The sequence below is a fragment of the Canis lupus genome, chromosome 3 (genome assembly GCF_048164855.1).
Source record: "Canis lupus baileyi chromosome 3, mCanLup2.hap1, whole genome shotgun sequence".
Classification (NCBI taxonomy): domain Eukaryota; kingdom Metazoa; phylum Chordata; class Mammalia; order Carnivora; family Canidae; genus Canis; species Canis lupus.
Window position 1 is genome coordinate 58,077,464 of NC_132840.1, and position 110,767 is coordinate 58,188,230.

The 110,767-nt window shown below is 54.2% G+C and overlaps 3 long non-coding RNA genes across 12 annotated transcripts; 2 read left to right on the forward strand and 1 right to left on the reverse strand.

Annotated features, from left to right (window-relative positions):
• Positions 1 to 27,411: 27,411 nt before the first annotated feature.
• LOC140630808 (uncharacterized) lies at positions 27,412 to 34,101 on the forward strand. Of its 4 annotated transcripts, XR_012028491.1 has the most exons (6): positions 27,412 to 27,683; positions 29,143 to 29,225; positions 29,739 to 30,027; positions 30,732 to 30,871; positions 31,099 to 32,150; positions 32,359 to 34,101. It is a non-coding gene; the product is annotated as an uncharacterized lncRNA (long non-coding RNA). The 4 variants fall into 4 exon arrangements; XR_012028490.1 differs by having other exon boundaries at positions 28,946 to 29,225; positions 31,099 to 34,101; XR_012028492.1 differs by having other exon boundaries at positions 29,128 to 29,225; positions 31,099 to 34,101.
• Positions 34,102 to 37,925: 3,824 nt separating this feature from the next.
• On the forward strand, positions 37,926 to 41,228 carry LOC140630809 (uncharacterized). The gene is made up of 3 exons (XR_012028493.1): positions 37,926 to 38,045; positions 40,504 to 40,856; positions 41,146 to 41,228. It is a non-coding gene; the product is annotated as an uncharacterized lncRNA (long non-coding RNA).
• On the reverse strand, positions 38,491 to 107,434 carry LOC140630807 (uncharacterized). 7 transcript variants are annotated; one of them, XR_012028487.1, is made up of 7 exons: positions 107,290 to 107,434; positions 100,407 to 100,523; positions 81,410 to 81,546; positions 81,015 to 81,133; positions 80,014 to 80,106; positions 43,042 to 43,227; positions 38,491 to 42,716 (listed from the first exon to the last, which is right to left on the reverse strand). It is a non-coding gene; the product is annotated as an uncharacterized lncRNA (long non-coding RNA). The 7 variants fall into 7 exon arrangements; XR_012028483.1 differs by having other exon boundaries at positions 80,014 to 80,142; XR_012028484.1 differs by lacking the exons at positions 38,491 to 42,716; positions 43,042 to 43,227 and adding exons at positions 78,334 to 78,759; positions 82,048 to 82,153 and having other exon boundaries at positions 80,014 to 80,142.
• Between the last annotated feature and the right edge of the window lie 3,333 nt (positions 107,435 to 110,767).

Below are 110,767 nucleotides of genomic sequence, written 5' to 3' on the forward strand. Positions count from 1 at the left end.
TTCACATCTACTCGCAGATACTAAACACACTTAGTGCTCCACTGACTCTGTTTCCTTGGGTGTGAGCTCCTCTCTCCGTTGACTTCATGGCCTCTTTCATGAGGCTGGTCCTCATCAGGGTTTGGGTGGCTCTGCCCTCATTACAGAGAGGAGGATGGTGCAGGGCCGACTGTCCTGGGGCCTCAGCCAACGACCCCTCAATCACCCCAAGGCCACCTTCTGCTCCCTGGTTCCACCCACTCCTGGTGGGACCTGCCTGCCTTTCGGAGGCACAAGCCAGGCGCCTGCTGGGCGCTCATGGCCTCTGACCATCCCGTCTGTGTGCCACCGCTCAGAGTCTGTCCCGTTGCTGTCCACAGCTGTCCAGCACAGCCGTGTCACTGTGTGGGTATAATTCAGGGGAGGGAAACGCTGAGCAAGTGCTTGCCTCACCAGCCGCAGTGAGAACCCGATCCCTGAACAGGCAAATCAGATCAGGTGACCGACGAGCCTCACGTGCCAGCAGGTGCTGTGTGACCTCGGGCAAGCATCCTCTCCCCCTCAATCCCAAGCTCCTCACTGAAAACAAAAACAACCTGAGAAGTTTGAGAGAAGAACTGTCTATGACCTCATCTGGCTGGGAGGTCCAACCACCTGGCAGACGAACACACCCCTGCACCTGCTCCAGACACTGGCCTGACCAGTCACGTTGTAACAGCCAGGCTTTCACTCAAGAGGCCAGTCTCTGTCAGGACTTCCCGAAAATGGACAGTGCATGGAAAGACATAAAATACTCCTAAAATACTCTTTGTGTATCCTTCTGTATTTTGTGTTCTAAATTTGATAATCACCATTTTTCAATTCACTTGAAAAGCTGTATTTACACGTCTACTCCTCTGGATTTTAAGGCAGTGGGGACAGGGATGGTGCTGTGCCCTGTACTGACCTTTCTAGTCTCGGCTCCTGGCCCAGGACTCGTATGTAGGAGGCGCAGCAAATGCCAGGGGAAGGAAGTAGGGATGTGTGGAAATCCTAAACCATCTGGCTTTTCTAGTATTCTAGGAAAACAGCCACTTCCTGGAAAATGTTGCCTCGTGCTTCCTGTTTGGAGTTGGGGGGACATGGCTAAAGACACCTGCTGAATTTCTGCACCTGTGTGTCAGGGTCAGTGCTGCGGGCAGAGCGGGGACAGACACCTGCTGCCCCCAAGCTCTCCGGAGCCTCGTTCCAACCCGAGGCCACCTGCTCCTGTTTGCACAACGGGAGACAAAGCAGCAGGGTTTTCTTCCAAAACCTGGTTGGTGGATGTTCGTGAAGATGGTCTAACGGCATCACCCAACCTTCGCCCCCGGTTCCACCGCTTGGTACCTGAAGCGGAACGTCAAACCTACAGCAATGCTTTTTCTTCTAAACAGAAACCTCCTTCTGTCAGAGGCCCCGAGGTATGACACGGAGACGCCCTCTTTCTCCTGAGGGCAGCGGAGGGCAAGTGTGTTTAGATACGTAACGAGGAGTGGGAAGGATGCTGTGTGGCTCCCAGACCATGCACACATGCTGGCCCGGCCGGGGAGGACCAGGCTTCTCTCCCAGCCCCACTGCCCAGGAGAGGGGGCGATGGTGGGGAATGCATGGCATCTGTCCCCCAGGCCCCTGCAGCCCCCACCCCAGCAGCAAACTTCACCATTAGTGACCCATCACCATGCAGCAAGTCACCCCAAAACAGCCACAACGTGAACCCACGGCTTCAAGCAAACATTCACAGACTCAGACTTGGTGTGTGTCAGGAATCCCTGGCAGGGCTTTCATGGGTCTCTCACAGACAGACCTCCCTGTAAGGCCCTCACCCACACAGCTAGCTCTGACAGAGTGGCGGGGAGAAGGATGCAGGGTGTGTGTGTGACTTGGAGGCCAGGCTTGGTGATCCAACCCCATGAGTCCCACCACTCTGTTGCCTACGTTCACTAGAAACACGTCACCAGGTCCGGCTGGCACCCAGAGGAGGGGTCACGCAGGGGCACGGGTGCCAGAAGGTGGCCCCTTTGGGAACCACACTCCACCCAAGGTTGCTCCCCACCTACCCCACCCCCACCCTGCACACTGTGACCTTCAGAACCCTCGGCCCCCAAACTTCTCTGCCAGGGCAGCCAGGCACCTGCTGCAATGCTTGAGTGCAGGGCTTGCTTCCTGCAGGCCCCACCCTCCAACTGTGTCCTGCTTCCCACATTCAGCCTGGGAGGGGACGCGCAAGGCCAGGAAACTGTCCAGACATCCCGGGGGTGAGACGACCCGCTCCATGGGCTCACCCACAGAAACGGCTCTCAGCACAACCCACTGTCCCCATCACCCCCAGGGCCCCCGTCTCCTGAGGCCACATTAACCTCCATCAGATAATTACGGGCTTGACTCCACGCGGGAGAACTTCGCTGTCACCCTCCTGCTAGCCGGTCGCCTCTGACTGACAGAGTCTAATGAAATGTTCAAACAGAGAAAGCTCAACGGCTCCTCGCTTTTGTCATGGCGTCACTCGATGCTGGCCCTACTGCCCAACTGCTGTGGCGTCACGGTTGATCTTCACAGGCCCAGCGGGCAGTGCGAGCTTCAGGGGAACTGTCCAAGTGCTCTCCCTTGCCTTGATAGCCTCTCACTCCCGGGACAAATTGTCGTGTGTACCGGAGGAGGATGGGGTTAGAAATCAATGTTCCCCTCAAATGGCCCAGTAGCCAAGGACAGTGGGATGGTCCCTGACTCTAGGGTCAGGGGTCAGGCTGGGCCCCACCCCTGAGGGCGTGGACAAGCTCCTCCGATCACAGCAGCCGCCCCTGGAGACCTTGTCCTGGGACCCCTCTCCACCTCCGTCCCAGTCCGCAGACTGAGCTCTGCTGCACGGCACCCAGAGGAGGTTTGCTGCACCCGAGGCCAGCGCACCCTCCGATCTGACATGAGTGACCGTGTGGTACAGACTCTTGATGGCAAAAGAGCCACAGGGGAGCCGCCTGCTGTGTACACAGCCATGTTCTGCTCCGGGAGCCTCTCTGCTACCCTCCCACAGGAGCACCTTGTTGGGATACCTCTGGCCTGTCTGGATCTGGGAGGTCACTGAGCAGTGTCACTGAATGTCATCGGCCCTCGGACGTGCAGGCCTCCTGCGGGGAGGAAGCCTTCATGCGGTGGCTTTGAGTTCTCACATCACCAGGATGACCTAAACCCAACACAGAATCATGCCCCGCACCAAGTCAGAACCCCTACGTGTCCTGGTCATTGGCTGGTGCCTTTCATCTGCTGGCGTCCTCTTCTCTGTGAACTCATGCAACACACGGGGTTTACTTTCTCGCCTATTTGGCATCACATCCTGCATATTTTCTCGGTTTGTATTTATCTGTTCATTATCTTATTTCTCCAGTCCCTCTCCCTTTCCCACTTTCGCGTCCAGCCTCCGCCAGGGCTCCGGGAATGGGGACTGATACTACCTATCCACAAAGGGCTGTGCACCCGTGTAGGCACACGAAGGCGTGAGTGTGCATCCATACCTGCATATCTGCAGCCATAAAGCTGTATCCACAGTCTACAGACAGACACAGGAGAATTTGAAGGCCGCTGTGTGTTTTTGCAATAACATGATCCTACGATGCACACACTTTCCTGCCTTTTTATTCTCCGCTAGATGATGCACTTCAGGAAAGTGGCATGACATGCCCCAGCAAGGATCTCCAATGCGGGGCACATCCACCCCACTGGCACAGGGAAAAATACTCAGTGCTTTATCTCATCTATTTCAAATCTGTTTTCTGTTTGTTTACCCTAAGCTTACAATATTCATCCATGTGCACAGAAATCCACAGTTCAGAGGTGCATGCTAGAGGTAGGTGGGCCGTCAGAGGTACTCAGGTGGCTGGTCCACAAGGCAGGGGGCACTGTACTCGTGATTCCCCGTGGCTGGGTCCACAGGCCCATTCTAGCTGGGGCCACACTGGCCTGTTGGAACAAGCACTGCTCTGCACACACATCTGTATACGAGCGCTTCTATGTCTGTGGGATGGACCCCCAAAGGTAAACGCGGGCTCAAGGGTAGCTGGTGTTCTAATCTTGATGGACACCGGTGGCCTCATCTCCAAAAAGCCTGTAGTAATTCACATCCTCACCAGGACATACAAAACACCACTTTCCCCGCATCTTCGTGGACCTCGGGACTTCTTAATCTTCTCAAGTTTCCTGATCCAGTGGCCCCGATCTGAGAGGCACCTTCGTGGGTGAGTCGAGGCGTCCGGCAAGGTGACCCCCAAGCACCGTCTTGCTCGAGTGTCCCTGCTTCTCCAGGTGTCTGCTCGCAGAGCCCACCTGTTAGAGCTGTGCCTTTAGCCCCCTTCCCCAGCCGCCCGTGAACCCCCGAGATGTCAGGAGCAGCGGCAGAAACCAAGACATCCAGGGCCAGGAGGAAAGAAAGCCGAACGCCATCCAGAAGATCATCTTGCCAGCATTGCTCAGCTTGTAAAATCCGTGTGGGCCAAGTCCCTGCAATTTCATCCAGAACAAATAATAAAAAGCAGTGTGTAATATTTCCAAGATGAGCATATTCATAGTAAATATTTTAAGATCAATGGCTGCACAAAATGCATTTCCTGGGAGTTTCACTAAAACGGCTTTGTATTAAAACCACCATTTCAATAAATATTCATGGAGAGATTCATTGATGTGTTTTACCACTTACAGAGAAAATTTCAAAGGTCCTGGAAGAAACAATGTAGGATGCATGTGTTACCCTCTTGGGGGAGGAGCGGTGGAAGCCGCGTGAACCCTCCAGGGCGGGAGTCGTGCTTCCCACACCCTGTGCGGCCAGCCTGGGGCAGAGCCCACTGGTGAGAAGGGCTGCAGGGGCAGGGGTGGCAGGAGGCAGGGGCAGGTGTGCCCAGCCTCTTTGGGCTCCGAAGCCCCCCGCCCCCCAGCTCCCCTTGGTGAGCACCTGCTGCATGCCCCGCGGTGCACCCCAAACAGTCATACGGTCCCACCAACTCCTCACTGGACCAACCAGTGTGTTCCCCCACTCACAGGGATGCCGCACCTTGGGGAAGCAGGCAGTTTGTCCCCATGTCACAGGGCCTGTGGCTTCCTCCTTCCCTCTGCTTCCCCTGTGAGTCCTCGGGGTCTCTAGGAGCCACTGGAGCTGTGAGGACAGAGGAAGCCTCCCACGGGGCCAAATGCCACCTGCCCCACCTCCCCGCCTCGCCGTCCCTGCGAAGCCTGACTTGGCTGCCTGCTCTGAACATGAGGCCTCCCAAGCTCCCGTGACATCACCCCTCCTGGCCCCTTTTCCTGTGGCAGGAAGCAAACACACAGGCAGAGCATTGAAAACCTGGCCGCTTATTCCTGCCAACTTTCTTAGTCTCGGGTAAACGTATTTATTTTTATAATGGCAACTTGTACCCTTGGCACAGATTGGATCCCACTGCTCCCTTATTCAAGACGCTGGAATCACTCACCACAGCCAATAGAATGACACCCAGGTGCCCCACTTGGCTTGGCATTCGAGGCTCTCTAAGGCTATCTGTAATCTGGCCACACAACTGTCCTCTTCACGGCCGCCATCCTCAATCTGCTCGGCCACTCTAGACGGTTGGCCATGCATGCTCTTCCACCCTCCTGGGACGCCCTTCCTGCCCCTCGCTGACTCTTAACATTTTCACCATCTTAGACGGCCAGCCTAGAAGCAGCCGCCTCCCCGCTCAGCCTCCTCTGCTCTCCCAGGCAGAACCGGTAAGCGTGTCCTCCGTCCACATCAGGTGCTGCTTACCACCGCGGGCCCCCTGTACCTGCCTTTGCTGGACCGGGAGCCTCTGCGGTGCAGGTGCCTGACGCTTGGTTTAATGATGAGGATTCTAATGCCCTAAGGGCAGCTGAGAGCTACAGGGCTTTAAGATGCGATTGCTCAGGGTTCCTTGGAGCCGCCTCCGAGGCCCATCTAACAGATGAGCAAGTGGGCTTCTGAGAGGCTGGGTGGGTGGTGGCATTGGGATTGGAACCTACTCCTGGGCCAACAGCTCTGACCCACTGGCTTCATGAGGTACTCCTTAAACGTTTGTGGAATGAATATTCAAACACATTAATGAGCAAATGAGCAACGAGAGAGAAAAATCACACAAATACAGAAAAACAATCCACTCACTGATTAAAGGAATAAAGGATGACCTAGAATCCACGCAATGAGGCCCCTCATTTCTTCCCACTCGGGAAAATCCCCAACACACTTAATGGCAGGAGCCACGCCAGCATACGTGACTCCAGGATACTGACAAGGATGACAAGGATGTCCCATCCTTCTGGGTCCAGGACCACGATGGTCCCGGGAGGACAGAAATGGGGGAGCACCTAGGCCCGTGGGATGGGGAGCTCTGATGTGTTCTCGGCCCCACAGGAGCCTCCAGGAAAAGCTGTGTCAGAGAGCAGTGCCAGCAGGAAGTGCTCAAGAGCCAAAGAAAGCCAAGCAGGATGCAGGAAATGGAGAAGGGGCAGATGGAGAACTGCCCCGGCAGAGCGGGCAGTGACCCAGTGCTCATGGGGAGCCACAGGCACTGGCAGAGCAGAGGCCACGATGGGAACGTGAGAGGCACAGCCTGTGACTCAGGCCCAGAGAAGCCCAGGGCGCTGCAGAGCTCATAGCAGACACGCGCAGCTCACGGAGACACCATGTACTCAGGGCGTGGCTGGGAGCAAACACAGACTGCGGTGGCCCACCCGCCTGCTGGCCGTCACCCAGCCCTGCCCACGCTCAGGTGGACCGGCAGGCCCTGCAGCGCGTCCCACCTCTTGTCCCGCTCCCTCCACACAGGGCACATCTGGAGACGCGGGAACACATAGATGTTTAGTCACATGTATGTGCACACACAGTGCATCCAAGCTCATGTGCAAATGCACACATCATGCACACACATGTGTTCACATATACTTGTACACATGCTCACACACGTGTATACACATGCTCATTCATATGCACACATGAGCACATGTACACTCACACATACCCACACATACATGCACACCCATGGTCACATATAAGTATGCTCACATACATATTCATGCTTATACACTCATACACACATGCACACACATACCTGCACACTCATGGTTGCATGTATACACATGCTAACATGTGTGGTTACAATGCCCACATGTTCCCATGCACACACACACACATTTTCAGACACTCACATATCACACTCATGGTCACATGTATACACATGCTCTCATCCTTGCTCACACACATGCTCAAGGCTTTCGTGCACACACATACATACACATGTGCACACATGTTCACATGCACTTGCATACAGATACATACATGATCACCTGCATACACAATCACACTCATACACACGCATACACTCATAGGCTGCCCGGCTTCACAGCACAAGCAAAAGGGTGGATCATGTCTTTGGAGAGAAGTACATCCCGAGGCTGGTGCATGGGCCCCTCCCTCCAGAGTCCAGTCTTTGTTCCCATCTGTGCTGGTGTCTGGCCTTGCACATACCACGCAATGGGAGGGTGGACGTAGGGGCCAGAGGTCAGGGAGGGGCCAGAGAATGGGGTTGATTGGCCAAGAGGAGTACAAAGAGAAGGAGAATGAATTTCACACGGAGGATCTGATTTCCGCCTGGGATGACTGAAATACTTCCCGAAGGTGGTGTTGGAAACACCTGCATGTGTATTCCTTCCTGAACTGGGAGGGCCACCTTCCCAGCAGCCCCTGGTTGGTGTGACCTGAGATGGGACCAGGGGCAGACAGATGCATGGTCTCAGCAGGATGTGGGAAGGCCCACCCGGTTCAACTGAATCCGTCCATCCATCTGTCCGTCTATCCATCCCTCCATCTGCCCAGGGTCATTCACTCATACACTTACCACTTATTGCTCATGTGTGTCTACCTTTGGCCCTACCCTGAGGTCCAGGTCCCCGGACAGGACCTCAAGCCTCTTCTTGGTTATCTATGGAAAGGACAGGATACCGGTTATAAGGGCCCATCCTGTCGCACAGTGGTCAGTGTTCATTCTCACCATGAGTCCTGCTGAACCGGGTGACCCATACGCCGGGGCCAGTGCCCTCCATGAACCCCACACTTTTGCCTTTGGAAGTCTTTCCTTTGGGCTTCACCATGGGAGGAAGCTGAACAATCACATGACTGGTTAGTTGTTTTTGTGTTTTTGTTTTTGTTTTGCCACAAGTTTATGGATGTATTTTGAAAGAGGCAAGCATGTGCCTATTAAGAGTGGGGGAAATTATCAGTTAATGTTTTAAAATGACCAATAAAAATGAAATTATCATTGCTCATTGTTTTTTATGGATCATAATGTGTTTCTTTTCTGATGGAAATATCCAACCAACTCCCTTCCTAGATGCTGGCCGCTAATTACATAGTTAGCACACAGCACTCCATGCAAGCGGGTGCTCGCCTATCATAATTCATCTTCATAAATGTAATTGGCCCAATGAGAGAGACCACAAGACAACTCTGCAAAGAGCAGACAGATTCAATAAAACCTGATCGCACCCCCTTCTCTTCCAAAGCCATGAGCTTGAGATGGGAGCTCTTAAGAACATACCAGGTTTCTTCCCAGACTGCCACTCTTACCCTAATTTGATGATTAGTTGACTATATATTGAGGACCTACTCCACTTGAATCATTGGCTAATTGCGGGGGGAAAGCAAAGCTTTAATTCCCCCACAGCAAGGAACCCACAGTCAGGGGGAGGTGGGTAAGTGGTAGTGCAAGCAGCACAGTAATAAACACTCCAGAAGAGAGGCACAGAGCAAGGACTGCTAGATGCTTCCTACAAGGGAATCAGCGAGGGCTGCCCGGAGGAAGGGGCATTCCAGCTGAACGGTGCATGATGAAGGGGCAGGCAGAGGGAAGGCAGGGGCTCAGACACACAGGCAGCTCGCTCAGGCTAGTGGGGGGAGCGGGGAGCAGAAAGGCAGGTTGAAGGTCGGTGGAGTGGGAGACACAGGCCTTGGAACTTGTGGGTGAGGGCTGTGAACCTCCCCTCTGCATACCTGCCACCTGCCGGACCCTGCATGGGCTCCATGGGAGGACCAGGTGCCCGAGCTGCAGGCCTGCCCCCAGGAGCCCAGAAGGCAGTGGAGAGGGCTAGAGGCGGGCGCGGGTCACTGCCCACACACGGCAGGTCTCCGACAAGCTCGCCAACCACCCAATCCCACGTCACGGCAGACGCTGTTAGCAGGAGGCTCCAGTCACTTCTAAGGCAAAAGAGTCTGGACCACTTACTGCCAACTGCTTCTCTCTATCCCTGCCGCCAACATTCTCCTCCTGCAGCATTTGAATGCGCCAGGAAAAGGCACTGAGAAGAAATGTTCCAGGAGGCAGGAGGGACATGCAAATGAGAATCGTGGGGAAGGGAACTCTCCAGAAGGAGTGGCTGCCGGTACCATACACTAATGGGGGAGTCTGGCGGGCGCCCACTGGGTTTGGCGTGGAGGAAGTCGTTGGTGAACCGGGGAGAGGCTTGTCAGCAAAGTGGGGCCCCAGGGGCAGAGGCCAGGGGTCAGCAGGGGAGGACTGAGCAGGCTGGTGAGGGCCAGAGGCTCCAAGAGACCCACTAACTGCGGGGAGACTAGAAACCACGGCTCTTCTACAGACGAGGTGCACGCTGCAGTCACCTCCCCGCAGAGGATCTTGGAGCCAGGGGGCCATGTCCCCTGGGCACACTCTGCGTGTGCTGCATGATTCCCACCTTTCACGGGACTGAGACGACCTGGGAGACGTCCAGGGTGACCTGGGAGATATGCAGATTCTCTCCCTTCTCTCTCTACTCACACCCTACCTGCTCCCAAGCTCGCTTTCTTCCCTCTGCTTATCTGCTCCGCCCACCCTACCCGCCGGCTTCCTCCAGGACAGACTGAACCCTTGCTTCCCACTCTTCACTGCTTGGTCATAGGTTTCACTCACTCACCCTCCCCACGGCCCACGGCCCTCCCTGGCCCTGACTTCTGGGTGGGCCATGTGCCCTGTCTGGGCCCATGAGATGTTAGTAGATATGATGCAGCCAGAGGCTTGCAAAGTCCTTGTGCAGCTCAATTTGCTGCTCTCGTTCGTATTCCTGGGACCCCCAAGGAGATTACACACCAGCTAGAGGCTGTCACTTCAGACGTGGCCCTGGGAGAAACATAAGACCCGAGTCTACTCTGCAGTCAGCCACGCCCAGCTGACCTGTGGCCTGAATTAGATTCACCTAGATGAGCCGTAGTGTCATCAACCTGCAGATCCACGGTTGGGAGAAGTACTTTCTACTTTAAGCCAGTGAGTTTTGGGGTGTTTTGTTATGCGGCACAGCTGTGGCATTCGCTGCCTGCTACAACCCTGGTCACTCAAGTCCTCTACTCTTACTCTGTAAGCCCCGACTGTCATACAGACAATTGTGTACGACAAAGACTTCCCCATCAGGGTGATTCGGTCTTTCTTCTAGAAGGTCATGCATGAAACACTCGGGACCCTGTGCTCAGCTGTAGCAGGGGTGATGGGGGGGACAAGTGCAGGGTGACTGTACATTAGAACAAGACATATCCTACTTCTTCGAGTGAGAGAGATGGGTCTGTCAGCAAACAATCACACCCCAAGGCACCGGCCATGTTTCTGGTCCTAGAGCAGACTGCGTGGAGAGAACATCATCATTCTGCAAATGCGCATGTTTATGCTTGAGAGAAATTACCTGTGGTTGTTTTAAAAAAATAAAAATCTATAGGAATGACAAGTCTGGCTTCTTCTTTGTCACATAGCCCTCAAGCCAGTGAGGACACAGAATGCAAGACAGTCTTACCATATGTCAATATCAAATACATTTCCCTGTAAAGCGCATTCTGTGTGTCCTTCTGGAAGATGGGGGATGGAGTGCTCCTGTAAACAGACAGGGATGATTCAGGGGATCACGATGGCTTTGCATCGGCCACATCAACTCTGCAGCAATGGGACTTGTTGACATATAGTCACAACTTGTTAAAAACTCTCCTTGAAACAATTCCAACCTTGTTAGGTACACCTGGCGGTCAGCCGGCCTCATCCTCCTAGCAAACCCAGGCCGGCATGGATGCAGAGGCTTCCGGGTGTGTTTCCTCGGACATGGAGGACAAGCACAGGACCTCAATGGGCTGTCAACGACACCTTCCATTGGGCCTCACACCAGGTAGCACTGTGTCCCAAGTGACGGAGACCCAGCAACACGGGGAAAAGACACATGCGTGGTCCTGGCTCAGGCCGCCCACGGTCTCACGGGAGATACAGCTCCTCCACCTATCACATCATCTTCAAAAAAAGGAATGGCCTGGCTTGCCTGCCCCTCATCCCTCATCCATCAAACTACGCACACCGTCATCACATCACAAGGCAGCTGGGGCAACGATGCAAGCGGACCCGCAGCGCGGCCGACGCAGCCAGGCACCGACCCAATATCCACCCCTCCTCCTTGCTCTGAGAGGACCTTGACTGTGGTGGGGCCGCCATGCACCTTGACGGACGCTTGCCTTCCAGGCTCTCCTGGCCCCATGCACCCCAGTTCCTGTGAGTGAGAGCAGGTGGAAATTCTGGCAAGGGTGTTCCTTCCCGAGTGGAAGGTCAGAGTTTCTAGGAGATGCTGCTTGTTGGCCTTCGCACCAGAAACACTCACATGGAATATCCACCCATCGAGGAGATGAAAACACAGAACTGCAGGGACCTTGGACCTTGGATGCGTTCCCGGGGCAGCAGTCTGAGCCCTGCTCCACCTGCTTCCAGCCAGCCCTTGCTTACTTCAGCCCCACTGGGACCTCCCCACCCCACCATGCCGCCCTCCCATCCCGTGGAGCCTCCACACTGGCCCTTTCAGCCGGTGCCAGGCAAGCCTCTGGGCTTCAGTCTTGGCCAAACCACATCCTGCATTGGGGTCCAGACAGACTGTCCCACGGTGGGTCTGCTCGCAGCATGCCCCCCCAACAACAACCTTCCAGGAGTGACCCCTCAGCTCCGAGAGCCCCTCGAAGCTCCCGCCCACAAGGCCCGAGGACCGTAGCTGCCCTCCACGGACATTTCAGCAAAGCCCTCCTTCATCAAGGAAGACACAGATGTATCTGGATTTTTCCAATTCAATCCTTTAAAAATAAAAATCACATAATGTTTGCTTTTTTACTGTGATATATTCTTGTTGGCGTCAATATAAAAATGTGTTAACTTCCCTGCTGATGGGAGGAATTAATCGTATCTTAGGAAGATGCTGTGCTCCACCGGTGGTGCTGAGCGCCCCTACAGAAGGCGTGTGGAGCTCTGTGTCCCTGCGTCCACGAGACACCTTGCTCCACATGCCATCCCCTCCTCAGCCAGCGTCCTTCCTCCCTGGCCGTCAGGCAGACTCCCACGTGTGCTGCTGTGGGAAAGCGCCCGCATGGGGCAGACCTTCATGCCCATCTCTGGTTGCACGGCCAATCGGTCCAGCGCAGGGGCGGCATTCTGCTCATCCTGGAAATTTCCATTTGCGTCTGTGCAACGCACCACCCCTGTGCCTGGAGGTCGAGAGTGGTCCTTCTGTTCATGAGGGCTCCCTCACACGGCTGGTGGTTCAAGTCCTGCAGGGCCATATCCAGCTACATCGTGTCGGCCACAAGACTCCACATCCTGACAAGGGCGCATCGCAGAAGAGCAAGCAGGTGCAAGCTGTGGGTGCCGCCCACTTTGGGAAATGCCACCTACCTTGGGAAATGCTGCCCACAAGCACTTCCTCATTGGCCCAGTTTGCAGCGAGCGGGGCGGTAAGCACACGAGGACTTAGGAGACGGACTGAGGCCTGCTGTGGATGGCAGGCAACATCTCTACCCACCTTCCCAAACCGCCTCTGCTCCCCACCCGGGGTGAAGGTTGAGGCCAGAGTGGAAGGCGCAGCAGAGGCAAGGGGGCAGTCAGGGCCATCTCCCACTCCCCTCCCACCCGCCGTCTCTCACCCCTGCAGCCTCCGCTGTCCTGCCTGCCCCGAATGGGCAACATAGTGCCCGGTGTTCATTCTGAGCACACATCATAATGATAAAGGAAACAGAAACCAGGTCTGATGCCCTGGTGTCCCCCAGGAGTCACCTCTGCTCCCTGCCCCCCCGGGGACCCAGCAGGACAAGGGGGGCCTGGGCAGCTTATGTGAGCCAGTCCTGGGGGTAAGCCTGGTGGCTCAGCACCACCCGGAGGGGCCGCCTGCCGTCAGGGAGTGCTCCACCCTGCCTGAGAGCCCCCCATCTGCCATCATGAGTTCCATTATGGGAGCCCTCATAGCAGGTGTCATTAAACAGACATTAAGACCCAACAGGGCATGTTTTACGGGACCATTACCATATGGCCAATGTTTGCCGTGACAAATGGAGACCCAGCCAAGCAGGCGGGTGATAATGGGCTAGGAAACACCCCCTGGGGTGAGGTGCTGTGATCAGAGGGCGAGGCGCTCGCCGTCTGCAGGCCCGGCCCGGGCATCGGCCTTGCCCTGGCCTCCCTGGTCCAGGGGTGCCTTAGCTGGAGATGTGGGGACCCCTGTGTGCCCAGCCCAGCCAGCCCGAGCCTGCTCCACGGAGCCTGACTCATGACTTCAGGGCAAGGGGCCATGCTGCCTCAGTTTCCCCGAGCCGACTGGGCTTTGGGAGCTGAGCTCGTGTGTCCTCCAGCCATCTGGAGGATGGGCGGCCCTGTCCAGGCATGGAGACCCCACCTGTGGCTGTGCTACGCCTCGGCAGGGTGACCAGGCCTGGCCGACTGGCTGTCCTACCTGGAGCCCCGTGACCTGGAGCAGCGGGTGTGGGCTCTGGGCTCAGCGTCCCTGGTCAGAAGCACAGCGCGGCCACTTGTCATGCAGACTCCTCTTTCCTACCTCCTTTGTGGGACGTCCTGCAGAGCTAAGGCAGCAGATGCGGTTTCTCCGGCCACCTTGTTCCTCCTGCTCCAGGTCCCGCCAGGGCCTGGGGTCCACCCGAGCCTGCTGCTCCCACGGGACATACCCCACGGGCAGATCTCCCTACAGCGGGGGCAGGTAGACCCAGGTGTGGCGGGGGTGGGGTGGGTGCAGGACCCACGGAGTTGCACAGCAAGGGGGCCCATTGGGGCGAGGCGGGAAGGACAACAGGCAAGGCCCCGCAGGACCAGGGTGTCCGCTCTCCGTCCTCAGGCCTCCGTAGAGAGAGGACCCACCATGGGAATTTACGTGGGATGCTGCTGGCAACACCCCAGAACAGCCCGGCCTGCCGCCCTCAGATCCCATCCCCCCACCCCTCTCCGGGCTGCCCCTGGGACATCCAAGGTGCCAGGGAGGAGGTGCCCTGCTCCCTGTCCCCTCCACACATGGCAGCTGTGTCTGGGACTCGGCATGCTCACCCCACACCCACCACTTGTAACTCTCCAGGGGCTGTCATGTCTTGTTTCTCTGTTTTCACCTGGCATCTACGTCTCTGGTGGGCTGACCATGAGTTCGCAGAGCCAAGCCCCAACCCCAGCTGGGTCACCGTAAACCCAGCACCACCCAGGAGCTCGGCAGCCCCTCAGTCCACAGAGTGGGGCCCCAGGCGCTGCTGGGGGAGGCCTTGCCTCCTTCCCACACTTGCAGGCATGGGAAGTGGGTGACCCTGAAGGCGGCAGGGTCCTGGAGGTCCCAGCCTGACTGAGCCGCACCCTCTCCAGATGTGGGCACAGCCCCGGCTCCAGCTTCCAGGCTCCTCCAGGACAGGCCCACCCTGGCCTTGACCTTGACCTTGACTCAGGTCAGAGTCGCACACTCACCCCAGGCTAATGCCTTGCCTCTGCCTCAGGTGTGCCCAGAGTCCCCAGAGCCTCCCAGGCTGCGCCCCAAACACGACCGCTCCCCCACAGCCCCATGCATGTGAGTGAGTGGTTCAAATGGGAGGCTTGGCCGTGTTCCCCCTTTGGACCCTAGCTCCCGCATGCAGGGTGGGCAGGGCCACAGCCCAGAGGCCTGGGGTCTGCGTCCAGGCTTTGTCCCCGGCCAGCACAGCCAGGGAAACAGCTGAGAGGTGGCTTGGGCCTCAGTCTCCCCTTCTCACCCTGAAGGGATGCGGTCAGGGCTCTGCAGCTCAGCGCCTGGGGAGTGACAGGTGGTTTCACATGGTCTTTACCCTAGATTTGGGGGCTCCTGGGGCCGCCCCACATGGGGACAGGCAGCCCTCCCCACACTACAGGCGGGCGCGACCCCTCCACAAGCCCCGCACCACACTGAGCAGGCTCTGCAGATCCGGCCCAGCCACCGATCTACTTCCCTGCCACCCCACGAATGACACGCAATCCCCGTGTACTCTGTGCAGCTGACAAGTGCGCCTCTATATCGGGACGTACCCAGCCCTGGGAGGCCGCGGCCCCTCACGTGCGGGCAAGGTTGCCATGGAAATTACCCACTTTCACTGAATTGTTCATTTATGCAGTCCGGCCAGAATGTCCTCCAGGCTCACAGCTGGGACAGACCCCGCAATAGACAGGCGTGCGGCAGAGGCTGGCTGGGGCCCGACCCCGTGGTGCCTTCCCGTACAGGCCCTGGCCGCAGACCTCGGGGCACAGCCCCTCCTGCCCTCCCGGGTCACAGCCGAGAAACAGCAGCGGGGAGATGCCCCCTCTCATGGCTGCTGCTACAGTTTAGGCTTAAAATGTGTCTTAGACACACAGCACATCTTTAGCTCTTACTGTGTTCTTGCAAACCGTGTGACCATGGGACTCAGTCTCCCCTTCTGTAAAATCAAGACGGCAGACCAGTTAACCTGACGTTCTCTGCAACTGACTGTGGGCCCGAGAAGCATCCTCTCACCTGGACCAGTGACCATCTGGGGGACACAAACCCTCTCTTCCCCGGGGTGGGCTCTGCTGTCTTCCCAGCCGTGGTCCTGGCTCAGGTCAGCTCCAGCCTTGAAGCCACGGGGTGTGGGGGGCACTTCCGCAGCACCCACAGCTTGAAGGATTTTTATTATTTACTTTTATTATTTATGTATTTTTAAATTTACTCTTGACTATTTACCAGGCCTGGGGAGGCCCACGGAAACTCCTGAAGTCCCGTCCCGGTGTCTCGGCCACTCCCACGGCCAGCTGTCCAGCCTCCAGTCCCACTGGGCACAGCTCATGTTTTCTACATTCAGCCCATTGCCTTCTCCAGCTCCCAACTGGCCCAATGACCTCTGAGCACCTTCCCACCTCATGCAACACAGTGACCCAGTCGTTGTCTGCTGCCCAAGCCCCAGATCCAGACCTAGGCCACCCCACCTGTATCTAAACCTACCCGGGGGCTCAGGGCCAGTGCCCTGGGGGCCTCTCACTAAATAAAACCCATCCTTCTCGAAAGGGGGTTCACACGTCCAAAGAAAAATCCGCCCAAGTCATGCTCGCCAAAACGTTAACAGTGGGTCTTTCTGGGTAATGATAACTCAGGGTACATTTTTTTTTTTTTGCCTTTTTATTCTTCATATACTTTTGTTTTATGTGAATCTCCTAAAGTAAGTACCAATTAACATCAGGGTCTGAGCAGGGGAGATGATCTTCATCGTGCACTACGACATTGTCTGTGGTGCAGAGGGGCTGATTCCCGTGCTCTCGCCGCCCATGGGGCACTCGCACCATCATTCAGCTCCCCCCGGCCTCCAGGACATCACCCAGGCCTCACCCCTGACCCTTGGTCCAGCCCGGGGCCTCAGCCATCCCCAGACCAGCTGGGGGTCCAGAAGTTTGATCAAAACTCTCTCTGCTTCCAGGCCTTCAAAGGATCGGCATTTGGGGCCCCAACGCAGTGTTTTGAGAGCACGTTGCCCACCACGGCATGGCAGCTCGTGAACTGAACACACACACTGCAGCAGGGCTTCCAGGGGCTCATCGCCACAGGACACGTGGCGAGTAGAGCCCAGGCCCTGGAGACGGTGCGGGCGAAGGATACCCTGGGGCAGCAGAGGAACTGCACCCCGAATCTCCAACAACCTCCCCTTCAGGTGCATCAGGAGCCCTCCTGTGACTAGTGTCCTGGAGATGACCACAGCAAAGCCGCTTTCATTGCCGAAAAATTGATAAAAAAGCAAGCTGACCCAGGGCCAAGGAGGGAGGACGTAGGTTCCGTTGCTGCAGTGAGGTCCAGGACATAGGGAAGGAGGTTTCAGACTCCACCTCTGCCCCGAGGCCCCGGTCTGGCCCAGAGATTGGCCCAAAGGCTGTTGGAAGGACAGAAATCCTGTAGCAGGAAGAGGACTTGAAATCCATCCTCCACGGCCTGGCCCTGAGCCAGCCAGGGTGGGCACCCGGTACCTGTGGTTGAATCCAGCTCCTACAGATGACTTCATTTTAAAATTGCCACTCCCTGAGCACATTGTGCGGACCAGGCACCATCCCTGTCTTTGCTCAAGTCATACCCAGAAACCCTCATACCAGGGCCGCAGGGCAAGGACCAGTGCCAGGTGCTCAGAGATGAGGAGACCGCATCCTACAGGGATTAACATAAGCATCCTGCCAACGCTCCTGTGGGCCATCAGCCTGTATCTGATCAGCCAAGATGATCATGCTGCGTAACAAACACTCCTCGAACTCCAGAGACGACAAGCACTGCTTCCCCCATGTGCTCGGCTCCAGGCTGGGCTGGTCTGCTCCAGGAGCCTGCTCATTCTCCCAAGTCCAGTACTTTCGGGAACACATGCCCCTCACGGCAGAAGAGCAGGTTCCAAGTCAAGACTCACAAACACAGACCTTGCCTGTTAGCAAACCTAAACCTACAGCCGACCCCACATCAGTGGGAAAGGGAGCAGCTGGGCGTGGACAGCTGGGAGTGGCTGCAAGGTGCCTCCACGAGGAGCGTGAGAGCATGCTCAGCAGTGGGGGCTGGGAGATGGGAGCCACAGTTCAATCCACGGACACAGCTGGTGGCACGTGGAGCCAGGATGGAACCCAGGTCATTCTGATGTCGAAACCCACAGTGAGCCTGTTGGCCTTCTCTGTCCCTCTCCCTGGGCACAGTTCCGCCGGGGACTCCAGAGCATGGGTGGCAGGCATGGACAGTCAGAGGGGCCCGTGACAGCAGCCCTCAGGAGGAGAGCAGCCCGGGGCGCCTGGTGGGTCGTGCCACCCTGTAGGAAGCAAGCTGGAGCCCCGACCTGGCCGGTGGGAGCCAGACCCTCCCCCCATACCTCTCCCTCCCAGCCAGAGCAGACTCGACAGCGGCACCTGCTGCCTGCCCAGCTTCTGGTGAGAGCATGCCCCAACTCCTGGGGCAGGGCACAGAACCCACGTTAGAGGGTATGACTGATTAGCGGAAACCTCACTACAGAGAAGTGAGGAGCCCAGCTCTGGCCTCTCCGCCCACCCCAGCTGGGCGGAGGAGGACGCCCTGCCTGCCTAGCAACAGCCCAGCTGGTGAGAAACCACCACCCTTCCAGTCCTCGGTCTAGCCCAGCGGACCTTAAAGGAACAACAGCCCCCCATGCCCCAGAGAAGAGCTCCTGTGCTGCCCTCTGCGGACCGTCCTCTGTTCCCATCAGTGGTGCGATTCCTCTGCTATTCCTGCATAAGCCCATCTTGGCTGGCGAGACAGCGGGTTATTGTACAGGCCACAGGTACGGCCTGATGGTGCCCAGCATGCTGACAGCCTTGGCACTCTTGGACCCCAATGGGGCGTGGTAGTCATGGGGCCAGCTGGGGTCCTGGGGATGGGCCTGAGGTCTGCAGAGGGGAGGGTGTGTGTGCTCTCTGTCCACTCAGGGCCTTCCTAGGATGGCCAGTCCAGGTCCAGGGGTTCCCCATGCCACGTCTGACCGCACAGTGGTTGAGCCCCATCTGCCTGGTGCTCTCTGCCCACCTCACCTCTCCCTGTCACTGGCTTCTGTCAGCATCTTGGACTCTAGAGGAGGGGTGAGACCCTGTGGAGTGGGAGGCTCTAGGCTGGAAGCCTCTGAAGCTGGACTGGGATACCTGAACCATCCAGGGCTAGCGCTTCCCCTGAACCCATGGGGCATCTGTGAACGTGGAAGGGGTGCTGAGTGGGGGGCACGCACACCCATCAGCATGTTGGGCAGGCAGCGTCTCAGGCCCTGGGATCTGCTTGGTTCCTGGGTGGCTCCCGCACTCCTGACAGTTTGGGAAGTGCCGTTGGAGCAGAACCTGCCTCTGCACGGATCCACACAGACTCCTGAAACAGCCGTTTCTCATACCGGCTCCCACCTGGCTTCACTCCAGCAAGTGCAGGCCTGCATCTCTGCTGGGGGGCTTCCCTGGGTTCTTAGGGTCCCTCTGTCTGCCTCACCGAAGGCCAGAAGGGACTGGAAGTTGACAGCCCCCCAGGGGTAGCCCTTAAACCCCAGAGGTTCCAGGACGTTCACAGCTCCTGGAGACTGGGACAGCGATTTCTTCACAGCAAGCACTCCGAGGCCAAGAGAAACACCTAACAGCTCCCTTGATTAAACAAGGTCCAAACAACAGATATTTATATCCTAACTGCTTAGCAGTTGGTTGAAAATACGATATATGCAAATTAAAACAAAAAATACTATTCTTTCTTCATTCATAAATCATCACAACTTGCACTTGACCTGCTGTTCCTCAGCCCCTAATCATCATGCTGATCCCTGCATTCTCTGCATAAGGCTGTGTTCGGGGCCCAGCTCTGGGGGCGGCAAGACATGCAGACTGTGTGCCCTCCAGCCTGGCTGAGGCAGGGGCACCTGAATGGTTTAGGCACAGAGGGCAGGTGCCTGGGGGGTTACCCTCCGCCCGCCCCTGGGGCTGCAGAAGGCAACGTGTGCTCCCAGTGGCAGAGCCGCACTTGGCCACACCCCGACACCCAGCTTCTATTCTCTGGGGGCTTGTGATGGGTGGGGGGCCATCTGCCAAGTGCCCAGTGTGGGCTAGGGGCCCACTAGCTGCCTGCTCACCCGACACCCCGTGTATTCCTTCCAACGACCTCAAGAAGAGGGGATGGGTCCCACTTCACAGGCAGGACTCTGGGGAGGCTGTGCATCTTTTTCCTCATGCAGCACATGTGGGCTGATGGTGGGGAGCTCAGCTATGGGTCAAACTCTCATTGTTCCGGGTGTTTCCAAGAGGGCGGTTCTGGATGGGGTGAGGGGTCAAATGGACGGGCCTCCCACAATCCGTAAGGACCAGGATAGAACAGAGACTGAGCCCCCGACGAGCGAGGAGATCCCCCTGCCGCCTCCATGCCCTTCATCCCGCCAGGCTTGGGCCGTGCCACACAGGTGGACTTGCCCGTCTCTGTAATCACATCGGCCGGTGCTTTGGAACACAGCTCCTTCTAGATAGATCTGCATCCGACAGGTCCTGTTTTCCTGGAGAAGCCTGACTAATGCATATGCTGAGCACCTACTGGGTGCCAGCGTCTGGGCTAGGCCAGCTCCCGGGCAGTGGCAGACCAGGAGGACCTCCGGCCCATGTGGGGGGCAGGGCAGGTGACCGAGAGCCATGGGGGGTTAGCTTCCTGATGCCTCCCCACCTCTGGCTGAGCCAGAAGGGGCTTTGCTCCTGCCCACCGCACGTGGCTGGGGAGACCCCAGTTCTACAGGGGCTTCTAATGTGCAGGTCCGAGAGGCACTGCCTCTGGCTGGGCAGGCAGGCTGACCCTGGTCTTGGAGGCTGTCCTGCTCCCAGAAACAGCCCGGCTGAGAGGCCGTCTTCGTGTGGGCTGGAATAAGGAGACTCGCAGGGTGGGGGCACAGATGAAAAAGGGCTGCCCCTCTGGGCACAGTTCCTCAGGGGCAACACCCACCAATGTGCTAGAAACATGAGGCCCTGCTTGAACAGAGTGGGTCCCCAGGACCTCCCCGCCCCCGTGATGGGACTCTGAACGCACAGCAACTTCTGTCCTCAGGCCGCTGGCCCCCATGAGCAGCTGCAGGAGGGAGCACAGAGGGCACCCCAGAACAGAGGTGGAGCCCATCTGTGCAAACAAAGCAGGAGGAGTTTGGTGGCAGGTGGGGACAGGGTGCGGCTGACCAAAGGGACTGCTGGCACCCAGGCTCAGGGTGGGCGAGCTCAAGGAGGTCCGCAAATAGGCAGCGGACTGTGGCAGGGGCGGGGAGGGTGGGCGGGGAGGCTGCTCATCCCTATGCCTGCCTTCTTCTTCCCACGCACTGGGGTGAAGTCTGTCTGCCTCACCAGGATTAGGCTCTGGGATGAGGGCCCCACCTCCACAGGAAGGTGGGACACCCTACGCAGCCCTCGCCCCCCGGGGAGTCAGGAACTGGGCCTGGGGACCAGCAGCCACTGACCAGCCTCAGTGCCACACACCACCCTTCCACCAGGAGCCAAACCAACACCCAGCTGCCGAAGCATCACGGAAGACGCCCAAGAAACTCCCGGCAAATCCTGGAACAGGCAGTCCCTTCCTTGGACATCAAACTGGACCACTAGAGGCAGGGGCAAGGGCCAGCTGGTCCCCTTCTCCCAAAATGCCCTTTGATGACGAGTCAGAGGCTGGAAGAATAAATAAATATAGGCACGTTTCCCCTCGAGAGCTGGGGACGACAAAAGTGTAATAAATGGGAATGTTTCCGGGTTAGGTGCTGGAAGATTAGCGCAGGCTTGCATTAATTGAAGTTCAGTTCTTTATGTGTATCAATTCCCTTTATCCTTCTGGGGTTCGCAGCCACCACAAGACACTGTGCAGCAGATTAATCTGGGTGTTGTCAACGACAATGATAAGTTGAGGTCTAAAAGCTTACATTGAAATAAATTACTATTAAAACTCAGGCCTCCCTTCTCCTGCTACTTAGAACCAAGAATGTGTGGAAGCACTGGGCAGCCTTTCATCAGGCTCGCTCCAGAGCTTGCAACGGGCTTTCTCAGAGGCTTTTTCTTTGCTCTGCCCTCCTCCTTCCAGGTGGGTCCTCCCTGCCTCCTACTCTCTGCCTCCACTGCCAGGCACACCTGCCCCCTGAGCCCCTGTGCACCTGCACCTGTGCTCTAAGCACCTGCCCCCTGAGCACCCACGTCCTTGAGCCCCTGTGAACCTGCACCCTAAGTACCCGCTTCTGCCCCCTGAGCCCCTGTGCCCCTGCACCTGTGTCCTGAGCACCTGCATCTGCCTCCTGAACACTTGCCTCCTAGTTCCTCCCGCCCTGAGCACCTGTGCCTGGAGCCTCCCCGGACAGCAGACCAGCATGGCCGCATTCCCCACCATCCCCTCAGCTACCTGACACTGGAACACTGCCCTGGACACCCCTCCTCCAACCCCTGCCCAACCACTCATGTATTCCTCCATCAGTGTCCTGGTCTCATCCTCTTGTCACAGCAGGTTCAGAACCTCAGCAGAACTGCCCCCTCCCCGGGCAGTAGCTGCCAGTGCCTCTTTTGGGGCTCCCTAGCTGGAACCACCATCCAACTCTGTCCCCAACCCACAAATCCATTACTCCCTGCTGTACTATCTCCACAGATACCCACAGGTGCTAAACTCTGAGGCTGTTTGTGGTGCAGCCCTAGCTTCACACCCAGCCATGTCCACTTGCACTCCAGAAAGATGCTCCCTGTGTCCAGGCCACACCATGCCTTCCACGGAGCATCTTCTGCCCCCTTCTCTGCCTGCTGCCCTTGTGCCAGTCCTTACTGCTACCTCTGAGCACTGGGCAGCATGCGTGGCTTATGTGCCCTCCACCCGTTTCCTACTTCCATCCCCAGTGTTGAGCCCCAGGCAGTGGGGCAACTCTGGGAGCACACAGACGAGCGTGCACGGGTCGTCTGTGCCCCGCGGGCCCACACCTGAGGCGTGAAGGTGGGCAGCCCCAGGCTCAACGTCAGCGATGTGCACGGGCTATGGAGAGGGACACTCAGGTTCTGTCCATGGCAGAAGAGAGTCCAGAACTGCAGGCCTGAGACCCCGAGCCTCATTCCCTGCTCCCAGCACCCCACTCGCACCCTCAGAAGCAGCAGGATCCCTCTTGAGCCCATCATACGAGGACCTCACGCCTGCAGCGGGAGGGAGGAGAAGAGAGGAGCACGCACATTAGCTCATTCCTGAGATGAACATACGGAAAGCCTCCTGCATCAAGGCTGCAGTCCTGCAAGCGCATCCTGGTAAACGTGGCCAACGTGCTCCTTCCCAGGGATGTACAGCTGTCTTGAGAGGAAGGTGCTATCTGGCTTGTCAGACTGGATTTTCCGAGGGGAAAAAGACTCCATTCCCATCCCGGCCTCCTGTCCGTCATCCTCCCCTCCATCCATCCATCACCATCACCATCACCGTCACCGAGGCCCAAGCTGGCTGCAATTTCCCAGGCAACAGCGAAGGACATGGCCTTCTACGTAACGAGCCAGTGCAGTCGGCGCAAGTGTTCAGTTAGATCCAGGCCGGGGCCTCCTGACCAATGTTGCCTTCTCCAGGCAAAGCAGGGAAACACGGCCTATCAGCAGGTCGGGGCGCGGGGCTGGCACTGTTACAGGCGGCTCGTCCGCACTGTGATTACCACCTGCCCCTGGCTTCCCGGGGCTGCAGCTGGCCCAGCACCGCATCCCCACACCCCTGCCTGTGAGGCCCTGGGAGCCTGGCTGTGGCATGAGGTGGCCCTGAAGTGCAAGCCCCGCCTGACCTAGCTGCTTGGTGTCCAGCCCTGGGCCTCTAGAGAACAACAGAGCTTGGGAACGGAAGGTCTCATGTGGCCCAGATTCAGGGAGGATGATATGCGCCCCCCACCCACCCACACCCACACACCCATTCCACATATCTTCCAGCTGACTGTTCACCATCGCCCTGCACGCCTTCGGTGACTGGGAGCTCACCACCTGCTGAAAGACCCCGTTTCCTCTCTGGCCAGCTACGATTGGGAGTGGGCACCTCCAGATATGACTTCTTTGTCCTTGAGGCCCCGGCCCTCCTCTCCCTTCAAGCAAGCATGCCTGCCACGCCACCCCAGAGCTTCCAATGGCTCCCCTCCACCTGTGAAGTGATCCGAGGTATTGGCCCTCTGGGGACCTCCGTGGCTACCCCAGTAACACCAACAATCATCATCTGTTGGGGGTTACGGTGGGCCAGCCCTATGTGCAGTGCTGCAAATGTGGATCCTAATCCTCATAATAGCACCATGAGGACTATGCTATTATTATTGTGTTTATAGCCAGGGAAACTGAGGCAAGGCACCGTGGACTTGGCCAAGCCACAGATCTCACAAGGCTGGTCCATTCCTCTTGAAGACTCAGGTGTCACGCCCTGGACAAGCCTTCCCCCATTCTGTGCAGACAGCACATCCACCCCACCCTGGGCTCCCACCACACCTCACATGTGTTCTGTCCCTGCCCTCACTTCTGTGTCTTTACTTAACCCTTTGCATATGCCTGCTTCATGCCCTCTGCTCTGGGAGGGGCCCACTGCACCCCATCCCTTTTGGAACACCCCACACTTAGCACAGAGCCCAGCTCCTAGGCTGTGCTTGCATCTAAGGAAGGACACAGTGACCCAAACTTCTATGGAGGCTTCTGAGGCCCAGACTGAGACACCCCCAGGTGAGGTATCAACCAAAGGAGAAGTTCTGTGGCCATCAGAGCTCTGTGAAAACAGCCCTGGATGTAAATGCAGGAGAAAGGGCAAAGTACAGTGGTAGGATGAGTCTAAGGCCACAGAAGTCAGGAGCTCTGGGTCCTTGACCCAGTCCAACCAGACTCTTTGGGGTGGTAGGGACAAGTCCCCTCCCATGCTGGGCCTCGGCTTCCCCATCCACAATCTGTGGTTTGTATGGGTGGCTTCTAGCTGCTTGGCACTCTCAGCCGGTGAGTCCTTGCAGGTGCCCAGCGGCCCCCCCAGCATGGCCTTCCCCTGAGCCCCACGACCTCCTCACATCCTGGCCGCAGCTGCCATGGAGCAGAGGAGCAGCAGTAGCCAACCCTCAGGTGGTACCTACATGCTGGCCCAGGTCTCATGGGCCCTGTCCCCAAGGAAGGACACTCAGACACAGGGACGTACCTGCCCCCAAGCTGGCCGTCCCCACTGAGGTCTGCTTCCTAGTTCACCAGGAAACAGAAGCAGCCAGCTGAGTTGGCACCCTTCCCACCCCAAGTCTCCTGGCCCACCTGTGTCTGTGCCCACCCTGAAGACACAAACTGGGTTGTATCCCAGGACAGGGGCTGTTGGCTGTGGCATGGCCCGGGTGCTATGGCGGGAATGGACACTGGACCTGAGGGTGCATCAGAGACTTAACGAGATAGTCTCTGACATATATGGTGTGACCCAGAGCAAGGGCTGGGTGGTGGGCTCGCCAGGTCGTGAGGACACTCCAGTAGTGGCAGCTGGTGCCGATCTGTCACCACACTGTGCCAGGCTTGGGGACAAGTGCTTTCCAGACACCACCTCCCAAAAGGCCTCCCAGAGGGCCTCTGCGTAGCTGACTGCCTCTGTGACCACCGGCTCGACAGTGTGTTACCTTGGAACAGAACCTCCCACCTCTGGGACAGTCTGCGGTGATCCCTGACTGGTGTGCACATGTGTACCTATGTCATGGGATGCCCCGTGCAGCCAACAGGACACGCAGAAGCAGTTGCGAGCAACTAGGTCATAAAAGATACGGCTTCCCCTTCCTGGCTTCACGCTCTCTCCACGGGGAGCAGCGGCCATGCCCCGAGGACCCTCCCACAGCCCCGGGGCAACACCCACAGGGACCGGCAGCAGGTGCCTCCTGCCAACAGTCAGGTCCAGCCTGCAAGCTGAGTGAGTACACCACCCTAGAAGCTTCCGGTGACCAGGACCCCAGCTCCAGACAGCCCAGCCGAGGCCCACGGCCACCATGACAGGTCACACCTGCTGCTGTTTTCAGCCAATCCCTCTGGGGGCGTCTGTACAGGGCAGCAGGTGGCTGTTCTGTGCCCCTCACCTCGTACCTGGGGCCCCCCGCCACACAGGGGCTGGTGCTCAGCGCTCCAGCCCCTGTGACCTCCCGGTCCTGGAGCCCACGCAAGTCTGCGGCTGCCCAACATTCCTCAGATCCCACGCTGTGTTCTGCCAAGTACAGCAAGTGTATCATTTTAAGGGGAAATTAATGCATATGTTTCTGATTCATCTTATGTGCAAACTATCAAAATATGTGTCTGAAGTGAAGCAACATACAGAAAAGGCTCTGGATAGTTTTGCCAGGTTTTTAGGTGACTCTCGATGGGACTGGGTTCTGGCCTCAGAGCCTGCAGAGTCTCACTAGTCAGTGCTAACATCGCCTCCTCCAGGAAGTCCCGCGGGGGCCCCCAGGCTTCTGGAGCTGCTTCCTCAGAGCTCAGCGCACGGTGGCTCCGAATCAGGGCCACAGCCACGGGACTGTTCTTGTCCCACAGGTCACAAGCCTCCCACACAGACCACAGCTGCCCTAGGAGAGAGGGGCCAGACACCTCCAAGCTCCCCCACTGCCTGTGGGGAGACACAGCCAAGCAGAGGGGCCGGTCTGGTGGGGGGCGAGGAGGCCGGCAGGGTGCTAACGGCTCTTCTGAGCTCTCCTCCTCCTTGGTCACAGGCACACAGGTGGCAGGTGGGCCATGGGGGCTGGGGGCCACAGCCACTACCTGGGCCTCCCCCCCGGGCTCCCGGACCTTCCTGAGGTGAGACAGGGGCGCTGACCCCCGTCTGGCCTCAGAGCAGCATGCATGCCGGTGGAGGACCCGCCACCGGCCACTCACTACAAGCCAACCGTGGCCTCAGATCAGGCCGTCTCCCCACCCTGGACACAGGCACACCCGGGGCACAGCCTGCAGGGGATCCCGAGCCACGGGGGTCTGCACCCTTGTCTCCAAGCTCTTGCGTCTATCAGCTGCTGCTGTGCTTCGGGTCCCGTCTGGTCTCTGACAGCCCCCCGCACGGTCACCTCTTCCGCCCAGGGCCACATGGGAAGCAGAACCACTCCTCACCAGGAGCAGACACGGTCCTTCATGGGAAGGGCGCACTACCACCACTCCCAGCATGGGCAGCCTTCCCCGGGCCCCAGGGCCGTGAGCGGGAGCCAGTAGGGTGTGCAAGAGCTCAGAGCGCCCTCAGATCCAGCAACCCCCCAGCATCTCCGTGGGGCTCTGCCTCACCACGCTGGACAGTGCCAGTCACTCGGCCCTTCCTTCCTGCTTCCGAGGCACCTTCCTGTTATTCCTTCAAAGCAGACAAACAGGATCTTTCCCTGGTGACAACTGCCAGACCACCAGCAGGGCAGCTCCCCTGCCTTGCGTGTGGCCACAGGACACTTCCACTGGGGTGCAGGTGGGCGAGACCTCAGGGCAGGTACTTGGGGCCAGCTTTTTGCACTGGGACCACAGGGTCAGGAGGGTAACGTCCTTCAAGGGGACACACACACATGCAGCTTCCAAGCACAGCTGGGGGCCCTTCTTGGGAGGATCCCCGGGATAGGAGGTCAGGGGAAGAACATTCCGGAAGGAAGGCGCCTCCTCGGCCCAGGCTGGGACACGGGGAGGCGCCATCCTGTTTTGAAGCTAAGGAAGGTCCCTTCTGTAGACAGTCACGCACTTGAGCCGCACTCTGGCAATCGCGGCAAGGACCTCTGGGGCGACAGCATTTGGCCCCCTTCCTCCCAGGTGCCCGCAATGGAACAGGCATGTCTGTGGTCAGAACCTCGGGAGAAGGCTGAGGAGGGCGTGTCGCCCTCACTGGTGACACTGGTGGCCTGGTGACTGGGTTCCACTCCACGTTGTCACAGCTCCTGCTTCCCCAGGACCTCGCGCACTCTGGAAGACCGTGCACCTATAGGATGGAAGCAGGTGGGGCCTGGTCTCCCTTCCCCCCCGGGTCCCAGCTGCATATCCAGGGGAGACCTGAGCCTTGGGGACACCGGGTGTGTCTCCCTGCTCTGCTCTCAGGGGCAGTGGGCAGGGGCTGTCCAGGGGCGTAGCCAGCTGAGGAAGGGACTGAACCCATCCTTCTCAGAGCCCAAAGGGACTGCGGGGTTTGGTCTGGGGGCAGGTTTGGGGGGAAAGGGTTTGGGGTTCAGGCTATAATTCTTTTCTACGATTCTAGACTTTTATAAGTTTCAGTTGTTTATTTCTAAGTGGCACAGTGATTGAAGCCACTCGGAAGAAGCAAAACCAAAGTCGGGCCATGGCAAGGTAATTCGGAGCTGCACTTCCATACAAGTCATGCAGATGCATCTCCTTGAGGGCAGCGTGAATGACGCAGCCACCCTCTCCTGTCCGGCAGAAGCAGCAGGGGTGCTGACGCAGGGCAGTGGGGGGGGGGGTGTGCACCTGCGCCTCCAGCTCAGCCTCTGGCTCCGCCGCCTGGGGGGCCCCACTCTCCCAGCATCATTCTTTCCTCTGTGGCGTCAGCAGCCTTTTATTGTTGAAAACATCTGTATTTGGCTTTAATCAGAGCACTTGCCAAGCGCTCGCCCCCTCCTTTTGTACTTCATGGTCCTCGAGGGGGAAAAATTTATTACAAGCATCATTTTACACAAACCTCTCGGACGTGCTGGGATTCCACAATTCATGGAGCCACGACTTGGTTTCCGCTCACCACCCAGGAGTCATGAAACACAGACATCTCCTCCCAGCTACCACCAACTACTGGTCAGCCACTCACTCGCTGTGCGACCTTGAACCAGTTCCTGGCCCTCTCTGGGCCTTGGGTTCATCATCAATGCAACCAGAAAGTTAGAGATGGTCTCCAAGGGTCATCTCATCCCAGTCTGCTGTGATTTTGTGGTTCACAAGAACAACCGGAGTCACCCAGCTGTGCCTGCCACGTGGCCCCACCTCTGGCCGGCCTCACCCTGTACTGCCAACTGAGCTTCCCCACCACACAGCTGAGCACAGCATCCCCCAGCTCCAAACCTCTGGTAGCTCCCTGCTTTGTGGCCTGACCTTCAAAGCCCTTTATAGCTTGGCCTCAACTTCCCCTTCTCCCGCTTCATCTTCTGTCCCTGCCACCCACCCCCACCCTCAAAGTCTGCTTCCTGCCTCTGATTTTGCAAATGCCATTCCTTCTGCCTAGAGTGACCTTTCCCCACTTTCCTTTACTTGCCTAGCTCCTGCCCTGACTTCAGAACACAGTCCAAATACCACAGTGCCCTGGAGGTGCCCGGTGGAATCAGCCAGCCCCTCTTCTGGGTTCCCCTGTCCCCTGGACATCCCCCAAGCCCAGAGCTCTGCACTGGGCGGCCAGTAACAACTCCAGACCCTTCTAGGACAGAGGCCATGGTCATGATAGTCTCTGTGTTCCCAGTACTCATCACCTTGGAGGGCAGAAGGATGCTGGTCAGCTGCTCTGTGGGGACATACAAGGAAGTCAAGAATTCATCTGAACAGGTAACTGGCCTTAGCTCTGGTCCTGCAAGCGCTGTGGGGCACAGTGAGGAGGACAGTCTTGGAGACCCTCCTCTCAGGGTTCAAACGCTGCCTGTCTCTCTGGGAGCTTGAGCACAAGTCACTTAACTGCAGTTTTCTGTGAAAAATGAGAATAATAAAGCTGATGCAGGGTTGATGTAAGAAATAGATGAGAAAGATGCACAGTGTCTGGCACGTGGTAGGTCCTCAATAAACGGTTGCTGTGGGACCCAACCATTGCTCTGTTCCTCCATCCATCCTTCCATCCTCCTGTCTGTCCATCCATCCATCCTTCCATCCTTCCCCTTCTCTCCACCCTTCTTTCCTTCCTTCCATCCACCTACCCATCCATCCATGAAACCAGTATTTACTGAGTGCTTTGAGTGCCAGGCTGGTGACATAACACTGAGTAAGTGGGACAAGGAGCTCTGATGTAGCTCCTTCTCCCCTGTCCTGCTCCTGATGCTTGAGGCTATGGCTTTGGTTTCCTTCCAGCCACTCCCTCCCCCTCCAACTGACCTGGACACGCTGGCTTGGATCAGGCCACCTGGAGGAGGAATGCTGGCTCCCCCTGCCCCTGCCACCCTGCACTGCCCTCAGGTGGCCCTGAGAGATGCCTGAGACAGCTCAAGATGGTGCTGGGTGGGTCCAGATCCCACCCCTGCCCCAGTCGTCAAGTCCTAAACGCAGCCCATCCATTTACTCTCCCAGCCCCTCCCCAAGGGCTGTTGTGGAGATCGAATGAATCGACGTAGGTGAAGTTCTAGAAAGTTCCTGTCACGTGGTAAGTACTACAGGAACATCTGCCTTCACTGGCTTATCATTAATGCTCAAAGCAACCTGCTCAGGGTATGGTGGCCCTTAGGTAAGGGACAGGCTGAGCCACAGCCGCCTGTGGACAAAGGCTGAGAGGAGGAGGAATTGGAGGCCATGTCCCTTTGCAAGGCTGGCAGTACCTCACCCCTGCTCTCCTGCGGCAAAGGATGCCATTGGGGGCGTCTCTCAGCAAAAGCCCATTATCACTGCCCAGAGCACTGAGAGCCTCACTGGGCAGGTGGCCAGGGTGGGAGCTGCAGGTGGAGGCATTGCCTCCTGCTCCAGCCACAGCACCCCCCCACAAGCACGCACACCACACGCACCCAGGCAAGGCCCTGGTAGCTCATCCCGTGCCCAGTGACAGGGCCCAGGGAGCTGCAGCCGCAGCCCTGCTATGGTAGGTCCTGGGTGAGGGGTCTTTCAGAGATGAACAGCCCCGTGGCTCACACCCCAGACACCTCGGCCCCAGGAGCGAGTCAGAGGGATACATCTTGCACCTCAGTGGCTTGGGTGGGTGTCACCTTGCCCCTTTCTCAGCAGGGTGCTGTGTCTCAGACAGAGCTTGCTCAGGGACAGTGAGGGAGTGAGCAGCCCACCAGGGGGAGAACCAAGTGCCCTGAGCCCTTTCCAGGTGCTGTCTCCTGCAAGCTCTCCATGACTCATTTGTCTTAGGACTGATCTGTGCACACGGCCCCTGGGAACAAAAGAATGAGTGAGACAAGGCAGTACCAGCTCCTCCTGCAGGACAGTCCTCCATCCCGGCCCCACGGAGCCCTCCAGGGGCCAACTGCTCTCCTGCTGCACCCTGCAAGGTGCTGAGGACCCTCGGGGAGCAGCCCTCCACACACACACCTGTCAGCACCTCGCCAGCGCCCCCACCTGGCAGCCCCCTGCGCCCCCCACCCTTCCCCGCATGCTTTTCCTTCCCTCCAAAGGGGACTGCAGGACACTGTTCAGGGGGACACACCTCCAGCTTCAGTTATTTGTGATTTAATGAGGAGCCTTTTAATTATAACATCTGTTGTTTTAATTACCAAAGGAATTATAATGAGGCTCCTGGAGGAAGCTGCTGCCAGAGCAGAAGCTGGCGAAGCCTTCCCAACATCAGAGGCCCTGCCAGGGTCCCTGGCACAGCAACTGCTACAGAGCGTGACCCGTCACGGAAAGCACTTCATCTTCATTTTAATTAAACTTCAGGGGTGAGGCAGGCAGCCGTGGGTCCCAGGGAGCTACGCAGCCCTGATCCTGCGAGGCCCAGGTTTGCCAATGGAGACAAGCCAAGCAGACCCGGCACCCACCAGCCCAGCTAGAGCCTCGGATTCCTTTCCTCACACAAAGGTGACATCTTCCTTTCCTCCCAAGGGGATGATTCATCCCTGACCGGAGATGCTGGGTCTGGAGCGGGGGAGACAGGTGCACGCGCCCCGAGAGGAGGACAAACAGCCTGCTGACAGAGGAGGACGGCGGGGGTGCCCACGACGCCAGAGCTCAAGATGGAGGTGGAGGCCACGCCAGTCGCCCCCCTGCCCTGCTTCTCAGCCCCTGACCCATGCCCTCTGCAGTCCCCTCCCTCAACGGGGGTCTATGTGCCCCACTGAGCGTGGGCCTGGAGATGCACTGTGTCCAGAAGAGGACAGGGCACGATGCACATGCCCCTTTCCCTTGCTCCTCCACCACGACTGAGAGGACGCGCCCATGCCTGCCTGCAAAGGGTGAGGGAGGAGGGCCATGTAGCCCACCAGCCCCCACGCATGAGCTTAGGTGCCAGGCCGTAAGGCGACACCAGGGCAGGCGGCAGTTCACATGAGAAACCTTAAATATATTCTTCTTCTGAAGCCTGAGTACATACAGCAAACAGGCAACAGATGCTTCTTTTGACCAGACGAGACCCTTCTCCCTGCTTGGGCAGAGGCCGGGGCAAACCACACCCCGCAGCCCTGGACGGCTGGCGCTCCTCCCTTCCTTTCCACAGCCCCGGCAGGCGTGCAGAGCTCCTACAACTCAGCCAGGACGGGACGGTGGCCGTGGGGGTGACAGGCACGCAGGCGGTGGCAGATCTCATTCTCAGCGGCAGCCGAAGCCCCATGGCCGGTGGGTGCACAGGGAGAAGACTTGTAGGCAGACGCTGGGCACCCCCATTGGGCCTCCCCCCGCCGGGCTCCCTGCACCTCTGCCTCAGGCCACACCACCCTCTTGCCTGGGACAGCCCCTCCTGCTCCCATCTGGAAGCTGGTTCTCATCCTTTGAGATCCCATCCCCATTGCCTTTCCAGTGACATATGCTGGCTCTTCTCCCTCAGCGACCTGCTGCCCAGCCCGTGCTTGATCCCAGCTCACAGCACAGCCCCACTGGCTTCTGCTGACCTGTCCCCCCACCTCCCGTGACTACCAAGCCCCTCATGCACGCCAGCCCACTCAGGTCAGCCCTTTCCGACCCAGCGCGATGGAAAAGGAGGAGGGGGCCTGGGCCCAGGAGGGTTCCAGTGGGAACGTGGGGTAAACGCAGCCTGGAAATGTAGGTCAGCAAGCTTAGCAACCCCAAGTCATCCGACAGCCCCTATGTTTTTCTAGAAATTAGTTTTAAAGGAATGTTACTGTAACAGGAGGAAGCAGTCAGGTCTCACCGACAGGATATTAACCGGGTACAGCACATTTTATTAAGACTCATGAGGACTGCAGTTGTCTGCATCCTCAGAGGGCCTCATGCTCAGAAGGAAGGTGGCAGGGAAGGGCACTCGGCAGCGGCACCCGCCAGAGCTTTCTGGAGCAGCGAGGCCCACCGGGTGACAGCCAGCGTGGCTGGAGAAGGCCGGTTGAGAGCCGCGCGCCGAGTCCCATCTGGGTGGGGACACAGCTGTTCTGACCGGCCGACTTAGATCAACATGCCTCCAGCATGCTCTTGTTTGCAGCCACAGCATGGATTTGTGAGAAGCTGCTCCCCTGCTTCCAGCACGTACACACATCTGTACACACGCACACATGCACATGGCCCCCACGCCACACAACTGGGGAAGTAGGAGTGATTAAAGTATGGGGAAGGGGGAGACTGAGGTGGTGGGAAGACCCAGGGCACAGCGGCAGGTCAGAACTGACTTCCTTCCCCCCCCCGCCGCAGACCCACACTCGCCCCCCCCCACCAGATGGCACCCCCTTCATTCAGCAGGCCGCAGCCCAAGAGCCTCCCCCCGGGCTGGGCTGGGCGCATGTGACTTCTTTCCACACCGACGCCCCCTGCACTCCATGCGTCCACTCCTGATACCAACACCTGTCCCCCTGCCTCCCATTGCCTTCCGTGCTTACTGAGCACCACCTGTCCTCAGGGCTAGGCCACCTCCTGGCATCTGGGGTTCCAGGAGGTCAGCACCGAAGGTCTCCAGCTGCAGGACAGGGACATTTGGGATCAGCGGGGTAAGGGCCCTACTCTCAGGGCACAGCTGACGAGTGGCCAGCAGTCCCCTGCTGGGCTTCCTCCTGCAACTTTCCCGGAAGCACATCCTCCCATGATTTCTGAGCATCTCTCATCCGGGTGAATGCCCCTGGCGCCAGGAGTCACAACGACACAGACACCACTGGGTTGGAACCCATCTCTCAAAACCGAGTAACGAGACTGTTCCCATGAGGACAAGTCCTCATCTGTCATCTGCTGGGGAGTTATCCCACGTCTGGAAGCAGGACACAGAGGAGTGTTCACGCCCCGGATCCCTCTCTGCTCTGAACACCTCCCCTCCTTGGTCGCTCTTCAGGGTCGGCTTAGGACAGGCTTGTTCTGGGGCTCTCTTCCCCGTAACTTGCCATCCCTTCTGTTACCTGCTTGGTTGTCAATCTGCTTCTATCATCGCCTTCCCCCCTTCCTGTTTCTCTTACTGTCTTCCCAGCTCCTGCATCGCCTGCTTGGGTCACGGGTCTCGGGCAGCTGTGCTAAATTCCTAACAAACACGTCCGAGACTATAAATGACCCCCCTCAGAACCAAGTATGTCAGACAAGCCTGAGTACATGGTGCCCCCTCATCTTCCAATTGAAACACTTGTTAGCATCTGTTATGATTTACTTTTCTTTTTTTTTTAATTTTTTAAAATTTATTTATGATAGTTATATATATATAGAGAGAGGCAGAGACACAGGCAGAGGGAGAAGCAGGCTCCATGCACTGGGAGCCCGACATGGGATTCGATCCCGGGTCTCCAGGATCGCGCCCTGGGTCAAAGGCAGGCGCCAAACCGCTGCGCCACCCAGGGATCCCATGATTTACTTTTCTAACCCACGGATGATTTAAGTGTGCTTTTTGGTTTTCATCACACACCTGACCCACACTTGGCTGCTGATTACCACTTCCCTCCCGCTGGGCGAGAGCTGCAGGTAACAAAGTCTCCTTGGGACGCATGGAGACCTCCCTGGGTTCCCACATCATTCTCCATGTGCACGGTTCAAGTGTACATTTACACACGCATACAACTGCACACGTTCTGGAACACGCTCGAGTGAGACGTTCAATCGTTACACCTGCTGACTTGTCAGCTTTCCCTGTAATGTTTTAGGGTTTTGCTTGATCTATTTTGGGGCTAAGGGTTAGGATACCAGACCACAGCATCACTCACTCCACCTCCTGAACACTGCCCCACCCCCCGGAGACAGGCCTGGACCCTCTCAACGGGACACCTCGTGGTTCCTGGAAGCAGGCCCTCCCCTCCTTTGCAACAAGCGAACGCACTGCCCTGGTCAAGCTACCCGTGTTTCCGGCACTCTCTGGCGAGCATGCACAGGGTTATGGGAGGTGACCTCTGTCTGATTGCAGTCAGAGCCAGAACTACTGCTGGTTGAATGAGCTGAATTCACAAAATGGGTCCTTGGAGTATCTGCTGGAGCTGAAGAGATGGTGGGGACGCCCCCTCGGGAGCCCACACCCCGCCAGGCCTGCCCGTGAGGGCTCCTTGGATGGGGGATGCCTTAGGGCCCCGGGAAGGAGAGGGGAAGCCAGACCCAGAGCTGCATATGGGGTGGGGTGGGGCGGGAGATGCGGCTCCGGGGCCCACCTCCTCCCAGCCCCCAAAGGCGGCCGATGGAGACCCAGGCAGGGACTGCAGAGTAGTGGGCAAGCACGGAGCGGATTCGCCGCCCGTGACAGGTCCAGGTCCTTGCCCCACATCATCGCACACACCGTGGCTCTCGGCACGGCGTCTGCAAGCCCCGCACTGTGGAACCCAAGCTGCCAGCCACGGGATGAGCCCCGATGTGCCCTGCAACCATCAGAAACCGCCCAAGAGGTGCCAGGTAGACCAGGTAGGCTTCTCCCAGCCCCAAAACATTAACTTAAATGATGGCAAAATTCTGACTTTGGGCAAAAGGCGACCCGACTGAAGATAAATACCCAGCATGCTCTCTGATGAGGCACACACTCAGTCTCGGGGGTTCGCACAACCCCGTGCACACAGTCGGTCCCACCAGGGCACCTCCTGCTCTCCTAGACTTGCAGGAACACACTTGGAAACTGGCTTCTTCCCAGAACTGAAATGTCACGGAATCGCCGCTGCCTTCCCTTTTGGACTTTCTCCAGGACGGTTAGTGTGGCACTCAGTCGTGGGGGCCTTGAGGACACACCACCACGCCACAGCACGTGGGTCCCAAGTCTCCAGACAGGGAACAGGGAGCAAGGGAAGATGAGCAGCGCTTGGCCGCCAGTCTTCTACACGCAGGGTCTCATTTCTTCGGGGCCGTGGCCTTGGCACACTGTCAGCTGGGAGCTTCCCAGATGGACCACACCTGCTGTCCCGAGGGTCCCACCGTGGACATGGCCCTGGGAGGCTCATGCCCATTTACCCTGGGTATGCCACATGCCTTTGCCCTTGGCTGACTCGCTGGGCCTCCATCCGCTGGAGACATGTTGGCCTGGTGTGACTACACACTGAGCCCCTTGAAAGATTTATTGGTATCCTTCCAGGATGGAGCTTGCATCTTCACCTGACCTTCAGTGGTCCCTGTCACCCAGCTCTGGCCTCCACTCCTGCCTCCACCAGGAGCCCTGCCTGCACCTGCCCTTCGCCTGCACAACACCAGTCTAGCCCCTCCAGGAAGCCCTCCTGAGGGTCCAGTCCATCGTGTCTGTCCCATGGGGCTGGTCCCTGCTGTGCCCACAGCCCACAGGGTAGCAGATTACCGGGAGGCAGGACCTGGCCCATCTGTGTGGTGTCCCCGGGGTGATGGGCCAGGCTGCACCAACCAGGACAAGCCCAACCTGACTCGCTGCTAAGGGGGGATTTCAGAGCTTCATCCTCATTATGCGGATACTCCCACCTTGGAAATCCTGGGAAACTATCCCCCCGGCACCTGAGACGTGTGTCCTTGTACACCTATGACCTATTCACAAACATGCCCGACCCCTGGTTAGGTCTACATTCAGATTCGTACCTGACATACATAACCAAGGGCCTGGAGTGGGGGCTAAGCTGTGAGGTGCCAGATACCCACTTTGCAGACCAGACTCCCAGGCCTGCACAGCTGGTGAGGGGCAGAGTGGTCAGATCCCACAGCGCACCCTGCAGACACTCTCCCCGTGTCACTGGACACCAACTTGGCTACAGTGCCATCCCCAGAGCTGGAGGCCCTGGGTCGCTCTCATCTGCAATGCCTCCAAGGGCAAGAACACTGATGCCCCTCCTATCCCCACCCCTGCACAGGGCAGCAGAGACAGGGCCCCAGCTGTGCGGTGATGCCATGCGACCCTCCTCATCCCGTGGAAACCTGCCAGAAGGTCTGGAGCCGCTCTTCTCCAGGGGATGCCCCGACTCCTCCCCACTATAGGGAATCGACTCAGACAGGGAGCTTCAGCTGCCCTCGTGTCCCAAGAGCCAGCCTTAGCGCCCCTCCACCCCACAGATTTCAGGTGTCCTTTGGCTGAATCCTTTTGATATATTTTTTAAAGATTTTATTTATTTATTTATGAGAGACACAGAGACAGAGAGAGGCAGAGACATAGGCAGAGGGAGAAGCAGGCTCCATGCAGGGAGCCTGATGTGGGACTCGATCCTAGGACTCCAGGATCACATCCTGGGCCGAAGGCAGATGCTAAACCACTGAGCCACCCAGGGATCCCCCCTTTTGACATTTTCAATGGCAAAATAAATTTGATTTGCAGAAGCCATGAAGGCACCGGGACAATGTGATTTCCAAAACGCGCTGTGTTATTGGAAATGATAAAGAACCGAATGAGTCAGTAAACATACCAGGTTAGTGACTGTTAAAAAAAGCAAACCAGTCCCCACACGGACTGGCAGAGAAGGGGGACAGGTGGATGGAGGGGGCTTCATGCCTGCCCTCCCCACACACGCCCAGCAGGGTCTCACCTCTCCCCAGATGCACACAGACCACCCCTCCCGGGCGCACAAACAGGGCTGGAAAAGAAATGGCAGGCCCAAAGCTTTGATCATGGTCTTACTAGTTTGCACAACTACTGGAGGCGAGCAGTGTTATTCCTATTTTATAGATGGAGAAACCGAGGCACAGTGTGCTGAACTAACTTGCCCATGGTCACCCTGACAGGGGAGGAGCAAGCCAGGGTCACAAGTCTCACAGATTTCCTTACAGCTTTATTGAGTTGTAACGGGCTTGCGCTGAACCTCGCGTCTCAGTGAGCTCTGGTGCATGTGTCCCCACAGAAGTGTCACCACTACCAGGAGCTTCCCTGGGCCCCTCCATGGCCGCCCACAGCCCCGCATCCCCAGGCACCCCCTCTTCTGTTTTCTGTCCCCCTCCATTTATTTGCGTGGTCGAGAATCTTCTCTAAATGGAATCACACATGATGTTCTCGGTTTTGCCTACAGTGTTTGTGCATGGGAATTCCCCGCACCGCACGTGGCCGGTGCATGGGGATATGCAGATTCTCAGCCCGCTCCCATGCACCTGCAGCCATCCCGCCTCACCCAGTAGCAGGGGACACCAGGCGGCTTTCCAGCAGGCGATAGCATTCTTCTGCATTCTGTGCCCACGGGGCAGGTGAGTGTGCAGCCTCCCTGGGGGCGCTGCCTATCCCATGACGACCGGCAGCCACAGCCCCCACCCCAGAAGCCTGCCCAGCCAGTGTGGCCAAGCGGACTCCCGGGCCGCCCAGAGAGAGAGACCCTCCCACCAGGGCCCAGCAGGTGGGGGGAAGCCACAGCATGGGGGAGCAAGCATAGACTGAGCAAGGGACGGGTGAGAAGGGGCACAGGCCTGGCTCGGGCAGGCATGGATGGGGGCACGGAGTGGGTGGAGAGCTGCTCCAGACGCTGGGGCAGAACTGGCAGGGGGAGTGCAGGCCCGCGAGAGGCCCAAGCAGCACCTGTACCATCCACATGCTCCTGGCAGAAGGCAGCCTTCGGGACCCTCAGCCCTGAGGGGAGGCAGAGGGGACTCAGATTAGGCTCCCCTGGCCCCGACTCTGGACACACACTGGAGTCCCTTGGGAGGTTTTTTTTTTTTTTTTTTTAAGATTTCATTTATTTATTCATGAGAGACAGGCAGAGACACAGGCAGAGGGAGAAGCAGGCTCCATGCGGGGAGCCTGATGTGGGACTAAATCCCAGGACCCCAGGATCATGCCCTGGGCAGAAGGCAGGCTCTAAACTGCTGAGCCACCCAGGGATCCCCATGGGAGTTTAATATGATAACAACTCCCCACCCAGAGAGTCTGCTCTGGGGCTTTTGGGGGGGTTGGTAACAGCACATGTGGATTTTTAGAGCTCCCTGGCTGGTTCTGCTGCTGCTGTGGCTCCTGGTCACCCCAGCTTGGGGACAGATTTTTCCTGCACCCCCAGGGGAAGGGGAAGGCAGCGGTGCACGAGGTCCAGCCCCACCCCACCCCTGCAGGTGCCCTGGCAGGGGCTTAGCCTGGGGTCTGCACAGATTATGCACATGCTAACTGCAGGGGGGGGGCGGGGGGGTGTCTGAGGGCCCCTGGGGAATGAAGATGGAGTCAGGGCAGGGACTACCTGCCCAGCGGGCCTGACTTCCTTATCAACATCAGATACTTGGTGCCTTTCCAGTTCCTGAGCACTGGATGTGAAGATAACTTGACACTTGTTTGGCATCCTCATCCCATGCCCCCTGGCCCTGAAGGCACCGTCACATGGGCAGCACACTCACACCCTGACACAAATGGCCACTGAGAGTGGGCACGCAGGAAGCCAGGCCAGCCAAATGCGTCCCTGAGGCCGAGCCCCACTTCTATCCTTTTAACCTTAATTATGTTTTACTTTTGGTTAATTTAATTAGTTTTTAATTACCTTGATGCCAATCATACGAACCAGATTATTTTAATCCCACTGAGCATCTATCACCTCGAAGATGTTGCAGGCAGGTAGACGCAGCTGGTGGTGCCTGTGAACTCCGTATGCAGGAGACATCCCCGATTCTGGCCACCAGGAGTGGCAGGCCTGAGTCTGAGCCAAGTCACTGTGTCCACGAGCAGGCAGGTCTGCAGGTGGGGTAGGGGGTGGGGAGGGGGTAGCGGCTCCGTCACAGGTAAGCCATGTTCTGCTGGAAAAAAATCAGTGATATTTTGAAAACTGCTAAGAATACTAAAATAGGTCACATCCCCCAAAGGCCACAGATGCGGGACTGGCTCCGCCATCAGGTGTGGTCCTCAGGGGTGGCCGGGCCTGGCTTCCAACTCTGAGCCTCAGCCCCGCGGGTGAACTGGGCACAGTGACAGTGTGCACCATGGGCTAAGGGGAGTGTTGCAAGCAGTGGCCTCCGGAGCACAAATGTGTGGCAGGTGAGTAAACCCCCCACCACAAGTACCATGCAGTCGAAGGGCTGCCCCTCCTGTGGTTGACCCTGGGTCCAGGCCTTCTGCCATCGTGTCATCACAAGCTTCTCCTGGTGGCTTCGTCCTGGTGGTGATATCCTCAGAGATGAGCAGTTCTAGCGCCTCACAGAACAAGCTTCCTCTCCCACCACATCACTATTGTATGGTGTTGTCCTCGCTTCATCCAGCTTCTCCAGGGAAGGACTCATTCCTCCCCTCCCCTCACATGAGCCTCTCTGTGGCCCAACCAGGATGAGGGTTCCTTACCTCTCCTCACACACGGACACACGGGCCTGAGCCTCCCCCTCCCTCCTCCCATCTTTCCCCCTGATTTCCACCTTCGTGTATTTAGGCTGTTTTCAATACTTCCACACCTGATCTTGCAAGTTGTTATCACTATAATTCCCAACAAAGACAGTGTTCCAATTTGTGTATATATTTTGAAATTAAAAAACCACACTTTTTTTTTTTTTTTAAGTTTTAGGACGGTGTTACCTTGCTCCTGTGGGATCTCCACAGGAGCTCTTACCTATGTTCTCATTTATTTATTTTTGTTAAGTTGTCTCCTGCCTCTTGCTGGATCTTCTTCTGGAGGAGACACCTGTCCTGCACCCTCTGCTGGGTCTGCTCCCTGTGCCCGCAGTGACTTCCTCCATGTACTTGCAGGTCCACAACCACATCCACCTGGCTGTGGCAAGTGGCACAGGGCTTCTGGCCAGGCTGGAGCAGCTGAGCCCACAGAGCTCTGAGACCTAGGAGGTGCTACTCCACTCCAGGGCAGCTGGGTGCCAGACTCAACACCCACAAGCTCCTCAACCTCCGATGGGAGAGAACAAGGAAGAATGGCTGTAGCAAAACTCAAATTTAAAAAAATAATTTACAAACTGGTCGTTGGCCAGTTGGCCTGCTTCCCCACACCAGCAGAGGCCACCCATGGTGGGCAGGGGTGGGTGTCAGGTTGCATCTTCCCTGATCCTCCCTGCGTCACCATCAGGAGACTCTGCTGCTGTCCAGACAAGGTGAGTAGCACCTGCAGGTGTGGGCTAGGGGGTGGGCTGAGCCTCACCCAGGGAAGATAGGACTAGTGCCTATACCCCAGTGTCCAGGGCCGTGGGGTGCCATCCCAGGAAGAGTGGCCAGGGGCGGGGGGAGTGGCCGAGGGTGGGGTCCGAGGAAGTGGACACACTGTCAGCTGCCAGCTGGCGCTGGTGGGAAGAAGCAAATTCCCAGCTACGAAGGGCATGCAGGCCGGACCTGGGGAGCCATCGGCTGGCAATGCTAACGGGAGGCCTCCTGACTCTCATACAGGAAACGTCGCAACACCTCACAATTGCTCCCAAGAATCTTACCTTCATCATGATGAAATAAACTCTTCCTTTATTTTAGGAAAATCACCATGATGTGCTTTTTAGTTACACAAACACTCATGGTTGTTTTGGAGAAAACCATGAAATCACATCCACCCGAACGCAAACCTCTGTGTCTGGCAGCTGGGACTCTGAGCTCCCCTGCCAGAGTGTGGTGGAGCTGGGACACACGTGTATTAGCCTCTCCTCTGTGTTCCATGGCACCTGTGTTCCAGGGCACAGGCGGATCCAGGCAACATCCACTGTGGAAGGCGGGCCGAGAGAAACACAATAGGGGGCTGGAGGCAGGGCTGGGGGGCCCCCCGGATGAGGGTGGGTAAGAACCGGACCGAATGGAATCTGCTCAGGCCAGGAGGTGGCCCTGGAAGTGCTGGCTTCAAGAGAAAACAAGAGGTCTGCATGGGGCCTGCTGCCAGCTATTGGGGTGCAGTCCCAAGTCCATCTGGTCCACAGCCAAGTTCCAAACCCCACTGTCCTACACTACCCACTGATCCTTCAGTGACCCCAAAGGAAGCACCTGGTCAGCTAGACATTCCTTCTCAAGGGCAAGTGCTAGTCCCGGTCAGGTTGGTGCACAGTGCCTGGGCTGCCATGAGTCCTGGGGCCCCACGTGGGCTCTAAGGAAATGCAGAAAGAGCACGTGGATGGTGAGTGAGGCGCGAGGACCAGAAGGTGACCTGAGGACATCGTGGGTGCACAGATGGCAGGCAGGAAGAGGAATGAACGTTGCCTCCTCCATGCGCCTCAGCCCACCTGTCTCTCGGGACTGGCCACAGGTCAGTGTCCAGCACTGGACCATGAGCTGCCCAAGGGCAGAGAGAACCAGTCATGTATGGGGACAAGTGCCAGGGCCACAAGCAGGACCAACTGGTGGCAGAGGCCCAACCAGGAGGTCTGGTAATTCCAGGCTAAGAAGTCGGACTTTACCCAGGGGTGCCAGGAGCCACCAGGCAGGGTCAGGATCAGGGGTGCAGTGGAAGGTGGTGGTGGGAAGTGATCTCTGCCTGTGCCCATGGCCTGGGTGCACCATCTCATAGGGACCCAGTGGGATAGTACTCACTCCGGGCCATCCCACCAAGTGTCCCTGGACCCTGGAGAGGGGGCCGTGGGGAGAATAAGCCAATATAAATCAGGGCTAACCCATGCTGATCACCAGCTCCCTAAATCAAGAACCTGGCAGATCTTCTGGGTGAGAATCAATCTTCCTGTCCCCATAGTAAATACCATAATCCTTTTTCCAGCGTGGTTTGGAGAATGTAACTGTTGTGCTTGTGATTTATTTGAAAATATGCTGCCAGGCTATGTGAATGAATGGGGGCTTCTGAGCAGGAGGTCAGAGTGCTTTCCCAGGTGTGGGCCTCCCCCTCGAGGCAGCTCTCCTGGCTGCCTCCGACGGAGAGCCTGGACCTGCCACCCAGGTGCAGAGGGCCTGCTCCACAGCCAGCGGAAAAGAGACGAGACAGCCACAGCCTTCTTTCTGCGCAGGCCAACTCTGGATTTCTCCTTTTCTGTCTGATAGTTTGTTTTATCCACAGTTAAGGCAAGACAGCATTCTTGTTAGTGTGCTTCAGACCACACAGGGGTTTCTAGAGAGATTGCCCGCCCCCACCATCACTACCCCTCACAAACCGGGCATCCTCTGACCAGTGCGCCTGTGGACTTGGATTACTTCCACGTCCATTCTAACCCATTCTGTAGAAATACTTCATAACCTTCCCTTGTTTCAGGGCACCTGATGTGGGCTCGCGAGCTTGTGTCTACAATAGGTCTGTTGCTGGTTAGAGTTGTGACTCGTTCTCCCAAACTCTCCTCCGAACACACTTCCCCAACAGGATACAAGTGTCCCTTTTGCTCCACTGTGCTTGTAGTTCTTGCATTTAAGGTTTGCCAGACTGATGGGTGTGGAGCCCTCCTTGCTGACTTCCCTGGACCTGGTTCTCGGGAGCATGGGTCACACCAGCTGGGTGCACTGGTCTGGTTCTGTCAGGCTCTGTGTCCCGTTGTCCAGGAGGGTATCTTCTTCCTTATTACAGAATGTGGGAATTGTAACCTTTCTCCTTCACGACTCGCATAAACAGGCTTTCCCTCTCCAGGATGACAGTTTACATTTCTCCTGCTTTTCCTCTGATGGGTGTGCATCTCTGGTGCTCATCCCATGCCTGGATCCAGCACCTATGCTCTGCAGCTCTGTGTTCTGACTACGCACTCTCCCTGGGTGATGGGGTTCACACAGGACTCCAGGCCCCACCGTCAGGCTCATAAATCCTTTTCAAGCATCTCCAATCTTTCTGGGCCCTGCCCTTGTGTACCCATCTGTCTGCCTGACGTCACAAAACTGCCCCCAACTCGGCAAATCCAAAACTGCCCTCAGGATCTTTCTTCCCAAACCTCACCTTCCTCTCTGTCCTGGCAAATGCCCTGTGCTGCACACCGGCATTCCTGTCCTGCTGAAGGCGTGGATGGGGCTCCAGGAGCTGCTCCCCCAACTCACACTCGGGACTGCTGCTCTGCCCTTCATCCTCACCACCCCTGCCAGCTACACTTTTAGCAGCCTAGTGCATCCCCACACAGCAGCCAGACCTTCTCAAACAGACCCTTCTCCTCAAAACTATCAGGATCACTAAGGGAGCCTTCCTGTGGCCAACAGGACTTGCAAGGTCAGCCCTGCCTATCATCTGCTCCCAGGCTCACTCCCCGTGCACCAGGCAGGTTGCCCAGGATCCGCAGCCTGTTCTGTGCCATGGGACCAGTCAGGAACGCTGGGTCTCCCCACCTGTCTCCCTGCCTCTCACAGCTCCAGGGATACGTGCAGCAGAGTCTGCGGTGGGAGGGGGAAAGGCATGGCAGGAGGAGTTGGAGACATGCGGCTTCCATGGGGCAGCCTTGTGGCCAGAAGAAATCTGAAAGGGAATTCAATTTCTACAAGAAATAAGGGAGGACGCAGAATGGGGATGAGGTGGGGGAGAAACGAATATATCCTCCTGGTGGAGATGCTATTTAAATCCAGGAACTCCAGCTCTGGAAACTGAATGAAGAAGCAGGAAATGACCAGGAAGGAGAGGAAAGGGGTCTTAGATCCAAGTCATGAAGGAGTGAAAGGCTCTGAGGCCTGGGCCAGGAAACGCGTGGAGGTCATGAGGTTGAGGCATGAGCTGGAGAAAGAACGTGGTCAGAGATGAACAGACAGTGGAGGGTCTGCAGCCCTAGAGGCCACCCCAGGGTTCTGAATCAAGTGATGAAGTTCAGCTCAGCCTTAGAGCCATCTCCTTAGAAACCTCTGCACCATGAGAGCCAAGTGGAAGAAGAAGCAAATGCACAGGCTGAAGCAGAAAGGAAAAGAGATGAGGCAGAGGTCCAAGTGGACCACCAGCCTGTGCACTGTTGTGCCAAGATTGCGAATCCGAGAAAACCACCAAGGAGCCGACACCGATGCAAGTACGTGAGGGTTTATTAACAAGCTCAAGCTTGGGTCCAAGTATACCCGATACAGCGGAGCAGGGACTTGGACCCCGAGGTGAGTTACAGCTGGGTCTTATTAGCAAGCTCGAGCTTGGGTCCAAGTATACCTGACATAGCAGAGCAGGGATTTGGACCCCGAGGTGGGTTACAGCTGGGTTTTTAAGGGCTGGTCTAGGGGTAAGGTGGGGTTTTTCACTAAGGGTGGGGGTGTGAGAATCTCCAGTAAAGAGGTCTCACAAGCTCTTGCTTCCTTATTCCAATAAGGGCATGCTTTGTGTTTTTTTCTATAGCCGGGATAAGGTAGAGTTCAGTACCTGGTCACAGTGGCCTGGTCACAGTGGCCTGAGACGGCTGCCGAAGCTACAATGGCTGTACTTGTGCCAATGTTAAACTTGAACGGCCCTAATTTTCTCGGCCTCCACATGCACCTGTGGAAGCATCAGGGCAGAAACAGGGACGTGAGTATAGGCTGCCGGAATACATACCTATGCTCTAGAACTCTAGCGAACTTGGAAGCTCCATCACCCCCAGGCACTGACCCTCTCTGAAAGGCCCACCTGGCTCACACCCAAAGCCCCTGCTGGTCCTTTGCCCAGGACCTGTGACCAGCTGTGTTCTCAGCTGTGGCTGAAAGCAACACATGGGCATAAATCACATCTTCCCTCGTCTCAGCTGAAGACAAAGTTCATGTGGGAACAGAGCTGGGGGTCTGGGAGGAACAGCAAGAATGGACATGGAGGTGCCTTGCAGGAGACTCCGTGCAGGCAAGCAATGGCAGCCCCACCCACAGGGGTGTCAGCAGGAGCCCTGCTCACAGTGAATGGTTAGGACAGATGCTCTCTCCCCTACACCGAGCCCCAGACCCCCGCTCTTGCCAGGAGATCCTGGAGTGGCCAGTGGCATTGGCAGAGGAGCCCCCAGCACAGCAAGGGCTCCGCCAGGAAGCCTCTTTATCTCCAGGGGCCTGGCAGCACCAACAGGAGCCAGTGGAAGCCATGGTTGCTCCAGATGAACCAAGACGACCAAAGTGACGCCATAAGAGCTCTTCATACTAGGCTGTCATTAGAACCACTGCCTCCAGAAGTAACAGGGAGACTCCCTCCCAAATAAAAAAGTTAAATAGAGGCCACTGATATCTCCTAATATAAAAGACACATCTGGCACACAATCAGAAATTACTTGTCATGCTGAGAACCAATGATTTTAAAGCAGGGCTAAAGAGGAAATGTTTAAGCACTAAATACACTAGAAATGAGGACACTCTCCAGCTAGTTATCTAAGTCCCTGCTGCAAGAAACTGGAAAAGAGAGCAAAATAAACCCAGAGCAGAGAAAAGCAAGAAAACCAAAAATCAGAGTAGAAATCAAAGAAAGTAAGAAAATGATATAAAAATAATGAAACAAAAATCTGGTTCTTTCTTGTAATTTTTGTCAATTTTTTCAGAGGTTTGTAAATTTTACTGACTTTTTGTCCAGTATCAGAAATTAAATAGGGAATATTCTCTCCATAGCTTGTGTAGCCATGAAAAGGATAATAAAAGAATATTACAATTCCTAATACAACAAACAAGAAATGGACCGATTTTTAGAAAACTTAAACAAAATCTAACCAAGATTAAAGATATAGTCTAAGCAGCCCCATAATCATGAAAGAAACTGAATTCATAATTAAAAGTTCCCCTGAAAGAAATCCTCAAGGCCCAGATGGTCATTTGGGATAATTCTACCAAATGTTAAAATATATATATAAATATATATATAAAACACATCTAGATGGCTAACAGGCACATGAACAGATATTCAACATCACTTGGCATTGGGGAAAAACAGATCAGAACCACCATGAGGTATCCCCTCATACCTGTCAGGATGGCGAAAATCAACAGCACAGGAAATAGCAGGTGTTGGCAAGGATGTGGAGAAGGGGAAATCCTTGTGCACAGTTGATGGGAATGCAAGCTGGTACAGCTGTTCTGGAGAACAGTATGGAGGCTTCTCAAAAAAAAGAAAAATTGAACTGCCATATAATCCAGCAACCTCACTTCTGGGTATTTACCCAAAGGAGTGGTATCTTCAAGATACCTGCACCCACATGTCCACTGCAGCATTATGCACAACAGCCAAGATGTGGGATCATCCACAAGTGTCCACCAACAGATGAATAGATAAGGAAAATGTGGTGTATACACATAGTGGAATATTACTCAGCCTTCAAAAAGAGGGAAATCCTGACATTTCGGACAACATGTGACCCTGTAGGAAATTATGACAAATGAAACCAGCAGGCACAGAACGATAAATACAGCATGATCTCACCTACATGTGGAATCTAAAAGTTAACTCACAGAAGCAGAGAGCAGAAGCGTGGCCACCAGGGACTAGGGGTAAATAGGCAGATGCTGGGTAAGAGGACAAAGCTTTAGTTATGTGAGATGGCGTTCTGGAAATCTAACCTACAGCATGGTGATGTTAGCGAACAATGATATAATGCACACTTGGAATCCGCCAGGAGAGAACGTTCTCACCACATAAACAACTGTCAGTGATGGACACAATGATGGCCTGACTTGGTGAGCATTTCACAGCACGTACATTCAGCAAAACACCACACTGTTCATAGTCAATACATACATTTTTCATCAATTATTCATCAGTAAAGCTGGAGAAAAAGCTAACTCTGATTTTCCACAATCTCTTTTGGAAAACAGAAAAGGAGGAAGCATTTCCAGCTTATTTCATAAGGGCAGTATTTCCCTGATACCAAAGCCACACAGAACACAAAGAAAGAAAACTACAGACTAATATCGCTCATTAATTAAGATGAAAAAATGCTCAACAAAACATTATCAAGGTGAATTCAATGGAGTATAAGAGATATTCTATGACATGACCAAGAGGAATTTATTCCAGGTATGCAGGGTTAGTTGAATATTCAGAACAATCAATGTGATCCACTGTATCAACAAATTGAAGAAAAATCCGATGATCCTATCAATGAATGCAGAGAAAGCACTTGACAAAATTCAAGTCATTCGTGATTTAAAAAAACAAAACAAAACAAAACAGGCAGTTAGACATAGGAAGGAATTACCTCATTGATAAAAAGCAGCTATAAAAAAAGCAACAGCTCACATTATATTTAATGGTTAAAAATATGACACTTTCTCCCTACGACGAGGAACAAGGCAAGAGCATCCCCATGGCTTGTTTGATGGAGTCCTGGAAGTTCCAGCTACTGCACTAGGCAGGAAAATACATATATATATATAAATGGCAAATGGGCTGAAAATGAAGAATAGACTGTCTCTGTTTGCAGATGACACAATTATCTATGCATAAGATCTCAGGAAATCAACAAAATACTCCTAGAACTAATACATGAGCTCAGCGCATTCTCAGGATATAAGATCAACTCACAAAAATCTATTTCATTTCTATACACTAATGATGAATATGCCAGAACTGAAATTAAAAACACAAAGCCATTTACAACCACCTCGGAGACCATGAAACCCTTAGTTACACGTTTAACAAAACATGCACAGGATCGGCATGCTAAAAATCACAAAATGCCGATGGAAGGCATTGGAAAGGCCCAAATAAGTGGAGAGATGAGCTGTATTCATGGGTTGGAAGATCTAACGTAGTTAAATGAGCCCCAAATTGATCTATGGGTTTAATGAAATTTCTGTCAAAACACCAGTAAGGTTTTTATGGACGTAGACAAGCTTATTCTAAAATTTATATGGAGAGTCACAGACCCCAGTGTAATTAAAGCAATCTTGGCAGAGAGGAACCGAGTGGGAGGATCACTACTGTTCCATACCACTGCCACAGTAATTAAGGCCATGACTATGGTGCCTGCGATGGGGAGAGACACACAGATCAATGGAACAGAACGGAGAACACAGAAACAAGCCCACAAAAGTGCACCACCAATATCTGACAGGGGCATGCGGACAATTCAGTGGAGGAAGGATGTTCACAGGCAGAAACTGAACCTCTCCTGACACTTCATGCCTCATACAAAAATTAACTTGAAATGCACCAGAGAATCAATTAAAATTCAAAACCATAAAGTTTTTAGGAAAAAAAAAAGGGAGAAAACCATATAGCCAAAAGCCAATAGCCCAAATCAATGAGTAATCCCATCAGAAAATAAGCAAAATATGTAACTAGACATTTCACCAAAGACAATGTATACGTGGGAAGTAAGCACATGAAAACATGCTCGGCGTCATCAGTCGCCAGGATGGTGCAAAGTAAAATCACCGCGAGACTCCACTGCATGGTGTCAGCTTGGCAGAAACAGAACACAGGGACGGCACCACATGCTGGTGCGGAGGTAGGGAGTCCAGATCACGCACGAGTTGCAGTGGGAATGTAAAGTGGGGAGCACCTCTAGGAAAAGGCAACATGAAGGTGTTATACTACTCAGCAACTGCGTGCCTGGACTTGCGTCACAGAGAAACCAAAGCTACGTCCAACAGAAAAAACTGTGCAGACTTGTTTGTGGAAGCATGATTCCTTTTTTTTTTTTTAATTTTTATTTATTTATGATAGTCACACAGAGAGAGAGAGAGAGAAAGAGAGAGAGGCAGAGACACAGGCAGAGGGAGAAGCAGACTCCATGCACCGGGAGCCCGACGTGGGATTCGATCCCGGGTCTCCAGGATCGCGCCCTGGGCCAAAGGCAGGCGCTAAACCACTGCACCACCCAGGGGTCCCCAGAAGCATGATTCCTAAGAGTCAAACGCTGGATCAAGCCGGATGTCCTGGACAGATACACGGTTAGGCACAGCCGGCACAGGACACCACTCAGCCATAAGCCGGAGCTGAGCACGGACACATGCACAGCACCTGGAAGGCTCTCCAGGGAGCCGAGGGAGGGAGCCCGGGCCAGGAGGGAACAGACTGTACAGAACCACTTGAATAACATTCTGAAATGACAAAATTTTAGAAATTGAAACAAATGAGTGATTGCTTGGGGTTATGAAAGGGGCAGGGACAGCAGGGAGGTATGTGTGCTTGGAACCATGCAGACACAGCTATGGGGAGAGTCTACACATGTGATACACTGTGTATCATAACTGAAGACCCACATACATATTAGTAACAGTTACATGAGTCACCCCGGGGAGGACTGGAACAGGATGCGTGGGTTGTATCAATGTCACTACCCCCATTGTGATGTTACAAAATGTTATCGCTGCAGGAAAATGGGGAAAGACGCACAGGATCTCTGTTATTTTTTAAAGCTGCAGGTGAGCTAATAATTATCTCAATAAAAATTTCAGTCCAACTGAAAGCTAAACACATACCTGCCATAAAAATCGGGAGGCTCTACCTCTCAGTACATACCCAAGAAAAATGCAAAACCATGTCTTTACAATGACTTGCGAGCACATGTTCACAGCAGCTTCATCTGTAATTGCCCAGAACTGGAAATACACCAAGTGTGCTACCACAGGGGAGTGCATAGGACAGGAGGGAAGCACTAGTGACCCTGCAGCACGGAGAGTGTTCACACCAGACCGAAGAAGCCAGAGGGGGAAAGGAGGAGGATTCCGCTTACAAAACTCTCGGAAACGCTAACTGGTCTGCAGCAGACGAAAGCAGGTCCGTAGGTGGCTCAGGGTGGAGAGGAGGCAGGAGGAAGCTTCCAGGGTGACAGGTGTGTTCACCATCCCAACTGTGCTGATGGCTTCGTGGGCGTGTGTACGTCAGGCCGACCAAACTGTACACTGCCAAAGTGTGGGGTGTACTGTGCCTCAATACAGCTGGGCATGAAAGGACCATGTGAGTGAGAGGTGGGGACCAGATGTGCACGTGTTTATATGGGCAGACGAGGAATAAGATGTAACGTGAGCAGAGCACGGAAGGAGGGGTCCAACCAAGGAGGAGCAGGTGGGGAGTCTCTATGCCAAGGCAAGACCCCACGTCCACTCTTGGCCCAGGTCCCAAGTTCTAACACAGTCGCTCTCCTGGGTTTCTGGGGTTCCTAAACACCTGACCCATGCTGGTCTGGAGCCCAGGACCTTCAATTCCCCTTCCCTGGGCCCCAGGTTCCTGGGACTTCCTGAGAAATACGGCAGTAGTCACCCCACCTCCCCTAGTACAGGACACAGCTCCAAGGAGTGGTGGTCCCTGAACGGGGCCATGATCCTCCCCAGGAAGGGCCGGCCCACCCCACACCACCTGTGCTAGGGCAGGGACCCCAGCCAGTGCAACTGCTGAGGATGCAGGGCTGTGATGCAGGAAGGCTCCACAACTAGAGAAACAGGAGGGGGAGTATCTGATGGGGAAGCCACATAGGTGATGCCTGGGGGCGGAAACTGCTGGGAAGGCCTAACTGCAGAGCTCAGGGGGCTTTCCAGATGGGGTGACCAGGGCAGAAGGGGCACAGCCTTCCCCAGAGCTGTGCCACCCAGAGGCACCTGCCAGGCCAGAGGCAGGGTGGTGCCTGCCCAGAGGGGACAGCTGCCCAGTCATCTGGAAGATTCTCCTGCCTCCCCACCAGGTGCTGCAGACCCTCAGGAGGCCCAGGAACATGCGTACTTGTGGTCTGAGTCCCCATGTCCCCATCCCCGCCCCCATCCTGCAAGGGGGAAATGCAGCTGTTTGGCGTCACAGGGCAGGCCAGTTTCCACTCAGGCCAGTTTCCACTCAGGCCCCCAAGAGAGAACTCCCCCAGCAAGGAGGCTCCCACCCACACCCAGGCTAAGGAGGTCCACCGCCAGGAGACCGGCTCCCACGGCGTGGCCAGCAAAGTGCCACCATGCCCTGCTCTGTGCAGTCTCTCCCTGAGTTCCTGGAATCTTCAGGAACCCTACAAAATTCACATCATCAGTGGTGTTATATTTTCTGTGGAAAGCAGGGAGGGGGTCAGTCTCAGCATTAAGATCAGCTGGGAGCAGAGACTGTCCTGTGGGAATAAAGGGCACAGACAAGTATGCATGGAAGCATCCTGTACACTGTAAAGTGCTGTCCACCTGGTGGTTATTCCTTTATCCATATGATTCATACCAAGAGGCTCTCAGGCCCTAGACACAGTCTTGGAGAGGGAGGGGCGGGGACCACAAGCTCTGGGTTAATGGTTGAGGCCTATGGGCAGGCCCCACAGAAGCCAGGACAGAGGAGACAAGCAATGTGGCATGAAAAGGAGAAGGGGACACCGGTTCATGCACGCACACACTCAGGCGGCTCTTGGAATGGTAGGGGCATGGAGGTCTCAGAGCCCAGCCTGGAGCCCCTGGCACCTGCAGGCCTGGGGCTGGCGGCCTGGTGCTCTTCTCAGGTAGGGCCCCGCTCTCAGGGCTGGCCTAACCCACAGGACAGCCGTGGGTGGTCGGCTCCTGGCTCCCAGGGGGCTCCTTGCTGGTTCTAGGGTTGACCACTCTGGCCCTGTGGCTGAGCTGGCCACACTGGGAACTGCAGCAATGACTCGGGGGATAGTGAGATCCTACAGAGGTGGTGGGATCTGCAGGCCTCGCAGCTGCTGGGAGCACAGGGGACTCTGGGGCTCCCAGGAAGCTGCTGGCCTGGCTGTGCACATCCGGGGTGGGGTGTAGACACACACTTGTGTTAGAGAAAGAAGGCAGGGCCCATCCTTGAGGAACTGGTGCCCGGGGGGCCTGGGGAAGGGCCTGTGGGTGGGAAGACCCCACCAGCCTTGGGGGATATCCACCAGTGCTTAAAAGGGAAACAACAGTAACACCCTAACAAAGCTACTCTCATTTGTATCCACTTCCTTCTGCCCTTGTCCATAGAGATGCATTTTTTTTCCTCATTGCAAGTGTAGTATGTGTGTAATTTTGCATGGGGGGGGGGTCTGTCCATTTAACAACACTTAATAAACATTTTTTATGTTTCCACATAGGTTTTATAATCAAACTTTTTAAAAGATTTACTTACTTGAGACAGAGAGCGCATGTACACACGAGGGGGGGTGCAGAGGGAGAGGAAGCAGCAGACTCCCTGCTGAGCAGGGAGCCCAACACAGGGCTTGATCCCAGAACCCTGAGATCACGACCTGAGTGGAAACCAAGAGTCAGAAGCTCAACCGATTGAGCCACTCAAGCACCCCTATAATCAAGTTTAATAGCTGCACAAGATAACACACAGAGATGCCCCTAATACTAAACAATCCCCCATTACTGGGTGTATCAGTTACCGCCAAGTTGTCAGTATGACGAATGCCACACTGCACATCTCCGGGGGGATAATTTTTTCCTTGCAGAGGTACACTGATTAGGCCAGAGGACGGGTATTTCTGCCCAAACTGCATAGCAATTGCTTACAGAGTGGTGACATTGACCCCTGAGAGGAACTGAGTTCACCAGAGCCCCACATCCCATGCCCTGACCCCAACCTTGCCGTGGTGGCCTGTGACATGCGCAAGTCCTGGGGGGTGCTTTCTGCCGGTTTAGCAGGGAGCACGCAGCACCCCGAGACCACCCTGATCAGCAGCAGGGTTACTGGCTCTCCCAGTGCTGTGTACCCTGGAGTTCCCCTGAGGGAGCAGCCCCTGTGAGCAGGGTGCCTACCTGCTACGGGATGATCATTTTCTCCCTCGTGAACTATAATGCATGCCTGTTTGGCCTGGTTATTAACACCACCCCACACACACACACCCCAGCTAGTGCCACCACCTTCCTCTCCACAGCGTTTCAAGTCCCTGCTTTCTCTGCATACAGGAATGTTTGCTTTGTTCTTGCTGTCAACTGTCCCTGTTTCCCTCTGTGGTTTCTTGTATTGCTTCAAAGCAGAGAGAGGTCTTTCTTCATAAGAATGATAAATATTTCATTATGTGCTAACTTTTCTATTTTTTAAAAAAGAGGTTTGTCTCTTTGAGGCATCAGCTGTCTGTTTTGGCATGGGGGCTGTCTAAATTAAAATTCCTCCATGCTATCCAGTTTCTCCACATCATTCATTTTTAATTTATTTTTTAATTATTATTTTATAAAGTGTTCTAATGTCGAAAAGGTGAGGCCTTCTAACTTACTCTTTTTATTTTTCAAATATTCTTTGAAATCCTCATCTGTTTGCTTCTCCAGAATCCACAGAGTTCAGAAAAATATGCTTGGGATTGATTCGAGGGAGGCTGTGTTTGCAAATGAAGCTACTGACACACTTTCCCCATAGGACATGCACTCATTGTGGGATATATTGTTTCTCACCTTGTCCCCACCCTGCAGGATCTGCAATTTTCTTTACAGAGGTCAGGCGTATATTATGTTTATTCCTAAGTAAGTCGATCACCTGTTTCTGCTACAAATGGACTTTTTCATTATACTTGCCAGCTATTGCTCGTGCTCAGGAAGATCAACATGTATAGTACACTTTGCATTCATCTTCCCTCTTAAACTCTCAATTTTTGCTTATTCTTCTGTTTCCACTAACCACACCAAGATTCGTGTATTGTCTTTCCCCCCCAGTTTATCTATCTTCTCTGACTGAATTAACTAGAATGTCCAAACAAGATCAAGCTGAACTACCTTAAATCTTTTTAGGAGCCCGACAGGATGTTCATTCATTATCATTCATTAATCATCAGTGCAGCGATAACAGGAATTTATTTTTGGTCCTAATTCTGAAGCTATATTACCAGTGCTGATTTTCTACTTTTGCTTTATCCTAGTGAAGAGTCCTTTCATTCTTAAGTTTTACTTCATGGTTAAATGTTACCACCTTATTTTTCAGGTAGCTATGGGGATGATTTTACAACTACTTTGTTCTTGGTGTTGACTGAATCATGCAAATTTCTCACCAGGTACAGAGCTTGGGCCCCAACCCAGGTCTCCCACTTCCCACTCCTATGTTGTTGGATCGAGTCCTCCCTTTCGTAAGGTGAGTTTTGGTTCACAAAAGCTGAAGGCTCATGGTTGTGTGAAGACCAGTGCAGGGGAGCAAACTCTGCCTCCCCAGAGGATATCTCTCTGGAATATTATTTTAAGCCAGTGATTTGTAAGAAAATGCAGACCCAAGAGGAGTTCTGAAAGAGGAATTGTCCTTCTGTAAGACACATTTCCATGCATAAGGGAATCTCCATTTGTTAGGGTGTCCCTCTCACTGTGCTGGGAAGAGGGGGTGACTATAAACCCTAAGACCCCTTATCGGTGGAGGAGGCACAGACTTAAATCTGCATGATGGCCTCAACCTTGTTAACTATGCTTTCCTGGCAACCTCCCATAGCTGACTCCTCACTCCCTACTCTTTCATTTTTAGCTGAAGATGGTATTTAAGGTGACAGCTTCAGCCATTTCAAGGAGTTACCCCATCTTTCTGGGTCTCTCCCATGTATTCAGGAGGTATGTGTGTATGTAAACTTTTGTCTGACTTTCTCCGGTCTATCTCATGTCAACCTGATGCTCAGGGCAGCTGGAAGAACTCTGAAGGGCACTGAAAATTTCCTCCACAATGCCAGCAAACACAGGCAGATGAAAGGTGTTTCCAGATAGAATTCCTTCTGCCTCTAAGCACTTCAGGACACCTGGTTCCAATGGCAGTGGTGAAACAGGGAGTACCAGGCATCTCTGAGAGTGACCTTTAAATTAAAAAAAAAAAAAAAGAAAAAGAAAAAAAAAACACACTTGCAAAGACCAGAGAATTAACTGCAAATGATCTCTCTTTGAAAGGAGAACTAGGCACTTAGGACTAAAATTTGACCGAGGCCCAAGTACAAGTGGCAAAGGAAAATGTCACTCTCTGCACCCAGATAACCCCTCATCTTAGCAATATCCCAGCTCCTATATTGGAGACTCCCTATTGGCTTCCTATTGGCTCCCCCACCAACAGCCACCAACCCTCCTCAGGAATCTGCAGCACCCACCCCCATCCTCTCCAGCTGCTTTCTTTTTGCTGCACTGGGGGAGACTTTTGTTCTGCTCCAATTAGCCAGAACATTCAGTGCTCCCTGGGACCCAAGCAGAGCACAGGATGGATCCCAGGAAGTGCCATTCCTGCAGCTATGAGGGCAGCCTGGGGTGAGCTGAGTCACCTCCCTGTCCTACCATCCCTAGGATGCAGGTTTCCAAAACGTCCCTGCAGATACCTTGCTTGAAATCATGTCTGACCTATGGGGCAGGCTGACAGGCTACTGCTAACGCCCCCATTTTACAGATGGATGAATGGACACGTTGCCTACAACACATGCAGCTAAGAAACGGCAGGGCAGGGATCCCAGGGTGGCGCAGCGGTTTGGCGCCTGCCTTTGGCCCAGGGCGCGATCCTGGAGTCCCGGGATCGAATCCCACATCGGGCTCCCGGTGCATGGAGCCTGCTTCTCCCTCTGCCTGTGTCTCTGCCTCTCCCCCCGCCCCCCCCCCCTCTGTGTGTGACTATCATAAATAAATAAAATTAAAAAAAAAAAAAAGAAACGGCAGGGCAAAAATTCCATAGTGAACTCCAGTATGTTTCTAGACCCCAAGTTCTTTTCACCACATCACGCTGTCTTCCTGCAAGAAATCTCCTCTCCTTTCAAGCTTGAACTAGAGAATTCAAACACCTACAACCGCAGGAAGTAAGTGTGCATTTGCTTTAAGTAATTTGAAGCTTCTGGGTGAGTAAACGATGTGGGGCTGTCAGGCTGGGTAGGGGGCTGGGAATCCCTCACTGCCCCCACCCTCTTTGTTTTAATTCTCACAAAGCAAATCAATACCATCCTCTCCATGACCCAAATGCTGAGCAGAGCGATGGGTGGGTGGGCACAGAAGGTAAGGGACATGCCATTGTAGAGGCATGGTGCAAAGTCTGGTGGCACTGCCCATGGGTGCTCAGGAGCAGCCAAGAGGGCCTGGGACTCTGACTGCCTGGAGGCCCCAGGGGTTCAAAGAGACCGCCCTTGAGGGGAGGGGCTGAGTCTGCCCTGCGAGGTGAGGGAGCTGCCAGTGGGAGAGAAGGCCAGCTGACCCCACTCTGAGTAGGGGGAGGCTGCAGGGGATAGGATTAAGAGGGAGGAACAGAGGGAGCCCTGGAGAATGAAGGGAAAGAGCAGGAACATCAGCCCAGAAGGTGGGGCTGTGGACAAAGCTGAGAGGCTAGTTCACAAAACACCTGGTGCAGAGATGCTCCTCCCTGAGGGGAAGTGGGCACGCTGCCAGAGTCTGAGAAGTGAGTAGCCCAGGGTCCCACAGCCAGCAAGTGCAGAAGCGGGGGGAACCCGGTACTTCCATCCCCCTTGCCAGTGCTCCTCCGATGGGCCCCCAGTGGCTGGAGTAGCTATACCTGCAGCTTCCCCACCCCCAGCAGATGGGGCTCCAAGCTGCCCACCCAGGGAGTCCCACAGGCAACCCCATCCCAGGATGAGTGCTGACCAGAGCAGTGAGAGGTCCCAACACCCTGAAAGCAGAAGAAATGCAACCTGTGGAAAGGAGCCAGCTAGTGCACCTGCCCACCAAGGTCTCACGCCCTAGAAAATCTCTGCCAATACCATAAACACGCCCCATGATTCCTGTTCTCAAACATCCTGTCATTCCCTGACCCTACCTCCCTCCAACCACCCTGCTATCTCTGGCCCTGGGCCCCCCAACAAAGTTTATGAGCACTCTCTGCACTCAGTGTCCTCACTTCCCATCCAGTTAATGCACCCTGGCCAGGCTCCCATCCCACCACCACTGGAGCCAGCTCCGTCCTTGACTCAGTGTCCTCTACCCTCTGCTTTGTCTGGATCACCACTGGGATTCAGAATGAATTGCCCCAAGATAGGCTACTTTGGCATGTAGATAATTTTGAGTTGAAAGCAATCAAAGCTCATAAAACTCAGAATGAAACTTTGACCTTCCTCAAACTGCCTAAAATTTTAGAAAAATTCAGGAAGAGCTCTATTCTGATAGCTACATCATGCCGTGAATGAGGAATGAGGGGTGAGAAGAGCCCAGAAGGCCTGTTTGATCAGAGTCCCCTGCATCTCATCATTTCTGGACGGCCCAGGAAACACCTGTTAGCAAACATTTGATCTGTGCCTCTTCCTGTAAACTGTATTCCTTCCCTCTGAAATCCCAGAGCCCTGCCCCTTCTGTTCTGTCCCAACAACAATGTACCTCATTTCCCTGTGTTTGGAATCTCACATTTATGTGACAGAGTGGGGCAGGATCTCCTGTTTCCTCACCCTGCCCTGCCCTGCCCAGGCTCCCTGAAGACTCCATCCGCTCTGTGCAGATTTGCAAATGAGGACACAGAGCGGGAGACTCCACGGAAGAGCCTCCTCCTCCGAGGGAGCCCCCATCCCTTGTCCGACCCACCCCCCATACCTACTTAATTCTGCATTTAGCCATTCTAATTAATGAGCAAACATTCTTTGCAAAACAATGTTTAAACACCTTAGGATTAATTTAATCAGATATTTAATTGCCTTGTAATTAATCATCTAGGCTTAATGAATTGAACCCAGATCTCTGGGAGTTGGATTTATCTCAATGACTTCTGAAAATAAATATGTGTTAGAGCCTCAGGCTTCCTGCTCCCACTCGGAGCCTGGGAATAAAGGGCCCCTGGGGCCCCTGGGGCCCTGCTACCCCTGCCCCCAGAAGGTGGCCTGGGCTCAGCTATCTGAGGCTGGGGAGGCACAGCCTTTGCTGAGAGAGGCTGCTAGGCTAAGGGTCAGCGCTGGGAGCATGTCACTCTAGGGCCAGGGAGGCTGAATAAGCTGGGCAGCCACAGGAAGGTTCCACTGCCCTGTGTGCCTTTGTGCAAACTGCCTCCCCTTTGCAAACTGCCACAGCTTCCTCTGTGACATGGGGAGGGCTCCGACCAGCTGGTCTCCCTGGGCTCTGGACAGGCCCAGAGGGTCTCACAGAGGGGTAGCAGGGCTTGTAGACTGTGGTGTCTAATGCACTAGTGAGGAAGTCCTGCACCCCTTGGCACTTAGACCCTCTCTCCACGGTCTCCAAAGTCCCTAGTGCAGAGGGCTCAGCAGGCAGCTTGAGAGATGACCCAGCCTAACAGGTTTGGTCCACTGCCTGCAGCAATGCAGGAAGGCAGTGGCCTACCATCTGAGAGTGTCTGAGGAGCTGAGGGTTGAACCCTGCCTATGCTGGGATCTGGAGAACCCCTAGCGGAACTGGCAGACCGGATGATTCTAAAGCCCCTCCTGGCATACTGGGTGGAAGGCCAGGGCACCATGGGGCTCCCCAAGCACGAGGACAGATAAAGTCCCCACAGATGGGAGCACTTTCAATGGGCCAGGCCCTGGTCTAAGGCTAACTCATGGTTATGCCTTGAGTCCTATACTGGGCCATACAGGATCATCATCTTCCCCCTTCCCATCCCCAATCCTATAAATGAGGAAACCAAGAATCAGAGCAAGCAAGAGATAGGGGTCAGGAGTAGGCCGCACAGGTGAGAGATGGGAGGTGAGCCGCTGCTGGGGACATGCGCAGGTGGCCCACAGACAGGACTCCTGCCCTTACCCCAGCGTCTCCCAGGACACCCCTGGGGCCCCAGAGGAAGGGTTGGGGCTGCCCAGCTCACTCTGGGAGCTGGGTGAACTTCCATCTATCTGTGGGCCAATGGGGACATCAGGTCAGAGCCCTAAACTCCCAGGGCTGCCTTCCTCTGACCAGAGGGCACTAGGCTCTCTGCAGCAGCCGGTGTGTGGAGGTAATTAGCCCCAGATGGGCATAACCCTTGACCCGACCCCAGAGCCTCCAGCAATGCATCAGCAGAGGACTGATTAACTCCAGCCTGACGTGGGGGCTGCCAGGCCAAGTGCTTACCCTGGAGTTATTTATGCCACCCCATTAGCTCAGGAAAGGCAGGATTCATAGAGCATCATGGCCTAAGAACCCAGTGCAATTAATATTTTTGTGAGTGAAATACACACCAAACCCAAGCCTCCGCCAGTGGGTGGGGAAAGAAGCAGAATAACAGGCTCCCTGGGTCGAGAAGAGAGGCTTTTAATCAACAAGAAGGCGCTTCCAGAGCCCATTCCTCTGTCTGCTCACACAGCCCGAGTCTGTCCTGTGCTTGTCATCCTGAGCAGTCCCAGCCCTGGGGCTCACCCGTCCAGGCAGGTCCAGGACAAGGCACCCAACAGCGAGCAGCAGGGGCTCCTGCAAGGTAGGGATCACCGGGCTGTTGTGTCAGCAGAGCCTCAAAAACCCTTTCCCACCAAGTGTCTTCAAGAGCAGAGCAAACTACCCTGGCCTGGATCCAGAGCCCAGCTGTAACCACAGGTCACTGAGTTCGATTCCAACGGAAGGTCTGCAAGGAGGAGCAGTCTCACTACACGCGGCACAGCCAGGAGGGGCCTGCCTGTCGGCTGAGGCAGCATGGTGTCTGGGAGAGTGGAGGGGTTAAGCTAAAAACTAAAAACATGGGCAGAACAAGTATACACGGCTTACATAAGGGAGGGGATGACTATATAACTGCTTGCTCTTTCCAACGGAAGGATAAGCCACAGAACAGCTGAACACGCACCCGAGGTGGCGGGTCAGTTTCCTCTTATAAACCTGGCTTTATTGTTTTTGTGTTGGCACCATGTGAATATTTTAAGTAATTATACAGAAAATGATAAAACAAAGTAAAATCTTACAAAGTAACCCCTAAAAATAGAAAACAGATGGAAACACGTGTCTGGCCATGGGTCCTGTGAGCGACATGGACGCCAGGAGAGAACACTGCCCCATGACAGCCGCAGTGTGACTGCGCAGCCCGAGCCAAGCAGGGTGTCCCACATGGACAGGCAGCAGGCAAACACAGCCTTTCTCGGCAATCAGCTTTGGGTGGCCAGGTCGGCATCATCACCCAGAGCCTGCTGCATGCGAGGGGCTGAAGTCCAGGTGTTCATTTTTTTTTTTTTTTAACTAATGTATATCTAAGCAGCCACATGCCATGTTGGACAGTTTGTATCACACCGCCCAACCCAAAAGAAAGGGAATGGGGAGCAGGAGGGAAAGGAGACACCATCTGGGTCCTGGCCCAGGCGATGGCCCTGACTTTGCGGGCTCCACAGCAGGTAAAGGATGCTGGCAGCTGTGTTGCTGCTTCAAAACCCAGGGCCCTGCAGGAGTTTGCTGAGGCTGCATGACAACATCACAGACTGGCTGGCACAGGCAGCAGGAGGGCATCTCTGTGTCTCTGGTATGCAGGATGGAGGGGAAGAGTCTGCTCCAGGCCCCTCCCTAGGCTGGCACACAGCTGTTGTATGGAGACTGGTCATATTGGATTAGGCCCCACCCTGATGGCCTCATTTTAACTGGATTCCCTCTGTCAAGATCCTCTTAACAAATCAGGTCATGTGCTGAAATACTGGGGGTTGGGATTCCAGTACACATACTACTTGGAGGACACAATCGAACCCATGTAGGCTATAATTCCCATTCTAGTTGTGTTCCTTGGCTGTGCGGCTCCTTCTAGAAGCACTGGGATGGGGGTGGGTGGGTGTCAGGCCAGGATCCATCTCCTAGTCCCTGGCCATGATGCGTCAAGATGCAGTGGAGCCTCAACTGCCCTCCACACCCTGGGGAGCAGGTGCTTTGGGTGGAGGAGCTTTCGGCCAGCAGACCTGCTAATTTTACATCCCCTGGTGTCCCCTCTGCACCAGTGCCCCCCTAGACTCCTAATACCCCCAGCCAGAACTCCCTAATCCATTTGTTCACTCTTTCATCCATGTACTCAACAACCGTTTACTGGGCATGGATGCTGTAGGGGCCCGAGTGGGGTTCAGGGACACAGCATCAGACAGGCATGGATTCTGTCTTCAAGGACTCCCAGCCCAGCAGTGCAGACAAACAGGAAAATGGGACAGTCCCAGAGAGCGTGATGACATCTCAGAGGAGAAGCACAGAGGCTCTGGGAGCACCAAGGGGACCCTGTGTGCAGAAAGGGGAGCCACATCCTGCGGTTCCTCACACCAAATCTCTTCTCACCGGCCACAGGTATTCACAGAAGTAATGTGTTGGAGGTTCTCTCCATAAAGGAAACATCCAGGGGCACAGCCAGGCACTTCACAGATGGATTCTGGTCTCCGTGACAGAGACCCCCTTACCCTGACAATCATGTTGGCGGTTTTTGGCAAAAGGAGGACTTTTCAGATGCCCCGTGGACAATAGGCCAGATCCTGGACAAATCTAATCTTTACCTGAGGGGTAGGCAAACCATGGCCCACAGAACAAATCTGGCCCACCACCTGTCTTTGTAAATAGTTTTATTGAAAAAAGCCATGCCCATTTATTTATATTCTCTGTGGCTTCTTTTGGACTTCAAGAGTAGAGATGAGCAGTGGCAGCACAGACCTTACAGCCAGCAAAGCCTATGTTATTCACTCTGGCCCTTTACAGAAAATGTGTGCCCACCCCGCCTTAAACCATGAGGACTGCAGAGCAGAAGTCACAGCTCCAGGGATTTTACACCATGATCCTGATCAAAGATTCCCAGATAACCATCCAGTGACAAGGTGGCCATTTATGCTGGGCAAGTTCTGGTCTGACCTCTGTGGCTGGTGACTTTAGATAAGCCACTGCCTGCTCGGAGCCTCAGTGTCCCCACATGAAAGGGGAAATGAGTGGACCAGGCTGTTGTGTGCTTTCCACCAGCTCTGAGCCACCGTGTCTAAGCAGCCCTTCATCCTGCTGGAGGCTCTATGACCCCGAAGCTGAACTCTGTGGTCTCAGGGAGGCCCTGTAATTACTCTGGTGAGCCCAAAGAAAGGAGGCCACGAAAATTATTAAGGCATCCAAGGCCCAGGGAGGCTAAATTATTTCCCTAAGATGTTGCCCTTTGGCATGGAATTCAGCACTGGGAATGAAGATGGCATGTAGCCAGCAGCAAACCATCTGCATGAAAAAACGAGAAGCTAGGAAGTGCCTAATGCCCAGGGGTTTCCAGACAAGCAGCTGCTTATCTCCATTCCTTGGGAGAGAAGCTCGTGGCCCAGGGAGGGCAGTCCACAACCCTGGAGACAGGGCTTTGAGGCTCTGCGGTGGGCCTTGGTCACACCCTCAACCTTGATGGGTCCTGGTTTGTTCCCCTGGCAGGGACATTACAATATCGTCCGAGATCACTGGAAGGTCTCCATGAGATGACAGTGAAACAGATATGACCTTGTGCAGCACATGCAAACTCCCCAGAATATTACCACCAGCTCGCCTGTCTCCCTGCACAAAGACTCATCAAGTGCGTGGTTTTCACAAGACTGACTCAGTGGGCCAAAGTAAGGGCCTGGAGAGGTTCACTGACTCACCCAGGGATACACAGATGTTAAGTGACCACGCTGGAACTCAAACCCAGGGCTTGTCCCCCTCAGCGCACTGCACCTCATCGGCTGGTTCTGTGTCTGCACATCCCCGCCATCCTCAGCGACTGGACACAATGGTGTCAGTTAGCCCATGTAGAGGGAGGCATGAGTCATAGTCTTCTTGGTGCTCCCTGGGGAGAGTCCTCCTCCACCGGCCTGCCCCCTACCCAGAGCCTGACTCACACCGCAGAGCCTGGGATCACCCTGGGCACAGCCAGCACCATGCGTTCAGAAACACAGGGAGACTGCGGGGTCTAGGAGCAACGTTCCCATGTTCCACCCCCATCCTTTCGTCCCAAGGGCTGAAGATTCATAGGAGAGCAAGACCAAGTCCCACAGCCCACGGGGAAGCAGACATGAAACCAGAGCTGACCTTTTACAGGGTGAGTACTGTAAATCAGGCCTTCGAAGAGCAGAGCTGCTTGCAAATGGGGCCCCAGAAATCTTGACCTCCTTGAGTCTTCCCTGAGAATGTTACTTGAGGGTATGACTCAGTAAAAGGAGAGAAGAATGAAAATAGCGAAACAGATAAAGGGAAGATACAAAGAAATAATTGAGACCTGACCCAACTCGGAGAGGAAATCGGGTGCCAAGGAGAGAGTCCCAGGAAGAGAGAAGGCATCGTAAGACACAGCATTTGCAGACATGTGGCCAATAAAGACCGCAGAACCAGGAACACATGAGGATCTGCTACAAATTGCAGAGGTTGTGAAAGGCAGTTTCTCCTGGTATGAGACCTCTAGCTGCCCAATCCTGCTGCAATCAAAGAAAGCAGCCACTGGCACAACAGAGCCCCTGGCCTCCTGCGCAGGGTTCAGACACAAAGCTCCAGGCAGGTGTGGAGACAGGGCCCAACTCTCTGAACCTGTGGCCACATGTCCACGGGCACAGGCCTCCCGGGGGCAGCCCACCAACAACTTACGAAACCATAGATGCCCCAGCCATGGTCCACTCAGCAGGATGCCAAGTGCCGGGAAGCCAGGGTGGCCCCAACACACTGAGCAGGACAAGCTCGGGGCCCAGGTGCTACGGCGCACGCCAAGGGACAGGCCTGTTGTTTCCACTTGAGTTTTGGGTTCACTGTGTGGCCGGCTATTGAACACCAGATCTAGTGGGTTTACCCTCTTCCTGTGACAGCACGTGCTTGCATGACCCGTGGCCCACATACATTCCTCTCCAGAACAGATACCTAGAGCAGACTTCCAGCTGGAGAAGTCAGAAGGTGAGAGAAAGGAAGAAAAAGGTGCTTCTGCTTGGGCTCTGCTATGGGTGGGATCTGCTCCGGGGCTTTGCCTTGGGCCCATGGGTGGCCCTAGCTCTTGGACTCTGGCAACCAGCACCATCGTGGGTCCCTGCCACCGCTACTCTTGGGTTACCTTACCTCCCCGCTGCCCTTCAGTGATTCAGGCTCCCCGCACACTCCTTGCATGAAAGTCTTGTTAACATCCCTCCAGCACAGTCTATTTCCCCGGCTGAGCTCCATTCATACACAGGCCGGGGGGGCAGGAGTTTGGACTTTAGTCTAAGTGCCAACAACTGAACGTAGAGGAGGGTCATGACCCTTAGTTTCTGACCTAAGTACTCTAAGTTGGCCCCTGTGCAGAGGTCAACATGGAGGAGGCAGGAGAAACATGTGTTCCGTAGGGTACTGGTCCATGGGTGCAGACAGTGCACCTTAGTGGCTGATACGCAGGTCAGGAAGCAGAGGGGTTGGGGCGAGGCCCACATTTCTGGTTTTACCAAACATGTGATGCTGCCACTCCCAGCACCCACTGGAAGGTTCCTCCACTAAGCACCAGCTCAGTACCAGGGTTCCTCCTACCTTATCTGCAGGAAGTGGGAGCACTGCATTGGAAGATGCCTCTGTACACTCCACAGGGCTTTTGTTCAAGAGACAGCAATGACAAAGCAGCAGAAAGCCCGGGGAGGGCATTGTTCTGGCCAGCACCCCTGCTTGGCTGCTCTAGGGGCAAGATGTCTGACACGGCTGGCTCAGCCCCATGACAATGAAGGACAAGTCATACCAGACGCCCCGTGGCATGCCCACCGTGTGTCTTATACGCACTCCCTCCCATTTTCTGAAGTGGGCATCAACAATCCTGAGATTCCAAAAAAAAAAAAAAAAAAAAAAAAAAAAAAAAAAAAAAAAAAAAAAAAAAAAACAATCCTGAGATTCCAGAGTCAGAATCAGTGGAAGACCCCTCTGGCCTTGCGCAAGTTGGATCTGGTATTTCTGAAGGCCCATGCCCGCTGGGATATGACATCATTTCAACAAGATGAATTACACTGATTAGGAGCTGACGACACTGTCAGGAGTGATGCCCCATTTAGTTGCTGGCACTACTGCCTGTTAAATGTGTACACAACAAACTGCCTTCTGCCTCTGCCCAGCGACATTCTGGCACAAACCCAGATCACAGGAAACGCCATGGTGCGAGCCACAGGCCAATCATGGGCTGCTCCCAGGGAGGCCACTGAGCTGGGCCAGCCCTGCTGATGGATTGGCTTTGGTGAAAATGGGAGGTGAAGAAACGCCTCTCCCTACCCTTGGAATCCAGGGCTCCCCACCCCCAGGGCTCCCAAGAGAAGCTACTGACTTACAGAGAAGAGAGCATGTGACCTTGCACTGAGCTCTCTCTCTCTCTCTGACCAGCTTATAACCTTGAGAAGTCATTTCTTCTCCCCGACCCTTAGTTTTCTCATGTGGAAGAGAGAAGTACAATCACTTAAACTATCCATATCATGGAGCTTTTTCTGCAGACTGGATGAGCCGGTGGCTATGAGAGCACCCTGTACCAGTCAGTTCTTGCTGTGTAACAACTGGCCACAAAGATCTCAGCCATTCTGTCCACCTACCCGCAGGTAAGCTGGGGCTGCCTGGGCTGGGCCCGACCACTCTGCCTCAGACTGGGGGTTTCCCTAGAATGAGTTCCTTGCCACCAAGCTGGCTGGTCCACTCCGTTTGTCTCTGACCTGGGACAGAAGGGAAGCATGTCAGGGTGAGGGCACAGCAGCCAGCTGCACAGTCGCACATTGAGTCCTTGCTTGCGTGGATCTGTCCACATCCCAAGGAAGGCACGTGGCAGACCCAGAGCTCAGGGATGAAGGAAGCGTCCATGAATGTGGGGAGGGTGGATGCTCCTCATCAGGTCTTGTCTAGCGCACAGGTCAGAAAACACTGTTTCTTATCACTGCTTCCTCAATCTCACCAAGGGCAGAGCTGCCAAATGTTCTGTTTCCATCTATGGCTTTAGCGTCACAGCGACTGGTTGGCTGTCATTCACCAGCCCAACTGACCACTAACCCACTGGATTAAGTAGCTATTTGGCTGAGTCCAGGGGAGCGTATTTCCAGAGGTGCGCTGGAGTCGAGTGCAGTCTGTGTCATGCGGCGGGCTCCATCTCCAGCCCTGGTGAGGAGTAGGGCATCAGAGGACAGCTTCCTTTCTTATTTCTCATCTATTATAATTACTGTTCTTTCTGGCTTGTTCTCACTCCACTTCCTCAGGCAGGGGCTGCAGAGCGGCTGACACCCACACAGACTGAGGCAGTAACCAGATGTTTCACAGACTCCATCCACTGCTCATCAGTGAATGGCCCCAGTCATGCCCATTTTACAGATGGGGAAACTGAGGCCAGGTAGGCTATAGGTGACGCGTCCTCGACAGAGAGAGGAAAGGCTGGGGGTCAAGCAGCAGCCTTCCTGATCCAGAGCCGGGGTCTCCAGATTCCCATGTGTGGACGGTTTTCTCCAGTGCGCGGCAGGCACCTTGGCTCTGCCTGACCCTGCGGCACAGCCCTGGAAGTATCAGCCCAACCACACCCCCCTACCACAGGCACAGAGGTTTAATCTTTGCCATTTATATGAACAGAAATCACTCACTAAAATTTAATTTGGTAAATTCCAGTCCTTGTCAGCAGTTAATTCAATGAAGACGGGATCCCTGGGTGGCGCAGCGGTTTGGCGCCTGCCTTTGGCCCAGGGCGTGATCCTGGAGACCCGGGATCGAATCCCACATCGGGCTCCCGGTGCATGGAGCCTGCTTCTCCCTCTGCCTGTGTCTCTGCCTCTCTCTCTCTGTGACTATCATAAATAAATAAAAATTAAAAAAAAAAAATTCAATGAAGACACGGCCCAGCCAGTCCACAGTGAGTCCCGCTATTCCTGTGCGGCCACCCCCCAGACAACAACGGTTTCTCTGCATCCCAGGCTGCTTTATTTTTTTTTAAAGATGCCATTTATTTATTCATGAGAGAGAGAGAGAGAGAGGCAGAGAGAGAGGCAGAGGGAGAAGCAGGCTCCATGCAGGGAGCCCGACATGGGATTCCATCCCAGGTCTCCAGGATCCCACCCTGGGCTGAAGGCAGCACTAAACTGCTGGGCCACCAGGGCTGCCCCCCAGGTTGCTTTAAATTTGCATTCCCTCATTATTATGTCAAGGACAGTCACTATGTGACTGAAGAACACGTTTCCTGTCTAGAAAAATAAAACACAATCTCATGTGGTGGATCAGCATTTTCTGGGTTGCTACACAGGGAGCCTTTAAGGAGCAGGATTTCTGAATGACGTGGTCTGGTGACTATGTAGCCACACTGGCTGGGCATAAGTGTTTCCCAGCTCAGAGCTGTGCCTTCCAGCAGACCCACCCCTACGTCCCCTCAAAGGCTTCTGCCAGGACCGGGAAGCTGGCCTCCAAATGCTCTGGGGATGGGCAGGGTCTGGGGGTAACAGGGGCACGTGTCAGGTCAGCACTGAGACTCGGATCATGCACACACGTCCCCTCGAGGACCAGAGGTCTGTGGACTTCCTACAAATTGATGTGTGACAGACAGCCTCCGTGCACACCTGGTGGCCAGCGGGGCCAAGAGAGTGCCTACAGCAGACAGCAGGCCAAAGCACATGACCTCTAGGGTCTGCAAGAGTCTGTGACTCAACACCCACATTGGACTGATCTGCTTCTATGGTTCAGAGAAAGCAGAGCCAGGTCTTTTAATCAAGGAAAGAGGATAAATTGGAGCCTGGAGACCCCGAGATGAGAGTCACTGCAGACAAGACAGGTAAGAGGGACTGTCACAAGCAGAGCACTTGGCAGACTAATGTGCTCAAAGGCACATGGTGGTTCAGGGAGGCTGCAATCAGGGAGGCCTCCCTAGAAAGGGGCAGGTGGAAAGGCAGAGCATGCAGGGAGCACCCAGGGGAGCCCAGAGCTGTGAATCTGGCAGGCAGAACTAGAGGGTCAGGTTCTGGCCAGGAGAAGGGGCTGAGGGCAGCAGGGGTGTAGGAAAGAGTGGAGCATGCTGGCTCATCAGCAAGAGCACAGCATCCACAGCAGGGGAGCCGAGGCTGGGGGCAAGCATCCATGGCCGGTGGTGGGGACGGCGCGATCTGGACAGGTCAGAGGGTTGTGGCTTTGGCAGCAAGGTCCTGCCTCCACTCTGCCCCAGCAATCCAGCATGGAGCTGTTTCCCTGGCCATGGAATCGGTTGCAGACGTCTCTGGCCCTCCAAGGGCACGTGTGAGGACTGGATGGGTCAGGGCCTGGCACGACCTGTAACCCTGAAGTGCCCTGCACTTGCAGGGCAGCCATGAACACAGGGCTGTGGAGTCGCCGTGTTGGAGAGCACTGAGCTTCTAAAGTCCAGGGCTGAGTCAGAACTTGAACCCGCTATCCGCCAGGCATGGACTCCATTCCTCAACTCAGGGGTCCTTGCCATGGGCCTGGTGGTGGTCCCACAGAGCAGTTACTTCTGGGGACAGGTACATGCCAGGGTGTCCGTGTTCTCCTCCCATCCTGCAAGGTGCTATCTGATGGGTGTTCACAAGTAATGGCCTGCAGCCTGTCGCCAGCCCATGTGGACAGTGCTCACCAACCCCAGACCCTGGTCCCCACCCCAGCATCTCAATCCGAGGTCACACATCACAGGTAACGCTGGTGGCTTCCAGATTTGTACCATGGCCCTGACCCCACCCCTACACTGCAAGCTGGTGTGTTCACCAGCCTGCTGGACGTCGTTCTGTGGGGTGAGAGCCTCCTGCATCCTGACATCCCCACTTATTGACTGTAGGACCAGGGATCACAGGCTTTAGTGCACTCAAATCATGGGACAGTTTGTTGAAACTCACATTCCATCTCCTTCTGTCCTCTGCCTCTTCCTGTGTCCTCCCTGCACGTTCAGAATGCAGGGTGGCAGGGACCAGGGGCCAGGAGCGGTAACACTGCCACACACAGGGTGTCCCCCTGGCAGGGAGCAGAGTGACATGGTGTCAGTGCCCGAGCAGGATGAGGAGGATGCCACCCCAGAGGCCGTCCCCATCCGAGCCCGAGTAGAGCACATGGCATCTACTCGTGGTGTAGAATCCAGAGCCAGGAGAGTTAAGAGAGTCCCGTGGGGGGGACAAGGTGGCAGCTGAGACAGAAGGTCGGTACTGTTCAGGAGGACTGATCAAACAGGAAGAGCAGCAGAAGCCAGGTGTTATGGTTCTATGTGTCACCCCCAAATTGATATGCTGAAGCCCTGAACCCTAGCCCTTCCGAACATGACCTTACTTGGAAAGAGGATTGCTGCAGAGCGGGTAGGTCCCTGGGTCGGTGTGACTGATGTCCTTGGGAGGAGACACCTGAACACAGAGAGCTTGAAGGCAGACACTGGCTGAGCATCTACATGCCAAGGGGGGCTGAACACTGCTGGCCTGTCCCTGCTAGCCTGTCCTTCCCAGCCTGTCCCTCCCAGCCTCAGCCACAACCTGCCCTGCTGCCCTGGCCTTAGGCTCCAGAAGCAGGGGATGCTAATGACTGCTTCTGCTGCTCACACCCCATGCACAGGACTCTGTCACAGCAGCCCTCGGAGACAAATGCACCAAGTGTGTCATCAGTGGAACCCCATGTTGAACCTGAACAGATGTGTCAATGTGAATGTGTGGCCTCTGGTATCTAGAGACAGACACAAGAGTGTAAGCATAGTTTGTGTCTACATGTGTGTGCATGTATAAGCGTGATTTACAATATCTAGAACACACCACATATGCTCACACATATGACACACATGCTTATACAGAGATGACGATAATACGTAATATAACGTGATATGATATCCTCCATACATTTCTCAGCTCTGTCCTTTCAGAAAACCTGAAGGCAGTGACACCCTAACAGCCGTGAACACATCTAGTACCTCCACATTGGCTTCTAAATACCACTTCCACTATGAGAAGAAAGGGCCCTGCGGAGAAAGGTTTGATCCCAGGCCTGGCGAGGTTAGGTGAATCTGAAGCAAGGAAGTGTTGGTAGGATGATGGGGACAAGTCAGGAGGGGCCACGGGACACAGAGCTCCCCCCCGCCCCATCAAATACAATAATGTAAGTATGAAATTGAATGCTGGCAATGACGGGTTAGAATCTATCGAATAAGACGGGAAAGCATGAGTTCGTATAGATATACAAATAAAAATGAAAATGTGATGAGGAATGAAATAGTTGCACCCTTTGAAGCATGGCCTCACCACAGAAGCGTGACAGATGCCATCCTAATGGGGACCGGAGCCACCACCTCCAGCAGTGGGACAAATGGAAGCATGTGCACTACTCCTGCCAACAATGCATAAACGGACCTTCGTCTTGGGGTGGCACAGATGGACCCCAGCACACGTCCTATAACCTTTGGCAACCTCAGGGGAAGGCTGAAGAGTTGTCGGACTGAGGGAGCTGTGGGGATGGGGAGAGCTCCATGCAGCACACAGCGCTGGAGCAAAGCATGTTGTGGACACAGTGAGGGGCACTGGCTCCCGGGATCAGGCGCACCGTCCCTAACCCCCCAGTATTGTGGCTGTGTCCTGGTTGTGCGGACACACACATCGAAGCCAGGGAGGGTGACGAGGCAGTTCAGAAACCTGAAACTTTTACACTACATGTTTGCTTTTCTGTGTGATTACTGTGAGAACAAGTGTTTGCCGAGAGCAGATCCCTGGACTCACCACTGGGGCTCTGACTGAGCAAGTCTAGATGAGACAAGGGTATGTGTGTTGAACTGTCCCCCAGCCAATGCTGATGGGGGTGGCATCTGGACCACACTGTGAGGAGCCAGCCTCTGCACACTGACCCTATCTGGTCCTGGGGCCATCCTTCCAGGTCCTTCCTTCACTGTTCTCCGGATGGCTCCTCCCTCAGACCCTGCAGAGCTAGCTCCTGGGTGCCATTCAGGGCTCAACCCCAGTGCCATGACCTCAGGGAGGCCTGCCATCTGGAAGCTTCCTTGCCCTTTCCAGGCTCCATAGGCTGTGAAATCTGCCCTGTGCCTTCCCTGTCTAGCTCAAAGGCAGCACTGAAGCATCTGTCGTCACAGTGACATCTTTCTCTGGGGCTCTCCGCCTCCCCCTTTTGCCTGTGACCTGGGCCCACGGACAATCAAGGACAATCTCCCTATCCTCAGGTCAGCGAGTTCACAGCTTTAAGTCCATGAAAACCTGATTCCCCTTCACCATGTACCCTAAAATAGTCATGACCTCGGGGGTCAGCATGTGGACCCCTGTGGGAACCATCATTCTGCCTACCACCCCGCCTAGAGGTCTATCACCACCTGGGCCTGTTACTTGCAAACCTGTTTGCTGACCAAGCCTCTGGATGAACTATCTGGCAGCTCCTGGAGGTTCAGCACATCCCAGGTCAGATCCTGGCTTTTATCCTGGCAGAGGCGCGGCTTTGGACCACTTCCCTCCACTGGGCCTGTTCCCTCCACGATTAACCAGTATGTTCCCGACCTGGCTGAAGCCACTCTGGTGGTGACCGAGCACGGGCAGCTGCCTCCCTCTTTACTGAAATGAGGTTTCCTTCTAGAGAAAGCTTCCCGCCCCTGACCACTTCTGTGCTGGTCTCCCTGGGCTGCTGTGACAAAGGGCCACCAACTCAGCAGCTTAAAGCAGTGCACATTCATTCTCTCTCAGCTCTGGAGGTCAGAAGTCCAAAATGAGGTTTCCGAAGCTAAACTCAAGGTGCCAGCAGGGCCGAGTCCTTCCTCGCAGGGACATCTGTCCCTTGCCTCTTCTGCCATATATGGGGCTCCTGACCACCTCCCCATGCTGCTTCCCCCACCGCCTCCCCTTGCAGCCACTCTGACTCCTGCATGTCCTTGGTCTCTGGCTGATAGAGTGGTGTCTCTGGGACGGAGAGTGATGCAGGCCAGGCAGTCACCGCATAGGGACCGCCCACAAGGAGAGCACACAGTGTGTCTGCACTCCTCCCTCCTCCCAGGGACCCAGGGGCCCCCAGCAGCACACTCCAGCTGCAGCTCTTTGGGGACATCCTGCCCTAGGGAGCTTAGCAGAGCCAGGGTAATGCTCGCTGTCACCACCTCCCATGCGGCCCCATCCCTCAGAGACACACCTGCCTGCCTGCCTCATCCACTCGGGTGCCCACAGAGTGGGGAAAGGACATGTGGAGGAGGTGCTTCCCTGGAGCTCCAGGAAAGAGCTGACCTCAAGAGGAAAGACCTACGACATATCACTGGTCAGCACCCCCACAATGGCCTCTTACTTGTCCTTCTAGATCCATCCCGGGGCCTGGCTTTCTCCCACAGTCTGAGAAGATCTGTGGGAGTGTTTGTGTGGTAGGGCCCCCAGGGGGCCCAGCTCACCATCACCATTGTTATGTGATCAAAGCAGGCCTGGCACCTCCGGAGCAGGAGCACAGCCCACCCACCATCCCCGAAATCTACTCCCTCGCCACCACCTGAACCTTCGGGCCCACTTGGTCACTCAAGGACGCTCTACAAGCCAAGCACGGTTCTGGGTACAGAACAGTGGGCACCATACACAGGCCTCCCTCACCCGGCTCAGGCCAGCCCACCTCACAGCTGACTATGGCTTTCCAGCAGACGAGGGAAGGGATGTGGGCAGGATCTATTCCAGGGATGGCTGGGTTCCACATCTGTTCTCTGCTCCCCATCCCAAAGCACCACAGGCCCTCAGACCCTCTGAAGAAAGCTGTGAGCTTGCACCCTTGAAACAGGAACACGCCCCCCACACCCCCCATTTTGCAAATAACTTTGGACACCCAACAGCCTGTGAAGCGTTTGTGGGCTCCTGGTCGGAAACTACTCCTCTCCAGAGGTCTTCCCAATCCCAGCAAACCTCGCCCTCCCAGAGGCCACAGAGCTGGTGACTCACATCTAGGGACCATCGAGGGATGGCCCCACTGGGCACCCGTCCTGCAGGTGTGACGGGTGCAAGTGAACAAGATGGATGCTAAGGCAGGAGCCCTGGACACTTGCCGGAGACAAGGGGCTGGAGACTACTGTGGCTTCTACCTCGTGTGAAAACTACAGTCACGTTCAGATGGATGGGAACCTCAGTGAACGGAGGATTTTCCATCATGTGCTCTGACTTTTAGACCACACTGCGTGGCTGCCATGGAACATCAGCTCCAGGGGGCACTTAGGACTCTGGCTATGGAGCCGGTGATCGAAGCACACCCACACAGCACATCCTCACATTGCGGCCTGATGGGGGCTTGGGGTCGGTGTCTGTGCTCCTGCCTTGACTCTGGGTCTGAAGCCATGGCTCAGGGGCTCCCTCTGTGTAACCCGCGTAGAACTACACACACAGCTCCAGGCATCGGCTCACAGGCCCCCGCCTTCCCACCCTCAGTCCCCCAGGGGCTCAGGACAGCCCCAGGTCACAAACAAGGCCCAGGCCTTCAGGTCCATGGTGGTCCTGCCTGCTTTCTCGGCAACGGCCGGGGGTACCTCAGGTCGCACTGGGTGCCATATTTCCTGCAGATGGAATTTCCCAGCATGTTCCCTGGACTACCACCTGACGGGATCCCCTCGTACCTTGCCAACCCCTCTGCAGCTGCCCTCCAGCAAGCATCTCAGGCTCCACAGCAGGACATGTAAGTTCTCCACACACCACACTGCCTCAAAATCTGCAGGTAAGCTATTTCTTCAAATATCACACCCACACCACCTCCTCCCTTCGCATAACTCTCACTGACTATGGATTCTTTGAGACTCTGCTTTAGGGTCACCTCTCCAGGAAGCCCTCCCTGATGACTCGAGTTGAGCTTCCTTGACCGGGAAGATCTCCACCCTCTATACTTCAAATGAACCTCCTCGGCCCCAACTGCGTGTCTCTACAGGGGCCTCTGTTTCCCTCCATCGCATCATGAACCACTCACCATGGTCATCTTCTCATCCCCCACAGCCTTCTCCACCAGGCTCTGACCCTCTCCAAGTCATGGACGCTGTCATCTGCAAGGACTGGTCCACTTGAGAAAACCATTCCTCTTAGGCAGGCAATCCCAAGGTCTGGCCTAGAGGGGAGCAGGGACTTGCCAGCCCCCAACTCTGTTGAGTCCACCATCAGGGACGTCGGAGGTTCCCCATCCCACCCTGTCCCCCTCTTCTAATTCTGAGCTTGGGGAGGGGAGAATCCACCAAGCATCCCTGTGCCAGAACAGAGCATGTGAGAACGAGACGGGAGGGATCAGGGCATCGAGGGATGGCTACAAGGTAAATTCCTGGATGCGACGCGTTCTCACTGGGGACAGACAAGCAGCGCTAAGACAGACTGGCCCTGGGGACAGCGCTGGCAGAGAATCATTAGGGGTTTCCTGTGCAAATTAAAGTTTGGGGGCTGTTCCAAGCAGGGCACACGTGGAGCAGCTCTACAGCACACAGCTCTTGGGGGACACCCCAGGGTGCAGGAATAGGCAGTGGTCAGCAGGGAACATGGAGAAGAGGTTGTCCCAGAAGAAAGGGGTCTTCACTGTGAAGACAAAGGACCTAGAATTTGCCCTGCATGCAACAGGGGCTGGGACAGCTCTGTGTGTTATAAAGATGCCACCTGAGAAGGACTTGATCCAGCACCCCCACCATCCACGATGTGTAGCCTCCCTGCTCCTCCTGCACAGGAAGGTCCCAGGAGTCTGGAGACCATGGGAAGTTAGCCCTCTGACCATGATGCTCTCAGGAGTGTTTGTTCAGCTGTGACATGATGAGTGTTCCTGCAGCCTCAATGCAGGAGCTCACCAACATGCAGACAGAGCGACAGGGCCATGTACACCTCCTGGACCCCAGGAACATGCTCAGGTCAGGGAGGGATGGCATGGAAACCAGAGAGAATGTGGCCTCATTGGCTCAAGGATTCAGCCCTGCCAAGGTGAGCAGCGTCCACAAATGCCACAGCCCTCCCCACAGCAATGATCTGACGGGCATCCTGGTTGTGTGGGGGGACACTGGCCCCAAGCAGGGAGGGAAATGAGGGAAGGCACTCAGTGCTGCCAGGCGTCTGCCCCAGCACCGTGCTGGTGTCCACAGTCCCCAGGGCCTACCCCGGAGCCCCAGACCGACCTCTTGGTCTTGGTCCTGCCAGCCTGCGGGTCATCCTCTCAGGAGCAGAAGACTCAGGGTCCACATGGCGGGAAAGGCCCACAGCAGCATCCCAGCCTGTGCCACGGAAGCCACTGGAATGTCACTGTGTCCAGCTCCTCCCTGTCCTCCCCAAGAATCACAGTGTCAGGAACCAGGCTCCCTTCTCTGTGGCCCCACAGTCCTATGTAAGCCGGTCCCACAGCCTGGCTTGTTCAAGGTCAGCTTTTTTCTCTAGTCAAGGAAGCCCTTGAAGGCAATGCCTAGGTCAAGCATGCAGGAGGTGCTCAATAATGACCCCTGAGCCATGGGACTGCAGGCACCCTGCACAAGTCCTGGATCAGGCCTATGCAGGAGCTCATGCAGTGGATGCTCATGCAGTGGGTGCTCCCGCCCTCTCTCCCTGGCTCACCATCAGCCCAAGATCATCTTCCACACCCCTTCTGAACACACAGAACCTCTGCTGCCCGGACGAACCAGAGAACAGCAATCCCAGGAATATCACTGAGAGCATCTACTCCTCAACAAAGGAAGGCACTCCTGTCTCCAGGAAAATATATGTCGTTCCTGGCCGGTCGGATCCACTGGCTGAGGCACTGTGACACCACCAGACACCCTTTCCAGAGCATGCACTGAGCATGGGTGACACACCACCCACTGCGCCGGGTACCATGGTGAGTAAGCGTGGACTCCCACACTGGAGGCGAGGCGAGGCGAGGCGAGGCTTCCATCAGGTCTAGGCCTGGGCAGATCTCAAGAACACATCCCTCCATGCTCACGGAAATTCTGTCCACGATGGAAAGAACCGCACCAGGTCTGCCTGTGATGACGAGCCAGCGAGAGCTGTCAAATGCCAAGGAAGGCAGTTGTTTGTTTAATTTTGTTATCTGGTTTTCCTTCCAAGAGACTGAAACTGGATACGAACAGTGGAAGGATATTTTTAAATATTCAGACCAAACGGTGGCATTTGAATGAAAACTTTTGCTTGGAGATTTTACAAGTTCCATTTTGTGCCAAAAGATACACTTAATTTTTTTTTTCTTTAGCTGTTTTTATTCTTTAACTTATTGATTTGGATACCCAAAAAAGTGCATGAGCCTGTCTTCCAAGCACCAGGAAAAGCACCGTGTGTGGCGGCAGCCTGAAGACGCAGCCCCCATCCTCACCACCACCCTGTCAGCCTGAGGCCACTGTCAGCACCGTGACCCATGGGGACTGACTTCCTGCAGCTGCAGAAACAAGTCACCACACGCTCAGCACCTGGAAGCAGAACCAACTTATTCTCTCTCAGCTCTGGAGACACGGGTTCTAAAATGCAGGTGTCAGGGGCCGCATCCCTTCTGGACGGCCTGGGCAAGATCAAGGGTCCAGCAGCACCTTGCCCTTGGCTCTAGGGCCCTTCTCCACCTTCAAAGCAGCAGAGGAGAAGCTCCACCTCTGCTTCCCTCCCTCCTGCTCTCATACACACAGGGACGTGTGTGAGCACACCTGTATACATAGGCACATGTGAGCACACAGGCACACATGAGCAAACACATGCAAGCATATATATGCAAACGCACACATGCACATGTGAGCACACACCTCCGCTTCCCTCATCACACCTCCTCTGACACAAACCCTCCTGCCCACTCACCCGCTTAGGAGGGTCCTCAGGAGCACCTGTTGCCCATCCGAACAATCCAGGACAATCTCCCCACAGAACCTAATTCAATCACACCCACAAAGTCCCTTCTGCAGAGTGAGGAGGTCACAGTTTGGGGCATTAGGATGCGGCGTGTTTGGTAGGCTATGACTCCATCTGGCACAGGCCCCATCCAGCTCCAGAGGGGTGGTGCTGTTACAGTCTCTGGGGCCTTGGGCTGACCCCCTGGGTCTTGTGGTAGCCGGCAGAGGCTCATTCACCAAGTCCCAAGATGCCCCGTGTATGTGGCTCCCAGCAGTGTGCTGCCCCTCTCTGGCCCTCAGTCTCCCTTTTGTGCCAGGACAGACACGGGATTCCAGTTCTGCCCTCCAACTCCAAGACCGCTCAGCCAACAGGCTGACCAGGGAAGGCCCAGTCTGCTGCTTGTCGGCCGGCAGTGAGGACAGCCGTGTCCAGAGAGAAGCCATTTGCTCAGGACCCAGTAGTGGGAATGATGAAGTCATTATGTGTTCTAATTAAATCAGCACAAATTTAATTTGGATGTAAAACATCCAAGAGGGGCAGTCTGAGTGGCTCAGCAGTTTAGTGCCTGCCTTCAGCCCAGGCCCTGATCCTGGAGACCCGGCATCAAGTCCCACGTCAGGCTTGATTCATGAAATATGATTCTCCCTTTGCCTGTGTCTCTGCCTCTCTCTCTCTCTCTCTCTCTCTCTCTCTCTCTCTCTTTCTGTGTGTGTGTGTGTGTGTGTGTGTGTATGTCTCACTAGTGAATAAATAAAATCTTAAAAAAAAAAAAATCCAGGAGCACTGCTCTCCAAGGCCTCCAGGAGGGAAGGTGCCCTTGGGGACCCAGGAAAGGGCCACTGTGCACTGTGACCACCGGCCCCTCCATGGGGCAGGGAAGGGTCAGTGACAGCCCAGCAGAGGACCCCAGCTCCCCACCTGGACATCCCAACACAGTAGAAGGAAAGGGAGAGCCTGGGGGTGTAGGGATGGTGACCAAGCAGGCCATGGCTCCAAGACGGGAATGCAAGCCACCTGGCAGGGTGGCTCTGAGATGCTGCCAGAGGAATGCCCCTCGCCATGCTCCACCGGAGACAAACTCCAGTGACACATCTCCCCTCGATCTCCTGACCTCAGGGTTCACCAATCTCAGAAAACACTCCTGCTGGTGCCTACTTTGCTACGGGGGAAAATCCTCATAATAAAGATTCCTGGCTAATAACAAGCACCCTGTATCATGGAAATTTTGCAGACATTTTTCCACAATAAAAATGAAAAAAAGTTCTCTACGAAGGTTTCTGTTCTGCTGCATTTACCACCCCTGGGAAGAAGATGTGATAGAACTTGACTCCGTTTTAAGGCCATCCTGGGGAACGGAGATGCTGTCAATGCAAGCATGAAGGAGTCATGGGGACAGAAGTCAGAGATGGAGACCATGATATTCAAATAAATGTTATTATTTGAAATTGGATTTGTGGCAGCAGCTAGAACAGTCAATGCGGGGACCATGAAGGTCACACCTGCAAACAGCGAGGACACCTTGAGCCCTGCTGCCTGAAACTGCAGCTTCCACGGGCCTGGTCCTCCCAGATTCCTCTCAAGGTGGCTTTTACCTGAGAATACCTTCATCCTCAAGGGAAGGATCAGTGACCACACAGGGACAGACAGGACAAGGCTGACACGCAGGGGCAAGCAGAGATGGGAGAGGAGGTGCAACCCATCGGCTAAACACAGAACGCAGCCACCAGGCAAGCCTGTGAGTAGTGTCAGGAGGTCCCAGCAGACGTCCTGGGAGAGAAGGTTGGAGAAACAGTCTCCTCTGGGGGCACAGACAGTGGGCAGGAGACCAGGCAGCCTGTTTATTGAAGGAACAGATGAATTATGAATGAATGAATTCCCAAGCACATCACTCTGGGCCAGCTCAGGGCTGAGCCCTCCAGCCTGTCGTGGGCTCTCCAGAAGGAGGTCGCCCAAACCTGCCCTCCTCCAGAAGCCTCCAGACACCCTCCATGCAGACTCTTCTGACAGCCCCAGGCATCCCTTACTAACCCGTCCTGATGCCCGGCTGCCCTCGGGGTGAGCGGCACTTCACCCGACAGCTACTTCTGGAGTTCCCTGGTCAGCTTCCTCTCAGCCCCGCAGCCCAGCAGCTGCCATGCCCTCTTCATCCCACCTTCCTGCTTCCTTCTTCCACCTTAGAGCAAACTCGCCCATCTCGGCTGGCTGCCTCCAGACCTGCCCTCTGTAGCAGGCAGGTCCCACCCATCATGCTGCAGTAACAAGCAGCCCCAATTTTAGGATCTGACAGCAGCCACTCCCCACCACAGGGTCCAGCGTGCACAAATGTGTGGACGCCTCATCCTCTGCGAGGTGGGGCTGGCCCTGGCACCCGCTCCAACCAGCCCACATCCGACCTCCCAGCGTGTGGCTGCAGGGCATTCATGGGCTGTGCCTGCCTCCATCTGTGCCTGGAGGCCTCAGTTACAACTGCCCGGAGTAGGGCTGGAAAGCCAGGTGCCCTCTGGGTGACCTGGACGTCCACTCTGGGACAACGAGGTGCAGGGGAGGTACCTGAACCATCCTTCTGTAATGAACCCAGAAATGTGTACAGAGAGAGAGGCGGGACACCCAGCCCCGCTCCCAGCAGACTGCAGACCCACTGGAATTTAACCAAATGCCAGTGTCCCCAGCAGTGGGGACTGCTGTCACTCTGCCCTCACAGCACCCACTCCCTGCCCCTGCCTCTTTCCTCAGGACATGCTATGAACCTTTCAGGTCACTCACAGAAAACTGAACAGTGACAAGTGGTTTCGATGACAGCATCCCCTCCTCTAAAACCTGCTGTGGCTCCCCATAGTTGAGGAGGTGAACAAGCAGCCCAAATGGCTTTGTTAACCAGACCCCATGGCATTTCGGGCGCTGACACAGGCTTCCTGTAACCCCATGGCAATCACAGGTAAGAGGGAAGACATTCTCAAGTTGTGGATGGGGAAAGTCAGGCCCCACAAGGTGAGGAGTCACAAAGCCTCACCAGCAAAGCCAGAGTGGAACCCTGGTCTTATGATATCAAATACTCACAATGAGATCAGCCTCACCAGGAGCTACTCACCAACAGCTTCCTCGAGTGCACATGGTTCCATGCACCCGTCCCAGGGAATGCGGCGTGAACAAGGGATGCTCCCTCCTTCCAGCTCCTGCTGTCCTGCTTCCAGCAGAGGCCCTGGTTCAGTGCCCACTGCTAGAACCCAGGGGTCAAAACCAGGGTAACATGTCATTTCCCACCAGTGTGGGGTGACCAGGCAGGGACACATGAACAGATGCACTCAGCTAGCTGTGGGGGACGGGTAAGAACTGCTCTCCCACACGCTGGGCAGATGGCCAGCAGGCCAGGTGGCACCTCATCTCTATCAGCATGGCCAGGACCTCTTGTAGTTTGGTGGCAGGATTCCAGGAAAGTGAGATGGACTCTCAGGGGCCAGCCCAGAACTGCCAAGGTGTCACTCCCAGCACATTCTGTGTCAGAGTGGACAGCAGGGCCAGCCCAACATTACAGGAGGGGATGAGCTCCAACCGTGTGACCCGAGGCAAGTTTCACAGCCTCCCCACCTCAACCATAGAACTGAGGCTATGCAATGGAATCAGGGTTACTGCAGCAGCTGAAGTAAGGAGGGGGGTGTTTACAGTAAGGCTCTCAGAGTGAGCGATGGATGCTGTTATCGATCCCAGACAATCCCGTAAGACACAGCTATGCCCCGGCCAAGGCTCACACAGCTAGTGATGGAGGGGATGGTCAATCCACCCACACAGCCTTCTGCCCTTTACAGTCAGGCTCTGCTCCCTTCTGTGTCATCTTGAAAAGGCCTGATGTCTCTGAGACTCAATATTCCCATCTATAAGTGAGGACAGGAATAATTCATGCTTCATGAGGTTATGTGACACTGAGGGAGTTATCATACAGAGGCACATAGAACCACCCCAAATAATAAAAAATAAAATCTAGAGCCAGTATCTTGAGGTTCAAATTCCAGCTCTGCTGGCTGTGTGAGCCTGTGTACATTACTTAACTTCTCTTTGCTTCATTTCTCTCTAAAACAGAATAACAGCACCTACCTCGTACGGTTGATACAGACGCTGAATGTGTTAGAAAGAAAGCACTTAGACTGGTGTCCTGCACGTGGTAAATGCTGAGAAACAGCTCAGACTTGCCGGGCTTGGGCCCAATGTCATATCTGTGGAATTCCAGAATCTACATTCAACTGCACCTCAAGAAATGCAACTCAGTAACACCCACACATCAGGACCAAGGAATACCCACTGGGCGGTAAGAGGAACCCAGAAACACACAGCCAAGTGCAATGTGGCACAGCCGCCAGTAGGTGTGTACTGAGATCAGCCTGTTCCACCCTGAACCGCAGAAAGTGGGGCTGCCCACCAGCTGACGGCTTGGTGCTTGGTCCCCTGGCCTGCGCCCAGGGATGGGAGAAAGACCAATGGGCGCTGCTTACCTTCATAGTGAGAACACAGGGCTCCTTTGTTCTGCCTGTGAGTTGTGATTTCATGATGCAACTTGCTTCCAAAGCTGCCATGGCCCAAGTCTGGCCAGAAACAGGATCCCAGGCTCCTGCTGAGAACTCCAGGTCCCCTTGGGAGAGGAGAGGGAAACACAGGACCCAGACTGGAAGATGGGGTGTGGGGTCACCCGGCCGACCCTGTGCCCATGGCCAACGGTGTGTGCCAGGGTGAAGGCTGAGCCCCTCTGCAGCCCTACTTAATGCTTACTGAGCACCTGCTATATGCCCACCTTCCTCCAGGCCTGTTTAAGTCAACATCTATGATCCTGAGAATCCCATGGAGCAGGTGCCACTACTCTCCCCATTTCAGGAACCTGGACACAGAGGCTCAAAGGTCAGCAGACAGGCCAGAGGTCATTTTTAGACCAGTAAGTGGTGGGCAGAGGCTAGACCCAGGCCAGCATTGATTCCACACCAGAGGCAGAGTGAGGTTGTAGGTCAGGGTGGACTCTGGAGCCACACCACCTGGGCACCAAGCCCGAGTCTGCTGTCTATAGGGTGTGTGACCCTGTGCACTTTCCCTCTGTGCCCACAGCTCCTCGTCTACAATATGGGCCAAAGAGAACTCTTACTTCTTAGAGCTGCTGCATCCTGCAGGTCCCTACAAGTCCCCTTTCTGAATACAGGGAAGGGTTTCTGGGCTGGGGGCTCTCAAAGGTATCGGCATCACCTGGAAACCTGTCAGAAAAGCAGATTCTTGGTCCCTTCCCAGGCCTGCTGACTCAGAGACCACTGTGGGCCCAGCCATCCATGTTTCCTGTGCCCTCCAGGGATTCTGGGAGCGTGACCCTGTCTGAGAACCACCCATCTGGGCAGTTACATTGGCGTGGGTTTTTGAACTGGGCTTATCTCAGTTCAAACCTTGGCTAAGCCCTTCTGCAGGGAAAGTTGGGTAAGTTCTGGAACTTTCTGCCCTATGGTGGTCTTAGAGATAAAATAAGGATCATCATCTTACCCTGGAGATCTTAGTCAGGGTCAAAGAGGAGAAAGCAGTGGTAAAGGGCTTATTAAACTGTGGAGTGCCACCCAAGGTCACCAAGTCACACTCTCCTCTGTGTGTCCCCTGCAGAGCCTCCCTCCCTGATGCCCTTGGGTCTGGGGTGACATGGGAGGTGAAGACATGGAAACACATTCACATCTCTGCCCTGCCCCCATCACCCAGCCGCCAGCAGAGCCTGGAGCTGCATGCTGGAGCTGCAGTTTGAGCAGGAGCCTCCGGACACAGGCGGCCCAGCACCTGTTCCCATCCCCGGCCAGGTTTCACAGCCACCCTCCAACCCTGGGCTGGCCCGAGCCTGGCTGTGGCTCCAGGTCGAGCTCCTGAAACCGGCTGCTCTTGAAGACAGCACAGCATCTGAGTCCTGAGTCCCTAAAGAGTGTACTGGGGATGGTGGGAGTGGAAAGGCCAGGCTTCTGACAGCCTGGGCCCCATGCAGAGCTCTCCCAGAGCCAGAGCAGGTCTGGAGTTTGCTATCCACTGGCCAGCGGCCACACGTTCCCCTGCCCTCCGCAGCCATCTGTCTGCAGGCAGATCAGTCCCACAAGACTCCGCCAGGTCAGGAAGCCACCACAGGCCCCCCAAGTGAACCTTCCTACTCCTGGGCTCCTGGGAGGGTTTGGCAAGACCTGCTCACTGCCCCTGAAAGGCTCTGACCACTGAGGCTCCAAGGAAGATGGAGCCTCACTCTCCCACAGCAGGCAAAGCTGTCCCCTGCTTTATGCTGCTGTGCAGAAGGGCCCAGAACAAGGGGCTCCCCAGGGCCGGCCCAACAGCCGGAATGCCACAGGGTAGAAGGTTCTCAGGTCACTCCCTCCCGAGAAGCAGGGCTTCAACCCTCACATAGCTGCTTCTGGTGTTCCATGCTCCAGGCCCTGGGCCTCATTCCATCGTGGGGAGGTGGCACCTCACAAAGCCAGCCATTGCCCCACCAGCGGGTCTGCCTGAGGCCGGCTCATGCTCAGGGGCCTATGTTGGTGAACAGCCATCCTGAAGCTCTTAATCATTGGGGGCCCAGCCCTGCGGAGGGGAGGGAAGTATAGCCAGGGGGCGAGGAAAGAAGCTGAGCTGCAGAAGCGCTCACACAGCTCTGGAGCCGGGACCACGTTGTGCAGCTCCACTGAGCTGGGGCACGATCACGGGATGCAGATCGCCCCGGGAGGGGGGCAGGCCCCTGGGGGAGGTGTCCTTCTGCAGGGGGCAATCCTCTAGAAGAGGAGCAACAGGTGAGCGACCAGCCTACAGACCCCCAGCAGCAGGGGACTTGCCCTCCATGTCCCACAGCATCTACCCTAGGCCCCTGAGAACACAGAGTGAAGTGGGGCCAGCATTGTCCTGCTGCTCCTGGGCCAGCAAGGCGGCTGGAGGAGACGTGGGGGAGATCTCCCAGACCCCACCATGGAGGCAATGACACATACCACAACCACCCAGGGAAGGATTCTGAAGGCACCCAAGGCAAAGCTGCTCCAAGTGCTTGTGACCTACCAGTGACATCTCTAGGGGGAAACCAACTCAAAGTTGTGCCCACTGTTTACCCATCATGAATCACTCCTGGGCTGGGGTGCAATGTCCCAGACCCGACTGGTCATCTGGTACCAGTGACTTGGAATCCAGCAGCCTCAGGCACAGGACCAAGAGACACTGGCAAAGTGTCTCTTGGTACACAGAAGATGCATGGGCTTTGAAGCAACGGTCTCAATTTCAAGTCCTGGCTCTGCCACTTGCCTGCTATGTGACTCTGAACAAGTTACTTGACCTCTCTGAACTTCCACTTCCTGCCCTGTAAAAGGGGGGCCATGATAGCCACTTAGGGGGCTGTAGATAGGGTTAAATGAGACATGAGCTGTCCAGTTACTACATCTCACAGAAAGAGTTAACTGTCATGAAAGAGAGCACACACACAAACTCCCCTTGCTCTGTGTTTGCTGAGCCTCATGGTGCTCCAGGGCCTGTGCTAAGGCTTCTGCTGGGGAGTGCAGAGAAGAGAGAATCCTGGGCGTGCCCTCAGGGAACTCTCAGCCTGGTCCAGACCACGTAGCACCCTCATGAAGGGGTAAGGACAGCAAAGTCCCCTTTCCCATTTCAGACTGAATCCCATAGCAACCTCACACAGGAGATAGTTTTAATCCCTGTTACAGTTTACAGACGGGAGAACCAAGGCTTCAAGAAGACAGGGACTTGCCTGTGCTCGGAGGAAGAACAATCCAGCCCTGAGGAAAGGAGGGCAGAAAAGCGTGTGTCTACAGGAAATCCGGGGGCCAGATGCTGGCATGTCCTCATCCTCCTCCCAGTCCAAGGTTCCCAGCTCTGCTCCTTGGGACTCCAGGGCTCTGACAGAACCCTGACGTGAGGGAGGGGCTGTAGAGCCCGCTGTGGGGCTGGTGAGGGCCACACTTCAGCTCACCCCTCGCCCTGCCATGGGCAGAAGCCCTACAACTAACAACACGTGTTTTCCTGGGCAGGCTACTTCCTGGGCAGGCCAAAACAAGGGGGCTACAGGTGTGGCCCGAGGCAGGCACACACTCCACCTCCTGTGGCACTTGCTTGAGCTTAGCACCCGGCAGCTCTGGAGCTGGGTGAGCACTGGGCATGAGCTGGCAGCTGTGTGGCCCAGGTGGTCTACACCTGCTGCAGCCTCCCCACCACCCCCAGGGCTCCACCAGCATCTGAGTAGGAAAGCAACAAACACCTTGTGGCTGGGAAAGGTGGAGCCTGTGGGAAAGGCGTTGAAATCAAGAAGCACAAGCTGGGATCCCTGGGTGGTGCAGCGGTTTGGCGCCTGCCTTTGGCCCAGGGCGCGATCCTGGAGACCCGGGATCGAATCCCACGTCGGGCTCCCGGTGCATGGAGCCTGCTTCTCGCTCTGCCTGTGTCTCTGCCTCATTCTCTCTCTCTCTCTCTCTCTGTGACTATCACAAATAAATAAAAATTTAAAAAAAAAAAAAAAAAAAAAGAAGCACAAGCTGCTCCTCCTCTGCGTCCACTTCCTTCCCCGTCCCCGCTGGCCAGAAGCCCACACACCTATCCCTGCAAACCCAGCGCCTGGCAAAGCCCACTCCCAGGGGGGGTAGCCGGGCTCTCAAATGAGCAGAGGCTGTTGTGTTAACCTGTTATCACCAGGTTCAGGGCTCCTGGCAGCACCCCCTCTGCCCTGGACGTGGACCCCAGCCGGGCCACAGCCCATCCCACAGGAGGTCCCTGCTCAGAGGGAGCCAAGGTTTGGCTTCTCTTATCCCTGTTTTTGGAGACGCACTTGTTCCCTGGGGCGACTCATGGGTCACTACAAACCTGGCAGCTTAACACCCAGTAAGCTGCCCCCTCACAGCTCTGGGGTTCACAATCAAGGTGTCACCAGTGCCATGCTCTCTGGGGGCTCTTGGCCAACCAGTCTCTTGCCTCTTCCAGCTTCTGGAGGCTGCCCAGGGTCCTGGCCCCATGGTCACACTGCCTTCTCCAGGCCCAAACAAAGGCCCTCATGCCTTCCATAACGATTCTGTGGTGGCATTGGGGCCTACCAACAGCCCAGCATAGACTCCTCCTCCCGAGAAGCTTACTTCAGCTTCCTCTCTACCACAGCACTCCTGGGGCCCCCACCGAGGCTGTTAGGACTCCCGCACAGAGGCTCTCAGCCAGCCCAGCTGAGAGTTCAGGGAGGTGGAGTTCAGGCCAATGAAGGCTTGCATCCTCTGGGGTCAAGCGGTCCACTAATCTGAGCTGAGCAGCATGTCCCCAGCCAAGGAGCCACACACGCTGTGCCCTCCACTTGAACACTACATCCCTTGGTCTGGTCAACTGCCGCTCATCCCACAGGCTCATCTTACACTGTCCTACAGGGGAGGCCCCCCCACAACACGAAGTTAGACTCCCCTACACCTTGTCGGCCCCTATCGTGTTTGCACCAAAGATGTATGTGCACGGTCACATGTGTAAGCACACCGTGTCCCCACTAGACTCAGACACTGAGGAAAGACCACTCAGTCCTGCATGAAGAAACAAAAGATGGTCTTCTGGGGTCTCTTGCATCCCTCTAGAAATAAAGAATTCAGCAGCTCCTGAAAAGCCTACCCGTCCCTCCTTGGCTCTGATGTGCAGAAGGCGACCCCAATTCCACTTCTGTAAGTGGCCCTTCTCTGTACGACAGCCCCATCCTATCGTCTGTGCATGGGGGACAGCACCAAGAGCCCCCGCGTGGCTTGGAGAATGATCTAGAATACACTCAGTCTTCTCCACGCTCTCTGACCTTCTGAAAGGTCTTCACGTTTTGGCTTTATCTATGACCCAACCCACAGGCAACATCAACACAAGACAGCAGAGTAGAGTTTAGGAGGAAAGCAAAAGCTCATTAATTTTCAGGAAAATGCAAGTGAAACCAAAAATGTGATCCTACTTTTTAGCTTCCAAATGTAACAAGATTGATAAGACACAGTACCAGCCAGGGTGTGCAGAAAGGGGCACTCACAAAGCCTGTCGGTGGAGCCGTGATTTATTTCAACCATTCTGGAAAACCATCTAGTGGGAGTTATTCAAGTTGAAGACATGGAGTCCCTCTGACCTAAGAGCAGTGCTGCTTCTGGGAATCTCTCCAACTGAAATAAAAGCGCCAGCCCAAAAGATGCATGAGCAAGAATGTTCATGGTAGAAGTGTCTGTAGCAGAAACACAGAACTGACAGCCCCACGTTCTCTGGACTACAAAACATCCATTACAGTGCAGGTTCATCTATGTAACCTGACTTGCAGAGAGGTGCACAAAATATTGAGTGGGGAAAAACAACAAGAAGTACTATGAACAGTACGGTTTTGTTTTTTAAAAAAGCAGTAGTAAATGGAGCATCTGGGTCCTGCTGTATCTGGAGGCAGCAGGACAGCAGGGACAGCAGGGGCCTCGGCATGCCAGCCCCACGTTTGGGTATGGGGCACACAGGCGATGGTGGCCAGGAAGGTCCAGGGCCCGGCTCCCAGAGCAGGCAGGACAGAACTACCCACCGGGGACCATGCTTGCAGCTCACACCCTCAGAAGAGCCCCTCTGGGGCCTGGCTCTCCCTGCAGGACAGGTTCTGCCCCTCTCCAGGCAGCTGTGTCAGCATCATCACAGGCCAGAAGACACAGACACGGAGACAGCACACGTGCTCATACACACATACACAGAGGCTCACACACAAGCACACACGTGTGTCCACCCACCCACATCAACATGGTAAGGACCCGTGTGAACAGGCACAGTTGTGGGCAGACAGCATGCCGTGGACAGCAGACTGCCAGCGCCCAAGGCCACCCTAAGCCTGGAAGCTAAACAACTGCTAGGCAGGCAGCGCCTCCAGCCCATCGGCCAGTGAGTCCAGCCCCGTGGAGAGATGTGGCAGGCACTTCCCCAGCACAACTCCTGACTGCCGCTCTACCTGAGCCCACCACCACTCGGAACCAGGAGGCCAGGAGGCTGAGGTAGGTGTTCAGGCGAAGAGCAGTCAGAAGCCTCAACTCTGAGTCAATCCCGTCCTATATTAGTTAAACCTGCAGTCCTTCCATCGGTAAACCTCACAGCTTAACAGATACTCCAATAGAGATAGTTACGACAACGTCCCCAAACTGTTAGCTGTTGCCGCCTCTGGGACAGGATTGGGGAGAAGGGACTCCACTCTGCAGACTTCTGTGTCCATTGCATGTTTACAATGAGCACCTAATCCTTCTGGAATTTACAACTGTTACAGAGACTAGCTGTTCTCTGGATGTCATGACCGGGGCCACGTCCTTTACCTTAGAGGATCCTGACAGTGGAGACCCGAGGGAACAGAGAAGCCCCTGTGGCCTCATGCCCTCAGGGCTCTAGAAAGGCCCAGACAGGGGATCCCTGGGTGGCTCAGCGGTTTAGTGCCTGCCTTTGGCCCAGGGCGCGAACCTGGAGTCCCGGGATCGGGTCACGCATCGGGCTCCCGGCGTGAAGCCTGCTTCTCCCTCCTCCTGTGTCTCTGCCTCTCTCTCTCTCTCTCTCTATCATAAAATAGACAAATAAATCTTTAAAAAAAAAAAAAAAAAGAATGAAAGAAAGGCCCAGACAGGAGAGGGCACGGAGGCATTTCTGAGCAGCCTCAAAGCACTTACTGGCAGAGCCAGGGAGGACTGCCCTGGGCTCCTGGCACCCAGCCCCTGCTCCTGCCCGCATGAGCCGCAGTCCTCTGCACACTGACGGATGGAGGGGGCCCAGCTGGACCTCCCCTGGGGTCGGCAATGGTTCAGAGCTGCATCTTAGCTGCCCATGGCCCCTAGCGGCCACCCAGGGCTGTCTTCTCTGGGACAGAAGCCATCACTGCAGGGAGGTGGTTGCTGTCATCTCTCCTCAGAAACAGATAAGACCTGGATGAGGTGTGGCACATGGAGGGGGCACCTGTCCACAACCAGTGTCTCTGGGTCTGCAGGATACCAGGCCCCCCTGATGTGGTGACCACCATTAGCCTCAGCTCCCCCTCCTGGCTAAGCATCTGGCATTTCAGGCACGTGGCATGAGCGCCGGGACCAACACCCACCCTCACAGCTGTCACGGGGCTTCTCAACCAGGGTTCAAAAGGCACAGGCATGTGGGCTCAGGCCCCAGATCCTCGGCTGGTTCTGATGTGTGATCCACGGACAGCCCGTTCTTGGTGGTGTATATGCTGGACCTTCTGTTTGCCCCTTCCCTCACTGTGACCCTGCGGTAGGGCCTTGTCTGCAGGTCGCACTTGTATATTATTTCAGATGAACCTCCTTTGGACTAAAGTGCCCCAAAGCGGCAGGCCTGGGAGGTGGTTGGGGGCTCACTTCCTTCTGGCATCCCTCTGCATTGGATGTGGGCGGGAAACCAGTCTCTGTGGAAGGAGCAAACCTGCATTGCCTCACCTAAGTCCCTCAAGCCAACAGTCAGTTCCAGCAGTGAGCCACCGACCTTACAAGGATCAAAGGCAAGGACTTCAAGCTGCTTGACATTCCCTGGGAATGTTAAAACACCAGTCCATGTCAACCAGACTTTCCCACTCTCAAGGCTTCCAGAACACTCCACTGGGTGAACTTCCAGTTGAGTCATCATGAGTGGAACATAGCCACGTCTAGCCTCTCACCATCCAGGACACGACTCACCCCTGGTAGCTGCTCACTGCTGCATGTTGCCCTCCAGCAACAAGAGCTTAGTCCTGGCTTCCCTAGCTGCACCCATGGGCCACCCAGCTCACCCAGAAACCAGGGCCAGAATTGCAGAAGGAGCATCCCCCAACACCACGTGTGGCTCTGGACACTCATCCAGAGCTGTGTCGCCGAGGCCCTATAATCAGAGCAGGCTCAGGGCAGTGCCAGTCAGCTCCCCCAGGCAGGAGGGGCCCTAACCCAGATGGGTGTGGAGTGCAAGCAGACTCAGCTACGCTGTCCTCACCACCTGCAGACACAGCTGGGAAAAGGATTCAAAGTCAACAATCTTTCACATTACGCTTATCCACTTGGCTGTCTTTTAATGACAAAAATGACATATGCCAAAAGCAAACAATGAGGCACAAAAAGAAGCCAATCTCCCTCCCTGTCAGCAGCACTCTGTGGCCCGGGTCACTGTCCCAGGGTGATGGCCAGTGGCATGCCGTGTCCCTCCCACTTCCTCTGTGCCTGTAAACATGCAAACACATATGTTTCCGTGTTCTTTTCCACTGAAAATGAAGTCATGCACTTAGGAAACTGAAATGTCTTTTAACAAGTATCTTTCTAGATCAGAAGATACAGATGTGAGTTGTTCTTTTTAACAAGTGTCTGCTAGTCCATATAGGTAAACCACACATTATTAAAACATCCTCCTCCTCGTCGGCGTTTTAGTCAGGATCCTCCAGAGAAAAAGAACAAACAGGAAGCATACAGAGAGAGAAATTTATTTCAAGGAACAGACTCATGTGACTGTGACGGCTGGCAAGTCTAAAATCTGGCAAGTGAGGCCGGCAGGCTGCAGGCCCATGGGAGTTTCAGCTTGAGCCAGAAACAGTCAGTGAGCAGAATTCCTCCCCCTTCTGGGCAGGGGAGTCTTTCCTATAAGGGTCTTCAACTGATTGGATAAGGCTCACCCACTTCATGGAGGATAATCAATGTTTCAAAGTCTACTGATTTAAGTCTTAATTTCATCTAAAACATACATACACACACCCTCCACAGAAATATTCAGAATAATGTTTGGCAAAGTATCTGGGTACCAGGGCCTAGTCAGGTTGACATAAAAAATTAACCATCTCGGCAAGCATTCAAACATTTACTGAATCATCACTAATTGGGAAATTCTAGACTGTAATATTTTTGTCCACATAATTTTCTTTAATCTTCTCAATAAACCATGAGGTACACAGAACTGCCCTACCACACCCACCACGAATGAGGCTCAGAATTCAGGTTTGTCTAACAACATGATCTGAGCGCTTACCAGCTCCTCCCTGTAAGGTGGGTTCGACAGCAGCGCCGGCCGACAGGGTTGCTGTGTTGTAAATACACATGCAGACAAAGTGCCTGGCACTCTGTAAATGTCCAACAGAGACAGAGACTACTTCTGCTCCCAGCAGAGTGCAGGGGCCTGGACAGCCCTTGCTCAAAGTGCAGGAGCACTCCCACAGCACGTGGGTGGGCGCAGCAGGTGCGCAAACTATTTACAAACCACACCCGGTGCCTGCAAGCTGGGAGGCTCCTTAATTAAGAAGCAGCCTGGCCCACCACCTGGCAGTGTGTTTCCATTTCCTGGCCTGAGCTTCGGTGTTGCCACAGTTGGCTCTTTGCAGAGGAGATCTGAGAAACATTAGCGCTCTCCGAAGCCCACGCTCCAGACCTACTGGGGAGCCCACCTCGCCATCTGCCACGGGCCCCACACTGAGCATGTACCAACAGCCCGAGTGCAGGGTAACTGAGGACCATGTGTGCCACACACTTTCGAAGGCTGAGGGGGAGGCTGTGCAGCTCTGTGCTGGGCGTGCTCCCCACCAACACCCGAGCCAGGGCCCCAGGCCAGCTCTGCACAGTAGGACATGGTTCTCACTGCACATTCCCCAGGTGCTACTCTGACCCTGTGCTCTTTGTACTGGACTCACCTCAGGGGCATGAGATGCAGAGAAGTCACTGCCAACTGCTAGTGTCTGCTGCTTTCAAGCCACCCAGAGCTGGAAGGTGACTCCTGGGACCACAGGCAGGGCACACTGCTCTGCTGTCCACCACCCCGCTGCACATACACAGACATACCTCCACGCCCATTTAGGCATGAGAACTGGGGTCACTGCATGACCACTGAGGCAGTTTTTCTCTGGGCTTCTGAGGTGGAGACAGGAGTGTGAGCACTAAAGGGTGATAAATGTGGGCAGCACTGACCCACCGGCCACCATCCTCACCCTGATCCATGTGGGAAGGCCCCCACTGCTGGGAGAGGGCAGTGGAGGGACAAGGTGATGCTGACCAAGTGTAGCTGAGCCCCTGCTCCAGGAGTGACAAGGAACAGGAGGGTCTGGGGTTGGTACCCACAACCTGGGGAAGCCAGCTTCTCAGGGGTACAGATGATGGGGGTGAACACCTCAGGATCTCCAAGACGGGGACTCAGAGAGGGGCTGAGATCAGGCCAGCAGTCCCAGTAAGCAGACAGGTAAAGGAAACTTGCCCTGGAAGAAATGAAGTCACTCTCTGGGCACTTGGGAGTCAGGAAATAAAGCCAGCTTCAGAAATCAAGATCATCACACTTTCCCCCCAACCAACTTTGTGACCACTAAAATTCCATTCCCAGGACACAGACAAATGCCAGGTGTGTGGCTCCTCGGGAGGTTCTTCTCCGTGGAGCACCGAGCGCAGCACTCGACCTCTGCTGGGAAAGACAGCTGCCGACTCTAGAATGGGCAGAAGCATGGGGCTGTCAGGTGGAGATTTCTGAGTTGGAAGTGGTAGGACTGCCTGCAGGGAAATTTAACTTAGTTCATATTCTTGCTTGTCATAAGAGGGTTTATTTCCCCCAAGTCCCCTGTTCTATCATAGTCTGAGTCCCCTAGAAGCACATTTTGAGATTAAGGTTTGAGAGCAGGTGGTTTACTGGGTGGTTATCATCAGGAGCTCTGTAGGAAGTGGGAAAGGAAGGGGGCCAGTGCCAGGTGCTTTCACCAGCAGGATGTCACTGTGGGCAGTAGGTCTGGAGCACTCCCCATCGCTACTACCAGAGCCAGGAAACTGGGTTCCTTATTCACCCACTTCCCTTTGTCGTTGGCCAAGGGCTGCTCCTGGAGGCGCTTAACATCAGGGCACTGAAGCCTGGCCTGCACCTTGGGGTGCTGAGCCTGCACCTGGGGGCGCCGAGCCTGGCTGGTGTTTGCAGGGGGTGCAGGACGCACAGAGATGTTACTCTGGGCATTATTGTGTCTCATCCTGTCATGAGACAAGCCTTTTCTAATCTCAATCATGAACCAAGTAAAATGATACACCCACTCTGTAGAGAAGTAACCGTCTTAAAATTGGGAACATCTCTACCATTGGCTTTGACATCCCACCCAATGCAGAAAATCCTGCTGAACCAGCATTCTGAGCAAAGTCATCTGCACTTGAGTGACCCCAGGACAGCAGGACCTTTTCTCTTCCTGATCCCACCTCCCCTGCTGTACAAAGTCCAGACTGTGAGACACAGGGCTTCATCTCACTTCAAAACATCTCTCCCTGTGATTTACACCTATTAGACCAGCACTTGCTCAAAGACAGAGTATATAACCAAGGGTATCTCTGTAGCCACAAACAGGAAAACAAAACCAAACCAGACATTCTGTTGTTTGTGGGAGACAGAACAATGACCCCCAAAGATGCCCAGGGCCTAATCCCTCAGAACTTGAGAGTGTTGCCCTCAATAGCAAAAGGGACTTTGCAGGTGTGATTAAATTAAGGGCCTTGAGGTGGGGATATTGTTCTGGATTGTCCAGGAGGGTCCGTGTCATCACAAGGGACCTTACAAGGGCAGAGGGAAGCTAGTAAGTGAGAGGAGATGTGAACATGCAGGCAGAGGTCAGAGGGTTAAGGATGCTGCTTTCCAGACAGAATAGGACCAGAAGCCGATGAAAGCCCCTGGAAGCCAGAAAAGACAAGGAACAGAACTCACCCCTGAGGCCTCAGAAGCAACACAGCTCTGCTGACACCCTGATTTTGCCCTAGTGACACTCTGACCTCTAGAAATATAAGACAAGTTTATGTGGTTACAAGCCACTAGATTTTCAGTCACCTGTTACAGCAGCAATAGGAAATTAGTGGTCCATCTTCATGGCGGCCCTTGACATAGTGAAGTCAAAGACCACAGCCCTGCCTCCCAGTTTTTTCAGCCACCTCTCACAAAACTGATCTCTAGGCCTTCAGGGTCCCTGTCACCCTGCTCAGTAAACTCTAGTGCCCACGACTATGTACCTCATCACGTGGTGGCCCCACACGATGGACATGCGACTCCATTTGAGACAGCCCTTGATCTAAACAGCCCTTATCTCCATCCTGTTTATGTTGAGATGGCCCTTGTCACACTGACAGCCATACACAAGTCCCCTTCCTGTGAGACATTTCAGCCTGTTCCCTATGTCCTGCATGTGCACTCTTTTCAAATCAAATGTATGAGTCTATATTTCTTCTGCTCACCCCTTAAACTTAGTTTTCTTCCTAATTCTGACCCATTGTTCCAACCCAGCTAAGTCACCTGGGAGTCTGACTTCCAGTGATAAGGAACCAGAGCGCGCTCCCCTGCAGGGCTCCACACCTGCTGCACCCTTTCAGAATCTGCCCTGCCCCTGGCCTGCAGAGGCTGGAGCCATGGCCTATGCCCACAGCTATCCCTTTCCTGATCCCCCAGAGAGAAGCACAGCCCAAGGACAAAAACTGGAGGTTTTTCTAAGGACAACTGAGAAAAAATGCAGAGGGAGTAGCAATCTAATCAATTTGAGAACATTAAAGTGGTCCCAGAACTGCACAGATTCATGCTGTATGGGCCCCTGTCCAGAGGCAGGGCCCCCAGGACCATCACAAGATGCCCACAGATGTCTCCTTGACTTTATTCCCTGAAGACAGGCTTCATAGACCCCCCACTTCCGATGCTCCCACACACGTGCCCCCTTGCAGAAGAGCAGGGGTCTCCCCACTACCTGGAGGGCAGCACACGTCCACGTCCCCTGGACCATGAAAGCCTTAAGTCATGAGGTTCTGTTGAGTAAGAACAAACCCTCTCTGCTAATTTCTTCATAGGCTCCCACCTATTCCCCAGCTGAGAAGCAGACATTTAGCTGTAATCACCCTCAGTGAATTAATAAAGATACTCAGTGAAACAGCCAAAGGCAGAGAGCTGGAGGACACACTGCAAACCTTCGTCTGGCTTCACCCCAGTTCAGCCTGACCATTGGGCTCCAGATAAGCCCAGGATAAGCTCATCCTTCCCATATACAGCTGGGCAGGGACCTAGACCAAGACAGAGTATATAACCAATTCTATATAAAGAACTCTTACAACTCAACAACAAAAAGATGACTCTTTTTTTTTTAAATGGGCTGAGCACTTCAGTAAACATTTCTCCAAAGGAGATGTCCCAGATGGCCAACAGACACATGAAAAGATGCTCAACCTCACTCGGCATCAGGGAAATGCAGATCAAAACCACCACGAGGTATCCCCTCACATCTGTCAGGATAGCTAAAATCAACAACATAGGAAGCAACGGTGTTGGTAACGATGTGGAGAAGGGGAGCCCTCATACACTGCTAGTGGGAATGGAAGCTGGTGCAGCCAATCTAGAGAACAGTATGGAGGGTCCTCAAAAAGTTACAAATAGAGCTACTCCAGAACCAGCAACTGTACTACTATGGATTTACACCTCCCAAAAAATGAAAACACTAATTTGAAAATATACATGCACTCCTATGTTTATTGCAGCATTATCAACAATAGCCAAATTATGGAAACAGCTCAAGTGTCCATGGACTGATGAATGGGTAAAGATGTGTGTGTGGGAGGGGGTGTATAAAAGAATACTATTCAGCCACAAAAAAAGAACAAGATCTTGCCATTTGCAAGGATATGGATAGAGCTAGAGATTATTCTGAGTGAAATAAGTCAGTTGGAGAAAGACAAATATCCTATGATTTCAATCATATGTGGAATTTAAGAAACAAATGAGTAAAGGGAAAGAGAGAGACAAACCAAGAACCAGACTACAGACTCTAGGGAAGAAACTGATGGTCACAGAAGGGAGGTGGTGGCAGGACAGGGGACAGGTGATGGGGATTCAGGAGGGCATTTGTGATGAGTGTCAAGTGATCTGTGAAAGTACTGAATCACTATGCTATACAGCTGAAACTAGTATTACACTTTATTTAAATATACTGGAATAAATATAAAAGTTCCTCTGAATTTAATCATGCAAAAGTCAAATTTGCACATGATTTTTATTTATTTTTTTCATGACATATTTATTTTTTATTTTTTTAAGATTTTATTTATTTATTCATGAGAGACACAGAGAGAGAGAGAGAGGCAGAGACATAGGCAGAGAGAGAAGCAGGCTCCACACAGGGAGCCCAATGTGGGACTCGATCCCGGGATTCCAGAATCACACCCTGGGCTGAAGGCGGCGCTAAACTGCTGAGCCACCTGGGCTGCCCTGCACATGATTTTTAAAGTATCTCCACCATTGATTTAAAAAGTAGGGGCATCTGGGTGTCTCAGTAAATGAAGCATCTGCCTTTGGCTCAGGTCATGATCTCAGGGTCCTAGAATCAAGTCCTGTGTCAGGCTTCCTGCTCAGCAGGGAGTCTTCTTCTCCTTCTACTCCTTTCCCTGCTCGTGTGTGTGCTCTCTCTCAAATAAATAAATAAAATCTTAAAAAACACACACACAAACAAAAAGCATGCTAAGTGAAGGAAGCCAGACACAGAAAGTCACACATTGTATGATTCCATTTCCATGAAATATTCGTAATAGCTAGATTCCTAGACACAAAAAGCAGATTCATGGTGGCTGGAGGCTGGAGGAGGGAAGAACTGCCTAATGGGTCCAGGATCTCCGTCCAGTGGGATGAAAAAGTTTTGAAACCAGAGAGAGGTGATGGTTGCACAACACTGTAAATTCACTAAATGCCACTGAATTATTCACTTTAAAATGGTTAATTTTACGTAATGTGACTTTTAACTTAATTTTTAAAAGTCTAGTCTCCACTTTCAACCCAAGAATTTACCTTCATCCTCCCAAAACTGCACTGAGATGACCAAAGCAACAGGGAGCTGAGCACGTGTCCCGGCCTGGCTGCTGTGACATGCCTGCACTGGGAGCTCACCAATGGCAGAAATTCACCTCTCAGCTCTGGAGGCTACAAGACCACGATCAAGGTCGCAGGTTTGCAGTCTCACAGTTGGTCAAGCCGCTATGTCCTCTCATGGCAGGAGGCAGGAGGGAGCTCTCTGGAGTCTCTTTCATACGGGCACAGTCCCATCACGGGGCCTCCACCTTCGTGAACTAATCACCTCTCAAAGGTCCTGCCTCTAATACTGGGGGTCAGACCTGAGCAGAGGAAGCCAGTGGGGGCACAAACCTTCAGTCCGTAACAAGGCTCTACAGCAAAGACGTGTGTAAAGCCTCCTCTTGGAACAGATGGAGGGAACGTGGTCAGCAAAATGAAGGAATGAATGAATGAATGCATACATACATACATATGTAAAACAGGCTTGTGATCTATACAAGGAAATGATGGATCCACCTGGGAAATAGGTAGAAAGGTCTCCAAGCTCAAGGCAATGGGGACCTGGAGCAAGAGAAGGAGGAGCCTGCGCAGGAGGTGGCATGCCAGCATGCCCATGAGCTGTGGGCAGGACTGGCCTCCACATGGTCCCATCTGGGTAAGTGGACACAGATGCATTGTAACACGCTAAAGACATGGCCATAAGGCCACAGAGAGGAGGGCCAACTGCAGGTCACCCCAACAAGCATGAATGAGACCCCAAACCCTTAGCCCAATGCCAGTGCCCTAACTCACTGGACTGCAAGCATTTGTCTAGAACCCAAAGTCAGATACATTTACAGCAGGACTCAGCATATGCGTAGATCCATCTCTCACTGAAATAATACTTACTACTAGTGTTGCATTCTGATGTTTTCTGTTCTGGTGTAGTTGGTTTCATTAAAAAAAAAAGAAAGAAAGAAAGAAAAAGATGCTGGCCACAACCCACTAACATGATTCAATGCAGCTTAGGTCTCCATGGTAACTCCACCACTCACCATAAACAGGTGCCCCTAAGGTACCCCAAAGAGGATGGGAGAGGAGGTGGAGGCACGGAAGTGTCAGAAAGAGGACAATTTCTAGGTTTCAGGGACTCTTTCAGAGCCCTAAGAATTGCTGGCATCCCTGAGGAGAGGATGCAGGCTCAAGACATGGGGCTCTGTCATTCATCTGCCACAAGGGATGCCCCTACTTCATCTGCTCCCAGCAGATACGTGAGAGCTTTGTGCAAATCAAAGAGAAAAATACAAATGTCACAATGGGGAAAAGGGCCGAAGGCATGAAGTGGCAATTCACAGAAAAAGGAAAAATGTGACAAGGACACAGCTTATTAACTTGAGGATGCACCCACCCCCAGCACTCTAGAGCCTCTTCTGTCTGCAAGGGGGTAGGGAGGATGAGGGATGAAGAGAAATAGCTTCTGAGAAGAGCCTTTTTGTAAGTTATGAATTAGGGCCCTTTAATATTCTTGGAGAGACAAAAGGAAGGCCTGATTCCTTTTTAATTACTTTGGGTAGCTTGTCTGCTTCTCTGATTAAGCTCCCGTGCTGAGCCAGGGCCTGGGCTTTCATGGGGTCATGCAGATGAAGAGATGTGTAACCTCCCTGGAAATCAGATGGATGCAGAATAACGTGACCATGCAGAGTCACTGGAACCTGCCAGCCTGGAAAAAGTAATAATGCCAGTGTTGGTAGGATGGGAAGAGGCACTGACTTTCCACAGTGCAACCTGCACTTTCTGTCAAGATTTAAATTGCACATGCTCTCTGATTCAGCACTTCCATGCGCACACATTTATTGAAGGAAATAATTGGAAAAGCTTGCACATATATTTACCAGAAGGTGAAATGCTGAAAACAAGCTAAATGGCCATCAGGATCATGTACCCACATGCGCGGAGTACCAAACGAAGATAGGGCCCCTGTATGGGATGTGCCTTATGGTTCCTACTGCAGAGAGGAAGACATGAAGACTCGGGGCCTCTCCACAGCATGGTCGAAGCATAGCTGCATGACCATAAACCTATTTTCTGGACAGAATATGACCCTACAACAACCTACTGTAGACATGCTTAAAAGCAACGAGTATCTGCTGAGTTTCTCCTATGTGCCAGGCACTGTTCCAGATGCTGAGAACACATCACTGATTAAAATAGACAAAAGCTTTTGTCATTCAGATGCCACAGCAGTCTGTACACACCTGGGAGGAAGGACCGCAGGACAAGCGGATGAGCAGGCTCAGTTGCAGCATTGTTCTGCATAATGTGATCTATTCATCCATTCAACCAACAGTTACTAAGCAGCCACTCTTTGCAGGGCATCTCCAGGGCCTCCCTCTGGCCTGCCAGGCTCACAAGGCACAGGCCTGGATCTTCTAGTCTCCTGGGTCACAATCCGGCCCAGGGCAGATGCAGAGCCCATCCCTCAGAAACCCTGAAATCTGCCAAACCCAATGAATGAGCACAAGAAAATATGAAGACAAGGCTTTGGAATAAGATCCTTCCTTTTCCCCTAAAATAGAATTATTACTTTAAATTCTTATGTCAGGGACACCTGGGGGGCTCAGGGGTTGGGCATCTGCCTTTGGCTCGGGGCATGGTCCCAGTCCAGGGGTCGAGAGTCCCACATCGGGCTCCCTACAGGGAGCCTGCTTCTCCCTCTGCCTTGTGTGTCTGCCTCTCTCTGTATGTCTCTCATGAATAAATAAATAAAATATTTTAAAAATAAAAAAATAAATTCTTATGACAAAAGTAACATTCTTGAAAGAAAAACTGAAGCAATTTAGAAATATCAATGGTGAAACTCCCCCTACCATAGCCTCACTTCTAAGAATGAATTCTGATCCCCTTCTCAAGCTCTTTTCAGATTCCCAACCATGTCCCCTCTCAGAAAGGTCTCCCTGATCACTCTGCCACAGTACCTAACCTGTTCACTTTACATGCTTATCAAAAATAGAACTGCTTTATTTTTATCTGATTACTGCTCACTGACTGTGTCATCCACACCAAGGACAGAACCTTCACACATAAGCTGAAGACTACAGAAAAGGAGCTTCCATCCACAGAGCTAACAGCTAAGTCTGGAGACTGAGATACAGAATTCTTCCAAGGAGTAATAAAAGATACTTCTAGTTCTCCCTCATTGAGTCCATCTTCCCAGCTTCCTCTCTCAAGTCAGCTCCTTGAAAGCTCTGGATCTTGTGTGTCCTTGGCTTTTTAGAGTTCTCATCCAGAAGACCCTGTGTCTGTAAGTATCTTATGAGTCTGTGGATCAGTTTTCCTGTCCATGGCCCAGGGCTAGCAAGAGGACCAGGCAAAGCCTAGGGTCCCTGCCCTGCAGTATCCCCATCCAAGACTGGGGCCTCTGGGTCCCCAGAGGGGTGTCAGAGTTACTATGATTCCATGAGACACAGGGTATGCGTTTGCTAAAACATGAGAGCAAAAGCAATTAAAAAGGCATTAGTTGTGCTTTTGTGTCGACTTATGTTCTTAAAACTAATTATTGGTTCATTAAGAGTCCCAGCCTTCATCAAAGGTTTTGTCACATGGCAACAGCTGAGGCACCTGAATTATGAGTATGAAATAGAAGGTTTAGCAAAAGAAATCAGGCCTCACAATCATGAGCCACTTGGGCTCTGGGGTCATCAGGACAAACTCTTACTGAGACCTGTGAACTTGGGGGAAGCAATGAAAACATACCTGATTCATGGTGTGCTTCTCAGCTCCCCATGCTATAAAAGTGAGCCAGAAACTTTATCATCTTGACTTTTGCATAGATCTTCCTGATATGCTTCCAGTCATAGACCTTTGGCTCTTCTAGAAAAACAGGAGCAAAAAATTGTTGATCAATCACAGGAAATAATGTCCTCTTTCACTGAGACCCCACTGTGATGAAAGTGGACGGCCCGTGCCAGGTACAAATGCATATCCACCAAGACCGGAGGAGGAGAGTCATCAGCAGAACAGAGGAGCAAATCAATCTGTGGGCATGGGTGGATGTGGGGGTGGGGGGAGGCCATCTGGAGGTCACTGCACCTGAGGCTAACCTGGAGACAGATGTGGTCCAGGAAGCAGTGAGCCCTTCGCAGCTCTAAGGCTGGGACTAAGGCATTTCACACAGAAATGGAAATGAGATATGGAGCTGGAAGCAGGGTGGCTAAGGTGATCATATACAGAACACCTCTGCTGGACCACAACTTAGCAGTCAGGTACCTATATCTAGGTCAGACATCAGAGAGTCAATCTCAAGGAGGATCGATAGCCTATTAGTTAGTTACATGGGTACACGTTACCCCAAAGCTGAGTCACTCACAACAACAGACATGTATTATCTTTCTGCCTCTCCAGATCAGGAATTCAAGAGTAGGTGAGCCAGGTGGTTCAGGCTTAGCTCTCCTCAAGGCACAGTCAAGACACAACCCAGAGCTAAGTCATCTGAAGACTTGTCTGGGGCCGGGCGGTCTGCGTCCAGGATGGCTCCCTCACCACCTGGACTCTCCAGAGGCTGCCTGGGCATCTGCATGACATGGCAGCTGATCTCCCCAAACAGTGAGAACAGAGAGGAAACTGCAGTGCCTCTTGGACCTAACAGTGGAAGTCGCACATGGTCATGTTTGCCATATTCTATTTGTTAGAATAAAGTCACTAAGCCTGATGCTCAATCAGGGAAGTAGACTTAAGCTCTACCTCGTACAAGATGGCATACCCAAAAATCTGTAGCAAACTGAAAAAGCCACACCATCCCAGAAAAACAGACCTCCACACATGGGGTTCAGGGGTCCTCCAGCTCTAAAGACAATTTCTTCTGACCATTCTAAAGCCCATCCCACCATTTAATAAGCCCCCTCATATTCATGAAGCACCTATGCACTTGTGTGTAGCTTATTCTAAAAACAAATACAAATTATCTAAATATAATTGCCAACCAGAATCCTGGATACTTAAGTGGGGGTGGGGATTGTAACATACAAGGAATCAAACTATAAAAGAGAAAAACTGACCCCTAAGAGATCAGAAATAATTCTGAAGACGGGAGATGAAAAACCACAACCCTAATTGTGGTATCTTCAGGGAGAATCCAGAAGACATTACATTTATTATAAAATAAAATGATTTTTACAAAATTTAAACACTCAGAGAACACAAAGGAACTCTTAGAGATTAAAAATATATGGCCAAAGTATTCTTAAAACATGTAAAAAGACTGTTTTTAAAAAGTCAAATTCAATAGCCCAAAAAACATAATGAAAAGAGACAGAATAGATGAGAGGGAAAAAAAGAAGAGGCAAACTAAAAGTCTGGGAGGCCCACCAGATATGGGATAACTAGTAGGGCTCCTAGAAGATGGAGGGAGAAAATACCTCCTAGGAAAACTAGGGAATTTAATGGATTTGGAAGACACAACTATCAGTACCAAGAAGTTCACCAGGCTTGAAGGTTTTGAAAACAGAGTCTCAAGGATGAAAACAAGACCATTCTATCAACAGTCCATGGGGAAATCTCAAACCGTCAAGGATAAAAAGAATGCCCTTTAACCTAAAGCACAAGTTGGCAATCCATCTGTTTTTATAAATAAAGATGTTTTTAATTTGGAATGCCTCATGAGTCTGCACATGATCCTTGTGCAGAAGCCACTGGCCTCCGGTTTTCTGGATATTCTGTAAAAGCAGCACTGGAGAAGCCCAGGTTGCCCCGAGTTCTGGAACTCCTCCTCACCCACCCACCAGCAGCCTCCTCCCCTGAGCCTGCTCCTTCTGGAAAATCTACCATTCCATCTCCCTCTTTAGTTGGCCAATGTCCAGCCACATCCTCAAGACTGTTTTCAAACCTAAGGCTCCGTCAACATTTGGTAGCCAAGGTCCATTCACCCTAGAGAGAAATTTCACAACCAGCAAGAGAGGCTTTGTGACAGTTGTTTCAAATAACAATTTTCTCTCTCTTTATCAAATTTCCATTTTCAGATGAGGAAACTGAAGTCAAAGAGGTAAAGTCACATGCTCAAGGTTATGAGACTGGGATCAGACCTAAGACACAGAGCCAGGATCGGAACCCAGCTTCAAAGCCTGGCTCCAAGTTTCTGCTTCTCCCCCTTCTTTTCCAGGGAGGAGGGGCCGGTTACCAGCACTGTGTCCACCAAGTGAGCCAAGACTCTCAGCTTCCGCATGGTTCCCAAGTCCCAGCTGCTGGTGGAAAGAATGTGACTGGCCTGGCTCAGGTCAACTGTGCCTTCGTGGACCAAGCAGTTCTTGGTCCAGGGACAGCAGAGGCTGCAGGGTGCCATTGAGTTGGGGGCCAGATCCTGGGGCGACAGCGGTGCATGACACAGAAGGCCATCCTGAGAGGGATACAATTTCATGAGACAGAACCGACTGATTTCATATCACTGTGTTCACTAGCAGCAACGAAAGGCCAAGCGGAATTGTCATGATCTTTCGCTAGATAGACTTTGCTTCCCCACCCTGAGCAAGGCCCCTCTGGCTCCAGAGCAGAAAATGGAAACGCATTTGCTTCTTCCCCAGGCTCAGGCGTGGGGTGATTACTTGGCAAACAGCCCTGTCACATTTGGTCATCTCAGACATTTTTCCTACCCGGGAGCTCCCCTTCCCAAACGGACCCAGAGACATTTCTCAAAATGTTCTGCTCAAACAAGCATGTGACAAAACAGCTTGTCAGTTTGCCTCTTTCTTGCTGAAATGAGACCACGATGTTAAGATCCGATCCTTTATTCATTTAGAAATGATGTGATAATGGCGCGCTGGTTTAATTTGCCGGGGAAAATAAGATGCTTCTTGACTAGTGAAGCTCCCTGTAACCCCACGAAAAGGCATAATTATCTCCTCCAGAGTCAGTCCCTTGTGGGTCCCCTAATTAATTTAAAATATAGATGAGGGCTGTTCAAAAAGTGAGTTTACAAGGTTAATTACTGGCGTGTTAGGCACAGCACAGTCATTGCGCTCGGGCAGTTTTGCTGGGCATGTCCCATAGAGGAAGTGAAGTCGGCTGCCAACTCCCTTCGTCGAGGACATGAGGGGCGAGCAGACCAGCAGGCTGGTTTGCAAGATGCACTGCTGTTATCAAGGGAAATCAGCTCTCTCTGCGATTGCCTGGACCCTTGGCTAAAATGACTAACTCTACACTTCAACACAAGTCCACACACACGCACTCACACATGCATGTATACATACACATGTGCACGCATGCATGCCTGCATGTGGGCATGTGCACATTCATGTGCATGCACCTGCATCTCTCGCTCACATGCATGCACGCACACACACACAGCAAGTGGTACACAAAGGGCACCATGCAAAGGACACATTCTTAGCTAATTGTCAGATGTTAAACCTCCAAAATGCCAGAAGCCTACCAGAATGGAGGAGCACCAGACAGAAAGCAACCTTTCTTTTCCTTCCTTTCCTGAGACAGACCCTCAGAGCTCCGCAGGAATGGGGTCGCTACAGGGATGGGCTCTGGCTAAATCAGGTGGATAGGGTGAGGGTATGCAATGGGAGAGAAAACGGAAAGTTTGCTTCTTGCCTTGGGGTTGAAGTATGAGACCACTGATAAGGAGGAGGGGCATCCCATGTCCTTTCCCCAGATTCTTTCCTCCGTGTGCCCACTCCAAGCTGTCCCCAAGTGGAGGTGTTGGCCTAGCTGGTCAGAGCCCGGGTTTCACTAGACAACAGGGCTGCTGCACCATGAGAGCAGGGCTATAGGCTCCATGGCCCCCTTCCCCCCTCCCCGTCTCAGACTATAGGACTAACAGGAGGGTAACTGTGCCTTGCAGGACCTGTGGGGAGCCACAGACGTAAGCATAGGACACTGTGAGAGGGACTTAGCAGAGAATCATTGCTATGTCCATGACATCTGGAAGGACACCCTGGAGCTGCACCCCGCAGGGTGAGCTAACATCCCACAGAAAAGAGAGGCCACTGCAGAAAGACCAGAGTACAAGCAGGTGTGGGAGCACGGAAGATGGAATGTGTCAGGGTTGCTGGGCCAGAGAAGTGAGGGCCTCTGTTGTCAGGTGAGGAATCAGACTTCACCCTCCAGGCAATGGGAGGTTATCGAGCAGAGGAACAGCTTTCATCTTGGGAGAAGCTCGAACTGGTGGCAAACATGGGAACACTGGGGCAGAGGTCAGAAGCAATGGTGTCCTGACCTGAGGCAGTAACAGCGAGAGTGGAGACAAGAGGAGGTGGGGGACTCAAGGAACAGGACGTTGATGCTCCAGGGCTCATGGGGGACTTGGTTCTTCTCAAAGAAGAGCATGGGGCTGAGATGGCTCCGGACTTGGACCACTGAGGCCCTGGGCGATAGCGGTGCATTTCCAGAAGAGGGGCGCAGATGGGGTGTGTGAGTGCGTGCACATAGGCACACGCGCAGGCATACGCGCTCCTCAGCCAGTGGACACCAGTCCCCATTCTCTGGTCCACCCTTTACACCCCGCCCATAACTTGAACAATAACAGTAGTAACAGCATTCGATGAGGTTCCAAGTATTTGTGAGCAGTGCTCTGTGCTGGGTGAAAAATTTCCATACCCAGAGAGCGGTAGGTATTAGCCCATGGAAGCTCGAGAGACAGCAAGCAACTTGGCTAATGCCACGCAGCCAAGAGGTGAGAGTGTGGCCTGCGCCCCTCATCTGTGCCTGGCGGGCTGGAAAGAAGCCCAGAGACCAGCCTGTCCAGCCCCTCATTACCCTCAGTTCTGACAGCCCGTGCCGAAGCCACCACCGTATTTCTTCCCTCCAGAAAGCAGCACAGCCAGAGAGATTATTTTGACATATTTCCTGAAGACGCTATTTCTAGAGCACTTGCCTGATAAAAATGATATATTTATTTGGGACCGCCAAGAGCTTGCTGAAATGAGGAATTTATCTGCATAGCTTTTGTTATTAAAGTGATTCTTCTTGTTTATTTCCTCCTAAGCTACTGATTCCATCTATAATACATGAGTTTCAGGTAATAGAAATTTTTCATGCAAGTAAATATTTTAATAACAACATTATGGTCTTGATTCAGAGTGTTACAGGCAATAGCCCGGCGCAATGAATGAGCACCACACTGGGAGGCAAGGGACCTGGGTCCTTGTGTCCTCCCTGCATCTGTGACCTTGGACAAAACTCAGCCCTCTCTGGGTCTCCGTTTCCTTATCTGCAGAGTGTGGCAGCTGCCACGAGCCCCCCGACTCAAGAAGCCACCATTAAGATCAGATGTGAGGACGGCCCCCAAGAGAGACACGGGCCGGGGTGGGGGCTGAGGTGTTAGCTAAAGGGACTCAGAGACTTAAATAAAATAATGTGTCCTCTCACAAAAGCAGCGGGAGTCTGGGAAGGACAGACGGCCCCACCGGCCAAGGCCATCAGGGACCCAGGCAGGGTGGCCAGTGCTGCCATCCCCAATGTGGAGCCACCGCTCTGCCCCTAGAGGGGCACACGGCACTTCCACTCACACCCTACTGTCCCCAATCTAGTCCGGGGGCTCCTCGCTTCCCGGGCCACAGGAAGGCCGGGAAGGGTGGTTTCTAGCCGGGGGCCACCTGCCCAGCCAGTGCCTGGGGCAGGGGAGTATGGATCCTAAGGGACCCTCAGCGCCACGGGGCAGACCACCGCTCCAGATAACAGCCACAGAAACGGAAGGGCACTCGAGGTCTTCGGGAAAAGGCCTGAACCCACGTGCCGGCCTCATGACCTTCACGCCTGCACACCCATGAACAGACCAGCTCAGCAAAGCCAAAAGTAACACAGCACAAGCCCTAACTGGCAAGGTGGGCACAGAGCCAGGAAGGAGCAGGTAGTAACGCCACCTACGGTGCAGCAGGCGGTGGGAGGCGGGCGGGTTCAGTGTCCACTCTGCTGCCCCAGCTCTGAAGGGACGGGTGGCAGGGACAGCCTGAGGCCCACGAGGTGGAGCCGTGGGGCAGGCTGGGCCTGGAGGTGCCGCACCCAAGGGCAGCCTCCTGTCAGACTCGCGCAGGTTTGCGCTGCTCCGCAAGTGGCAGCCATGCCCCTAACTGGCTGCCTCCCCTCCGTGCCCCAGCCACGGCCACCCCCTCCCGCAACACGAGTTCCCAGTGGCCCGCGCCTGACCTCATGAGCAGCGACCTCAGACCACGCTGAGCCCGGCTGCCCCTCGCCCCCCACGTGCCTTCCAGACGCGCCCCAGTGCGGGGGTCCCGGGGGAGCGAGCGGCGGCAGCGCACCCCACCCCCCACAGAGGGGCGAGGCCCCCGGGCAGCCGGAACCCCAGCCTGAGGGGGCCGCGGGGGGCGGGTGCAGCCCCTCCACGCTCCAGCGGGCTGAGCCCCAACCCAGGACAGCTCCGCGGCCCAGAACCCCGCCCGCTGGGCGGCTCCACCCCGCCGCCCCCGGCCATCCGCACAGCGAGCGCCCGCCGCGACCGGGGATCCTCGCCACGGAGACCCCCCGTCAGGGCCGGGCCCCACCACCGGACGCCCCCCGGGCCACGCGTCGGGAACCACGGCCGGGAGCGAGCGGCCCTCACGAACCTCCCGGCGCAGCGGCCACGGTCCAGGTGCGCCCGCGTGGAGGCGCCTCCGGACACCTCCTGCGCCAGGCTCACCTCCTCCCAGAGACAAAAGACACGGACACTCCGGACCACCGCCCGCTCCAGAGAGTCCACAAAAGCCCAGGACAGGCCTCGCGCGCGCCGGCCACGTCAGGCGTCCACACTTCTCTGGTCTCTGAGGCACGGGGCTCGGAGCACTCGGATTGGCGGGCTCGGGTCACGTGTCTCCAGCTGCCCAATCACTGAGGCACCTGGCACGGAGTACTCGGATTGGCCAGCCTGGGTCACATGCTCCGCCCACCTGGACAGACGGGCCTCGGAGAGGCGTCAGGCGGTGGTCGAAGGCTGCACAGGTGCTGCGGACTCAGGTGCGGCCCTGGGGGACGGCAGCCCTCCCAAGCGGATGCCTGGAGCCAGGGACAGGGTGCTGGGGGCGCCCCGGGTCCCCGTCCTGCACCTGCACCTGTTGCCCCCCCGCGGCGTGTATGCCTGCTGCCTGCCCCTGCCGCATCCCCCTGCAGCCCGCAGCCCGCAGCCCGAGTCACTCCCGGGCAGGGCGCACGCAGGACAGCCGTGACCCCCACAGCACATCGGCAATTAGCTCCTGTGGAGCGTTTTCCGTAGAAGATGAAGCGTGCAACGTGTAGGCATAATGAGCCCTTCCCTGCAATTCCAGGGGCGGCTGCAGAGTAACGGGTGTGAGCAGCACTTGCAATTCCCAGGGAGGAAACCCATTAACGAGGACACGGTGAGATCTTTACGTATGGACCCCAGAACTCATTCAATAGTTAATCCGGTTGAGAAACACGCTATTAATCCTCCCACGGCGTGTTACTTAAATGAGGCTTTTATTGAAATATCGGGTCTGGTTTCAGATTCTGCAGCTAAAGTGGGGCGGGGGGGCCTTCCCCAGAGCCGGGCAGGATGACAGTCACAGGGGAGCAAGCCTTCCTGTGCCCCAGAGAGGACCCCCCACCATTGTTCCCGCTACACTGTCTCCCACCATCAGGGCCCTGGATGGGACACTGACTTGGATGCTCTGCTCCAGATGTGTGCCCCGCTTCCAGTGGTTCCTAGAGCTCACAGAGCTAAGGCCTGATCTTCCCAACCCTGCCAGTGGGCAGGTAATGGCCGTGCCCCCACCTGCTTGCAGAGCTCACCCCCTCTCTCCGCTCCAGAGTCCAGGACCTTCCTGGGACAGTGAAAGACATTGAAAGCACCAGCATTGGTGTTAGTCACCCCCAAATCTGGGCTGAGTCACCGCCAGCAATTTCTGACCCTCTGTTTACAGAGGTCCTTTTTCTAGCTGTTAATATTTTTTTCCTTAGAAATTTTATTTAATTATCCATGAGAGAGAGGCAGAGACACAGAGGGAGAAGCAGGCTATCCCCAGGGAGCCCGATGTGGGACTCGATCCCACCCTGGGATCATGACCTGAGCCAAAGGCAGACACTCAACCGTTGAGCCACCTCGGCATCCCTCTAGCCTGTACATTATAAAAGCACCTACCTTGTAGAATTTTAAAAGAGTAAATAGCAATGTGTTAGAATGTTATTTAGCCCTGGGACTAGCTCAGAATGGGAGCACGCTACACAGGACCTACAATTCTGTTTCTTTCATCAAGCCTGGACCTTCTGGTCCTCAGAGAGAGGTCTCCTGTGCAGATAACCAGTTGTTCTGCACAGAAATCGGTGTCTCGTGCATTCTTCAACATGGGAGCTGGGGTTTTCTCTGCTATTGAGTGGGAGGCCTGGATCCCAGAATTATCAAGCTCACGAGACCCATACCCATGCATTCAGATCACTTAGAGATCCTCCTAATGCGATACTGCCCTTGTGTTGACTACTGCTGAAGACGAGCGAGGGTACACACAGGTCCATTGCTCCATTCTCTTTGTTTTTGTATGTTTTCATTGGTTTGTGTTTTTTTTTTTTAAGACCTATACGAAACTAGTTGAATTAGGTTTCTAGATTCCACAGCTAGGAACAATACTGTCAGGCTCACAGACTGGTGTTCTTGTGCCCTTCTACTTTCTTGGTGAAGCCCAGGTCCCCCTTGTGACTGGCAGTAAGATGAAAGGTGGGTACACTTTAGGAGACCCAGACACCTTCATTGGTTTAAAGAGCACTGAGGAACATAAGTCATCCGAGGATACCATCTTGATTGAAAGAAACAAATTATTAGACGTGACAGCTGAAACATAATGAGATTCTAATTGATACCTTTCCTAAATGTTCCTTACCCCAGATCATATGCAGAGTAAGTGTTAACCTTAGGAGCAGAGCTCAAGTTTTCTGCTTCTAAACCTGTACTTTTTCTGAGAACCCTGCAGCTGTCAATTGTCATAACAGTAAGAACCACAAAAACAATAGCAGCTAGCCATCTGTTAGGGCTTCCTTTCTGCCAGGACCTCCACTAAGATTTCCGATGCTCTGTCTCATATGTATGTGCACATGTGTGACCCGTGCACACATATGTATGTGCATGTGTATGTATGCATATGTACATGTATGTGCACATGTGTGCCTATGTGTGCATGCATATGCTTGTGTGTGCATGTGTATATGAATGAATGACTAAATAAATAAATAAATAAGAATATCTTGAGGAAGGTAATATTACTATCCATACTTTACAGATGAGGAGACTTAGGATCAGAGTCATCAAGTGACTTGCCTAAGGACACATTGCCCAGGAGCGGTGGGGCTGGGAGTCATGCCACTCAATACCATCTGCTTCTGCAGAAGCCTGCTTGCTGAACAGGAGACAGTGATTCAACTATCTTTCCTGTCAGGTATTGCAGTTCTTTCTAGTTTTTCTTTTATTTTATTTATTTATTTTTTTTAGTTTTTCTTTTAAAAAAAAAGATTTTATTTATTTATTCATGAAAGACACAGAGAGAGAGGCAGAGACATAGGCAGAGGGAGAAGTAGGCTCCCTACAGGGAGCCCGATGTGGGACTCGATCCCAGGACCTCAGGATCATGCCCTGAGCTGAGGGCAGACATTCAACTGCTGAGCCACCCAGGCATCTCCTTTTTAGTTTTTCCACTCTGCATTAGACATCCCCACACAGGACTTTGCTTTCATATCTGTCTTACCCTGTTCAAATACAAAAGCTTCTTAAGATCCAGGGGTTCCCCCATTTTGTTTACTTCTGTATCTCCAGTGCCTAAGACAGACACTTGCTCAAGTAGGCTCCATAAATATTTGTTGACAGGATAAGTGGGTGGATGGATAGATGGATGCATGGATGGATAGATGCATGGATGGTTGGATGAGTAGAAGGAAGGAAGGAAGGAAGGAAGGAAGGAAGGAAGGAAGGAAGGAAGGAAGGAAGGAAGGAAGGAAGGAAGGGGTAGGTATGGGAATATTTTCCTAGCGTAGATACCCAGAAGTCTCTAGCTCTTGCACCTACTGACCACACAGGTTATAAGACAATGTTCTCAAGTTTGGTTGCATATTGGAATCTCTTGGAGACCTTTTGAAGAATACAGACACCTGAATTCCACCAGCAGATACTCAGGTTTAAT